The sequence below is a fragment of the Patella vulgata genome, chromosome 5 (genome assembly GCF_932274485.2).
Source record: "Patella vulgata chromosome 5, xgPatVulg1.2, whole genome shotgun sequence".
Classification (NCBI taxonomy): Eukaryota; Metazoa; Mollusca; class Gastropoda; family Patellidae; genus Patella; species Patella vulgata.
In genome coordinates, this window is record NC_065883.2 from 16382224 (window position 1) to 16526402 (window position 144179).

General features: G+C 35.3%; 4 protein-coding genes and 2 long non-coding RNA genes across 9 annotated transcripts; 2 read left to right on the forward strand and 4 right to left on the reverse strand.

Annotated features, from left to right (window-relative positions):
- Positions 1-9170: 9170 nt before the first annotated feature.
- Positions 9171-31419, reverse strand: LOC126821045 (poly(A) polymerase type 3). Of its 2 annotated transcripts, XM_050549336.1 has the most exons (22): positions 31280-31419; positions 30295-30429; positions 29106-29172; positions 28830-28914; positions 28213-28322; positions 27157-27210; positions 26741-26852; positions 26376-26465; positions 26035-26173; positions 25133-25211; positions 24746-24866; positions 23845-23929; positions 23464-23517; positions 22578-22688; positions 21976-22079; positions 21069-21138; positions 19608-19674; positions 19166-19363; positions 18945-18989; positions 18401-18460; positions 16744-16860; positions 9171-14701 (listed from the first exon to the last, which is right to left on the reverse strand). In XM_050549336.1, the coding sequence occupies exons 2-22, from the start codon at positions 30426-30428 to the stop codon at positions 14582-14584; spliced, it is 2022 nt and encodes a 673-aa protein (XP_050405293.1). In that variant the 5' UTR covers position 30429; positions 31280-31419; the 3' UTR covers positions 9171-14581. The 2 variants fall into 2 exon arrangements, with proteins under 2 accessions (XP_050405293.1, XP_050405294.1); XM_050549337.1 differs by lacking the exons at positions 9171-14701; positions 16744-16860; positions 18401-18460; ... (8 more) ...; positions 24746-24866; positions 25133-25211 and having other exon boundaries at positions 26031-26173.
- A 194-nt stretch (positions 31420-31613) lies between these two features.
- Positions 31614-38816, forward strand: LOC126821296 (seipin). 2 transcript variants are annotated; one of them, XM_050549700.1, is made up of 8 exons: positions 31614-31926; positions 32287-32362; positions 32924-32999; positions 33295-33377; positions 35582-35716; positions 35894-35991; positions 37109-37314; positions 38162-38816. In XM_050549700.1, exons 1-8 carry the CDS (start codon positions 31706-31708, stop codon positions 38428-38430), a joined length of 1164 nt encoding a protein of 387 aa, XP_050405657.1. In that variant the 5' UTR covers positions 31614-31705; the 3' UTR covers positions 38431-38816. The 2 variants fall into 2 exon arrangements, with proteins under 2 accessions (XP_050405657.1, XP_050405658.1); XM_050549701.1 differs by having other exon boundaries at positions 33295-33362.
- A 4701-nt stretch (positions 38817-43517) lies between these two features.
- LOC126821298 (uncharacterized) lies at positions 43518-45332 on the reverse strand. The gene is made up of 3 exons (XR_007680397.2): positions 45096-45332; positions 43976-44067; positions 43518-43634 (listed from the first exon to the last, which is right to left on the reverse strand). It is a non-coding gene; the product is annotated as an uncharacterized LOC126821298 (long non-coding RNA).
- Positions 45333-46047: 715 nt separating this feature from the next.
- LOC126821678 (uncharacterized) lies at positions 46048-48575 on the reverse strand. Of its 2 annotated transcripts, none has more exons than XR_007680441.2 (3): positions 48149-48575; positions 47328-47400; positions 46048-47092 (listed from the first exon to the last, which is right to left on the reverse strand). It is a non-coding gene; the product is annotated as an uncharacterized LOC126821678 (long non-coding RNA). The 2 variants fall into 2 exon arrangements; XR_007680440.2 differs by having other exon boundaries at positions 46050-47092; positions 48119-48567.
- A 217-nt stretch (positions 48576-48792) lies between these two features.
- LOC126820903 (uncharacterized) lies at positions 48793-59510 on the reverse strand. Its single transcript, XM_050549077.2, has 6 exons — positions 59374-59510; positions 55644-55786; positions 55035-55159; positions 54641-54700; positions 54145-54274; positions 48793-53198 (listed from the first exon to the last, which is right to left on the reverse strand). The coding sequence occupies exons 1-6, from the start codon at positions 59443-59445 to the stop codon at positions 52802-52804; spliced, it is 927 nt and encodes a 308-aa protein (XP_050405034.1). The 5' UTR covers positions 59446-59510; the 3' UTR covers positions 48793-52801.
- Positions 59511-59632: 122 nt separating this feature from the next.
- LOC126820901 (CCAAT/enhancer-binding protein zeta) lies at positions 59633-91910 on the forward strand. Its single transcript, XM_050549076.2, has 28 exons — positions 59633-59737; positions 59979-60074; positions 60780-60838; positions 61016-61430; positions 62012-62117; positions 62598-62786; positions 62954-63021; positions 63531-63656; positions 64589-64634; positions 64982-65025; positions 65514-65598; positions 66433-66517; positions 66877-66973; positions 68312-68396; positions 69427-69541; positions 70616-70757; positions 71319-71399; positions 72742-72789; positions 73599-73752; positions 75941-76083; positions 76446-76551; positions 77504-77648; positions 85981-86075; positions 86293-86362; positions 88690-88910; positions 89983-90091; positions 90955-91076; positions 91703-91910. The coding sequence occupies exons 1-28, from the start codon at positions 59642-59644 to the stop codon at positions 91873-91875; spliced, it is 3321 nt and encodes a 1106-aa protein (XP_050405033.1). The 5' UTR covers positions 59633-59641; the 3' UTR covers positions 91876-91910.
- Positions 91911-144179: the final 52269 nt, after the last annotated feature.

Sequence of the window (144179 nt, forward strand, 5' to 3'; positions counted from 1 at the left end):
TTATTATATCTTTAGAGGGATTAGTTATGTGGGGAAGGCGTGAAATATTGTTCGTGACGTTTTGCCCTTGGTGCGGCTGTTATGGATCCAACCTAGAATGCCCCGGGACAGAATCACGACGTGGGCGGAGACGAAGTTAGAGATTTTTCATTCCAGTTATCACTTAAACCCTAACGGACAAAAAAAAGTATGCACATTTTTTTCTTGGAAGAGACGATTGTAGTCATAACTGATTAAAACTGTACAATTTGATTGTGCGATTGGAACTACTATCTAGAATGACCTATTCCTTTGAACAATTTCTACGTAGCAATCGATATAACATATCTATCGCGTTAGTCAGTGTCGGATCTTGGGAGGGCGGGGGAGCTGCTTAAAAAGGGGGACAAATTGAGAGGTGGCCACACATTTGGGCTGAGTACAAGATCAAACGTTTTATTGGATGACCGAGTAAATCTGTCCCCAATCGGACTGTTGCATACGATAGGACCGCTTTAACACCAAAGCGGGCTCCGTGGGTAATTTTGACTTTTGCTTGGTAGACACCTATATAGGCTGGTAGGAGACCCTCCAACGTTTGGGAAAATGTCCGAAACAAATAATTATTGCTTTGGTGTTAGAATGTATTAGATAGTACTTCAGGAAAAAGAAACCTCCGAAATTTTTTAATGGACGATTTAGTTTAGGTATCTGGCCTCAATATGAAGGATGCCTGTGAAACCGCCTTATTTTTAAGTTATTCTCAACTTTACACATTCTAAGTTTTTAGTAACCATACGCACAATCGGCGCCATCAGTTTTAATATATTTATTACATAATAATATACTAGCGCAACTATTTAGAGCCACATATTCGTCTTATTTGCTAGGTGAACTGACATTGAATGGTATGCTGACGCGGGAGGGTGATGGGTCTGTTTTTGTTGACTTTGTGCATGGAGGAGTTTCGGGAATTAAATGTGCTGTTGATTGGCAGCTTGAGGTACCGGTTAAATGTTGAAAAGGTTTGTTTGAGATTCCATTATGGAGGAGATCATGGTAGCAAATATTGATGACACGGCTAATGAGTGTCGTGGTTTTGGCTTTCTTGGTCTGAGACGGATTGATGGATTTCAGAGCGATTTCTTGTATCTTCTGACAATGACATCGAGATAGAGCAGACTGTTGGTTCTTGCTGTTTGGTGAACTCAATTTCCTTATGTTGTGTGTTCAGGTAGTCCAGGGGACTCATAACCAAGTTGACAACATATTATTACAAAAGTCTTTGGAGTCAAGCATAAATATGTCAACAGATTTAGTTAGTGATGATAATAATTTTGAAAGGTAGTACACATGAAAACTGGCTATGTGTGTATCGATTTTGATATTGGCACTTGCATAAGGTAGACGAATTAAAGAATTTGGGGTATTTCAGATGTTTGGTTTGAGTCTTTTCTTACTCACGTGTAGGTTGATTGGTCTTCAGGAGTGTTGTAAATTGGCTGTACTGACGTAGTCAGATGTATCTATTATTACAGCTGCGCTCCCTTTGTCCACTGGTACTATGGTAGTGATCCCGTCTTCCATGAGTTCTTTGAGGACTTCATGTTCTGTTTTGGTGTGTCTGGTGGGCTGTTTGGGGGCTCGGAAATGATATTGCAGATTAGGTATCGTTGATAGTTTACTTCTTCTGGTAAGAACTCGTGTAGTCTCTTCTCGGTGCTGGCGATATAAAATCAGCATGTTCTTAGGTTTGGTTGTGAGTACAAACTTGAGTTCACGTGACGGTAGAGATATTTGGTAATCTGTAAGGAGGGTATAGTGCGTTCGTTCGATATTCTTCCTGTTATTGTTTTAATGGGTGCTTGGTAGTTGGGTTTTAGTTGGTTGATCTTCTTGGCTTGATGTATAGTTTAGCAATATATGTCAAAGGAGCTTATATGTATCAGGAGGTAATGTGCAGGCGAGCTGTTGACGTTGCACTTCAGATGATTTGAACATACACTGATAAGAGAGCCCTCGTAGAAACGTCGCCAGACATAAACATCTTTGTTATCGGTGCTCCATATAGTTGTACTCAAATAGACCTTTCATTAAAAAAAAACCCAAGAATCATTTGTTACGGATTTTTTTTTTTCACAGCTCACCGGAATCCGAAGTTTATAGTGCCGCCAGTTCGTCAGAAAATGTGAGATAATTCATACATTAGTGACTGTCTTTAAAATGGACTGGCTGTGATTGGTACCCTTGATTGATGTTTGAAACATGTTCTAATACAAAAAATGTTCAATATTTCTATTTTATTTAACTTGTGTTACTCGTCCAGAATAGAGCTCAGAATGAACCAAATGGAGTATATATTTTTCTAAACTTCTTGGTGGACCCTATGCCTTTTCTCTTAATTACCCCCCCCCCCCACCACCACCCTCGCCCCATCCCCAACCCCATCCCCACCACCATCCCCAATTAACTTATCCCGGGTCACCCACAGCGTCAATCCGGCCCCGTGGTCAGTCCTATTCAACCAACTTTAAACTTGGCAAAGGTCAAAGCAATAAAATTGTATTACTACTAGTAATAAATAAAAGGCAATTGTGTTGATAATTACGCGACGCCAGTGGCTTGAATAATTAAATAAAGTATTCCGTTATCTATACAGGTGAGACGATAAGAAAAATACATATTTTAAAATGAAATGAAATGGAGTTTAACGTCCTATTGTTCTGCTGCTCCGACTTAGCTAATGGGAAATTTTTCCCTACTCAAATTCCAACTGCCAAGCGTTCTTTTACGTACATGCCAATGTGTACACGGGACCTCAGACTATACGATGTCCTGCAACACTGACAAGGGGGAACCACACCGGAACTTTATCGACCAAAACAAGGTTAGCGAGCCAACGTCTTATTCAGCGAGCCACCGTGGACATATTTTTAGGTATCGGTTCATTGTTGTTTCACTAGAATTGTTTTTTGTTTCTTTTAGTTTTGTTTTCCTTTTTTTTTTCGTGGGGGTGGGGGCAGTGGCGGCGCCAGGGGGGGGGGGGGGGTCTGCCCTCTGTTTGCCCCCCCCCCCCAATAATTTTAGAAAATAAAAAAAAGTATAATTGTGATACGTTTCGGTAATCAATACCTTCTACGGTGAATAAATCCAACATCCCCCCTCAGTCATAAATATGCATGTTGTAGAGCATTTCCGACAGTCTTTTTTACAAAATTTTCTTGGCGAGGTCTCCAATGGACTCGCTACTTTGGCGTTCACAAGGGGAATTTGTTGAGGTTCGCAAGTCTGTTCGTTTGACATTTTGTTCTCTAGTCGGATAAACTAGTGATCAGGCGACGGACGGTATCTGGTCAGATCTATTTATCTCGACGATCGGTGCCTGGGAATACTGTAAGACAGCATTTCCGACAGTCTATTTTTCAAAATTTTCTGGGCGAGGACTCCCTACTTTGACGCTCGTGAGTGGGCTTCGTCGTGATTCGCAAGTCCGTTCGTTTGACACTTTACCTCATCGATCAGTGCCTGAAATACTGCCAGGCTGCATTTCCGGCAACCTGTTTTTTCAAAATTTTCTGGGGGAGGCCCCCTACCCCTAGTTGAAGCTCGTGCCTTTGCCCCCATTACCTTGGACTTTGCCCCAGCTTTGCCCCTCCAATCACGGACGGCTGGCGCCGCCACTGGTGGGGGGAGGAGAGATAAATATCCCAAGTTTCCTTCTTACCTCCCATGGTCATTCTAATAGCGGCAGTGTCGCTTTTTGTTTTGCTACCACTACCATAGCCAATTGTAACTATAGAAAATTCAGTTCGCATTGTTATTATGTAAAAGTATATAAATTGTTACAATTTGTCCATCTTTACAATAACATGAGTTTTCAATGTTAAAATTGTATTAAACCAGTGCCGAAACCAGCTTGTATCGGCATACCCTTTGGAACAAAGAAATGCAATTATGCAGCGAGGTAGGAGTACGGGTGGGGGTGGCCCAATGGTTAGCGCGTGCGCGTTGTATCATAAGATCTGTTTTTGAGTCAACTGTGTGGTTTTGATTCTCCGGTTGTACGTGACAAGGAGTAAGTTTGCCTGTCCACCTCGTGGGTTTTCTCCGGGTCCCCCGGTTTCCTCCCACTGCTAAAGACCCCCTAAAATTGAACCACATGTTAGTCCCGAATGACCTAATTTATGTCGAGTGGACGTTAACCCCCCTCTCTCTCTCTCTCTCTCGATCTCTCTCTCGCTCTCTCTCTCTCTCTCTCAACTATGCAGCTATACGGTTGTGTTAATATATATATATAAAAAAGAGTTTTCACCTAGAAATAAAATATTGTCCTGTGGTTAAAGAAAAACACTAAAAATCCCGATAAGGATCTCAACACGCCCATGTTCGTCTTGTGGCTATTAATTACAATTTCTCAAAACGTTTTATTGTTCACACGAACATACAAAGCGATTTCCTAGATGACAGTGAATTGTCATTTCATTTGACACTCGAAATTGAAAGAACTGGAAAAGTTGTTGGGATTGTGATGGAATAATATATGTGTTTATTAAATTGGATGACTGCAAAATTTCATAATCAAAAAAGAATGATCAGCAAGAACTGTGTGGTAAGAAATGAAATGTGTGACTTGATGATATATTTGGACTAAAAACATATTAAAATGAATTAATCTATCAAATATTTACTTCAAATCCCTCTCAGAACTCTGTATTTGCGAGGAGATACCCCAAGCTATTAAAAAAATCTATTTTTAGAAGCCATGTTTGTCACCTAACTTTTCAGAATTAATTTGTCATTACTTAATGGCCATTTACCATACATATCGAGGCCTAAGTAAATTCTTGAATTTTTTCTGCCAACTGCTTTACAGAGTCTGTTATACGTTCACACCCCTCAATGTTGCCAAAACCGCCTAAGCATTCGATCACGAAATATTCACCGCTCCCTAAATCAAGCTGGTAGACAATAAGCCATCGGGTTGCCAGTTAGTGATATCCTGAACTTTTTGTCCAGAGCTTCCTCCATGGGTGTTTTTCGGGTATTCCAGTATTTTTCTAGTAAGAGTGGGCGTCTCTACTTTCCATATATACCAAATTTGCCATACTTTTACTGGAAATTTACCACCCGATAAATACTTTCTTGAGATGGTATCTTTAAAGCCAATATCCCCATTATAATGTGCGATCAATTTACCTGTTTACATAAATTTCAGGTGAGTCCTAATGGTGTGCCATTTCTGTTACTGTTTCTAATCTTCATTATTGTCATACTAGTCTACGCCAAAGAGTCCCCGTTCGTCAATTACTACCCTGCAAAATTACAATCGCTACTCAAGTTCCAATCATTGACCAAGCCGCATACATTACAAACATTGCCAGTCGGAACAGAAGAAGAGGACTTTTTTATGTTGCTTGATGTTGTAGTAACATTTCCCCTTCTTACGGACCCCGTCATTTTTAATTCTTCGAAGTACTCGATGTGGCCTCGTCATAAACTTGAGGCAAGGCAAGCTGACTATATAACAAGTTTACAGAGAACATTAAGCCATTCCTATGTTTCAAATGTACACCTCCTATACGACCAGCCCGAGATCATCAAATATATTGAAGCTCGTGTGAAAACTGATTTTGGAAAATTGTTATTTCATAAAGTAACAGACAATACTAGAGCAAATATCGCTTTCGAATTTGTCTTTTCTAATCTGAACGGACGCTTAGTGATGCTAACTCAAGCAGACGTGTATCCGGGCCAAGGCTTAGAATTAATTAATAAGGATATTATGGATTCTAAAAGACTGGTATATGCTGTAACCCGCCATGGTCGACTGGAAAAGAACTGTGATATGAGAAGAGATCCAACGTCGAGAAGTTGTTCTGATGAAACATATAGAGGTTCCCATGACGCTTACATATTCGTACCACAGGGCGAGTTTCCACCAGAAGCTTGGAAGGCTTTGAATCATGTTTCTCATTACAAAGGAATCGATAATGTCATTATATCGACATTCAAGGATATACTAAAATATAAAGTATTAAATCCATGTAAAGTGATCTATGTGTATCACTTTCATTGTTCTAGTGTAAGACCAGGGGGTGTCCAACGAATAAATGGGAAAAATAATTATACATGGTCTCCCGGGCGATCACTACCTACTGATAAATTGTTCTAATAGGTTTTTTTTATATTTTTGTTTACATTTTATGAAACCCTTGAGTTCGCTTGAAAATTCTTTTCCCTTTTTTGACTCTAGTCTCAGGCGTTGTTTGGGGTACACTAGAGAATAAATATTGTTATAATAGTAATAAACACCTTGTGTTCTCATAATTATTCAAAATAGAAGCCTCAAAACAAAGTTGCGTACGTGTCGTACTGCCGCGGGGTATAGAATTGATCAGCAGGACGTCAAACCCTATTTCATTTCATTTCTTAGCAGACTGAACAATCAATCACATTGCACCTCGCTATTTAGAAGTAGGTTGCGCTCTTCTCAGACATTATTAAGAATTCCCAGAGACCTGATATTATAGCGTTTCAAATGTTAGGTAAGACATCATAAGGTAGACACCATTTAGCAGGCTCGTTATAGAGGCCGAGGGTGGCTCATTAGTTTGGAAAAGCCTTGACTATAGATTATCGATTAAAAATGTAATATAATAGATGTTGTGAATTTTGTATTGGTGATGTTTAACTTTTATATAAACACGTTTTCTCGAGTTCCATTGATTATAAAAAGAACACAACGTGAAGACAAGTCAAGTGAAGTATGAATATCGAAGTGCATATTGAAAAGGATTTGTCAATATTATACTACTTTCAGGCCGGTACGCCCGCTCTACACTTCTGCTTGTGATTACAGAATCTGTCCACCAATTATTGATATCATTAAGCATTACATTATATTATTATATATTACAGCATATAATTTATAGTGCGCACTTTCATATAACATGTTCAGGGGCACTTGACAAAGTGACAATGTAATCATAAATAAACAACAAGATCATGGACATGTTAACGATTGTATACAGAGTCAGTTAAAAGCCTAATTAAATTAATGTGTTTTAAGGGTTTTTTTTTTTTAAAAAAATATAGAGATGTACAACATCTTAAAATCAATTCTATATTTAACAGGTAACTAGTGTAAATTATATAAAACAGGAGTTATGTGGTTGCATTTCGTAGTTTAAAGTAACAAGTATAGCTGCAGTATACTATACTTTTTGTGATTTATCTATAAGCTTTAAAGGTTAACCAACTAAAAGTGAATTAAAGTTATCTAATCGAGAAGTGACCAAAGACATTAGGTAACCAGTACGCTCACTGTACGTCTAATACCGCTGATCTGAACAGTGGGTGAAACCAAACTTTAGCCAATAATTCAATTGGGTCCGTCTTTAAAGATACATTATTCAAGAGCTAAATGATTTGCCTCTTGCAGGTCTTTCTTTAGGCCTTAAAAGTTATATAAATTATTAATTAGATATGACAAGACCACTGTCAACTCTCGATGCCATCGGATACTCGAGATTTTAACTAGATTAGAACGATTCTGCCATTTAATGTTTTAATTAATAAATGGGGAACTGAGGCTAAGCCTCGAATATACCAGCACCGTGGTTACGATAATACACAATCAATACACACATCTTGTCAAAACTACAAACGGTGATAACTTGGCTCAGAATAAAGTAATTTGAATGAAATTTTCAATATTTATTCATTTTACATTAATATATTTTTGAACAGCTATAGCAAGAACGACCAGCTCTTTATCTTAATCTTACATCATAATGTATCTTTAATTAACAGTAATTTCAGTGTTTTTTGCAGATATTTTTCTTGTCACTCAATAGACAGTTTAGAATTGTGCTGGGTTTTTTTTTTGTTTTGTTGGGTTTATTTTTTAAAAAAAAACACACTTTTGTCGCCGAGTCCTTTTGTTTATAAATAGATTATAATTCAATATCAAAAAAGTTCAGGAAAAACTTAGCTGCAATGAAATTTCTTTTAATGTATGGACTATTCCATTAAAAGCATAAGGCGGATTTTTCACATATCTGATTAGTAACAAATGCCCGTTTTCCAAAAACACATCTTCTTTCCTAATTCAAGGATTACTTTTCCTACAAGACTATAACCCGATTAGGGTACAAAAAATAAAATGGGGTTTTACGTTCTACTTTTTTGCTCCGAGCCCCCGACCGGGGTAATGGAGACCGGCTTCATTTTGTGGATTCGATTCCTTTGGCAGACGAAGGACATATGTGTTAAAGTTAAAGCAGCTGCTTTCTGCTCAACGTGGAGCCATGGTGGCTCAGTGGGTAATGGTGGGCTCACTAACCAGGGGCTGTGGGGTTCCCACCCGACGTTGGCGAGAAAATTCCCCCAGGATTTTTAAAGCATCCACCTTGGTTTCCCCGTGGTGCAGGGTAGAGTGTTTGGTGGTTGAAATGGAACGAAACCCGAGTCACCTTGGTGTTGCGTGTATAAGATATTCGAAAGTTCGGATTCCAATTAAGAAAGAGTCGGTCATAGCGCCGCTGCCACAATTTACCTCAAAGCACACTGCATGGTGTAAGCCCATCTCCGAGGCATGCTCAAATGACTATAGAAACGGTCATGTCCAAGGATAGTATCACAGGGCAATACAAGGATAGTATCACAGGGCAATATATGGCCAATTTCTCACCAGTATGTTCTTTGCAGACTGTTTGTGCGTCAAAGCTACACTGGTGTCCACCATAGCCTCAATACTGGTACACGTGTAAAACAATCTGGTTAAAATACAGATCTATATTTCGTTTCGTTTTTTTATACTTTCGATGGCCTACACTACATGAAGATATGACAAGCTGTACTCTAAGGTCTTTTCAGGGGCCGTACGAGTGGCTTTTGACCCTATGACGTCAGACATTGATTAATTAATCAGCGTTGGCGTTCTAGTGGTTTAATCACAGATCCGTGCATGGCACACCAAGAAGTCGCCGTAACAGACTGTTTCATTGGCTTATCCCTTATTCAAGAAAAATGCCGGTAATATAACAACTCTTCCAAATCCTAGTGTAGTAAAGACAAGTAAAAGTTTTGTGTAAAAGTTACAGAACATTCTTTGTGTGGCAATCGGGGTCCATTGGTAAACTCACTTCGTTGGGGGGGGGGGGGTGATTAATGAATAAGTTAACAAAGTATTCATAGTATAGTTGTTTAATCATAAGATTCATACATACACTATCTGACCTGAAAATACATGTAAATAATAATATAGAACTAGTATACAGTATAATACAGGTTAATTACATACAAACAATTATATCAAGTTTTATTCTGTCAATTACTTGGACTAGCATGCCGGTTGACAGTTTTATTCTGTCAATTACTTGGTCTAGCATGCCTGTTGACTGTTTTGTTTTGTCAATTACTTGGCCTAGCATACCTGTTGACTGTTTTGTTCTGTCAATTACTTGACAGCTATCTTTAGGTAACCGACTATTGTCAGGTAAATTGTCCAATTCCTAATTACATACATACTTGAGAAAATCTTAACCCAGAATGTTTGGAATATTTTTTTTTTCTAGAAGTACTGCCCTAAAAATACATAACAAGGTTAAAAATCAGAAAAAAGCATGCAAATAGATCCTGAATCTATCTGGTTTTTTTTTTAAACATACAAAATACCCAAACCCCTGTTCACTGCACATGCAGATGGATAGATTCTTGTATCTGGTCCTATTGTTTTTAATTAGCAGGCACTTTAATGGGTTTGTTCCTGAGATTTGAAAGATTTTGTGATTAAATGACCAACAGTTCTCAACAGTGTTGAGTTGAAAAGGGTAAGTAATGACGGTCAAATTATCTGGTACAGTTTTAACATGCATTATAATAAATAATATCATAATGATGGGTTGTATATACGGACACGGCAGCGGTATCTCGTATTAAAACATTCCATCCATTATGTTCAAAAACTGTACCAATCAAAACTCTCTCCACCATTAGCGGTGTAAAAACACAAAATTTCGACAGAGGCCATCCCTTATGCGTGGTTTAATGGTCGAGAGCAGGACATTTAGTAGTATATGGATACTTCACTAGAGCGTTAGCCCGAGTGTTGCTTCGATGTATTACGCAATGTCTTGCTCGAGACCATTAAACAACTTAAAATACAGAACTATCCCGCACGTGCATTTCAATGAAATCGTCACGGGTGTCCAATATTTCAACTGGTATAAATAATGTACGACCAGCACCATTATATGAAATAATGGTACGTCAACATCAAAGGGTGACATCACATCTGTATTTTAAGAGAAATTAACACCTGCATAAAAATATTAAATGCAATATTGACTTAAGACAAATAAAAGTTTGTGTTCCATGCTGATAGTAAGTAAATATTACAGATAATTGAATATCCGTTCACGTTATTCGATTAATTTTAAGACGTTTTAGCTAAATGTAATATTGTAAATACAAGTACGAACAAAACACATAATACATAATATACAACTAGCACTAGTGACTTGACACGATACAACTAGCACTAGTGAATGACACAAAAACCACTAGCACTAGTCAATTGACAGAAATACATCTAGCACTAGTCAATTGACACAAATACATCTAGCACTAGTCAATTGACACAAATACATTTACACGCTACACATCATATTACACAACATTATTTACAAATTTCACTCCTTATAAGTATGAAGAATCTACAAATCTTAGGCAGTGTTGTCACACTCACTTTTCCACTACCAAAATTCAAACTAAAATTACAGAAAACAAAATGCAATCGACAAATTATGTCCTCCCTAAGAGATTTATTTTAAAATTTATCAATAAATTAATATTGTATTCTCGTCCGGTACATACCACTGGCTATATATATAAGGAAGGTACACACTAGGATTGATAAGTTATTCACACCAAGTACCTTGACCTGTCTAAGGTTTGTATACACCAAAGATTAGCGAGTATCACACCTTGATAGATTGTCCTCGGCATTTAATAGGTTATATATCTGCCCGTCCTGCTAATAGACGATTCACCAGAATTGGTAAAATCTGCAAATGGAGCTCGGTTTGAGTCCGTAATGGAGCAATTGGAGATCTTCGAGACACCAATCTGGGCGTCGACAACCAAATGCCTGATGAGCGCATGACTTTCTAAATGTAATTATACCTTATACAAACATAGCTTTAAAGATGTGTTCACTTCAACATTAACATACAGAAAAAAAAAATCAAATTATACAATTAAATTTCCAAATAAGTCAGAAATAAATCAAACCAGTTTATTAATACAGAACTCACATGTATTAATCACACGTTACCTTGGCAACACAAACGCTCGTCCATTCATCATCTTGCAGGTTTCATATATAAAAATTTGCAGATTGCCAAAAGAATACAAACATATTTTCTTGGTACATGTAACAGTTTTCTAATGGATGGTTATTGTATTCAGGCTGGCAATGTTTGAAGATATATATCTCTAAATTAGTGTAGATCAAAAGGACATCTGTTAATTTATAATTCTTTGCATGTACATGCATGATGGATTTCATGAACATCAATGTCTAATCTTATTATCTACATCAATTAAAAGATCAATTAACAACTCTTTACAGAATGGGATGATTAATTTTATGATAATTTGATATTTATCTATTTAGTTGTGTATGTAATTGTATACAAACACCATAATTATGATAATATCCTTTAATTCTTCATCACTACAGAAAAATATAAACCCAAATTTTAATGGAAGAACCCTAAATTGATATCTATAATACCAAATAGAGTTTCTGTAATCAATGGTTCCAGACTTGAATTTACAATATTTAGTAGTTAATCATATAGTTTTATTTTCTTGATCTGAAAGTGGCATTTACAGATTGAGAAACATTAACAGAAACTATGATAGGAGTTAATTATACAAGACTGTTTCAACAAATGTATTCTTTATCTTATTGTTATCAGGATTGATTTCCCATAAAAAGTTATGTTCTTCAAAGAAAAGGGTTTGGTTTGATGGAAAACCCTGGTCTCACCAACTTTGAAATTGTAAAGTTATGATATTTTTCTATGTTAAACTTGACTGTCAGACCATATCGTGATCAAGTCGCCACACTAAACAAACTGCATTGGAAAAGTGATAAGAATGCGTAGAATGGGGTATGTCTAGTGAGCACCAATACGATTTGAATCTATGAGAACATCCCTATTTTAATAAGTCAGTAAAACAGAGCCAGGTTTATAACATACATACCTGAAGTAATAATGTGCAAGACTTTTGGGGATACTTAGTACAGGGCAAGTAAAACAACGTTTTAGCGAAAGGAATTTTTTTTTTTTTCTTACACTAAAAAAGTCTGGTCCCCAATCCTATTCAGATTTCCAGATTAAAATATCTTTTTTTTTTAAAAAAAAACAAAACACCCGTTTACTATATTTTCATGCGGATCATTTTTTAGGCAGTAAAACAATGGACGAACATGTTCATACTTACTCAGACATTAAATTATATGTTTAATCACATCAGACCAATGTGGTATCAGACCAATGTGGTAAGTTCAGATATTAAATTATACGTTTAATCACATCAGACCAATGTGTATCAGACCAATGTGGTAAGTTCTGATATTAAATTATATGTTTAATCGCATCAGACCAATGTGGTAAGTTCAGATATTAAATTATGTTTAATCACATCAGACCAATGTGGCATCAGACCAATGTGGTAAGTTCAGATATTAAATTATGTTTAATCACATCAGACCAATGCGGTAAGTTCAGATATTAAGTTATATGTTTAATCACATCAGTAACAAATTATCATTCACACACTTATTACTAATCATTTTATGACCTTACTATCATTTATATTTAACAAATGAACTACAACAAACCCTTGTTTTTTTTACCTTTTCATGACAAAAATATAACAATAATTATAATATATAAAAAAACACGATTATATACAACATGATATGAAGTAGGAGTTCTTAAACTGATTTACATTAATGTTAAATTATGAAATTATTTCTCCCTTGTTTTCTTACCAATAATTGAATGTAATCTTTGGTTTCCTTTTCATATTAATTGATTTGAACATGGTCCAATAATTGAACCTCTCATACATTTATTCAATACTTATTGAGCCAGTAATGTCGGAGACGGTTCTGCTTTTTAAATGGATAAAGAACAATGTAGAGGTAATTAACTACATGTATATGTTTATGTATGCTGCCACCAATTAATAATGTATTCAAATGACTGATAATGAGGTTTAAGTCCACTACAGGGTGATACTGCAGAAAGATATGTATCCAAAATGATTCCTTAAAATCGGTTATTAATTTCACAACAAGATTTTAGCCTACAAGATTTTTATAGGTAGTGATTTCTGCTAACAAGACTGCGATAGTTAGAGCAATCACTTTGATAGACTTTAGCAATCAAAACTCAGATAGTTTGAGCCTTTCGCAATCAAAACTGTGATAGTTAGAGACTTTAGCAATCAAAACTGTGATAGTGAGACTTTAGCAATCAAAACTGTGAAATAGCTAGAACTAGATAGTTAAAGATTTTAGCAATCACTGTGATGATTTGAGACTCAGTCAATCAAAATTGTGATAGTTAAGAGACTCAGGCAATCAAGACTGATAGTTAGAGACTTTAGCAATCAAGACTCGGATAGTTAGAGCCTTTAGCAATCAAAACTGTGATAGAGACTCAGGCAATCAAAGCTGTGATAGTTACGAGACTCAGGCATTCAAAACTGTGATAGTTAAGAGACTTGGGCAATCAAGACTGTGATAGAGACGCAGGCAATCAGGACTGATAGAGACTTTAGCAATCAAAACTGTGATAGTTAGAGAGACTTTTGGATGGTTAGAAGCTCAGGCAATCAAGACTGTGATAGAGACGCAGGCAATCAGGACTGATAGAGACTTTAGCAATCAAAACTGTGATAGTTAGAGAGACTTTTGGATGGTTAGAAGCTCAGGCAATCAAGACTGTGTAGTTAGAGACTCGGGAAATCAAGACTGTAATTGTAATGGTTAGAGGCTCATTCAATGAATTATTAACTGTTTTTCATAACCTTACGGGCAGAGTTATGAGAAATCAAGACTGTGATAATTTTGGGAAGCAAGCTTGTGTTGTGACAGATAAAGATATTGGGAATCAAGATTGTGATGGACAAAGATTTTAACAATAATGATGGTGATAGGTAGAGATTATAGCAATCATGATTTTGATACTGATATTTTTAAATAATGATTACAAGTGGGTTAGACAACTTGACTTAATAAAGTTAGGTAAAATTGAGTGTTTCTTTGCTTTTTTTAAAAATGTGTGAACTCTATGGGTTAGTCTTAAATAGACTTTAATATTACAGTCCAAACTTAAACATTTGGATATTTTTCAGAGAGGGGTGTTTACTTATTTCTGAAATAAACAATAAAATGCGTTGGAGTGTGCTTATACCTACATATCATGATTATGATGCTACGGATGAAGATATATACAGATGAAGACAATGATTAATTAATGAACATAAAAAATGATGATAACAATGATTTAAATTTATGTTATCGATTTAACTTTAACTTTATAGAATTTTTCATAAGTTGAAAACCAGCTGCAGGTACTGGAGGTTGGGGACTTGTGAGGTCAGGCAGGTCATTGCTAGGTAGACGGTCAGTATGTTTCTGAAAGAATTAAAAAATAAACAGCTATTAAAACCAAAACAATCTAGTTAGATGGTCAGTATGTTTATGAAAGAATTAAAAAATAAACAGCTATTAAAACCAAAACAATCTAGGTAGATGGTCAGTATGTTTATGAAAGAATTAAAAAATAAACAGCTATTAAAACCAAAACAATCTAGGTAGATGGTCAGTATGTTTATGAAAGAATTAAAAAATTAACAGTTATCAAAAACCAAACAATCTAGGTCATTTAAATATAATAAACACAACAGTTCTATGGATAACAATTACTGTATTTCTATTAAAGCTACGTTTCAACAATGATTCTCTTGTCGTTATCAAGCACGATACTGATACAGACAGAAGGAACGAAATATATATACTATGTACAATCTAAATATTCAGATATATTTAAAGTAAGAAATATGTACTATATTAATGTAAAGGCTGTTGTTATGTACTTAAGCACATCTTGTATAATGAGCTTGCACAATTAATATTAATAATCCATTTACTATTATTATACAACCTTTACTCAAGTGTTCAGAAGTGCTGTACAAGTTACAGTAGGATATCACATTATAATATTATCAAATATCTATTGGTAAAATCATCTATATAACAACTAGACTTCAAAATGATGAGGATAAAAGTCAATTTTGCAATATAATTGATTGTGTGTTGACATGATTAACCAAAAATTAATAAATTAACTGAATTTCTAACCAAAGAATTAATAGCATAAATCTTCTCAAATTAATATCGAAATAATATATCAGGTCAATCTAATTCACTATATTATTTTTTATCTAAATCAAAAGATGTTTGATGAAATATTTCAAAATATAGCATTAGCTGTGCAATATGTGGAAATTCTACAAAAGCAGCAGGATGGACAATGTAGCTAAGCCATAGATTTTAAGAGACTTTGCATTATAACACAATAATGCATTTCACAGTAAATATTGCTTGTGTGGTATTTATCAATAAAAAGTCATTATGAATCCTGATTTCTTTTAAATTTTAAGCCTTTCTATTTGTTTAAGAATTATACTGGGTGATAAATAAAATGTCATACTAGTCTTTTTTGACCAAGAACTGGTCTCCAAGCACTAGTCATCTCATTGTTCTTCTCGGGTGAAGTTCTTTGGAAAAAACCCAATGCTCCACAAATTCATGGACCCTCAACATGAAACTTGGCATACTTGTTCCTTGGACAATTGTGCATCAATTGAGACTATGATTTTTGATATGATGTCACAATTCCAAGAAGACTGTGATGACATCATGCCTCGTTCCTAGTACATTCATACTTTTTTAGATATATTAAGATGCATCAAGAAAGTATTAAATCCTCAGTAAAGACTTGGATATTTTACATTATAAACATTTGAGACAAGTATGAGATTCTTTATCTTGGGGGGGATCACGTGGCTAAGTGGGTAAGACGCTAGCTCGCTAGCCTGGAGGTCGGGTGTTCAATCCCTGCATTGGCCGAGAAAGTTCATCCAGATTTTCCGGCGTGGTTCTCCCTTGTCAGTGATGCAGGACGGAGGGGCTGACAAGGAAAGCTGTCTAGTCGTTCGGATGGTACGAAAAACCGAGGTCCCGTGTACACATTGGCGTGCACGTAAAAGATCCCTTGGCAGTTGGAATTCGATATAAGAGTAGGCCGTAGTGCCGCTGTCTGGGCAAAATTTCCCTTATAGCACACTGTATGGCGTATGCCCGTCTTCATTAGCCCAGGTTAGGAGCAGAAAAGTAGGACGTTAAACTCCATTTCATTTCATTTCTTTATCTTGCGTACTACAACACAATACTTGTAATTGAAAGAACAAGGACTTTTGAGAAGGAAATTTCTGCAAATGGCTATAGTTGACTTAAAAGCAGCATATTTTTATATTTGAAATCAAATAAAGAACACAGCTGTCGCAACATAAAAATTCTGCAACCTCATTTTAGCAACAATTTTTTAATTCATAAAAAAATGGTGAGGAATAATTTTTTTCTAGGCAGTATTTTTAAATTTAACTCATTTGTACCTTTTGTATAGGCTGAGCAATTTCTGTTTCAGTCAACTCATTGTCATTTTCTTCATTTTTTAAACGTTTCAAGCCATCTGGTCCTCCATCTGAACTTTTACGTTTTCTGGATTCTGACTGTAAATAGAACCGTTTATATAGCCATAAAAACACTCAATCTTGTTTTGTAAAGATAATGGCAATCTAATCAAAATCACATGTCAATTCAGTTTGATGTCGCCATTTCTTTTGCAAATCGGGTATCTGGCGAAACATTTAAAACTTTAAATCCATGGATAGACACAATAGTCATCACATGAACTCACTCGGCAAACCTCAGCAGATTCCAGTACCCTACATCTAGCCTCAGCTGAATGACGAAGTCTGCCATTGGAACTACTTTCAAGTTCCCGGATTACCAATGGTGTTGCCCATGACGATGCCTTTGAAGAATGTTTTATCATACAAATATTTCAAAGTCTGAAGCTGTTTTTCTTTCAAGTTTATCTTCAAACAAGGACAACTTTGCACTGAAAATTCTACACACGCTTCGAACGACGCAAGTTTTCCTAATAAGTAAATCCAGTGCCGCATCACAATTGTATAGGCGTAGGTACATATCACTAACCGTCATACAGCCGAGGCTAGATGTAGATTAAAGGAATCAGCCGAGGTTTGCCGAGTGCACATGAACTTAGTGACCAAACGGATTGTCTGTATTGGTATACAATGCTGAGGGTTGTGGTGAATTGTGGAAATTTTGATAGTGATTCTTACTGGTTTAAAATAAGCTATTAGAAACCTTTGGAGTAAAACTGGCCCATATAAATGCAAATCTCATGGACAGAAAATGATGTTGATAAAAAGTAGGCTGGATTACGATGTTGTGTAAAAACAGAAAAAGTCAACAAAATAAAATTGAAATCTGATGTTAGGTTGAGGATAAATAGCAGGAAATGGCAGGAATATGATCACACTAACTCATAATGATGTACTCAAATGTATGAATGTATGACTGAATCTTGTCAATAGAGGAACTATATGCTTATCTATTCTTTGATACAAAATGCAGTACTAAAGCAAACTGCTAATATGTGAAATAAATTGTTATTATCACAGCAAAGTGCTTATATATCAAATAAATTGTTATTCCCAAAGCAAACTGCTAACATGTGAAATAAATTATTATTCCCACAGCAAACTGCTTATATATCAAATAAATTGTTATTCCCACAGCAAAATGCTTATATATCAAATATATTGTTATTCCCAAAGAAAACTGCTTATATATCAAATAAATTGTTATTCCCATAGCAAACTGCTTATATAACAAATAAATTGTTATACCCAAAGCAGACTGCTAATATATCAAATAAATTGTTATTCTCACTACTCTTGCACAGAGATTTAACATTTACAGGCAGTAACACATTTTTTCTGATAATAAATCGTATATCAAAGAACGACAACATATAAGATTCTCTATTGAGTGTCTCACCAACACTACAAGTTTTTCTATTGATACAAGATGAGACAGGTGATGACAATAAAATCTGATGAATAAAGAGATGATCACTTCTAATAGATAATTATAAAACTTGGTTCTAATACCTGCCTACTTCTAATATATTTTTGATATTTGTAGAATGAAAGAAATAACATTGGTTTCTATACATACCGTAATTGTATCACCATCATTTAATTCGGTTGTTACACCATCTTCTGTCATTTCTTCATGCTAAAATATAAACAGTCTTTTATAAATCCGGGTATAAATTAAATAAAAATCACATAATTTTTGTTCATTTTGGACTAAACAATAGAAATTACTTAAGATCAAGTACAAAACATTACACAAATTTTAATATATTGCAATAAACAGGCATAATGCAATATATAACAATACAGTTTTTTGCTACAATTGACAGTCTTAGTTAAAACTCTAAATGAAAGTTTAACATCCTGCTTTACTGCACCAACTGGGCTATTGAAGATAGGCATTCACCATGCCGTGTGCCATAAGGGAAAATTTGTCTGAAAATTGGAACTTATGCCTACTCGTTTCAAATTCCAACTATCAATTGTTTTCTTAGGTGCACACCAAAGTGGGACCTCAGTTTTTCATACTATAATAGGATTCAACCCTGATCTACTGGTTAGTGAACAAGTGCCTTACTCACTGAGCCACCATGACTCCTACCTTAAACTCTAAAAAAACTAACCTGATTATTTGATTCTGTTACTTTTTCGTTACCATTATCTTCTGTCTACAGAAAATAGATTAAATTGATCATAAACTTGAGTTCAACCATTTCCAAGATTTTGAAAGTAGAAAAAGAAAGAATTCACCATCCGTGTTTATGTCTAGATTTAAGTTTAATTTAAAGCCCTACCTGTGTTTTTTTCTGGGCATGGTCAGATTAAGTATAATTTAGAGCCCTACCTGTGATTTTTCTGGACATGCATCTGTATTATTTTTATCCTCATCCTGCTTTATTGAGTTTTGTGAATCTTGTGAATCTTCATCAAGAGATTTCTTCTGTAAATCTGAGTCAGATTTACTGCCAGATAATGACCGGCCCTTTTCTGTACTCTCTCTACGTAAATTACTAGTACTAGAGCTGTTGACTTTAGAATTTTCCTGCAGCAGAAGAAATACAATATGAATAATAATCTACAAAATGATCAACATTATTATTTACAGATTTTTTTAAACATAGTGAATCTAGTTTGAAATGTGCAATTGAGATATAAATAATGATTAGGCAAAACCCAGGTGTTTCATTTTTTCCGAAAGTACAATGAGCCTAAAAACGATATTTTGACAGGAAAGTTGTTAGTCCATGTATTCTCCTTCCAAACACAAATAATGAGACGAGTCTTACCTTTTTTTTCTCTATTTTTCTGCCTCTAGTTATAACATCTTGAGGGACAAACTGATCTAATTGTTTTCTGTAAATAAAGATGTAAAGAATGTGATTACAGTGATCTAAGGATAATACCATTCCATAAACATCTAACCCAGTGTAATATCATAGTGTACAGTGATACTGTGACTTGCAGTACTCCAAATTTCTACATCTACCAGAACCTCTATAGATCAACAACTGATCAGAAGATAAAAACTAACAGATCTTTTTACATATGTCAGGACTAGCCTTGAGACTCTAATAATAGTTCATGAGAAACACCCCCATCAACAGATCAAATGCCCAAATAAATCTTGATAGCTTTCAAATATTTTGGCCAGCATCAATACATGGACATTGTAAGCAATAATTAAAGTATTATCAATGCCAGTTAATGGGTCCATGGGATTGTGCTGCCTAGTCTTAAAGCTACGTTCCCAGAAAAGTATTTATCGGGTGGTTATTTCCAATAAAAGTATGGCAATTTTGGTATATATGGAAAGTAGAAATATCCAATCTTACTAGAAAAATAATGGATTCCCTGAAAAACACTCATGGAGCACATACAGGACAAAATTGTTTGGGTTTCCCTAATCGACAGCCCGACGATTAGGAGTGTCTGCCTGCACGCGTAACGTCAAAGGTTGCACGCGGAGATTGAGCGTTTGAGGTACATGTTGATAAACTTTATGAAGAGTTAGACGTACAACATTTTTGGAGATAAACATCACGGAAAAAGACGCGGGCAGTGGATAATCCGAGAAATTATTTAGACTTCGATATTTGTAATAAATAGTCAGCGATAAAGGCAACATCGTCTTGTGTATGCAATGAATTCTCCTCCGACCTTGCACACGTGTCACGTGACACAAACATGACCTCTTTTGATGACTTTTTATAGCCGGCTATTCCCTGACAATTGCAATGTTTTGAGAAGGATTTGAAGCAAAATTATGATAAATTAATTAGTTTGAATATGTTTTTAGTCCAAATATATCAACAAATCACTCAGTTTGTACCCGGAAATGTATCTTTAAGGTCCAATCTGATTAAAACACAGATCCTATTTCGTTTTGTTTTTTATAGTTCAAAATTTCATTTCATTTGTCTGTACTACACTAGGATCTTGAAGAGTTGTTATATAACCTGCGTTCTGGATGGTGTGAGGGATTAGCCAATGAAACCATCTGTTACAGCGACTTCTTGGTGTGTGATGCACGGAACTGTGGGTAAACCACTAAAAACGTCAACGCTGATTGATTAATCAATGTCTGACGTCATACGGTCAAAGGCCGCTCGTACGACCCTTGACACGACCTTCCAGTACAACTTGTCAGATCTTCATGTAGTGTAGGCCATCGAAAGTATAAAAGAACGAAACGAAATATAGATCTGTATTTTAATCAGATTGTCTTAAGGTGCTGTGCTATAACTTACCTTCTTACATAGGATATTTCTACTTTCATATCTTCTTTTAATAAATTAATATGAATAGCTGTTTTATGAACTGAAAAAAAAGCTCTTTTATATAGAAATTGTTATCATTAATATCTTAAAGGCTCAATACCACTCTTGTTGTAACTGAATAATATGTCTCAATCTTTATTCTGGTAAACAAATTGCACTATTTTACAATATTCCAATTAACTGATGATACAAATTTCATCTTAACACACCTAATTTAAAAAATTGGAAAAATTCTACTAAATGATTTGAAAAGCCCGACGTAAAGCTTTTCAAATGTGACTTGGATTTAAAAATATTTTTGAACCCTCTGGACAAGTAAAATAGGATTTAATGGATAATTTACACAACAGGTAAGACACTAACACATCTAGTACTTAGAATAAGGCTATTTTTTATTTTTTGGAGCTGTCAAGCCAGCAAGAGTGTTATTGTCCCTTTAAAGTAACTGACATCTAGCTAAATTCATTCAATTTGTAGCAGATTTTTGGACAAAAATTGTAACTTATGTTCGTACACTGTAGCTATTGGTTGCAGATGTTTTGTTTTCTGGCAACTAATGTTTGTATTTGAAGCAATGTGATACAATGACTTCTGAATCCTCCATGTAAATCAAATTTGAATGTGATTTATGTCAATTCATGCTGTTGTTGGAGTATAACGAATATTAAGTAACAATGCGTAATTTGTATTTTAAACGCCAATATGTACTCAGATTGATTATTTATCATTTAATAACGAGAACAAAATCAAAAAACCAACTCTAGATAATGTCCCCGCTTGAATTCAATCAGATTTAAAACAGGCCTATCATTCAATTTTCGTGGCCAACAAATATTGGAACAAAAATGAACCATATTTGCACTGACATTCATCTTACCTATATCTGAGAAGGACTGGATATCAAAAGTGAGATCAATATTAGCTGATTTAGTATCTATAAATAGTAAACCAATAAACCATTTACACATATACTTTCCTTCACTGTAATAATAAAAATAATCTCTCATCAAATCCCAATAATCATTCTCTCATCAGTTCCACATTTAAACTGAATTTATACTTCAATATCATAAGGAATAGAAAGTTTCACAACATGACATTAAAAATTAAAGTTGGAAAATTAAATGGGGTTTAACTTCCTACTTTTTGTTTTACTCTATTTAGGCTAAAGAAGACGAGCATTAGCCATGCAGTTTGCTATGATGGTATTTTATTTTAAATTCCAACTGTTCTTTTATGTGCATGCCGATGTGCAGATGGGACCTCAGCTGCTGTTCCGTGCAAAGCCAAATGGACAAGGGGGAACCCATGCTAAAAATCCACAGAAATGTCCTCTGTAGGTGAACACCGGATCTATCGCAAGACCTAAAGATTTGCTAGCCAACTTTTTATTCAATGAGCCATCGTGGCTTTCATTAAAGCTAGAAGATATTCGATAAAATTTCATTTAATAATCAAACAATATTAGCACTTACTTACCTTTCATTAAATGGACCGAAAGATTCAGGCATGATATGAGCAAGTTTTATAAATAGATTCCTCTCTAAATTTCCTACTAACAGTCTTATTTTAGATTCTACATAACCTCTCCTGTAATAACAAATATTTAATAATATAAAGATAGGCCACGCCCACAAGTCACCTCAGTCTTTATAAAATCATTGCCATGTTGACAAGGTACAACATAATAATCAAGGGCATTAATTTTTGAAGTAATTACCAGAAATGTTGAAATTTAATGAGATTCTTCTGTCTGAAGAACGCATATAAATTTCAAACAGATAAGATCATAACTTTTGTGGATAGAAATGAAATGGGGTTTACTGTCCTACTGTTCTGCTCTGACTGGGCTAATAAAGATGGTTTTGTCGATAGAGCATTCACAAGATTTTACAAAACATGGGCTGTAACTCTGGAAGTGAGAGAGAGAGAAATGGGGTTTAACGTCCACTCGACACAAACTAGACCATTTCGGGACTAACATATGGTTTAATTTTATTTCTATAATTTGCTTGTGCGTAGGGGTCTTTAGTAGTGGGAGGAAACCGGAGGACCCGGAGAAAACCCACGAGGTTGGACAGGCGACCCTACTCCTTGTCACGTACAACCTGGGATTCGAAACCATGCCAGTTGACTCAATGACAGGTCTTATGATACAGCACGCACGTGCTAACCATTCGGCCATCTAACCCCCCTAACTCTGGAAGTCATTATTGGAAATGGCAATAGGCTTTCTAATTTCACTACTATAAACAATACACATTACATCATGAGATGATAAACAAATGTATTCTGGGGAGTTTTCTCAAGAAAATTTTGGACGATGGCATTTTGGTTTTATTTAGGTTATATTAATTACTCTCACCATTCTAAATAATGATCTTCATCCTCAGCTCGTGCCGTAAGTACTATATAATGCCTGAAAAATAGAAATCCAAATATAGATTTGGGTTTTTCTACATCTAAGCTTTACCTTTAAGATTTTAAAATTCCATAAATAACACTGCCAAGTATCTTAAATATCCTTGTTTCAAAAATAAATAAAACCATATTGATTCCTATAAAGATAACTCTACTAGTTGCATTCACCAAATTAGATCACAAATTTTCTGTTTTGACAACATCCTTATGCCAAAATAAACTAAGTTTTAACCACCCAAATCCTAAAAATATCTTTTTTCTGTAACTTTTGGCATTTTTTCAACAAATAAAGTATAATTGGACAAAAATATCACTGAATACCTACTTATATTTCTGGAAGAAGTTTGATGGCTCAAACATTCTGGACCATTCCTCTTGACCTTCCAATATCTTATTTATTACCTCTAAACCTAAACAAACAAATTTAAGAATAATTGGTTAAAGAGTACTTGTACAAAAATATGAATGCCTGCAATATCAAAATCTTTTAATCAAGACAAACTCTATCAATAAATGCAACATAACATTTTTTCGGGGTACAGAAATTTTCTATATAAAAAATCGAAATTCCTGCTACGCATACTAACTATATCTGAATTTTGGTCAAAATCTCATTTGAGATTCATAAAGAGGTTCCCCTCAAAATAAAACATATACGTAGTATGATGGGTATATGGAAGTGATGGAAGTGTTGTAATACAACATGCAATCGTAAAATATTGCACTTTTCTGCTCCATCCAGGCTAATGACGACTAGATGCCGTTCCTTGCCAGGCAATCCAGTAACAACATGCAACCAAACTGATTATTAAAGATAAATTATGTAAGATTTAGATAAAGTGCTGGACGTTCTTTCTATAATAATTCAAAAATAGATAATGAAAAATGAATATATTGAAAATTTCATTCAAATTACTTTATTCTGAGCGAAGTTATCAGTGTTTGTAGTTTTGACAAGATTGTTTATTATCATAACCACAGTGCTGGTTATTTGAGGCAGAATTAGCTCTTGAATAATGTACCTTTAAACATAATTATCTCTATACTGCAACATTTTTAAATATGACAACGAATCTACAATAAAGTCAGATCGAGTTTGGTTTCAGACAATACAGCAAGTCCATAAATGAAGAGATATAGTATACACTTAGAGGCAACATACATATATGCACTGGATGCTTCATATTATTTAGTTTTAATTAAATGTAAATATTAAAACAAACTACCGTCATTAAGTTCTTCGTTTATAATAGTTCTAGTAGAATTAGTAACATTATATGTAGAGTTTTGTTGAGGATAAGCCGGTGTTATAATTGGCATTAAATGATATCTATCTGCTGGGTTTATCTGTAAATATAAATAAAATCTGTTCAATCTCCCTGTAAATATAACAAAAGGTCAAAGGCCATACAGAAAGATACTTGGTTCTTAGGTCAAGCAATAGCAAGAAAACTAACAACTTTGGTATTTTTTACATATAATACTGCATAAAAAAGTAATAAAAAAGTTATTAACTGCTAAAAACTAAGAAATTATTGAAATTGTGACGTGGATGGAAATGATAATTCCAATTGCTACAAAATGATAATTCCAATTGCTACAAGATGACTTACCCTAGGATCCCATACAGGAAAACCTAACTTATTTTCAGCAGTATCAATTGCCTTTAATAAAACTGGATGGGGCCAATCCCTGGAAAATAAAATATAAAGAGAAATAAAATTAAAATAATGAGAACAGTATCATTGCATATTATTATTTCTAGGAAACTGGTAAATTCTTGATTCCCTCATAGCAATTGACATTTATAACAGTGTTAATTAATAAAATGAAGATACTTCCATCTTAAACGTAGGAATAGTAGGATGTGATAAAAGATAAAATTCCCAAATCCAATGAATGCCTTTCATAACTGCTGTTTGATACAAATTTTCTATGGGTATTTTGGCCGTTATCATTAAGAACTACAGGTTTTTAAATTTGGCATTTATTACAGTGTGCCAACAATACTTCTGACACATGCAGGTCGAATGAATCCAAAAGGGTAATAACGCTAGGTTCCCACTGTCATGCAATGCATTACGATAGGATTGTCCCTATTGATTCCACAATCTGGTACGTGGAGATACGTTCGGATACGTTTCGATATGATCAACACGATTGCTACAACTGACCTCAATATATGATAAGAACTGATAGGATCACCATGATTACTTCATGATTAAAACTGAGATTTCAGTCGTAGCGGGAATCGTGATAGTGGGAACCTAGCATTAACAAAAATACTATTAGACGTTTCTGTTTTTTAGCATGTGCAGCTATTTTTCTTTACATTCTACCTTTTATAACTAAAATTTGGGATCAAAAGAACTGATGCTCATGTTTGTGTAAACAATATTTTATTTCAAATGGATGAAAACGGATCAGGGAACTGGCATAGCCTATATCACCCTTTCCCCTCCTGTTCAATATATGAAACACGTAGAATATCTTTTTATATAAAAACATATCTCACCATTTACTAAATACTAGGAAGAAGCGATGTACAAGAGTAGCTGGCGCTGCATTGGGATAAAGTTGACAAACTCGAGCTACTAACATAGCCCATGATACACCACCAAAATAACCCAGAGAATTGGAATATATACTCTTTTCTGAAACACAGTAATGGCATGAAGTTTACAAGTTATGGCTTAAATTTAGATCAGATAAACTATAGCAAAACTAACTGTAATGGAAAAAGAAGAATTATAATTTAATTTTTGATCTTCAGAAGAAAACAAGCTTCCTGGACATGATATCACTAAATTTTTATAATTTACTTTTGAAAAAGTGAATGAAGATTTAGCTACTTACTTTTGGCCCACAGCTTTATTGCACGTAATGTCATTCTAAAATTATCTTTATTTGGCACTAAATGTAGAATTTCATCAGTCACACGACAACCTGAAATAATGGGCAGTATTATGCAGGAAATTTTGTTCACTGACTAATAGATTATGGTGTCATTTACATTATTTGACTTTGTGACTTTCTGTATGTTCATGGATGTTTGTGGCAAACAACTATATCGACAGTTGAACAAAAGCGCAAATATAAAATATTCATTTCACCTCAGACTAATTAAAGAACATAAAATTAGTTTTCAGAATATTTAGATACTTAGTGTTCTATGGAACAAAGCCAGGAAAATAAAAAAATAAACAAGCATATCTACTTACCATTCAGACTTCTAACACTTTTTTCATCTAAGTTTTTTAACAAGCCTTCTGTACGTAAATCTATACCTTCAGGTACTACAGGTAAAGCTAATCTAGCAAATAACATATCAAGCTGAAATAAATAAACATATCATTTGTATGTCTTGTCTGTGGGTTTGCCTTGTATAATTGTTTATGTGTGGTGTGGTCCTCCTGCACTTACTGTCAAAGCAAGCACCAGGATAAAATTCTTCTGGGTAAATGCTTCACACATTTAACATGATATGATCATGTTATTTTAGCTTTTCATTCAAATTTTATTGATTGATAAAAATATCAAATACTAGAATGTGAAAAATACAGCCAGAATAAAATTTACAAAGTGTAACGTAATTGCATGTTAATAGCAAAAATTCAATTCGTAAAAGGTTTCATACCTCAATACCATCAAACTCCATTTTTATTACAGGGACAAATGCTTCTTCTACAGCCTGAATAAAATATGTATTAGTTATATTGCTCAGCTTCCTTTATTTCTATAAGCAATTTTTGCAAGAGAGAACTTTTTTAAGCATTGGAATATTTACTTATACAATGCTGTATGTTTTACCACAAATGGCTTTAAGTATATGGGTATGTTTTTATAACCATACATACAAGACGAAAATACTTTCTGTTTTAGCATGGCTTAGACAGTAATGTCCTAATCCATGCATGTTAATTGTGACAAAATTCAACTTTTGTCGATTTTGTTTCCATTGCCAAGTCAATATAACAGATTTTGACAACAAAATCACAGATTCCAGTTTGTATCTAAAATAACAGGAAAAGACTCTAAATTTCATTGATGACAATGTATAGTAACTTTCACAATTTTTTGATGGAAGGTCCCTGAAAAAACTGGGGGCCTTCAAGCTAGGTAGTCACAGAAAATCTGTCCCTTATTTGAGAGGGGTCTTCTTATGCCACAATGAATAATTTCATTGCAAAATCATGTTCACAAGCTTTAACAGCCAAAATTAAACATCCAGTAAACAGCTAGAGTTTGGAACAAAAATCACCGAATTCGGTGGAAAAATGTTGATGAGTTTTGTAGGGTGTCCTTAGCAAACTTCAGTGGATCACATTGTTTCGCATGGGGGGGGGGGGGGGTATGAAAGGCGTATGAATTCCTTGCGGCAAAGCACGCCGCAAGACAGTGTTTCCAAGAGAATCTTTGCGGAACATCACAGGGGAAATTGTTAAAAAAATCACCATGAAATCCTAGCGATCTCTTAGTGATATTTTTTTTCACAGTGTTTTTGCAATTCTGGTCCAAAAAATTTGGGACGACTGTAACTCTTACTTTGAAGCGCTTTTGAAACATACTATCTGTATATTTCGAAATTTGATCAAGTTCTTTCTTACACCACATAATAGAGCAATATCATCAGTTTTAAAAAGTTAGATGGCACAACAAAAAAAAAAACAATTATTTCTGGTCTTTTTCTTACCCTCAAGTCCTTTACTTCTGGCTGTTGTTTGAGAAGTTCATGGAAAGATTTAAAGAAATCTGTACGTTCAACATGTCTGGGAGCTACGCATAATGTATCAATATCAGCACCTGAGTAAAAGATCAAAATACCATTAACTACAAAGTGATATCCAGAAATGTGAACATTAAAACATGAGTTGCCTGAGAGTAGCAACAAATGAGCCATAAAGTTTGTGCTAAACTGAAAGTAAATGGCATAACAATTTCAATAAAAGTGAGGAAGTCGTGCCATTAACACAATCTTCATTTCAATAAGCTGAAAAACTGATTAAAATTTCAGCAAGCAACTGTGAGGCTGATGTCTCCACTTAATACCCAAAAGAAATAGATGACACTCATTAATTATATGCCCATTTACCTTTTTTATAAAGAAAATTCTGTTCATCAAACTTAGTCAAGGTATTGATGTAATGAAACTATGCACCAAATTTCAAGCCTCCCTATTAGAATCAAGGGTAATGTTACAGGAAGAATATAAATTATTACTTCCCCAAATCAAAAACAATACAATACATAGCTCCCGATTTCCAAGATTTCAAATGTTTAGACTTTACAAAACTAGGCTGTGATACTCACCTTTTGTATGAACTCCTAATCTATAGGAACCAAATGTGAAAACTTTTCCACCAAAACATTCAGCTTTGTTTTCTGGTATATTATTCTGAAATAATTTATAAAACATAAGTCACGTGGGTACACTTTCTCACACATCTAATAAATGATCAAATTTGCCTGGAAATACCTTCCTTACATGAACCTGTTCTGATTAAAGGGAGATAACTCAGTTAAGAATATCAACCACCTTTATTTTACCTGGTTTGCTTACAGAATTAAAATATTTTATCTACACACCTTTTCTTTGCTTACATCTATAATCCATTGTCTAACTAATTCATTCACTTTGCTCAACACTTCCATTCTGAAATAAGGCATATTCATCAAGGCAATGAATTTTAATACTATAACTACATGTATCTTTATTTTATTAGCTTGTTTCTACAAATATTTATACCAATGTCAATATCAAATTATTGTAGGCTTAAACTTTTTTAATATTAAAGTCATGCTTCATCAGCTTTGGTTGATGCATTTATTGTGGTGAAACAATTTGATGGGTCACTTCATGTCAAGTACAGAAATTATGGCTTATTGATCAGTAAGACTTTTCAATACATTAGACCTAAACCGATGCAATTCTGTTAAAACATTCGTACATACCAAAACCAATGTACTGATATAAATAACAGTCATTGTTTTTTGAGGTGCGCGGTCGCTTGCGAGTGCCTGCCGAGCATGTGAATGTCGACTCTTCTTATTTTCAAAATCATGGACATATGGATTTTTTAAAAGGGTGTGAAAGATTCACATTTCGTTCGCCGCCATGCTGTCATTGTGAACATTTATTTGGTGTATTCGATTAGTGTATAATGGATCACATGATAATAAAATTCTGATGAATATGTTGTTAAAAATAGATGGCGCCTATGCATCATTGGTTAATTTAACGGAAATGTAAAGTAGAACTCTCGCGAGATGTGAGAAATTACAAAAGATGGCACGTGAACATTCCCAATGATAATAATTCCGGAAGAAATAGATTACATTTCGATGGACTTTTCGAGCGTTTATGATTATATTTTGAATAGGGGTTATCTTTTTAAACAAAATTTATACAAGATTTATATATTTAGAAATGTCGACAAGTTTGACTTGAGCGTACGACTATGTGTACTATCATTTAGCAGACAATGTTTATTTATATCATTTATATAACCAGGAATGACCCCTTACATGCCGTTATTGATCTTCAGAACCATTTCCCATACATACAAATAATCACTGTCCTTAATATCAGATCACTCTCCTTAATTTCTAAATCTCTCTTCTTATCGAAACTGGGAGAGCTTTTTTAGGGGAGCCTTTTTCGGTTCTCCTCTAAAATACAAAAAAACAACTGTAGTAATGTTTGAAACAGTCTACATAAAGTTAAGTTTATATAAACTACAAGTTTATGAGCTGTATTCAGTAATTAAATATCTACCTGTGAGCAAGTTCTTCCTCACTTTCAAATACTCCATGTGGCCTTAGAGCTTCTTCTAATTTCTTTGACAGCTCTAAGTCAAGTGGTTTCGGGTCAGCCAAACTGATTGGTGAGGTAATTGCTACCTCTGACATTCTGAAACAAAAAAAAAAAGAATTATAGATCAGATTTACAATTTATCAATCATACATGTACAGTACCATAATCAATTTTAATTAAAGTCATCAGCTACTTTATTGGAATGAAGTCACTTGTGGACCAACTACTGATAATTTTTAACTGTAATGCTAAACCATATTCAACGGACATGTCATAGAAGTGCTTATACGATACAGACATTGTCTCTCATATTACTGACATACATTTAGTGCATAAATGTTAATTTTTGAAGGGCATATTGTGTAGTATGACCAGTATTTGTCATTTATAAAGATCTGCAGGCGACATAAGTCTCATCAATTATTATCTGTTTAACTACATATCATGTGCCATGTGGGTGCCCTACTGCCCTATGTACATTGTTGATTCTTTGTTCTAGATTAGATTGAACAAATTAGCCTACAGAAAAAATATGATAGGACAACTTTGAATGACAATTAAATATGACTGTGGGGCTGAACTCAATCATATAATAGAGTGTTGCCAATTCTAAATTTCTTAATTCCATCTCTCCTTCCTCTCTGGAGTTTAGTGTTATTATTTCAATAAGTTATATAACTATAACCCGCAATAATTTATTTGATGTTAATTTCGTCTTGTCTGACATGTCATTGCACTAATGTTAATCTAACGCTGTATTTATAATCCAAAATAATTGGACAATATACATGTATTACATCTATTAGACTTAAATTCAATGTAACTTTTTGTCATTTTTCTTTCTCGATTTAATTTTTACTGCGTCGCGACGATGTCAACATTCATACTAAACATGGTAAAACGAATCTAAATTCAAGCAAAAGACAATGACAATGTTTCTTTGTACCTGCACGTTTTGGTATCTAGTGTAATTTAATAAACCTCAATCCATATATTTATAAAAACGTAAACTTTTTATAACTTGTTTAGAAAAACAAATGAAAATGTACTAAACATGGCGCAACTTTACGATCCCGCAATGCAATTCAACTTCCGCTGTTAATGCCTCTTACATCCATGAAAATATAACAATAGATCTTTTAAAATCTATCGAATTTCAAATTTTTACTTCAAATAAAACTATATTGATAACAAAAAACGTAAATTATTATATTCAATATAACTTTGAATGTTTATCATCTATTCTTAAATGTTGACCCACTTTTGTCCTTGATGTTAGCGACAGGATTAAAGATCAAAACAAAAATGATCTTGGTTTGTCTGACAACAATGTTGGTATTAATTGAGAGTAATTGGACAGACAACCAACAAAATGACCAGCAGGTTATTAGGGGTAGCAACTAACGTCCTAGAATGGACGGGATTTTTTCTACAATGGACAGTGTCTAAATTGAAATATACTGTGCTAAAAATATCTATTATATCTGGAATATTAGTGTTCTTGTTGTGGTTATCAATTTTTGTTTATGCCAGTTTTTATTATATATACATGCCCCATGCTTCTCATGTAAACGAAGCCTATTTTGAGTTTGAGTAAGTTGACTTTAATTTTATTTAATTGATTGAATTTATTTTATTGATAGTTTTAAAAAATGCATTTAAACGTCAGTAGTTAGAACTACTGTAATATCTGGCACTTTTGGAGTTAATGACCTCTAACTCTAGTCTAGTATAAGATAGGGCATACATACAGAACCGCAGAACCCCAGCTGTAGAATACTTTTTTTGTAAAATATGCATTCATCATCAAAATAGTCTGAAACATGAGGGATTACATCTATGTGTATAGACAACAGTATGTGAGGACAAAACATACATAACTTAATTTGAAGGGTGTAATAAGTTTATAAACTACTATATTCTGTATATATCTATAATAATTATTTGTTACAGTGTATGTGAAAATGGAGTTGGAATGTGTTCATTCCCAACTGCTAATGTTTCATTTGGAAAATATGGTCGGGAAGAGGTAAATAACAACAATTTGAAAATTTATCTAATTCAGAATAGATTGAATTAAATTTTGTTTAAATTAGTATAATTTCCACATCATAAAATGAGCAAAGTATTGTGTCAACTAGATATTATTAAAAGCCTTTCTTTTATTTGCATAAGCTTTTAGCATACTTTTTAAGATTTCAATGCAATTAAGTTAATTTTTAATTGCGGGTATTAAAATAACTGACCATCATTTGAGGGATTGCTAATCCCATGAAAACTACAGTATTGTACAAGTTGAATTTCTAAAAGGAATATCAGTCTAAAAATGGTTCAGTTCTGTTTTGTATTTGCAAAGATATACATGTAGAATCTAGTCAATTCAAACCATTGCCACCAATAGGTCTCTTTAATCCAGTGAATCTAAGCTAAGAGATTATCTACCAGTATTTTGATTTCTAAATTAATTTTTAGGCATCCAATTTGAGTACATTTTAGTGTGTTTTAAGCCATGGAAACTTGATATTTTGAAAATTGAAAAAAAAAGACTTTACAGGTAATTATATATAAGCTTATGATCTTGATATTTCAGATATTAAGAGCCGGGCAGACATACCGAATACTGGTAGATTTAGAGTTACCAGAATCCCCGATAAATCAAGAAATAGGTAATTAAATGATTAAGTCTTTATTATAGAAAATACATCTTTTTAATATAATTATAAAATTTTTCAATGTGTTCGATTCTTTTGGGGACATCTCCTTACCCAACCAATTTGTGCTTATCTCCTAAAAATATCTATTCCCCACTCTTTCTATGTATTTGCCACAATATATCCCAGTTGGTACTAATGTGCTATTAAACCACATTCCATTCATTCATTCTTTCTATGTACCGGTACCCAAATGTAATTTTTTAAAAGTCTACAAATCTAACCTCTGAATGTTTTTGATTATTTTCAGGTATGTTTATGGTAAAGGTACAGATGTATGATAGAACAGGCAAATTAACAGCTCGGTCATCTCGTTCTGTAAGTTCTAAATCAGTAAGTTTTTAGAAGTGTATACAACGTAATCTTGAAATACTGGGGGTGGGGGGTGTTTGGCCTAGAAGGTCTGTCATTGGGTTAGATGGAATGGTTTTGATCCAACACTTGTACAAGGAGTTGGGTTGTCTGCCAATCCTCATGGGTTTTTCTGGGTCCTCCAGTTTCCTGCCAGTGCTAAATACCACTACATGTATCTACAAGAGAATTATTAAAATAACATTAAACCATGTGTTAGTCCCAAAATGATCTAGTATTTGAGTGAACATTCAAATGCCATCTCTCGCTCTCTCTCTTTTGATATACATGTACAATGTCATACCACATCGCAATTTAAAATAAAGTTTTATTTCCGTCCCCCAATTTCAGAGAAATGTTTTAAAATGTTTTCATCTACAAGGAGTTGGGTTGTACAAGGAGTTGGGTTGTCTGCCAAACCTCATGGGTTTCTCTGGGTTCTCCAGTTTCCTGCCAGTGCTAAATACCCCTATCTACAAGAGAATTATTAAAATAACATTAAACCATGTGTTAGTCCCAAAATGATCTAGTATTTGTTGAGTGAACATTCAAATGCCATCTCTCTCTCTGTCTCTCTCTCTCTTGATATGCATGTACAATGTCATACCACATCGCAATTGCCAAATTGTTTTGTCTTACATCATACAGTATGTGGTCAAGGATTTGTGAACACCCAATTGATACTCGGCCAAACAAAATATTGGTTAATATCTTTTTGGTATAAAATACTGTCTGCCTATATTTTATTGTCACTGAACTTTTAGGTTAATCTGCTCCAAATACAGATAATCCCAATATAATATCCCATATCATGTGACAATAATACCAGGTGTATTATATAGACAATGATCTGTATACCATGGTTTTATAACAGGTGATTTGTATTCCCCCAGATTGTTATTGTTACATGTATATAGTGTTAAATAGGTTGAAAAGAACAGTAGGCTATTGTCAGGATTACCTATTTATTATATACATGTATCTTGTTTGTAAACAAAACAATTATAAGTAAGTTCTAGTATACATGTCTACACTTTTCAGTAATTATAAAAACTGAATAAAGACATTAAGTCCCTTTCAATATCAATAATGAAATTAAAATATAGTGATTAATTAGTTAATGCTAACAATCAAACCAATTAAGATTATTATATTTAGAGGTACACATGATATAATTTTATTTATTTTAATTGAGGGAAGGTGATAACTGGGTAATAATAATTAATCAATTAAAGTAAATCCATTTCTATACATGTAGTATAAAATTAAAATATTGTGATTATTTAATTAATAATGTTTAATGTGTATATTAATGCCAGAACGACAAAACCAATTATTATCAATTTTAATTGTAGACCTACATGTACATGTACGCATGATCTGATTTGAATCATATAAAGTAATTTTAAATGAGAAAATCTGAATAACAGTAAAATATATTGTTATTATATCAGCAATTGAATTATCCTCATCTATAGTAAAAAATAATTTTTTAATTAGGTACTACTTGTTGGCTATAAATTTTTGGTGTTTTTTTTTCTTGTATTATGTAATTAACCTATGAAATAAAACCCATTTCATCAAATTAATTGGTTAACTTACAGGTACATGGTATTTAAAATAAAGTTTTATTTCCGTCCCCCAATTTCAGAGAAAAGTTTTAAAATGTTTTCATCTATCTTGTCTGTCCATCTATCACATATCTGCTACTGTAATGTATTTGGATGAGAGTAATGAATCTAATTGCATAAGAGGGATGAATATCGGTATATAGTTTCAATACATCAATACCTTGACTGAGTTAGATGATGAGCACTTTCTGCTTAGGTTAAGCAGAGATAAGTAATTTGAGTTTTTTTCGATGCTTTGGGACACAGTAACTTGGTGTATAGTTTTATTGCATAAATACCATGACTAAGTTCGAAAGTGAGCATTTTCTTCTTAGGTTAAGCAGAATGACAAGCAATTTGAATGGTTGAGAATATTGAACACGACAAGTTTGACTCTTAACTGAATAAGAGTGATGAATCTGAGTGTATAGTTTTAATACATTAATACCATCCATGATTAGATTCAATGATGATCATTTTCTGCTTAAGGTAAGCAGAGTAAGTAATTTGTTTGCTCGGAACATCAGCTGCTTGTATCTAAATGTATAAACTTATCAAATATTGATTCTATTACAGGCTGTACTTCATTACCAATCATTTTTATTAAAAATCATAAAAACTTTGGCATTTGCTCCAGCCTTTATAGCGGGTCTGTCCGAAGAAAAACAAATTTTACAAGTGGAAATATTTTCAGCTTATGTGGATGATCTTGTAAGTTTTAAACGTTTATTTTAGAATATTTTTAGTTGGTTTAAAATATGTGAAGGGTCATGTATATAGTAGAAATATTGAAGTTTCATTTCATGAATGAGAGCAGGTTTTAAATCATTCAATATATTAAAAATCTTACTATAGTACCTATACTTTATTTCATCATTTCTATTTCAGAATTATCCATCAGTGGGAACATTAATAGAAATACAGAATAAAAAAATACAAATTTATTCAGCAAAATTAAATATATTTGCATATTTTACAGGGTTAAGGTAAGAAATATGAATATTATGTTAAACTAAATAATTCCATGTACCCCAGAGCATGTACATCTAATGTTTCAGCACTTGAAAATATTCACAACTTGAACTCTGTGTTACACTCAAGAGTTCTGTTATACAATGTATTAAATCCCCCATGTTGATGTTGGTTGCAAGCAATTATAACTACCGGTAATGTGGCAACATTTTACTGATTAACTGTCAACAGAATCAAATGAATGGGGTAATACATGTGCCTAGAATTAAAAACCGTCAGCAATTGTATCTGTTTGAGGTATTTTATCAACGAGTCCGAGTGAAGATGCGGAGTCCACATTCAATCTGATTAAAATACAGATCTATAATCCGTTTCATTTTTTTTTTTTTTTTTATAATTTTAATGGCCTACACTACATGAAGATCTGACCAGTTGTGATGGGAGGTCGCATCAAAGGTCATACGAGTGGCTTTTGACGTCAGACATTGATTAATCAACCAGCGTTGACATTTCTAGTGTTTTAATCAGATGGGTCCACATTCCACTTCCCCCTTGTACTGGATAATTGGGTGTCAGGAGGAAATGAGAATTGTAAATTAAAAATTTTAATGTGAACATGATCGTCTCAAATTACATGTTCTCATGGAAGGAATTGTTTGATTTTTGCCAAGTAAAGAGTTCAGACTGCTGTCTTTTCAGATATAAGCATTTCCTATAATCACCTCCATAATTTTTTCATTCATCAGTAAGGAATGGGTTGCATCTGTAAATGCAGAATGTGATGGGACCCCAACTGGTCCCATAGACCCCACCAGGTTAATACAACCCTGCCAATCATCTTGTAGATTTTATTTTAATGCCAACCATTTCTCCGGGTCCTCCGGTTTCCTCCCACGGCTAAAGACCGCTACGCGCAAGCGAATTGTTGAAATAAAATTCAAGCATATGTTGGTCCCGAAATGACCTAGTTTGTGTCGAGTGGACTTAAACCCCATCCCTCTCTCTCTCCAACCATTGACACTTTCAGATCTGTTGACTATATACATATGTATATTAGTGCTAAATAATTGACACATTTTAGATCTGTTACCAATCAATGTATATTAATTCTATATAATTGTATAATTTCAGATATTATCTATTTTATTGGCCAGCTTCAAGTGGTGCTGTGGGCATTGCGTGTAATTTTGTATTTTTTTGTGTAATAGCTGCTTTATCGTGGTATAAATATTTCTGTGAGGAAGAGGAAGAGATAGCAGATCCAATATTATTTAACAGACGGTATTCATTATTTGATCGTAGAGCTAGGATTCAAGCTCAATTAGATCGAGAGAAAGGTTGGTATTACTACATGTGTATATATAACTGCTTGGGTGAATTAATATTAGGGAGTCGCAGTTGCTGATTTAGGCAATCCAGGAGGTCCCACAATTGATCTTGGTATTTGTCAATTAAATTAATGGCTGCGAAGCATACTTGTATCATTTTCATTTTTCCTAAAAAACCTTCATTTTATTTTATAAGGAAAAATGCTATAGTAAATTAAATTTTAATTAACAATAGTAACCTAATAAATACAAAAACATAATATGGAACACAATTAAAGTGACGATTCGTTGATCATCATTTGCTTGAAAATGTTGAGAGAACCCTAAACAAAGCGTTGCTTTAATTGTGTTCCATATTATGTTTTTGTGTTTATTACACTGTCAGTTGCTAAATGCTGCTCAAAAAAGATAATAGTATTTTGCCAGATCTGCTAAATATTTTTCTGGGATAAACCTGGAATATTTGGAACCCAGTCCAATAAATATCATGATGTGAGCCATAGTGGCTCAGTGAATAAGATGCAGATTCATTTACCAGGTCTTGGGTTTGCTCCTGGTGTTGACCGAGAAAGTTCGTTTGGTTTTGGTTTAATCTCTCCCCCCCCCCCCCCCCTTTGTCAGCGGTGCAGGACAGGTCTGGCAAGGATAGTGTCTAGTAATTCGGATGGGATGAAAAACCAAGGTCCTGTGTACACATAGACATGCACATAAAAGAACCCTTCACAGTTGGAATTCGAAATAAGAGTAAGTTGTAGGACTACTGTTCGGGCACACTCTATAGCTAAGTCGGTGGAAAAGAGTGGGTTTTGAAACCCCATTTCATTAATCTAAGAACATAATTTGCTCTATATTTAAGATGAAGCCGAAGAAACAGATGAATCTGCAGACAGAGAAAATGAAGATTTATCAGAAGCTGACAGAATGAATATACAACCGGAAACTGTTGGTATACTAGTTAATGATAATTCACATGATATACAAGATGAAAGTATTGGTTTTCTCTCACCCGAAGGAGAAGAAACTGTTCTCAAATCAGGGGATGTAACTCTTTTAACAGCCACAACCTCAGCTTTGAGACAACGTAGACCTAGTCAACAACTTGTTCATTTTGATCTCCCAAATTAAAAATAAGTTTTATTCCAAAGTTCAACTCAGGAAAAACAGCATAAATGTATGTATGTATGGTTTGATGAATTTGTTTCCAACAAAATATAACAGATCTTCCGAACAACTTTGTTTAACATGTCACTTATTTTATTTTACACCATGTCATTTGAGATACATACATTGTAGTATTAAATTATTGTGTATTATTTAATCCTAAAAAACTAAATGTCAGATTAATCTAATATTAAGAAATGATTCAGAAATCATGGGTTTAAATTTTATCCAATTTGTTCACATCTGTTAAAAATACCTTCCCACGTACAATCAGGGTGATTTGATGATATATTTGGACTAAAAACATATTCAAACTCGTTAATCTATCAAAAATTTGCTTCAAATCCCTCTCACAAGGAAATACACCAAGCTATAAAAAATAGTATAAGAAGTCATGTTTGTATCACATGACTTTGCTTTCACAAATTTCGGGGGAGAATTCATTGCATATAAAAGATTATGTTGTCTTTAATCCCTGTCCATTTACCATAAGTAACGAAATTCTCGGATTGTCCCCTGAACACATCTTTTCCCAAGGTTTTTATCTTAGAAAATGTTGTACATCTTTGTTTAAGTCTCTAACTTTTTCCACGTCCGCTCACCATCAAGTTTATCAACGTATACACCAGTCACTCCCCAACACAGAGAGGTTAGACAATCTATGTGTGCAGACAGTGCTTAATCGTCGAGCTGTCAATTAGTGTCAGGAACCCAGCATTTTTCTTGTAAGATTGGGTGTCTCTACTTTCCATATATACCCCAAAATTGTAACACTTTTGTTTGGAAATAACCACCCAATAAGTACTCTTGTGGGAAAGTATCTTTAACCTTATTTTTAAAAAAAACTATATTTAATCCATACAAAAAAAATATATTCTGGCCCTCAGACAATCCTTCCCAAAAATCTGCTGCGAGAGAGAGTTGGGCCTTTTTTTAGGGTTTTTATTTTGTCAAAGGATCACTACATGGCTTATTGACTTCTATTCACACCAAATTGTTGTTTATAGGAATGTATGATTATCCAGTATCATTTATGATACTCAATAACATTTATCAGGTTTGTGTACTTGATAAATCAGCTTACGGATTCATTCAATTTTTCTATAGATTTACTTCCTGTAACCAGGATAAAATAATTATTTGCCGTAATTAATGAGCCTGTTTATATTTTTTTAAAAATAAAAACAGGTCAAGTGGCCCAGGGTTATCTGAAAACCAAAATAATTTTTTTATATGATGTTATACTTGTAGAAATCTAACAAATATAGAAATAGTGTTATGTACTACGTATATATGTATGTATTGTTCTAAAACTGTCTCGGGGTTATTCAAGTCAAAAAAGCTTCTTAATAACATTTAAGAACAATGGAATGTTTATTTATTTTTTTAAGATAAACTGTGTGCTTTTATCATCATATTTATATATAACCTTTGTTTTATAATTCATATTTTCTAGTTTTAAATATGCACAGAAATGTCATATTTTGTTCATGTTAATGTATATCATCTTTTGTTAATTTTTTAAGTAGGCTATTTTTGTATATTGTATAATTGCATGACAGGCCTCCCACTCCAAAAATATGCGAACCATTCTAATTATTATTATGTGTACACCATAAAATATTTTAATAAATTTTATTATTGTGGACTACCAGTAACCAATATTTTTCTGAGTGACTGTCAGTTTAATTAGCTAGTGGAAGGATTTACAAATACTTGATTCAATTGAGATGCATGCATTATTTTCAAACTATCCCGTTATTCATTTGTTTGAGTATGATTCTGTGATATGTAAATAGAAGAAATCGAATTAAAAGATTTGTAGACAATTATAATAGATTTATTTATTCTTTGATCAAAATCTATGATCGAAAACTATATAAAATAAAGTTTACATAACTACAACAGTGTTTGCGATATCACTTCTGTGGAAGAAGACGTCAAAGTACCAAGATACTACTACCACAACTACAATAGTTCAGTCTGATTCTGTAGCTTGTAAATGTATGATGTTTTGATAGATGTTCTATTCCGTCCCACAGTATCAAAGAGCACAATGTCAGCTAACATGATGCAGTCCGATTCCAAGGCTATGCAGGAAAGTATCTGCGACATGTTTCTTTGACTATAAATGGATCCTTGATTGAACGTTCAGAAATCGAGTTCTCTCAATCCCCAATATAGTGACAATCAAGTGAAAGGGGGTCCCACAGTACCAAAGAGCACACTGTCAGCTCACATAATACAGAAAAGTATCTGCGATAACACATAAAAATGTGTTTCTTTGACTATAAGGGGATCCCCAATTGAGCGTTCCGAAATTGAATTCTCTCAATCCTAAAAGTATTGTCAATCGAGTGAAAGGGGGTATTTAAAGTTACAACGCATGTGCCGACTTTAAAGAACTAAAACGGCTGAAACATATTCGTAGTGTTTCATTACGTCATGATTCCACTTTACTGACAGAACTGTGACAGGACTGAATTCTGCATCACTTGATTGTAATTCTGTCAAGTCCCGGACTGACAATCATAGTATCCCCTAACTCAAAGTCTCAACAAGTGACAGCTAAACAAAATGATTCCAAAACTGTAGCCTATATATTTTTTGGGTTCTCATGTTGAAAGTATCTGAAGACCTTTCCAACTACCGGTACAGATCTGACGAGACGCTCACATTTTCAGGTTAGTTTAAATTTATTTAGAAGCCTGTATCTATATAAAAGATATACTGATGAAAACAGAAGTCCACTAGAATAACCAATCAAATTTCCAATAACACAACTTATTGGCCAAATCTGAAAAAAAATTAGAAAAACATATAAATTTAACAGTTTCTTTCTTCTTTCATAGTTGAAATATAATTGAAACCCAACTCTTTAAGTGGTTGTGGGTGTTGACTGTTGAGCTCTGAACATATGGTGCTTGGGACCGCCTTCCCCTTCCCTCCCTGAACACACTACTGTCAACAGAAATAAATATACAGTACGAAGTCCTACAAACTGCTTATGTACTTTAACTGTAAACGGGAATTTGTAGTTGATGATATTTAAAAGACAATACAGCACAAATGCCCAGCAAAACATAAAAACAGCACAGACAATCCTAAACACCCAACAACAAATTATATAAGGTATAACATAATGTAAGAGAAACAATTATTCTGTATTTCCAGATGGATGCTACATACGACCCTACCATGGTGTACAACAGAATGTCTCTATGACAGATGAGCCAAATATGCACCGTTATCTCCTTGTTAGCCATAATCAGAGGCAATCTTTATAATATTGTTTGCACATATTTCCATAAAGTGATCTTGCTAGGTCATTTTGGGACTAACATGGTTCAATTTAATTTCACTAATTCATTTGCATTTAGGGGTCTTTAGTAGTGGGGGTACTTAGAGGACCCAATGAAAACCCACGATGTTGGACAGGTGACCCTACTCCTTGTCACTTGCACATTTGGGATCAAAACCATGAAACTTGAGTAAACAGCAGATCTTATGACCTAAAGCGCATGCATTAAACCATTCAGCCACCCAACGCCCCTCACATTATTCAGAATCTGAAGATTGTTCAGAGAGAAGCTATTTAATGTTCTAAAGCTAATAAGAACCCACCTGCCATGGTCTATCCCAATCTAATGGAATAGGAAATGCTCCCATCCATGCTCCTAAAACAACCATAATACTAGTGATGTAACATATTAATGGAGCACCTACTTCGTAACTGAAATGAATTAGGTTTAAAAAATGAACAGTCCAACAGTTATTATCATACTAATAATAATCCTTTTTAAGAGAATTTTTCTGGTATATTCTATGACATGTTTATAACATAAACATGAAGCCTACGTTGATGAGCAGTCTACCATTATTGATTTCAAACTATTGTCAAACATTATCGCATCAGACATTGAATATATATAGAGAGAGAGAGAAATGGGGATTAATGTCCACTCGACAGAAACTAGGTCATTTCGGGACTAGCACATGGTTCAATTTTATTTCAATAATTTGCTTGTGCATATGGGTCTTTAGCAGTGGGAGGAAACTGGAGGACCCAGAGAAAACCCACGAGGTTAGACAGGCGACCCTACTCCTTGTCATGTACAACTGGGGAATCAAAACCACATCAGTTGACTCAATTACAGACCGTATGATACAGCGTGCACATGCTAACCATTTGGTCATCCACCCCCCTACACTGAATATAGACAAATCCTGTCGATTTCTAATGGTTCAATTGAAATCCTGATGCACAATTTGCATTTTTTAATAAAGTATCAAATTGCCCACGGCTTAATCCATGTTAATACAATGTATGTACTCAGATTGAATTTTAACATTTAATCAAAACTCAAAATACCAACGCTAGATGATGTCCCAGCTTGGAATTAAAAAAAACAATCAATAAGTTTTCGTGGACAACAAAATTGTAGCAGGATTATTGCATTGCGAGCTGCATATATCAATGGAATTTCAATTCCAGATACATTAATAAGGGGATACATCATACATTAAGCAGAGTATGCTTACACTACTTCCCCAAAAAACTATATTTGCTCAATTTACACTTTCATTCTTATTGTGGTTTAAAGGGACAATAACACTCTTGCTGGCTTGACAGCTCCAGAAAATAAATAATAGCCTTATTCTAAGTATTAGATGTTTAAGTGTCCTACCTGTTGCGTAAATTATCCATTACATCTTATTTTACTTGTCCAGATGCTTTGAAAATATTTTTAAATACAAGTCACATTTGAAAAGGTTTACGTTAGGCTTTTCAAATCATTTAGTTGAATTTTTCCAATTTTTTTAAATTAGGTGTGTTAAGATGAAATTTGTATCATCAATTAATTGGAATATTGTAAAATAGTACAATTTGTTGACCAGAATAAAGATTGGGACATATTATTCAGTTACAACAAGAGTGGTATTGAGCCTGAACATTGTTGAAGTTGTTTAGATCTCCATGTATCGCATTTATGTACCATGACAAATATTAGTTACATAGACCAGTGATCAAATCAGAAAATATCTCTTACCTGTTTAATACAAATACTTTCACCCAATTAGCAATATCTGTACCTAGAGCTAGACAGCATGGTAAAACTGTTGTAACAGTCAACAATATTGCTAAGTGAAATGTTTCATTGGTATGCCTAAATAAAGAAAATTATTAGCTGTTTTAAGACATTAATGAGTCAATCCCGTCAATATTTTGCCCGCCGAATTATCTTCCAGTAAATGTCTCATAATTATCTTCCCAGTAAAATTTCTCATTGATTTTGGCCTGAATAATTATCAGAGTATACACACGATTCTAGTAGAAGAATGTGTGCCAATACAAAAAGTGTGCATTGCTAAGAACATATTTTTCCAGTGAAAATTGTATATGATTACAGTTATATACTTAATCTAAATCAAACTGTAGAATTATTTGAAAATATAGATGAAATATTGTTGTATTACTCAAATATTAAAGACTTCAGTTTTTACTTACTGTAGAAAAGGGGCACCAAATACAACTGCTACTACATAGAAAAATGCACAGGAAATAACCATTAATATGACACATTTTGCCCAATCTATCAGCTTTTATCATATAAACAAAAATGAACAAAATTATTTTTAATAAGGATCACATAAGAATTTGTGATTAGAATGTGATATGATGTACCAGTATAGTATTTAACAAAACAATGGTGTCTTGTAGTCTGGTTTACCTGACTGTTTGGGACTGTTCAAAAAGATAAGGCTCTATTTTTTGTTAGTTTTTCCAGATCATCAGAAAGGTTCAGAAGTCTATTAGAATTTTTATAATTATTCTATCTTATTATGCATGGTTTAAAAGCTAAATTATTTTCAAATGCCTCAGACCTTTCTGTTACGGTACTTCTCTATCCAAGACTCTCAACCTGCAGCTATTGTTATTTCTAAATTTGAAAATATGCGATATTGGTAAGTGATACGATTTCAATTTGGACATGTCACATACCAAAATGGAAGCTGAAGAAAGGTCTGAGATAAATTTTTGGAAAAGGTAAAATAACTAAGAATTTGTTCAATATTTAAAGAGGTTTGGAGTGAGAATCTTAGACGGGACTATGGCTGGTGACCCAATATACTTGCAATCAACAAATGTACCGGTAATTAAAAAAACATTGAAATGTATTTGACCATTATTATATGATTTTTGGGATGTAATTAATTATATTTTTATTACTTATGAAATCTTCCATTACTCATAACATAATCATTACATGACCATAATGCAAAGCGCAACGGTAATGACTATATTCTGTTACCATTCCGCCATTACTCCTGCCCTGTGTATGAGTTGTTCTTCAAGTGTTTAATCACCATTTCATAACATCACAGTTATCTCACCATCTTTATTTAAAACTATGGGGAATTTACATAACTGTGAACTGAGCTAAACTAAAGTTAAAAGTACTGCAGTAACTGACCGAGTAAGTGTAGGCTAGTTTTATTTGTTGAGAATTCCAAGAAATAATAAGCCTGATCATGCTCCCTATGCCCTCCCCCTCACACACATAAAATCTCCAAAAACCGTTATCCACATCATTATGTTAATCTTATCAATCAGGGCATCGACATACCTTGAACTGAACTTTTTCTTTATTCAGAAAGTTTGTAAACAATTCCAATCCACTTATACAAAAGATGTCAACTTTTATGGCTAGTAAACTGTTATCTATTAGACTCAATCGAGAATTTGAAATTTTTGCAATAAAAAGTAGAAGAATGCATGAAATTGACTTGATGACATTTCCTAAAACAATTAATTTAATCGTTTGTTTTGATGCCACTTGTTGTTGAATGGGCGCAGCCATCTTGTTACTAATATGAAGAGCAGTTTAAGGGGAGATAACTCAGGTAATAAAATCAGGACTCAGACTAGCAATTATTTGCCCATTGACTTCAATGTTAAATGGCTGTAACATCACAGGCTGTAGCTTTTTTCTCAACATTCCGTTGGTTCCAATCTTTATAGGCACAATGGGAACAACATTTGGCAATCTCCTCATCATAATTTTGTAGGGGGTTGACCATTTAGATTTTTTGCTACACGGATTTGAAGTTGACTGGGGTGAAAATCTCACTTCCGACACAATGACTGCTCTGCAGAAAGACACTTTACACCCCCTATCCCTCCGCTGTAATATCATCAGTATTACCCAAAACTGCTATGAAATTGCAAATTTGATCCCTTTTCTCCAATTCTAGACCAAAAAGTCAACCCAAAAATGCAGGAAGAGGGGAGAAAAAAATTAAGGGAAAAATTGTCTATTTATAACTCGCACTACATTCGTCCATCATGAAATAAGGGGAAATAATTACTAGTCTTAGTCCTATATACCTCACATGTTTCTGCAGTTTAAACAAATCTGTTGTTATCTAATAAACAAACATATATGCAATTCCCTGACCAAAGAATATGAAAATCTATGCATTTTCAGATGAGCTGTGCGGCATTCTGCAAACACTATAATGCATCAGAAAACTGCGGAATTTCAGACAGAAATTTAAAAGCACATGAATTTTGAATTAAACAGAACATTTTTATTTTTGAACATAAATGCATTCTGTAAAAAGATGAGATAAATTCAATATAAATCAAACACGAAAATACTTTAAAACAGTAATCATGATGCAATATTAGACTTTTTAACACTTTCATCGAAAACCACACAGTTTTTCTCTGTTAACGTAGTTTCAAGTGCCAAATTGTGGTCAAATCTAAAATGTTGAAACATGCAGTGCCTATCAATTTTAAAATATCTCCTATATAGCTGTATTTCCATAGGATAAGTAAGTTGAAATAATCTGATTATGTAACACTACAACAGCTTTTTCATCCCTACCCCCCAGTTTGGAATCTGATAATTTAAAAGCACATGAATTTTGAATTCCACAGAACATTTTTATTTTTGAACATAAATGCATTCTTCAAAAAGATGAGATGAATTCAATATAAATCAAACACGAAAATACTTTAAAACAGTAATCATGATGCAATATTAGACTTTTAACACTTTCATCGAAAACCACACAGTTTTTCTCTGTTAACATAGTTTTAAGTGCCAAATTGTGGTCAAATCTAAAATGTTGAAACATGCAGTGCCTATGAATTTCAAAATATCTCCTATATAGCTGTATTTCCACAGGATAAGTAAGTTGAAATAATCTGATTATGTAACACTACAACAGTTTTTTCATCCCCACCCCCCGGTATGGAATCTGATACATTGCTGACCAATCATAGGTCGCCCCGTTCACTCGAGCCTGTCAAATGATTTACAATGGCGATGGTGCCTACAACTTTCCTGACCAAGAGATATGCACAACCGTCGATCAACACACAAGCCATTAATGTTATCTTCCAATATGAGAGGCCATGATAAACACACAAGCGTCCTTTTCAAGCTCGGAAATTAAGTCATCACCAAAAAGCAAAGTTTACAGAGGTCCCAAACTGATTACGATTTGCCCTCCACTTCCACCACAGGTGTCATAGAGATCAGGGATGAAATTGATATGCATCATCGTTCTCCTAAAGCCAGTCCAGGAAGAGATCAGGTTTTGAGATGTAGACCTGAAATGTTAAATTTGGATGAGAATGAGAATTCTGGGGCGAATACTATCCAGGGAAATGGTCATTGACATCCAGAAAATGGTCAAAATGTGGAATTCTGTCATTCAGTTAAATGTCAAGGGGAGAAGACAGGCCTGTGCAGTACCAAATTTCCAGCCCATTACTATTAGTGAGCAGAAGTGGGGATGAGGTTGGATTTACTTCTTAAAGTGTATGAAATGCACATTTATCTCACCTGTTTTGCTTCTTTTTTTTTAATACTTGTGTTGAGGTCAATCATTCCACTCTATGAAACATTGCCCTGGCACCTGAAATGATAGGAGGCTGGGGATAAATATGCAATAAAAAACAGTGAGAAAATAAGAAAAAAATATGGTTTCAACTGGAAATAGAAATAAACCTCTTTATTTCTCGCGAACAGCCCGTCACTGGCCCTCCAAAAAGAAACCAGTTAACAATCAGTAAAAAAGTAAACCTTGAGTGTCACATAAGTCTAAGCCAATCTCAAAGGTAGATGCCATGTTTTGAGGTTCGGTCTAAATATTAAGGCCAACTGCATGTTTGGTCAAAAGTCACACAGGTGTGAATTTTGGAGTGTACATGTTAACATTTCATTGTATGATGTCAAAAACATGTTAGGTCTAAATGTTAAGGCCAACTGCAGACTTGGTTCAAGGTCACAACATGTAAATAGGGTTAGGGCACATGATTTTTTTACACAATTGTGGGTTTGGGCTAGGGTCAGAACTAGGTCTTGGCTTAGGCCTAGGCTACATGCTTTTTGACAAGATTGTGGGTTAGGGTTAGGGTAAGGACTGGGTCTTGGGTTAGGGTTAGGGTCAGCCTTGTTTACATCTCGTGACTTTAGACCAAATCTGGAGTTGAGTTGGCCTTAATATTTAGACCTAACCATGTTTTGATATCATTGTGAAGAAAATGTTACACATTTACAACCCAAAATTCACACTCAACCAACGGATACCCCCAATCATGGCTATTTTGATACCAAATAGTCAAAAAACTTACTGCTGGGCAATAAAAAAGCAGTATTCTTACTATTTCTGACACTTTCCATTCAAAACTTCAGGAAATAAGCCCTTGAAAAAATATCAACATCCCGAGTCGGCCATGTTTCTTTATCTCATCAGGACTCAGACTAGCAATTATTTGCCCATTGACTTCAATGTTAAATGGCTGTAACATCACAGGCTGTAGCTTTTTTCTCAACATTCCGTTGGTTCCAATCTTTATAGGCACAATGGGGACAACATTTGGCAATCTCCTCATCATAATTTTGTAGGGGGTTGACCATTTAGATTTTTTGCTACACGGATTTGAAGTTGACTGGGGTGAAAATCTCACTTCCGACACAATGACTGCTCTGCAGAAAGACACTTTACACCCCCTATCCCTCCGCTGTAATATCATCAGTATTACCCAAAACTGCTATGAAATTGCAAATTTGATCCCTTTTCTCCAATTCTAGACCAAAAAGTCAACCCAAAAATGCAGGAAGAGGGGAGAAAAAAATTAAGGGAAAAATTGTCTATTTATAACTCGCACTACATTCGTCCATCATGAAATAAGGGGAAATAATTACTAGTCTTAGTCCATCTAACTTCGGTTTATTCTAAAGATTACCATGGTAAAATAGAATTCAAATGACAGCAGATGGACACATTCAAAGAGAATTAGTTTTTATATCTTTTATTTTAATACCAATTGTACAAATATCACAAATCACACTGTAAAGCATACAGGTAATATGAAAAAAAAACAACAGAAAATCAATAACAGATCACAGTAAATCAAATCAATCATTTAATAATTTTTCAATTTTGAGAAAAAAGAATTGAAAATTTGGTAGTGTGCTTGCAAACTGTAGGAAAAAGTCAAAATAATGTTTATTAAATGACTATAGATTAGTTTAATGGCTGCAATTGTGTATTTCATTTACATACATTCCTTAGTTTATTACGGTTTTTATTACCGTAATTTGTTTCAAATTTTACATTACCCTTACTAAAACACATAACACCAATTCTATGGATAACAGTAGCTTACTTCTGATTGAATGTAATGCTGCCAGTTCATCTTTATTACCTGAAGATTACGCCAGTACAAATATTATCCATACATCTAGTAGGTCATAATCTTGATAACGATAAAAGGATACTTTTCGTAACGTCGTGCTTTTAGAATAAAACCAGTGATTGTTTCACATAAAAATTGTGTTCTGTTAATCTAGTCTTAGGGCCTATGTATTTTGGTGTTTATTTTACTTGTAAATATCATATAAATATTATATAAACAGCCTAGCTCCACTTTACTAACTTTATTATAAGTCCTATTATATGTGCCACTCACCGATAATTTGTATTCAATAACTTTAGAACTACTTTAATGATAACCACAGTCAAACAAATATAAACAAAAGCACCAATGAAAAACAGCAAAAAATTAAATAAACAAAAACAACTAAAGGAAAAACATAATAAAACATAATACTAATAAAAAATAAACAAACATGTATTACTAATGACAATATTATATATTATAATATGCAAAATCATTAAAGAACCAGCGGCTGCCAGGCAGGATACGCCCACATTTTCGAGAGATGGATAGGGAACAAGCTAAAAAGGAAGTGATTTTTCCTACAATCAAGGGCCATAATTCAATTCGATATGCGCAAATATCGAAAGGAACCGAGATCTTTGGGTAATAAACTTACATTTCAAGTTTCAACAAAATCGGATAAAAATTGTGACCTCTATAGGGCCCACAACCTTGATATACCATATTTTTACGCTATTTGAGAATGAACGGCAGCCATTTTGTCTGTCAATTTTGGGCCGATTTTCATGAAATTCAAACTCAGTCGTCCTTAGGGTGTAACGGTGATATAATAATACGTTTTTTTAAATCGGATAAAAATTATGACCTCTATAAGGTCCACAAGCTAAAAACGTGATTTTTCGTACAATCAGGGGCCATAATTCAGGAAATTATGGTCCGATATGCGCGAATATCGAAAGGAACCGAGATCTTTGGGTTATAGACTTACATTTCAAGTTTCAACAAAATCGGATAAAAATTGTGACCTCTATAGGGTCCACAACCTTGATATACCATTTTCTTACGCTATTTGAGAACGAACGGCGGCCATTTTGTCTGTCAATTTTCACGAAATTCGAATTCAGTCGTCCCTAGGGTGTAACGGTGATATAATAATACGTTTTTTTAAATCGGGTAAAAATTATGACTTCTATAGGGTCCACAAGCTAAAAACGTGATTTTTCGTACAATCAGGGGTCATAAGTCAGGAAGTTACGGTCCGATATGCACGAATATCGAAAGGAACCGAGATCTTTGGGTTATAAACTTACATTTCAAGTTTCAACAAAATCGGATAAAAATTGTGACCCCTGTAGGGTCCACAACCTTGATATACCATATTCTTACGCTATTTGGGAACGAATGGCGGCCATTTTGTCTGTCAATTTTGGGCCGATTTTCACGAAATTTGAACTTAGTCAAACTTAGGGTGTAACGGTGATATAATAGAACGGTTTTTTAAATCGGATAAAAATTATGACTTCTATAGGGTCCACAAGTTAAAAACGTGATTTTTCGTACAATCAGGGGTCATAAGTCAGGAAGTTACGGTCCGATATGCACGAATATCGAAAGGAACCGAGATCTTTGGGTTATAAACTTACATTTCAAGTTTCAACAAAATCGGATAAAAATTGTGACCCCTGTAGGGTCCACAACCTTGATATACCATATTCTTACGCTATTTGGGAACGAATGGCCGCCATTTTGTCTGTCAATTTTGGGCCTATTTTCACGAAATTCGAACTTAGTCAACCTTAGGGTGTAACGGTGATATAATAGAACGGTTTTTTAAATCGGATAAAAATTATGACTTCTATAGGGTCCACAAGCTAAAAACGTGATTTTTTGTACAATCAGGGGCCATAATTCAGGAAGTTACGGTCCGATATGCACGAATATCGAAAGGAACCGAGATCTTTGGGTTATAAACTTACATTTCAAGTTTCACCAAAATCAGATAAAAATTGTAACCCCTATAGGGACCACAACCTTGATATACCATATTCTTACGCTATTTGGGAATGAACGGCGGCCATTTTGTGATTTTTCGTACAATCAGGGGCTATAATTCAGGAAGTTACTGTCCGATATGCGCAAATATCAAAAGGAACTGAGATCTTTGGGTTATAAACTTACATTTCAAGTCTCAACAAAATCGGATAAAAATTGTGACCTCTATAGGGTCCACAAGCTAAGAACGTGATTTTTCGTACAAACAGGGGCAATAATCCATGAAGTTTCGATCCGATACATGCCAATATCGAAAGCAGCCAAGATCTTTTGGGGATAAACCTATATTTCAAGTTTCGTCAAAATCGGATAAGAATTGTGACCTGTAGAGAGTCCACAAACAATTGTGGACGGATGGACAGACAGACAGACGGACGTCCGGACGGACAGGGGCGACGGCATAATACGTCCACATGAAAATGTGGGCGTATAAAAACAAATGAAATAATATAATATAAACATAACCACCAATGAAAAATAGAATGACAAATAAAATAATCTTAACAAATTTTGACATTTTTAATATATCAGTTAATGTAAATTGCCATGTAATTGAAAGCAGTCAATGTACATACAGAGCTTATAGCTCTTAAATAAAATAACTATCCATAATCCTATTATTACTGGAAATTAATATATAGCTGTATACAAGTTGCAGATGGATGTGATACCGTACTTACAATTATAGATGTATTCAAGTTGGGGAAGGATATGGTAATTAAATATACATTATGTAAGATTTAGATAAAGAGCTGACCATTCTTGCTATAATGACTCAGAAAAAGATAATGTAAAATGAAAATATTGAAAATTCCATTCAAATTACTTCATTCTGAGCCAAGTTATCACTGTTTGCAGTTTTGACAAGATGTGTGCATTGTGCTAACCAGGGCACTTGTATATTTGAGACTTAGACTTGCTTTCCCATTTTTAAATCAAATTTTTAAATGGCAAACCAATCTAATTTAGTTAAAATCTTGAGTATCCGATACTTGATTATGGTTTTGTTTTGTTAATAAATGTCTAATATTTCAGGTCTAAATAAAGACCTGCAATAGGCAGATTTAGCTCTTGTGTGTGTGTGTGTGTGTGTGTGTGTGTGTGTGTTTGTGTGTGTGGAAGGATATTATAATTATATATAACCATATACAAGTCAAGGAAGGATATGATCACCAATTCTGTACTATTACGTATTCGTGCAAACATTTAACCTTTTGATACATTTTTCCAAATCAAATATGCTTGATTTGGAATTATTCTTTATGACAGAAAATGTTTTACATACTGTGCCATTAATTTGTTTGTGTTAAATCGACATTAAGTTGACATTAATCTCCCTCTCCCTCTCTCTCGCTATCTCACACTGAGTAAAGTGGCATGGTTTTGATTCCTAGCGTGTATGTGACAAGGAGTAGGGTCACTTTCCCAATCTCGTGGGTTTCCTCTGAGTCTCCCTCTTTCTTCCACAAAGACCCCTACATGCAACTGATATATTGTACCATATGTCAGTCACAAATTGAACTAGTTTCTGTTGGTGGATGTTAAACCCCATTTCTGCATATTTTGCATGTATGAACTTTACTGTTCACCATCAACAGTCCCTTTTAGGTCCTCTTTTGTTGTGTCTATTGTCTCTGTTGTGTCTTTTGTGCCTGTCTTGTGTGTTGTGTCAGTCGAGTCTGTTGTGTTTATTGACATTGTCAGGTCTGTTGTTTCTGTCGTATCTGTTGTGATTATTGTCTTTGTTGTGTCTGATGCATGTGTGTCTGTTGATTCAGCAACATCTTCTGATTCTTCAGCTACTTCTTCTGTTACATCATCACAGTTAATAAATGGCAAAATATCTTCTTCCATTCCCAATTTTACAAATGTTAACAGATCTTCTACAGGTTTTTTGTCTTTTAATAATTCTGATGCTTTCTCTGTTAGGTCATCAATAAATATATCTGATCGAACTCGGAAAACCGGAAGTAAACTGAAATAAAAGATATGTCAATGTATAAATCTGTATATAAACATATCACAAATACTTTACCCCCTAAAGCCTAGCTCACAACAAGCACGGGTCGTAGGGTTTGGTAGCTCACAGACCACCCACAAGGAACCAGGTGAAAATTTTGTATGTGCAGGACCAGAAGTCTCTATGGCCAGTCTGCGATCCTCTAAGGCGCGTAAGACTCTCACACAGGTTTACTAAAATTCCCACCATCACGTACAGCGGGTCGTGATCTATACTTATAAAATTCTTGCAATCTTTTTTGAAATAACAGATAGAGAGAGAGAGAAATGGGGTTTAATGTCCACTCGACACAAACAAGGTCATTTCGGGACTAACATATGGTTTAATTTTATTTACATAATTGGCTTGCGTGTAAGGGTCTTTAGCGGTGGGAGGAAACCGGAGGCCCCGGAGAAAACCCACGAGGTTGGACAGGCAACCCTACTCCTTGCCATGTACAACCGGGGATTCGAAATCACGCCAGTCGACTCAATGACAGACTTTATGATACAGCACGTGCACGCTAACCATTCAGCCATCCAACCCTCCGAAATAACAGATAATTGAAGATAATAGTAAACTGCATGATGAAACAAGGACATAACAAACAATACATAACAGACGCCATAATTAGATAGACATTCCTTGAGCAGATACATTATGCCCCACCCAGAAATATATTTAATGGAATCACATGGTTCTGTATTGTTGGATGACAACACAATAATCTGAGAGACAAATGTCAATCCATTGCTCAGATATTCATATTAAAATTCACATTTTGTAGTAGTTTTCAATCAGCTCAAAAAATGCATTTCTTTATGTAAGACAGTGTTTATATATGTTTAATAATAAATGAGTGTAGGGTTCGGGGGTTTTTTTTCACATTAAAACTGATGCCTCTTTAAAATTGGTACTATACCTATCTTTATCCTGAGATTCTGTCATGTTAATCATTAATGCCACACCTTTATACACAAAGGTAAATCTTAAACTGTGTTTCTCACTCAAATAATTGATAAAATCAACAGTACAGTCATCCTTTGAACAAACTGCAATTATAATTAAATTATGCATCACTAAATGTTGTCGGGCATGTTAACCATAGACATAGCAGAACATTAAAATTTAGTAATAATTGAAAATATGTGCATATCTGTGGCATGCAGACATCTTTGTTCCAACATATTTTGTTTTGAGAATATTATATAAATGGAAAAAGATCTCTAGCCATCTTGCCACAGAATCATGCTCCAGTTTGCTATTTTGAATTTTATAAGACATGTCTGTAAGCTCTTGTATTAAGATTGGTGTGTATTTTGTATGATTTTCCATACACCTATTGTTTAAGCACTAGCTGGTTTGAATTTATGTAATAAAGGGTATGCCTATTAAATTAAAATTAGTATATTAATTACCTTGTTTTTGACATTTCAGCTCCCTATACCAACTGGATAAATGACTAGTATCTTCTTGAGCTGTAAATATCAAAAATACATTTAAACAAACCAGTTTTGTTTATTTCATTTAGAATACAGACATTCGCTAACTACTTTAGCCTACAACATTTGAGTTACGTAAAAGAAAACCCATAAAACCACATAGTTTTAGAAAGGGACTAAAACATTGGTTTGACTGCTATAAATCAAGCGAATCATTCATTTAAAAGTCCTGAGTTTATTCTATATCATATGTGTGCACAATGATAAATTTTGATTTCCTAATGAACAGCTAATAACACAAGCTGGATTCATAAGAAAATCACCGATTTTGTGAATAAGATAAGTTTATGTGTAAGTTTATCACTATTACCTGGTTGAAAGGATCTGATAATGTCTTTTACTTCTCTCTCTATTTCAACAATTCGTAACTTTTCATCAAGTTCAAGAGATCGCAACTCCAAATTATGAATTTCATTCACTAAATTGTAAATTTCTCTAAAAAACGAAAAAGAAAAGAAAGTATCTTTATTATATGAAGAAAAGAAAGTATCTTTATTATATGTACATAGGGTAAGACATATGAACAGAAATTCTGTTGAACTATAGCTGAGTATACTGAGATACTTGAAATGAAATGGGGTTTGACATTCTACTGTTCTGCTCCTTAATGGATGAAGATGGGCATACACCATACAGTGTGCTATGAGGGAAATTTAGCCCAAACAGTGACACTACAGCATTCCGATTTCCAACTGTCACAGGTTCTTTCATTTGCACGCTAACGTGTACACAGGACCTGTTTTTCATCCCATCCCAATGACTAGATGCTGGTTGCTTGCTATACATCAATGACGTGGGAAAACCAAGCTGGAAAATCCAGACAAACTTTCTCAGTCGTCACTGGGATCAGAACTGGAGGCTTCAAGGGAACTGAACCAGCACCTCACACACTGTGCCACCACGACTCTGGTTTATGTACCTGTTATCTATTGTATCAATGTCAGGTTTATCTCTAAAATATTCAAATGTAGAAACTTCTCTTCCAACCGTTTGTTCCAGTAATAATCTTCTAGCCATTAATCTTTGTCTTTCTTCTTGTAAATCTGACAAATATTTATTCATCTGAAAAATATTCAATTGACAATATGGTAATGGTTATATTCATGAATCATATTTAAAGAATATATGGAGACAAAATGAAAATGCATCCCTACACTTATTTGACTGGAAGTGCTGGCAGGACTTAATGTTGCTGAAATGTGATTTTTAATTGGCATGATTACATGCTGGATATTTACCGACACAAGAAAATTAACAATAACACTACTGGAACAAAGGCCAATCTGCCAGCTGATAACAGGTTTGGATAATATCAAACTTTATATATAGATATAGATATATATATATATATATATATATATATATATACTATTCAAAAAAAGTAGGGGATATTTGATTTTTAAGTGTTATTAAAGTCACCTAATGAAACTGACGAAGAAACAAATGACAAAATGAAATGAAGTTCACATTCATCGATTTATTCCAAATGATCGTTAGACTAAGTAAGGCACAGACTGACCATTATAAGGGTAAAATGATACCCGGGGTCAAACAGCAAAGTTACCACAGCATCACAACCAAGTCAGTAACGGGTAAATCCTCCTCTGTTTGCCAAACAAGCATTGATCCGATGTGGCATACTCCTAATGAGACGTCTAAGGTCATTTTGGTCCAGATTGTCCCATTCCTGTTGCAACGCAGCAGCAAGTTCTTGGACATTGGCAGGACGTTGTTGACGTTGACGTAACCTCTGTCCAAGCATGTCCCAGACATGCTCGATGGGGGAGAGGTCGGGACTCAGTGCTGGCCAAGGTAATGTGGTGATGTTCTGTTGTTGGAGGTAACCTGTAACGATCCTGGCCCTGTGACATCTTGCGTTGTCATCCTGGAAGATGAAACGGCGGCCATGACGTCGTGCGAACGGCACAACATGGACTGCCAAGATGTTGTCCCGGTAGTACTGGCCTGTAACACGCCCTGCAACAACATGTAAAGCCGTTCTTCCAGCAACAGTGATGCCTCCCCACACCATAACAGAACCACCCCCAAATCGATCATGTCTGATGACGTTAACGTCTTGGAAGCGCTCGTTTCGACGACGCCACACCCTCCTACGTCTGTCCAAAAAATCAACAGAGAACCTTGACTTATCTGAAAACATCACATTGCTCCAGCGTCAATTATCCCAGTGTTGACGATCCCTACACCAACGACGTCTTGTCTGAATGTGATGATCTCTCAAACAAGGGATCACGCGAGGACGTCGGGCGCGAAGGTGGCCCCTATGCAGTCGATTCCGAATCGTCTGGCCACTCACTCTCACACCAGTGTCTGTTTGAAGACGAGCGCTGATCTGATTTGCTGTGATGACACGATTTCTCAAGGCCAAGGTACGGATAAATCGATCCTGGGCTTGAGTTGTCGCCCTTGGTCGACCTGAGCGTGGTCTGTCCTGTACAGATTGTGTATCACGGTATCTGGACCATAGCCTGCTTATGACAGACTGAGAAACATTCATCGTCCGCGCCACAACCGCCTGTGTTGTGCCGATCTGTAGCATGCCAAGGGCACATAACCTTTCATTTTGGGTAAGCCGACGCATATCAAAATTTGTTTTCTGGTCACTAAAACAATTAAACTGATGTTTCCACCCTGGAATTCAATGCCACAATGACTGTAACATTCAAAGTCAGAGTCGTGCAAATCTTGGGTTGGACCCCCATGATGATCCCAAGCATCACCTGCATTCCATGCGGTAGCTATTGGTGCGTTTGGGCGTCACATGTAACTGGAAATGTTTCTTCTGTTAGGTTCTATAGTGACTTTTTTCGTAGTCATTTGCATATTTTAGTATTATGCCCCCAAAATCAAATATCCCCTACTTTTTTTGAATAGTATATATATATATATATATATATAAGAGAGAGAGAGAGAGAGAGAGAGAGAGAGAGAGAGAGAGAGATGGGGTTTAAGTCTACACAACACAAACTAGGTCATTTTGGGACTAACATATGGTTTAATTTTATTTCAATAATTCGCTTGCGCGTAGGGTTTTTTAGCAGTGGGAGGAAACCGGAGAAAACCCACGGGGTTGGACAGGCGACCCTACTCCTTGTCACGTACAACCGGGGATTCGAAACCACGCCAGTTGACTCAATGACAGGCCTTATGATACAGCGCACATGTGCTAACCATTCAGCCATCCACACCACCACCCCCCAAACATTAAAGATAACTTTACAAAAAACCTGAATTCAGCAGATCGTGGAACAATGATTTTAAGAAAACAATACGACTTTTCTATGACACAATCTTAGGACTACGGACAATTCAGAAAAACAAAACATGCGGTTCTGAAAGAAAATAAATGACAAAGTAGCAAATTGAAAATAAATCCAAAACTAACATTAAACTAATGAAAATGTTACATGAGCCCACGGGTAACTCAGAACCGTCTACATCAAATGTTTTTATTTTATTTATTGATGGATAGTGAATATCATGTGCATGACTATTTATACATGTATATAAATACAAGTGGCTGCTGGCAATGCATGTGCATAGGGACTGTTTTGTAGTCACTTTAGAAGTTGTCATTTAAGATTGAACTTTTGTAAGTCTACTTGTGTTGGGGCCGATTTCTAAATTTCTAGTTAATGGGAGCCATGGTGGCTAAGTGGGTAAGATGCTGGCTAGCTCTGGGAGTCGCGGGTTCACTCCTGTTGTTGGCCGAGAAAGTTCAATATTTTCCGGTGATGTTTCCCCTTGTGCAGTAGCTACGAGAACGTAGCTAAAAACGTTGAGATATACTGATGTGTTTGTTTTTAGCTACGATTGGCAGCCTTCAGTTTGACGTGGCAAACTCATTTAGTACACGCCCTTTTTACCATATCCTGAGGTCTGCAATTTATTATCAGGTCCAAAATTGCCTTTTTGATTGGCTGTTATAAAAGCCTAATTTAGCCCCGCCTTCAAAATGACATATTATACGGACGGTCTATATGCTGTTTAAAAAGATGGCGGTCTTAGTAACGGCTTAACGCCTCGATTTTAAATACGACGATTTGTACCCGTTTCAGGTAGGATTATATGCTTAATTGTAGTTGGGTGTTGTAGAAATATTATAAATAACAATAATCAATCGTTGTTTTGATTAAAACTATTGTCAATTTTGTTTAAAAATGCCGGGTGTGAATCGCTCCCGGAGCTGCAACGTTATAGGTCATGGCCTCAGTTCTTAACTCGAAACACGGAGGGTTGAGAGATTAAGGTTTGTTATCTACTTGTGCAGGACAGAGGGTCTGACACAGGCAGTTGTCTAGTCATTCGGATGGGACAAAAAAACGAACGAGGTCCTGTGTACACATTGGTGCACATAAAAGTCAAAGATCCCTTGGCAACTGCAATTTGATATGAGAGTATAGTATATTGCGCCACTGTCCGGGCAAAATTTCCCTCGGAGGGCACTGTATATGGCCTATGCTGGTCTTCGTTAGCCCAGTTGGAGCAGAACAGTAGTGTATTAAACCCAATTTCATTTTATTTCTAATTCTAGTTGTGTGTGACTTTTTTACTTTTTTTTATAAATTTATAATATAAGACATAAGACGTTAAAAAATATTGGACGTATGATAAAATATAAGCTTTACATCATTCAATTTTTCTGTCCAAATCTGAATCTCATCTTCAATTACATTTCCTACAATATTTGGAGCTGACATCGTAAGGGTTTTTTGTTTGACTAAATTTGCAATCTTTCAATTAACACAGCTGTTTCAATTTTTCGTCCCCAAATTTTTAATGCGCTTAGAGTTGTCTCCCGTAGGAATATATTTAGTTATCCAGACTCATTTGTGTCATTTCTATTATATATTTCGTTGTTGTGACATCCAAGTCTACAATGTTTACGACGAAAGCATGGCCAAGAAAAACGTGAACACCAAAAAGATGAAAAATAAGAGTTCTAAGAAGGCTTTCAATATCGAGACTGTTACTCAACTTGGAGGAACAGAGGTGATCTATGTGTTTTATTGTCGTAAACGACCATAATGATACAGAAAAAACTGAAATCAATATTTCTAAATATTGCAATGTGCATGAAATTATTATGGTGGTATATAAAGTATTGGCTAAATTATTATATAGATCTACTGACTGTAGTGATATAGTGTAGATCTAAGTTCTAATCTAAGTTGTATTGTTAAATTTGTAAATAAACTACGCTTTATGAAATACAATCATTTATTTATTGCAGGAAGATTTTAAAATGCTTCAAAATATTGATACTGATGAAGATGACATTGATGAAGTCAAATCAGTGAAAAGTGATGGAAGTGATACAAGAACTGATGTAAGTGTAAGTCAAGGGATGTGGTCATAACGACCAAAATTGGTTTTTTGGCAAAACGGCCCTAGTTTGGTCATAACGACCAAACAGGTTGGTTATAATGGTCGAAAATTTAATGAAAAACAATTTATTTTACCAAATATTACAGACCGTACCCTTGAAAATAACAATCATTGAACAAAAAATAACAATTCACTCATAACATAATCATCTGAACATTTTTTCAACTAATTATTCTATCCAATTAAAATGCTCTTTGATAGGCCTAATCTCTCTGAAGATGGCTACATAGGATTAGTCATGATTAAGAAGTAACAAAGTCTCTAATTAGGTACTTCACACCCCTCTGATCTGATTAGGTAATTTGGGCTAGACATATCATTTGTTTTGGGTGTTTTACCTAAGGTAAAAGAACTGTTCGTAAATAACCCATTTATACCAACCAATGACAAAAAAATAACAAAATAAATAAGAAAAATACAAACAAATTCTCAAACTGGCTCATTAATAAGAATTTTAAAGCTCTTCTATCAAAATAATCTAATAACTTACATAGGTATATTCAATAAGTTAAACATAGTGCAAATGTCAAATGTTCTACCAATCAGCTGTAGTTTCAATAAGGAGTAAATTCATTATAGCAGTCTTGAATTTTATTTATACTTTTAAAGATACATGCATTTCAGCCTATATATTTTCATTTTTCAGATTAAAGAATTTATAAGTAAATTAGGGTTTGGAAATCAAGATAAAAAGAAAAGAACAAGGTAAATTCTTAATGTTTTCCTTTTCTCTAATTGCACAGCTACATCCATATTATAAAACTGATTTTCAGAAACATATCTATATAATTTTGTACTAACTGTTGAATTTTTTTCATATAAGCATATATTTTTGAATAGATCTGTGTAGTTTTTATGAATTATTGTTCTTCATTATTCAAGTAATATCAACGATGCAGATGATGAAGAATCAGATGAAGATAAACCACAAAAAATTAAACAGAAGAAAAAGGAGAAAGTGAAAAAATCTGCATCAAATGATAAAAACACAGATAAGAACCAAAAATCAGTTACAAAGATGACCCCGATACCCAAACTAAAGACAAGAGAAACTTCAAGTACAAGTAATAATAATAAAACACCAAAATTGGAGAAAACTAAGATATCAATTACCGCCTCCGGTCCCACAGCACCCATAAAATCTACTAAAAAGTCAAAAAATAAGTTCAAAGTTCAACATGATGAGATATCTTCAAGTACAACTTCTCCAGAAGAAGAAATCAGAAATCATATAGCATCTTATCGACCCCGGAAATTTCTCATTGTTAAACCCAATGAGGGTTTAGAGGATGACAAGGTAATTTCTGATAATGAACAGAGAATCATTTTGGTTTTAAAAAGAGTTATTCCCCCTTTAATATTTTCATATTTAGCAACCAAGCTATTCAAAGACTACACGTTTTATGCAATGGGTGCACTAAATGTATATTCCCATTTTAAATCAAATTGTCAGGCATTTTAGTTTGGAAACACTGAAGATACAATGCAATTCTGACATTCAGATTAGTTTTGTCATTTATTGTGCAAATTTATACCTACTGTCTCCTAGCTCTATTCATGCTGTGTATTTAGTATCTGGTTTATGCAGCGAGAGGAGGAAGGTTGTGAAGTTTTTATGTATATTCTGGGTCAATAAATAAATGAATTATCAACTGTAATACTTGCACAAGGCTTTGCCACTTTGAGATTTGTCATTACCCATGTTGTATTCTTGTACTGTTATTTGTATGTTTGGTTGGACAGCTACTCAGAACTGCTATTAGACTTATCTGATGTACAGAAGACCTCCACTAGAGAATTTATATCAGACAGAAATTTATATTGTGATTATCTTATTATCAGAGATTTAATTTAAATGTAATATTGATGTATCAACAGGATGCCATGGATAACAACATAGATCCATTACCATTAGATGTTGTTCAAGAAATGGAGAATTTTGCAGCAAAGCTACTCCAAGATGAAGTAGAAACTTACAGAAAGAGTAAGTTGATGTTGAATTTTTAGATCATCAGTTGTCCTAAAGGACCATAGATTGGTTCAACTCAATAACTTTAGCCTGTCTATACAGGCTGTTTCTAAACTTTTGGTAGTTTAATAGTGAAAAGTATGTTGCCGCTACATTTGAGGGACTCAATCAATTTTAATCAGAGTTGTCACCCTTGGTATGAATTGTTTTCTGATCCAATTCAGTTTGTCTCATCACATGTTGAAGTTTAGTTCTTTGAATAGTGAAAGGTTGAGTTTTTAACTTCCATTAATTATCTAGAGGTTACATCTCTTGTCACAGTAGTTACAGGAAGGCTACATTGGATTTTCATGAAATAAAAAACTAAATTTTACGTCCAAAGTATTGTTTATTTTTATATGTACTTACTTCAACGTCTTTATATGTACATGTTAGAAGACATGTATTTAAATTCTACGGAGACTTTTAACAAATATATTTAATTTTAATATACAGAAAAAGATGCATCCAAGAGCTCAGAAGCAAAATGGATTCAGACAGTTTTGGCATCTGGTACCTTGAGTGATAAAATGGCCGCCTTAACCTTGTTGATTCAAGAGTCTCCAGTTCATAATTTATCTTGCCTGGAGAATTTAGTTAATATGTCCAGGAAGAAAGGCAAAAGGGAGTGCATCCTGGCTACAGGTATTATTACCATTTTATTTCAAATTTTTTCCAAATAAGGTGGAGGAATACTGTGTATTCAGAGTTTTGTGATATTTAGCAAATTGGTTTTGAACATTTACGAAAATAAATATGTATGAAATGTTACAAAGGAGAGTTATCGCATTAGTTATGTTATATCTTTTCAGAAACATTGAGTGAATTATTTTTAACAGAAGTTCTTCCTTCAAGCAGAAAATTAAGAAAGTTTAACCAGGTAAACTGTTAACATTTACATGTAGCATCTTTCTTTAGAACAGGGGTCTCCAACACGTGGGCCACTTACGACCTGCGCAGCCTATCACTGTCATCAGATACCTCTTCCCCCAATTGCAGTACGTTGTGGCCGGCTAGATCCTTTCATGTTTTGAATTTGTTTTTATTGAGTCAATAATAATGATGTGCTCCTTCTTGTTAGCCTCTTCATTTAACTCTGGTATTACATGTACATCTTTTTGTGATTGCAAACAACATCAGATGTCTGATTAATAAATTATGATTGTTGCCTTGTGATTAAAGCCGTTTTTTTTACAGTTTTTGTACCTGGGCTTGCCCGAGTTTAACTTTGTGTCTCCTTCTTCACAATGTAGATGTATTTTCAAATAAAATTTGTCTTCAAAAGGATTTTTTCAATGAGTGTGGTTTAGCTTTATGACTATTAAAATGTTAAATAACATATACTGCATGAAATATTTTTAAAATACATGTGTCTGTGTTTTATTTCAGAATCCACTGACATCTCTAGCAAAGAATATGTCTGGACAAAAAGATCTAGTGGATAAAAAGTTGATTTTGTGGTATTTTGAGTCACAGTTAAAACAGAAATATTCTATATTTATAAAAGCACTTGATGTAAGATATTATTATTATTATATCATTTATCCTTGTATATTTACCAGGGCTGGAATACAGAATATTTAAAAAATTGTGCATGTTCTTCTGGGCACTGACTTTGGCAATTACCATTTGAAAATATACATTCTAGAGACAATTCTTTCAATAAACCGTGTGTTGAGTTTTTCAAGTGTTAATTAACAAATAAACTAATGTGGTTTAATTTGATCAGTAGGATGATGCTTAAAGATGCATCATGTAAGATTTAGATAAAGAACTGGCTGTTCTTGCTATAATAGTTCCAAATCAGATAATGAAAAATGAATATGTTGAAATTTTATTCAAATTTATGAGTGTTTGAAATTTTGACAAAATGTTGAGTAGATTCTTTATTATCAACGGTCTTGATTATCCATTTTATGGATAAAATCTTAAATGGCTGCAGGCTTCAAATCTACTTAAATCAGAGCCATCCGATGATCTAGAGAGTTGATTATGGGCTTGTCACGTTAATTGATTTCTATAACATTTGAAGCCAGAAAAAAGACCTACAACAGACAGATTGCGCTCTTACATAATGCATCATTTAATAGGTACTGTACTGTATGTTGATGTTTCCCTCTCCTACCGGGGGTGGGGGGGATCCCGTGTGCTGTATCATACGGTCTGTCATTGAGTCAACTGGCGTGGTTTCGATTTGCCAGTTGTACATGACAAGTAGTAGGATCGCCTGTCTAACCTCGTGAGTTTTCTCAGGGTCCTCCGGTTTCCTCCCACAGCTAAAGACCCCTACGCTCAAGCGAATTATTGAAATAAAAATTGAACCATATGTTAGTCCCGAAATGACCTAGTTTGTGTCGGGTGGACGTTAAACCCCATTTCTCTCTCTTTCTCCTCTCCTACCATGACTATAAGTAATTTTGATAAATTTTATAATTTATATTTTACAGACCATGTCACATGATACTGTTTTAGCCCCTAAACAAAAAGCAGTCAGTAAGTTTGATTTTACTTATTTTAACCGCGATTCAACATAAACTCCGAATAAACATTTTATTAAAAAAAAAATATTTTATTTATCCTTTCATAAAGTTCATTGTTTGTTAAAAAGGAAAGCTCTAAAACTTAGGAAAATTTTAAAGAAGAAACATTTTATTAAAAAAAAATATTTTATTGATCCTTTCATAAAGTTCATTGTTTGTTAAAAAGGAAAGCTCTAAAACTTAAGAAAACTTTGCACTCATACTGAAATGAAGATATTTTTAGCATAAAATGAAAGTAGTCCCATTACAATTTTGCATTCACCGCATAATATTGTATGGATATATTTACTTGTCTTTCAGCTTCTATGTTTAAACTATTAAGTAATAAACCAGAACAAGAAAATGTAAGTTTTTATTTACATTGTATCATTAAATAAAACATCTAGTAGCTTTTCTCGCTTATGTTATTGGAAATCATCCAGGGACATGAATGTTTATGCCTAAGATGTTAAACGTTAAGAAAAGTCAAATATACTCTTTTTAAATGATTATTTAATTTTACATACCTAATCAAAATAAATTCATTTCATCAGTATGAAATTAATGAATACATAGTTAATTGCCATATTTATGCGTCGTCCATGTCTGTCCTTCTAGAGGCTAAAGTAATCCATTTGACTCAAAATTTATGCACAATGTTCATGAGACAAAGAATCCTATTGACTTTCAATAATTTCCGATAATTACTATGAGAGTTATCAGTCTTGTATTTTAAGTGCTCTCAGTTTCAACAAAAGAATAAAATATGACAACCGTTATGGACTTGCTGATGACTTAGCTGCTGTGGGTGTATGTTTCATTGCCTGGCAACCTATCTTTTATATATTTGTAGATATTATTACCAATGTTGGTAAATAAACTGGGAGATCCTGATTATAAATTAGCATCTAGAGCAGCTCATCATCTTAGTAAATTAGGTAAAAAAATCATATTGATTTGATTATTCGTAAATTATAACGCCATTACCAAAAATTATTTATGAGTGGTTTTCGATCACCGACAAATAATTTCAGGTGTTTGCCTAAATGTGCATCACAACAGATTGTCAGTTGTGGTAATGTTCGATTGATTAAAACCAGATACCCATCTCCAAAGCTCCCTCATGTATCTAACCAGTTCTAAATAAGGCCCTTTCTGTTTTTTCTTTAAATATTATTCAAATAATCATCCCTATTATACTATGAGAACCACTACGACTCAGTGAGTAAGATGCTGGCTGGCTAAACAGGAGGTCCAGAGTTCGACCTCATCATTGGCTGAGAAACTACCATGGGATATTTCCAGCGTACTTTCCCATTTTCAATGTTGCAAGGAACACTCAAGTTTTTCAGGTCTGAGGTCCGTTTTACACATTGACCTGCAATATTTCCCTGATAGAACACTGCATGGTGTATGCACATCTTCAGTAGCCTGATTGTTGCATAACAGTAGGATGTTAAACCCCTTTTCGGTGTTTGCTGAATGGTTAGCAAGTGCACCTTGGATCAGAAGGCCTGTCTTTGAGTCAAGGAGCATGGTTTTGATTCCCCGCTTGTATGTGATGAGAAGTAGGGTTGCCTGTCCAACCTTGTGGGTTTTATCTGGGTCCTCCTTTTTACTCCCACTGCTAAGGCCCCTACGCAAAAGTTAATTATTGAAATAAAATTTCACTATATGTCAGTCCCGAAATGACCTGGTTTTTGTTGAGTGGACGTTAAACCCAATTTCATTTCAATTCATCCCTATGATACTATTATTGTTTTATTTACTAGTTGAGCAACATAGTAGAATGACTATGGTTGTTATACAGGAAGTAGAGAGACTACTATATAGACCTAATATATGTAGTAAAGCACAGTAAGTACTATCATATTGTCTTCTCTTCAACAAAACAATAATAATAATATAACAGACACAAAACTTTGAAATCAAGACAATGAATATTGTGTGAAGAAACCTAATTTCTAGAGTCACTGTACAGTTTGGAATCTTTACATCCATGCCACAAACTGTCCAACCTCGTGGGTTTTCGCGGGTTCTCCGGTTTCCTCCCACAGCTAAAGAACCCTACGCGTAAGCAAATTATTGGAATAAAATTGAACCATATGTTAGTCCCAAAATGACCTATTTTGTGTCGAGTGAACGTTAAACCGTTAAGATATACCAATTTATGATTTATTAATATAGTATAATAAAGTAAACTTGTTTTGTTTCAGGTACTATGCTATGTGTTTTTTAAGTCAGATTGTTTTAGATCTTGATGATAAAGAATTAGCTATGAAGCTTATAGACCTCTACTTCTCCTTCTTTACAGTAAGTTTTATAACATTAATTCAAATTTAAATACTCAGGAATGACCTAACAAGTGAACCCACCATTAATTTCTGCACATGTATTTCATAAAATACAACAACTATTTATATGGAATACAATCATTAGTTTGTTATAAATATAGCAAGACGTTACTACAAGCGTTCTTTTATGACTCATTCCTTAGTTTGTTCATTTTTTAGTTCATTCATGAGACTTACACTCCTCTTCCACCATTGTTGATATCACACACAAATGATAGCTGGTAAAGTGATAGGTAATATATATGAAGTAATGCAATAAAACGTGATAGTAGTGCAATTAAAGGTGATAGTAGTGATAGTAATGCAACAAAGGGAATAGTAATGCAATAAAAAGAGATAGTAATGCAATAAAAAGTGATAGTAATGCAATAAAAGGTAATGGTAATGCAATAAAAAGTGATAGTAATGCAATAAGAGGTGATAGTAATGCCATTAAAATAAGCCATACAGTCTATATTGTTAAATATTAATGTTTCTTGTGCTAAATCACTTAATGCCACTTGAGGATTAGATATTTTTATATAGGTACATATATCTTTCATGCTTATTATTGTGAGATCTTTCTGTTGCTCAGTTTGTTACATCTATATTGGAATGTGGGTTGATATTGTTGTCACCCATGACTGTTGGTCATCAACATGTTTTTATGAGTTACTAGAAGAATGCTCGGCTTCGCTCGGGGTCATAACCCCGAAAACGGAAGTGGTAGACTAACGCCACCTGGCCTATGTTACTCCCCGGTCCAAGCTACCCCTATACCCCAAATTTCAGACTCGGGGCAGACCTAGTGTAGCCGCCAACCCCGAACAGACAGACAAACAGACAAACAAACGACAGTCACAAATATTAGTATAGATTGCCATTATTCAGAAAAGCTTGCGAAAGAGACAGAATCATTACTGAGTTGCAGATCAGCCGTGATCAATTTGAGTTAGGAATAAAAATGTTAAGCCCCTATTGATTTATTTCCTATACAACAGTGATCATATATAGCTTCATGGGGTTTATTACCTTGCAAGGAACAGTATCTAGTCATTCGGATGGTACAGAAAATCGAGGTCTTGTGCACATAAAAGAATCTTTAACAGTTGGTTTTACAATAATAAGACTAAGTAGTAGTGCCACTGTACGTGAAAAATTCCTGTATAGAACACAGTATGGGTAAATGTTTGTCTTTATTAGCTCAGTTGGACTAGAACAGTAGGATATCAAACCCTCCTTTTATTTCATTTATTACCATGCTAGACAAGCTGTCTTAAGTATCTTACATGAACAATATAATTGATATTTATTACAGATGTATGTAAAAAAGAGAGAAGTTGATAATAAGATGATGTGTGTATTATTAACTGGTGTTAATAGAGCTTATCCTTACGCTAAAGGTAATATACATAACACTATTAATGACTTTTATAGTGAACCTAATTTCCATTTAGTTTTATTTGTTGATGTGTGCATTATTAACTGGTGTTAATAGAGCTTATCCTTATGCTAAAGGTAATATACTTATATACTTAAAACTATTAATGAATTTTATAGTGAACATACGAAAAGCAAAACTTCCATTTAGTTTTATTTGTTGTTTTGATTAAATATATTAACATACTACCTGTCCATGTAATTCTTGGTTTGGGGGATCACATGGCTAAGTGGGTAAGACGCTGGCTCGCTAGCCTGGAGGTCGGGCTACATTGGCCGAGAAAGTTCATCACGATTTTCCGACGTGGTTTCCTCCTTGTCAGTGATGCAGGACGGAGGGCCTGACAAGGACAGCTGTCTAGTCGTTCGGATGGGACGAAAAACCGAAGTCCCGTGTACACATTGGCGTGCACGTAAAAGATCCCTTGGCAGTTGGAATTCGATATAAGAGTAGGCCGTAGCGCAGCTGCCCCGGGCAAAATTTCCCTCATAGCACACTGTATGGCGTATGCCCCTCTTCATTAGCCCAGATTAGGAGCAGAACAGTAGGACGTTAAACCCCATTTCATTTCATTTCATTTCCATGTAATTGTTGGATTTTAGCCATGTTATCAAATTAATTACAAAGTGGCTATTGTTTGAAGAGTTTGAGCCAAGTTTAGAACGAATTCCAAAATGACTGCCAATCTCACCTACACCAGCTTTGAAAAATGAGCAGTATTTTCAACATTTTCAGAACTGAAATCAGCAATTAAGAGATGGTTAGGGTTAGGACTATTTTTACGACTATTCAGTTTTTAACTTCGCCGATGGAGGGCTGTGAAAGCATCGTCGTAACAATAGCCTGATGACTATTTTTACAACTCGTCGTAACAATAGCCACTGCCAATTAATTAAATTATTATTATAGCGATCATGTTTTAGTCTGTATTTACTTATTCATGATATTTTAAGTTATATTTAGGTATTCTAATAGATTTATCTTATTTTCAGTTGATCAAAGCTATATAAGTGAACAGATGAATAATCTACATAAAGTTGTACATATGGTTAATTTTAATACTGGTTTACAAGCTTTGATGTTATTATATCAGATAATGGATGCAGCGTAAGAATATTTATATTTTGACCATTAATTAGAACATATAAAGAAAATTTTTAAGACAGTAATTTAACACGACTGTAGCATGCGTGCAGCCATTTTCTTCAATTTATCAACTAATTAAATCCCTAAAACATTTTATACATACATATCAATGTAGCATGTTTTTTTAGTTTAACCTATGTTTTATTACGGGGGCCACGGTTGTTCAGAGAGTAAGGCGTTGACTGACTAACCAGGTCCTGGGTTCAATCCTGGTGTTGGTTGAGAAAGATCCAGCAAGGATTTTCCAGCATGGTTTCCCCTTCATAATGTTCGCCAAGACAGATCCTCAGGATTTTCTAGAGTGGTTTTCCCTTGTCAGGTGAAGAAGGACAGAGGGCCTGCTGAGGAATAATGTTTAGTCATTCGGATGCGACCAAAAAAACAAGGTCATTTGTACAAGGCATACCCTTTTTCATTAGCGCAGGGGGGTGGGGGGCTAGCTCGCTAGCCGGGAGGTCGGGTGTTCAATCCCTGCTTTGGCCAAGAAAGTTCATCCAGATTTTCCGGCGTGGTTCCCCCTTGTCAGTGATGCAGGACGGAGCTCCTGACAAGGACAGCTGTCTAGTCGTTTAGATGGGACAAAAAAACAAGGTCCTGTGTACACATTGGTGTGACCGTAAAAGATCCCTTGACAGTTGGAATTTGATATAAGAGTAGGCCGTGGTGCCACTGTCCGGGCAAAATTTCCCTCATAGCACACTGTATGGCATTTACCCGTCTTCATTAGCCAAGTTCGGAGCAGAACAGTATGACGTTAAACCCTATTTTATTTTATTTCATTAGTGCATTTGGTGCAGTAGAGTTGAACGTTAAACCCTATTTCATTTCATTTGTATGTATCTAGTGTTATCGGTGTCAAATTGGTAATTCATCCTAACCATCGACTTATTATTAATAGAGGATTAGCCGTTTACAAACTCTATGTATTTATTATCTTGTGTATCAATCAATATGTATCTTATTTAAAGGTATTTTTAAAAAGTTATCTTTTACATTCTGAGGTTATAGTGTAATTGTTGATTTATTTTTTTTTAGTGAAAGTGTATCCGATCGTTTTTATGTAGCTTTGTATCGTAAGCTAGCAGATCCAGAACTGAAGTCTTCCTCTAAACAAACCATGTTTTTAAATCTGTTATATAAAGCAATGCGTAGTGATGTTGCTACTAAGAGAATAAAGGTAAATATGTGGTTTAGTATCCTACTTTTCTACACCAACTGGGCTAATGAAGACAGACATATCCCATGCAGTGTTCCCTGAAAATTCTTTTGGCCTTACAACAGTGCTGTGGTGTGTTTTTAAATTCGATCAACAGTTGCACGACTGTCAATGCATTTATATTGATAATGAGAAGCTACCCCTATAACCAGAGAAGATTAGACGAACTCCTTGGTAGTAATAGACGAACTCCTTGGTAGTAATAAACAAATTTATTGGTGTAAACGTTTCGGACAAGTGGTGTCTTTCGTCGCCTTCCTAAACCCCTTATGTATCGCTGAGATCCCAGCTTAAATCTCCTCCTACTACTAGTCTCCAGCTACATAAGACCTACTTTACGAGAGTTGTCGTTGTTTTCCGCTGCTTATTTATATTTATAGTTCATGTAAAAGAAATATAAGTAAATACTGGTTTGATTCTTGATGTTCAGTACGTTGTTAAAAATAGAACTAAACTACCATTACTTTGTGATTATTACACCCTGTTAATTATTAGTTATGAAGAAATGTTTGTCTGTTTCAGGCTTTTTTAAAGCGTCTTTTACAAGTGTGTTCGTATCAGTCAGCACAGTTTGTATGTGGTGCTTTGATATTAGTTTCAGAGGTAAGCATAATATACTGTCTTTTTTATATACTGATATTTTAATCAAGCGATTCAGAATGTAGCTACATCAGATAACAGCAAATACACATGGGAATGATGTTTTCACCATCACGTAAACACACCACAGATCAATTCTCTCAAATGCAAAAAATTTAAATCGACTGTGACTGTTGAAAGTCACATGGTGTTATAGAATGAGGCTTTTAAAAAGCTAGGTCAGTCCAACTGATATTACATGTCAGCTGCATTATGCCTTGCAGCACTTCCAGTCAAATCAGTGGTTCATTTTCATTGCATCCCAATATATTTTAAGCTGATTTATGCTTGTAAATAATCTCTTGTCCTAATACTTCACTGTAAAACAAATTAATGCAGCACAAATTGAATTCATTAAATACAACCAAACACGAGAATTATTATATTTCAATACACATTTCTCTTCTTTAACAACAAAATTAGGTAGTTATACAAATTAACCAACATTGTTGTCAAAAAAAAAAAAAAAAACCCCGCTCAAAGCAACAAACTAATCAACAATAGTTGATGGGCTAATTACAAGGTTGTAATTACTATCTGTTGGTTAAACTAGTATATTACTTCATTGTTCAGGGGGGGTGGATGGCTGAATGGTTAGCGTGCACGCGCTGTATCATAAAGTCTGTCATTGAGTCGACTGGCGTGGTTTTCGAATCCCCGGTTGTACGTGACAACCTCGTGGGTTTTCTCCGGGTCCTCCGGGTCCTCCGGTTTCCTCCCATTGCTAAAGACCCCTACGCGCAAGCGAATTATTGAAATAGAATTAAACCATATGTTAGTCCCGAAATGACCTAGTTTGTGTGGAGTGGACTTAAACCCTATTTCTCTCTCTCTCTCTCTCTCTACTTCATTGTTCAGCTTAAAAAAATTACACAATTTTTATGTCAACACTTAATTTCAATACATATTTATGTCAACCACTTTAAATTCACATTAATTTCAATACACATTTATTTCAAACTCCTTAAAGTCACATTAATTTCAATAAACATTTATGGCAACCACCTTAGATTCACATTAATTTCAATTCACATTTATGTCAACCACATTCATGTTGCATTGATTTAAATACATATTGATGTTAACCATCTTCAAGTCCCATAAATTTTAATACACAGTAATGTCAACTGCTTTGACCTCATATTAATTTTAATACACAGTAATGTCAACCGCTTCCAAGTTACATTGATTTCAAACATATTTCTCTCAACGGTTTTCAGGTCACATTATGGGACTTTAATGTCTGGTTTTATAGAAGATTACTGTTAGATGTAAATTGAAAATCTTGTAATAATTTTACTTTCAGATTGTACAAGATAAACCTGGTTTATTAAATCTACACAGTACTGGTGATGTAAGTTTTATAGCTTAGTTATCTTTTCTTGCTAAAACTACCGTCTGTTGTTTTCCTACTTAAACTACAGTACATCATATTCATGTCATAGAATTCTTTGTTTTATTTCTGACTTGTATCTTTAACAACAATTATCTGTCCAGTTCTTATAATCAGAAAATCACTTTTTAGCATGAGGGGTTGAATGGCTGAATGGTTAGCACGTCCCCGCTGTATCATGAGGTCTGTCATTGAGTCAACTGGCATGGTTTCGATTCCACAGTTGTATGTGACAGTGAGTAGGGTCGCCTGTCCAACCTCTTGGGTTGTCTCTGGGGTCTGTGGTTTCCTACCACTGCTAAAGACCCCTACGTGCAAGCGAATTATTGAAATAAGGTTGAACCATATGTTAGTCCTGAAATAACCTAGTTTGTGTCGAGTGGACGTTAAACTCTCTCTCTCTCTCTCAAAATAACCACGGACCTACCCATAGTATTTATATGACTAAGATATAAACCTTATACAAATTTTGTATATTGTCAAAATATGTCACAAATTTGTTCCATACAATCTAATTTGAACACAGGTAATGTAATTGTATGGGCAAATCACTGCAAATTTCCTGTTGTCTGTTCAATATCTTCAAATTCTTAATGCCCTTTATTACAAATTTAACATTCCTGTACATTCTATTGTTAGATGTTTTCTGTTCAATTCATTGCTTTTGTATTGTAAGTGTAGTAATGGGTTTCATGAACAAGACAGGGTGTTCATCCTATTATTAACACATTTGGATCAGTTTCATTTACTGTATAATATCTTTCTTGTAGGATTCTGATGAAGAAGAACATTTTGAAGATTTGCCTGAACCTGAAGAATTTAAAACAACTCGTTACCATAGTGACAGTGAGGCAGCATTATCTGAGGGGGAAGTGGATCTAGGTGATCAACAGTCATCCTGGATTCATCGAAAAAATTTGAATGGTATGTTGTTTAGAAATAATATGCATTGTTGGGGTTTGGCTGGCTGAATGGTTAGCATGTGCGTGCTGTATCATAAAGTCTGTCATTGAGTCAACTGGCTTGGTTTCGATTCCTCGGTTGTACGTGACAAGGAGTAGGGTCGCCTGTCCAACCTCGTGGGTTTTCTCCGGGTCCTCCCACTGCTAAAGACCCCTACTCACTAAGCGAATTATGGAAATAAAATTGAACCATATGTTAGTCCCGAAATGACCTAGTTTGTGTTGAGTGGCCGTTACACCAGGGCCGTTACACCAGGGCTTCCACTTCAAAATTTCCACTGCCGGTCATTTTTGATAACGCACGAAAACTTTTCAAAGTAAATTCATATTTCATGTTTTTTATTCATGGTAGGGTATTGTGAATTCACGTGTCTATACCACTTTGTCACCATGGGGTGCACAAAAAAAAATATATTTGACTTAAAAATGAAATATTAGTAAGGCTCATGATAATTATTTAATAATTAAATATGCCGTTTTGGCTACTTAAATAACGAAATAGTTGAATTGGCCGGAGAAAAACCATTTCAGTAGCTCACACGTAATTAACACATGCTCTATAGAAAACACACTGACCTGGATAATTTTGAGTTGTAATACAATAACTTTGAAATGAAGATAAATATATAATTATCCATGGCATATATCTCACATTTTTTTGGTTTTAGACCATCTCTTACGGAATTACGGGCCGCAGAATTGTGACGTATATGTGAATCCTAATAATGTATAACTAAATGACTAACGGATAACTAACTTCACGGCTAGCGACACTAGCGCCCCCTTGAATATGGTCGTGTATAATAGTAACCGTATATACACGACATTTCTTCTACACGTGGAATTATCAATATTGCTGCACAATAGAACTGGAATACGTATTTTTCTTAATTGTTCGGTAAGCAAGTTAACTAATCTCTAGATTTTATTTCAACAATTTCCACAAGGCCGTAATACCGCTATAAACATTTTTAAATGCATTTTTCTCCCAACACGTACGTTGTTGAGGACTTACGTAATTTCTATGCTTTTTTTTTATTTTATATGACAGTTGGTTGGATTCGAAGAGCAATACTTCATATCAATTGCTCTTTTTCGAAGATCATAATAACCTTGTTTACATTGTGCCTGACCGTAATAGCGGTAAACAGCTTTGTTGTTGAAAATTCTTGACACGTGGACAATACTTGAATGATTAACAATGGGCCGCTTCACACCGTTGATTAGATTCCCACTTACCAATTAACATTTATTGTTCTACTACCAGACACTCATCATTAATTATCAACACAACACTCAGTATAATCTGTTGACGACTATATATACAACTCTATAACACCAATCACGAGATTGGCTTCTAGACGACGTGCATTCTTGTATAGTTACACAGTGAAGGTCGATCGTAGCCATGTTTGAAATTGTTTTTTTTTTTTAAAAAAAAAGACCCTCTTTACGGCGTGCAAAATGACCGTTAGGTCAGATCTAGGAACGGTCATTTTCCATAGCCGTAGGTCTCGACCGGCATATACGGCCGACGTTGAACACATGGTTAACACTCATTGATACTACCTCATTACTTGTGATCATTACTCCTCTAAATCCTTTAACACTTGGTACTTGTAAATATTGACACCAGTTCCTTAAACAAATTTAGCCATAAACCACTCGAAACTACTGTTCCTTAAACCGTTTCAAATCACCAAGAAATGTAAATATCCCTCTTGTGTCATAGTACAGTATGTACTATTTTTTGGGAGGCAGTGTGACTAAGGCAGTCTAAGGAGCCCTAGTGCTAAATGGTTGAGCTGTAAAAATGTGAATCAATGGGAAATGTTGTGATTCTGTCTGTACATAGTAATATTACTACATGAGGGGTAGTAGTCCCATCAAGACTTCTCTTGTTTAAGTTTTGTTTATATTTAACGGATTATGATCCCACAATTGTTCAATTTAGATAGCCTTCCCAAGAGAAATGGCATCTATTATTCTATTCATAAATAGCTCAAGAAATGGATTCACGCTTAGGAACTTTCGCAAAGAATGGCTATACAATTTCATAAGATTTAGTCCCGAAAGGTCCCCAAATTCTTTATATTTATAACAATATGTGGGTTAAGTTATAAACTCATAAATTATATATGTCATTTCAGCTAAATCGGATAATTTAGCCTACGATCCATTTCATCGTAATCCATTATATTGTCGTGCTGATACCGCCTGTATCTGGGAACTTAAAAAACTCACCAAGCATTTTCATCCGTCTGTTGTGGTATTTACGAAAAACATCTTAAAGGTAAAGTCCATGTTTTTTGTGAGTAATGTCTACAGGGGTCCAATATAGGCTATGCCTGTTCCCCAATCCCTATTCAGATACAAATCTGAATAAAATATTGTTTAAAAAAGTAATTTAGCGGAGAAAAAGTTTTTGGACCAGAATGTTTTTGGTTTTTTTTAAGTTTATTGTGGTACATATATGATGTATGTGATAGAAATCTTTGTAAATTGCAATAAGTATTTAAGCTATATAAGCTATATATTAACATAACTTATTTAAATAAGTATTTATTCTATATATTAACTTAACTTATTTAAAAAGGTATTTAAGCTATATATTAACTCAATTCATTTATATAAAATTATGCTATATTATTTCAGGGTGTAAAGATTACATACAGTGGGGATCCATTACAAGATTTTACATTAATCAGATTTCTAGAAAGATTTGTTTATAAAAATCCTAAAAAACTTGAAGATGATAAAGGTAAATACATTGATACAGTTATTTCAAAAAAAGAAATTATTAAGAGGGTAGGTGAAATAACTTATGTATATGTATGAATTAAAGTAGATAAAGTACAAGTATTTCTATGTTTACGGTAGATAAATACATACATAAATAAAAAATACCACCAGTTAAAAAAAAGGGACCATTTCACTTCTTCATTCTGATATATATCAAATCATAAGCTACTGCCTGAACCATCGTAAATTTTAAATAGATTTCTTCGATTATGAACAAGCTACTTAACTTCGGTTATTATAAACATACCTGTGTGTTTGAAATCAGCTCCCGTTCAATAAAATCCATTGCACAACTAATTGAAGAAATCTGTTTAAAATTTACGATGGTTCAGACAGTAGCTATCTGCTCTGAATGGAGCGTCTTTAGATGTTATACACAGCAAGACCCGGTTTATACCATGTATTTGGTTTCTGTGTGTAATTTATTACACCTATCATTAAGCTGTTGCTGGAGTCCCTCTAACACAAGAATAACCAAACTCTGATGAATGCGCCTCATGTGGCTCATTGAACGATTCCAAGTTGCACATTGCATCCCTGTGATGATAATAAACTAAGGCTATAAGCCTACTCATTATTTTTTGCGATTATTATTAAGTCAATAGTATACAAGATTTCTATGGTGTGTGAATAAATTGGCACAGGGTATGTAAAAGGTTGGCCATCCCTGCCCAGATATCACTATATTAGTTTTAAAAGAGTCTGACTAACTACTTATCTGTGATATAACCCTAGGTGGAAGGGGTCATTAAGCCTCAAGAATGAACAAACTGACTAATTAGAAAATTAGAAATTAAGAATTTTTTGGTATTATTGTAGGCCTACATGTTATATTATATTATTAGAAAGAAAAAAAAAGAAAAAGATGATTTAAATTAGAATGTTATAATTTCAATTTTGTGTGTATTTAGAATCTGGTGGTAAGAGTAAAACTGTGAGTAGATTTCGATTAAAGCCATCTCTACCATCTGGTGTTAGAAAGTTACGAGTAAATGAAGCAGCTTATTTAGCAAAAGGTGAAAAGAGAATTCCTGCTGATGAAAAATTCTTCTACAGGTCAGTAGACACTAAAACAATAACTTAACCAAATATAATAACTTTCCAAATACCATAACTTATCTAAAAAACATAACTTATTTCAATTATCGTGAATACAATAATTGTGAATAAATGAATTGAATTAATTGGTTTAATTTCCATTCACATAAAAGCCTTATCTTATTGTTAAAGTTACAATAATTGTGTTGACTGAATTGAATATCCTTAATTTCCTCTGTCATAATAACCTTACTCTTATATTGTTTACAATTCTAAATGAATTGAATATCCTTAATTTCCTCTTGCATTATAACCTTACTCTTATATTGTTTAATTCTAAATGAATGGAATATCCTTAATTTCCTCTCACATAATAACTAAATACTTGTCTTATTGTTTAAGTTACCATTTAGAATTTTGGTAATAAGACAATTTAGAACAATATATGTTCTCATTATCTACATTCGTCAATGTCAAATTTCAATGACTTCTGATAATCGCTTGCAGAGTTATGACCCTTGATCCTTTTGAAATCCTAGTGGATGCTGCTTCATGGCTGGAAATGTATACACAGTGTTTATGTCCATTATACAGAATGTGCATTAAACCAAAAATCTCATTTATCACAATTTCTATTTATCTATTGGCTTGGTCACACTTAATAATCTTTTGGAAGCTGTAGGGGCTAATGTTATAATCCATTTTGAAATGATTCAAGCATCACATTCTACAATTGTTTGTGAACAGTCTACAGGTCACAATTTTTATCCGATTTCAATGAAACTTGAAATATAGGTTTATCACCCTAAGATCTCGGTTCCTTTCGATATTGGCATCTATCGGACTGTAACTTCATGGATTATGGCCCCTGATTGTACGAAAAATCACGTTTTTGGCTTGTGAACACTGTAGAGGTTGAAACTTGAAATGTAAGTTTATAACCCAAAGATCTCGGTTCCTTTCGATATTCGCGCATATCGGACCGTAACTTCCTGAATTATGGCCCCTGATTGTACGAAAAATCCTGTTTTTAGCTTGTGGACCCTATAGAGGTCATAATTTTTATCCGATTTAAAAAAAACGTTTTAGTATATCACCGTTACACCCTAAGGACAGCTGCGTTCAAATTTCATGAAAATCGTCCCAAAACTGACAGAAAAAATGGCCGACCATCGTTCTCAAATAGCAAAAAAATATGGTATATCAAGGTTGTGGACCCTATAGAGGTAACAATTTTTATCCGATTTTCTTGAAACTTGAAATGTAAGTTTATAACCCAAAGATCTTGGTTCTTTTCGATGTTTGCGCATATCGAATTGTAATTTCCTCAATTATGGCCCTTGATTGTACGAAAAATCACTTTATTTTTGGCTAGTTCTCTATCCATCTCTCGAAAATGTGGGCATACCCTGCCTGGCAGCCGCTGGTTCCTATGGATTTAATATTCTGTTCATATTTTTACTTGATTCTCTAACTTACGAGTACTGATAGTTCATACATTTTATATATTGGATTCTTCCATTAACCATTGCATATAAGGGTGGTTCATGTTTCTATGTGCTAGGTTATTTCATGTATCCATTACACAAATACCCTTCTAGAGTTATTCCAAGTAACCATTACACATAAAAGTGGTTCATATATTTTATATGCTAGGTTATTCCATGTAACCATTAAAGGATGGTTAATATATTTTTATATGCTAGGTTATTCCATGTAACCATTAAAGGATGGTTAATATATTTTTATATACTAGGTTATTCCATGTACCCATTACATATACCCTTCTAGAGTAGTGCAAATAGTTTTATATGCTAGGTTATTCCAAGTACACATAAGGGTGGTTCATATATTTTATATTCTAGATTATTCCATGTACCCATGACACATACCCTTCTAGAGTGGTGCATATATTTTTATATGCTAGGTTATTCATGTCCCCATTACACACACCCTTCAAGACTGGTTTATTTATATATTTTAATATGCTACATGTACATTATTCCATGTACCCATTACACACACCCTTCAAGACTGGTTTATTTATATATTTATTTTTAATATGCTAGTTTTTTCCGTTCAACTATTACACATACCCTTCCAGAGTGGTTCATATATTTTAAAATGCTATTTTATTCCATGTACCCATTAGACACACCCTTTCACTCCTTAAAACTCCAATTCTTAACATTACATTAGATGTGATTATAAAAAATTTTTTGTTTTGTCTTTTATTTCAAAGGATTCCGAGTCACTGTCTTCACTTGCCAATCAACAGAAAATACAGCTTTGAAAACCTCATTAATCTCTGTGTGGTTCTTGTTGCATAAAATCCATTTCAAATTAGATATAAAATTACTTCTCTTGTAATTTTATTATTTTCATCCTTTGATACCGTAATGGAAAGTTTGTTTTCTTCACTTTTTTGGATATCTGATTTTATTAACAATGATATCAACTTGTGCACTAGGATCGAGTAGCCAGTTATTATATTTGTTTGAAAGAATCAAAATTATATTCAAAAAAAGTTACTTTTCAGAAAAAATTTAATCTGTTGTCACTATTTCTGTACACGCACTATAAAACTGTTAAAGTGGACAAAGAATTTTACCGTCCAATGTCAGTAATGTGCTTTTCGCAAATTTAAATCATATCTTTCATAGGTAGATGTATTTGGTTGCCCAGGTACTCAGGAAAATCCATCTGTTTCATTTGACCCACCAAGTGGTGTAACCTGCATTTCCTAACAATGGAACAGTGTCTTAATTTGGGGGAGTCGAGGTGAAGTCTATTCCAAATCTGTAATGTTTATTGGAGTACACATGACCTACATAAACTTTCATGAAGGGCATCATAATCTACATTGTTAGTCATCGACATAGTCTGATACCTTAGTTCATTGTCTATTTACATTGATTCTGGTTCCAGATGTTTCTAAACCAGCCAAAAATTGACCCCACCCCCCACCCCCCAACTCCCAACCCCTAACCCCACTCCACTCCACTTCTCCACACTACTTCTCCACACTGACAAACAGCTTGTTTTTATCTAGGATGTCGCATAACATAACTTTATTTTATACTATGGCTTACTGGTATCAATTTACTGAAGAATTCTCTTTGATAATCAAAAAAGCTTTAAAAGATCCTACTGAAAGCTACTTTTTCTTAACGCCAATTTTTTTCTTATGTAAATACCTTAATGACAATTGATCAGGTTACTTGTAAGTATTATATATATAAGAAGATAAGGTATTAGGAAATTAATCAAAGAAATCCGTATTTGGGATATCAGAAAATTATTGGCATTAATGGCATTGAATATCTTTTAAAAAGCATCTCATTTTGATTGATGTTTTGCAATATATATTTTTCTACAACTAAAAACTCAGCAAGCCAAATTGTTTACAATCTTCACATATACTTCAAAAGTGTTAAATTAAATATTTACTATTTTAATGTAAAGGCATACCTGTGAAGAAAGCATTTAAATATAGGAGGTGATTTTGTTTTCCACAGTGAACATTTTCTATGCAGTATAGTAAACAAACCCATTTCTACTTAATTGTACCCATTTTAAAGACCTTGTCTCATATCTAATTAAAATAAAAGAACTCAGTTCAACTCTTGTGGCCTGAATAAAACAGATTAATCTTGTTGTGGGTGGGGGGCCGAATGGTTAGCATGTGCGCGCTGTATCATAAGGTCTGTCATTGAGTCAACTGGCGTGGTTTTGATTTCCCAGATGTATGTGACAAGAAGTAGGGTCGTCTGTCCAACCTTGTGGGTTTTCTCCGGGCCCTCCAGTTACCTCCCACTGCTAAAGACCCATATGCGCAAGCAATTATTGAAATAAAATCGAACCATGTGTTAGTCCCATGTGTTTGTGTCGAGTGAACGTTAAAACACATTTCTCTCTCTCTCTCTCTCTGTTGTTCCTATTTCCATTCACATGGAATTGTGAACAGATAGTGGACGTACAGAAACTTGATACCCTCACATTAAAATTGATTAATAGATCAAGGATTAACCGTAGCTGAAATCCACATTAAAATTGTTAATACATTATGGATGAACAGTAAGTAACTGAAGTTAGGGCTGGACAATGATTTCAATAAATCACAATTTAAATTTTATTGAAAATTGTTTTTTTACCATTATAAATACTGAAATAATCCAGTATATCGTTTGACTCTAGATTAAAGCCATTCCTTCAACAATATTCTCTCAAATATTAATGTATTTTATTGAAACAAAGTATAAATCAGATTGGTCATACATAAGAGTTCATACTTCAAACATCCATACTCAATGGAGCTGTATTAAGGCCTAAGATTTTTGTTTAACTAGTGCTGGACAATAATTTTTATAAATCAGTATATCTGTATATGTAAATTTTATTGAAAATCATTATTTGATACCACAATAGTCGAATATATCGCTTGACTCTATCTCTCTTTCACTAATAATTTTCTCTGAAGGAATGGGGGGTTGGATGGCCGAAGGGTTAGCACACGCGCGCTGTATCACGAGGCCTGCCATTGAGTCAACTGGCGTGGTTTCGAATCCCCGGTTGTACGTGACAAGGAGTAGGGTCGCCTGTCCAACCTCGTGGGTTTTCTCCGGGTCCTCCGGATTCCTGCCACTGCTAGAGAACCCTACGCGCAAGCGAATTATGGAAATAAAATTGAACCATATGTTAGTCTCGAAATGACCTAGTCTGTGTCGAGTGGACGTTAAACCCCATTTCTCTCTCTCTCTCCCTGAAGGAATATTATATTTTAACATATGTAAGCTTGACCTTACAATGATTTAAATTTACTTGCTTCTCATAGAAATTTGTTTCAAGGGTTTGTCACATCTTTTCGAACCTTTTGTTATGAAGGGGAGTTGGATGGCCAAATGGTTGACGCGTATGCGCTGTATCATTTGGTCTGTCATTGAGTCAACTGGCGTGGTTTGTGGTTTCGATTCCCCGATTGTACGTAACAAGGAGTAGGGTTGCCTGTCCAACCTCGTGAGTTTTCTCCGGGTCCTCCGGATTCCTGCCACTGGTAAAGAACCCTACGCGCAGCAAGCGAATTATTGAAATAAAATTAAACCATATGTTAATCCCGTAATGACCTAGTTTGTGTCGAGTGGACGTTAAACCCCATTTATCTCTCTGTTTTTTTTGCCTTGAGGCAGTATAATTGCAATAATGGTAATATATTGTGGATTTTTATATTGATATTTCAATAATGAAAATTTCAAATATCGTCCAGTCCTAAATGAAGTCCACTTAAAAATTGGATGATAAAAAATGAGTAGATGACAAATAGTTTGAATTGGGCTTATATTTTATATTAAAACTTTCTGGACAATATTTCTTGAATCACCCTGAAATCATTTCTCGATACTGGCAGTGGCGGCGCCAGGGGGGGCAAGGGGGGGGGGGCATTTGCCCCCCTATTAATCTGGTCTGCCCTCTGTTTGCCCCCCCAATAATTTTAGAAAATAAAAAAAAGTATTTGTGATACGATTCATTAATCAATACATTCTACGGTGAATAAATCCCACATCCCCACTCAGTCATAAACTTGCATGTTGTAGAGCATTTCTGACAGTCTATTTTTCAAAATTTTCTTGGCGAGGTCCCCAATGGACTCGCTACTTTGGCGTTCACAAGGGGAATTCGTTGAGGTTCGCAAGTCCGTTCGTTTGACATTTTGTTGTCTAGTCGGATAAACTAGTGATCAGGCGACGGACGGTATCTGGTCAGATCTATTTATCTCGACGATCGGTACCTGGGAATACTGTAAGACAGCATTTCCGGTAGTCTATTTTTCAAAATTTTCTGGGGGAGGACTCCCTACTTTGACGCTCGTGAGTGGGCTTCGTCGTGATTCGCAAGTCTGTTCGTTTGAAACTTAACCTCATCGATCAGTGCCTGAAATACTGCCAGGCTGCATTTCCGGCAACCTGTTTTTTCAAAATTTTCTGGGGGAGGCCCCCTACCCCTGCCCCAGCTTTGCCCCTCCAATCACCGACGGCTGGCACCGCCACTGGATACTGGGTTTAATTTTTCCTCAACACAAAAGTCTTAAGTCATTAAATATTATATGATATTGATACAGCACACATCCGGTACTAAACATCATTCAGTTATACGTTATTCACATCAAATATAAACAATTCTATAAATATCTATAAAACTTGAATATAAATATAAAGCTCTAAAAACATTTGTAATATAATCATCGAAGAACAGTTAAAACAGCCATTAGATAAAACCAATTAATAATAATAGGCTTTTAAAAATAAATGAGTCTATAATAATAATAATAGGCTTTTAAAAATAAATGAGTCTAGGTGTGTGATTTGAGCGATGTAGTAGTCTCTTCCAAAGAACAATATTGTAAAAGTTCAATAAGACTATTAGTCCAGAAATGCGATTTATGAACAGGGGCGGATTGGGGCAGGAAACCGGCCCGAGCTCCAGTGTCGGAGCGACCCCTTTTACTGACTGCGGAGGACGGATGAGGGGTCCGGGGGCTCTCCAGAGTGAAAATTTTGAAAAATGAACTCCAAATGTGCAATTTGGTGGCATATCTGATTAGAATCTGAGTTCTGCATGGGGATGGGGACTGAGATAACGTTCTTTCACTGGGTCAAGGCCGTATAACAGGTGGCCTTGACGGAGTGGGAGCGGACATGCATAGACCTATGGGACACAATTCATTTTTGAATTTTGGGATATGGGAGGCCATTTCCCACAATTTGAGACCATTCCCAACATCCCAATTCTGTAATTTCATCTCTGAATATAAAGAGTTAATAAAAATGTCAAGGAATGTTTAACACCAGCCTCAGGAAATCGTCTCGCACTCATATTCAGCCAGCAGACCAGTTATCATCAAATTTTGCTGAGACCTTAAAATTGAATTTTTTTGGGAGTTACAAACCATCGGCAGACGTTTCCGTCGTATCCCCATAAACAGAGTGCAGGTGACTTAATAAGTAGTAAATTTGCTGGCGACAGTGTCGGGTGAATCCGATGAAATTTTCGGATTGCAGGATTCCGAATTCCGGCCCACACCCAGCACACCCGGCCCAGGAAGTCTATTATACCAGCCCATTTCAGACTCCAGTGATGGCGTGGCGACTGTTTAAAGCTACCGGCCACATACAACATGATCATCATTGCTCCATGGCCGGTCCAAAAGGTTTTTTTAGACGAATTGGACAAAATTATTTTTTTCATTTTTTGTCTGACCGGCCCGATGGCCCAATCCACCCCCTGTTTATAAATTGAAATTCCATCGATCTATGTTGCTGCCCATGTAAATAGCCACTTTACCTATTGTCTTTCTTCTCACTTTGTTTTGTTGGCAGAATCTATTGATAAAACAATACATTTCTTTGAAGTTGGAACATTCCACCATTTTGCAATCTGCAGTTGGCTTATCTCTGGTTGAAAGTGTTTTTATTGTTGGATGACTTTATGATATTATAACACACTGACCACCATGTTTATTTCCACCATTTTACCATCTGCAGTTGGCTAATATCCGGTTAAAAGTGTTTTTATTGTTGGATGACTTCATGATATTATAACATGACGACCATCTTGTTTATTGTTTAACAAATTTTAATTGATGGGCCTATTTATATTCTGATTTAATCCAAGCCTTGAGATTATCTTGCATTGATATTTTGATTTTGTTTTTTTCTTTAATTAATTGTTAAATAATCAATTTGAGGTATTATTAGCGATGAGGAAGCCATGAGTAATATGCTATTTTCTGAAAAATACAGATCATGCACAGTCACTTTAAGGGATTTTTTGAAAGGTATAGTGAGGAACTGCTTTTATTACAAGTGGGGGGTTGGATGGCCGAATGGTTAGCACGTGCGCACTGTATCATAAGGTCTGTTATTGAGTCAACTGACAGGGTTTTGATTCCTCGGTTGTACGTGACAAGGAGTATGGTCGCCTGTCCAACCTCGTGCGTTTTCTCCAGGTCCTCTGGTTTCCTCCCACTGCTAAAGACCCCTACACGTAAGCAATTTATTGAAATAAAATTAAAACCGTGTGTTAATCTCAAAATGACCTAGTTTGTCTGGAGTGGACGTTAAACCCTCCCTCTCTCTCTCTCTCTCTCTCTCTCTCTCTTTTATTACAAGTGAAAGTTTATTTATTTATAACAATTCATCTTCTTTATGTTAAACTAAAACGATATAAGGTAGGCTACATTACGATGAATGAATTTCATGTGAATACTCTTAGTAAGGTTAATATATTCTTAATGTGATTTTATTGTTGATAGATTGTCCATTAGGAGACATAACCTGATATTTCTGTTTTTTAGATATTTTCGTCAGAGAGCTGATTTGGGAAAAAGATCTAAAAAAGAAGACAGTGATGTAGAAGATGTCAGTGACGATGAATTTGAAGCATTCTTAGGTAAAAATGATGTGTCTACTCAAACACATAATCCTTTATGGCCTTTGTCTAGATTTGGGACAAGAGAACTTTGATTCTAACTTATGGAGAGTGATGATTGACTAAGACGTCTGAAGCTCTAATGCATCACCATTTAGATAAATATTTGGAAGATGAAATCAAAAAATACAGTTACCTTAATTTCTTACAATTTATATTTGTAATTTTGTATTTTCAGATAATTTTGAAAAACAAGCAGATCCGAAAGATGTTTTCATGAGAAAGGATTTAGATTTAGATTTTGCTGGGTAAGATTATTTAAAAATAGGATGAATAAATGAAATGAAATTGGGCTAACATCATAATTGAATGCCAATGAAAATGAATATAGTAGAAAAATGCTAATATTTTAGATCATCTACTTATGGAACGCGAACATAAATGAAGACTGGAATATTGCTGGTACTGAATTAAATATGGAAAATTTTCAAAAGGTGTACCTGTCGTTATTTTTGTGATAATAACATACATTAGAATACGACATTCTCCATAATGAATTACCAAGAATTATTTTTGTTGAAGTCTAGTTATATTAAAGGGAATGTAAGCTTATAATTAACCCATTTCTTATGCGACCTCATTTGATCCAATTCTGGCCAGTTCGTTTCAAAATGGATTAAGAACCCTAGAACATACACCATGCAATGTGCTGTGAGGGAAATTTTACCTGGACAGCAGTGTTTCCTCAAATTCGAAGTATTCACAGCTCTTTTACTTGCACGCCAAAGTGAACATAGGTTGTTTTTTGTCCCATCCAAAGAACTAGTCACTGTTCCTTACCAGGCCTTTCATCCTTCCCCACCAACAGGTATAATCCAGGCTGGAAAATAACAAAGAACTTTCTATGTCAACTTCCTGGACCTTTTGGTCCAACGCCTTGCTCACTGAGCCACAGTGACCACCTTAAAAAAGTTTTGAATATCATGAATATTTTTGTGTTCTTCTTGAGGAATTAATCTCTATGTCAAGTTGGTGCCTGGTGGAATAAAAAAAAATGTGGAATTGTGTTCTGTGTTTCTGCCATATATAGATCACTTAGCATATATTCTGATTTTGACAGTAATTTCATTTAAACATGCAATAGTAGAAAATATAAATGTGTTTTAAGCTATGAGAAAAATAATATGCATTTCATTAACATATAAAATGAAATGGGTTTTTTTGTGCTTTCAGAAGTGAATCTGTTTGATTTATGTGTTTATTTGATAAGTTCAGACTTTCCATTAGGCTCACCCCTTTTTGAAGAAAATGGAGAACTATTAAGATAGGTCTGCCAGGAATAGGTTCTTTATGTGTTTACAGAAGAGAGGCTGTTTGATTTATACGTTTAATTGATTAGATTAGACAATTTCTATTAGTGATAGTTGAAATGTTTTATAGTTAAATAATTGGTGTATATAGTCGTAACAGGAGCTAGTATCCTTTATTTATTGTTGTTTTTTTTTTGATGGCCACATTGTAAAGCTGTTGCTATCTTCTCTAGCTGTCTATTGTTCGCCATTTCTCGTGAACACTCTGGAGATCGGAGATTTTTATACACCCTCATTTGATATTAGGGCATATTGTCGTCACTTCTGCCACACGTCAGTTTATAACTCTTGTTAAAGGTCTACAGGTCAATCATGGAGGATGACAAAGAAATTTTATTTTATTGCCCCTTATGATCAATATATATTAGGTGTTATAAATACTATATATTATGTGTTATGTTAGGTGTTATAAACACTATATGGTAGCTTCTATAGACACTATATGTCAGGTGTTATAAATACTATATAAAGTAGATCCTAAGGGCTAATTAGTGTTATATATTATATTATATTAGGGTTAAGTTGGTACACATAATCCAATAACCATCAGGCAATTTAATCCATTAGCAAATGAACTTCCTACATGGGAATATAGAAAGCTGAACGCTATATGTTTATTTCTGATTATTAGTAAAAAGCGACAGTTATCTTTAAAAGTATTAGATATAAAAATTGAAGTCAAGTAAATACTGTCATATTTATGTAAGAAATGCAGAATCATAGACACAGCTTTGTCAATCAACTGCAAAGTCACCCATGTTTGCTCTAAAATTGTTGTCGACCAATCCTGCAAGTCAAAATTAGAAGCAAAAAAAAATACTGAACTTTGTCCTAAATTCGAATGGAAAGAAGAGAATATCGCAAAATTTATTTATCAGGTTTTAAAGATTATGGGGGTTGGGTGGCTGAATGGTTAGCACGTGCACGCTGTACCATCAAGTCTGTCATTGAGTCAACTGGCGTGGGTTCGAATCCCCGGTTGTACGTGGCAAGGAGTAGGGTCGCCTGTCCAACCTCGTGGGTTTTCTCCGGGTCCTCCGGTTTCCTCCCACTGCTAAAAACCCCTACGTGCAAGCGAATGACCTAGTTTGTGTCGAGTGGACTTTAAACCATATTTCTCTCTCTCTCTTTAAAGATTATATTAAGAACACAGACTTGTATCGGCTTCATAAGATTTAACAATTTTGAATGAAATGTACAGATAACTCTGAGATATCCTATTTTTTTTTTATTAATTTACTAATTGGCCTTTTGTACTTTTCCAGAGAATTTTCCAAAAAGAAAGGTCAGAAGAAGAAGAAAAAGGGAGAAGAGAGTTCAAGTTCAGATGAAGATATTGATGGTGATGATGAGGATGACAATGATTTATCTGATGAGGAACCAGAATTTGATGAGGCTGAAATGAAAGAAGCATTTAAAGAATTTAATATGGATAATACAGAAGAAATGGACTTCAATGAAGAAGATGTTGCATTTTCCTCTGATGGTAAACTTCTAAATTTTAACTTACAATACTCTTATAAAATTACTTTAGAAATCCAACACAAAATAAATAGTTTAACAATTAATTTAAAGCACAGTTCTTGCTATTTTCATCGTGGCTAATACTTTGACAGAAAAAGGTATCCATGGATGCAATGATGAGTGATAATGAGCGCTATTCTTGGATGGCTGCCCTATAGTGTGCTCTGTGGTTTTGTACTATTTGTTCAAGTATCTTGGTCAAGTTCTGCTGGAATTTGTGTTGTGAATATGTATAAAACTCATCTATTTACCAGTGCATTTTAGCTAGAATGGATCCAGATATGTGTAAATAGTGACCATAGAAAACATAGTACGCGCCTAGAGCATGCATTTGTGGATGGATTGGCACTTTACAAATATACATTATTATTATTAACATAATGCAGGTGTCAGACTTTTAAAAATCCTCAGTCACTTTCACACAAAACTTACAAATGCTATACATAATATATCAGGGGCGGATATACATAAATTTTTTGTAAATCAGTACTTTTTATGAGAAAAGTTTCTCGGCCGTGTGCTTTATCCTTTATCTTTAGATGTGGGACAGCATGGGCACTCAAAGCACGAGATAATGATATAGACATTATGTGATATCACAATTAATGCTTTGCATCCATGAAATTGAATGACAAAGTCATTGTATTAATTCATAATAAAAATTGAAATCAAACGAAGTGTTGAATTTCTCTGTTTAAAAAGCTCAATGTGTATGTATATACGCCAAAATGACCATAGAGACCATGTGGGAGGGGGGGGGGGGGAAGATACATTGTCTCAGGAACCTGGCAAACCCCCTCCTGTAAAAATTCCTGGATCCGCCCCTGATATATATATATATATATATATATATATATATATATATATATATTATGTACTACATAAATATTTTAACAATGTAATAGATACTGATTTCAGTGTCTTGTATAAAATAATTGATAAAACCATTTTCTTTATGTAACAGCTATAATCGTTTCATGATATCCAATAAATTATAAATTATTGAATATTTGTAACATTTTATTATGTAAAAGATGATGAAAATAAACCAATTAAAAGTAAGAAGACGTTGATGAAGAGGAAAGCTAAGATGGATGATATGTTAGATTCAGAATTGATGAATTCGGGCAAGAAAAAGAAAAGGTAGACTTACTTACATACATCTGGTACAAAATATATCTTGTATCTTTATTAAGTCAGTTTGAAAAGTGTTGGTCAAAGCTCAGGAGCAAATAGAATCTGATTTATTTTGAGGTATTTTTAATGAAAGATTTGCATCAGTTTTTGCACAGATGGGCAACATTAATTGTTAGTTATTAAAACTTTGCAAATAAATGAGAAACAGAATCAGATGTGGTACAAGAAGGGGAAGAGGGAAATATTGTTTAACGTCCACTCAACACAAAGTAGGCTATTTCGGGAATAACATAAGATATAATTTTATTTCAATAATTTGCTTGCACGTTGGGGACTTTAGCTGTGGGAGTACCCAGAGAAAACCCATGAGGTTTCACAGACATCCCTATTCCTTGTCACATACAAGATGGGGAATCGAAACCACACCACTTAACTTAATAACAAACCTTATGATCATAGGCGTAGGAGCTCAAAGTAATTCAGGGGGGCATAAGAGAAAATTGCCCAAAATCAATACCGTTTTTTTCGGGCATACATATCATAAGAGAGCTTCGGGCATGCAGTGGACAAGAAAAAGACGAGAAAATACTTTTCGGGCAGTGTGGATCTCATAGAAATAAGTTAGTTATATTTTTTCTCTAAACGTTAATAGAAAAAAAAGGTCGTCGAATTTTTCATTGCCCGAAAATAAATTGCACCCCCCCCCCCCCCCGGCTCCTACCCCTATGCTTATGATCTGAAGAGCATGTTAACCATTCTTTACCAAACTCCTGAAAGTATATATGCTGGATCAAATAAATGAGAAATGGCATCATCTGTGGTAGAGAAGTTGATCAAATACCTTATAGAGCATGTTTTATATTTGACAGTAAAAATATAGAAGATTTATATGCTGCAGCAGAGGAATTTTCAACTGTTATGGATAGTAATATAGATGATGTTGATGTAGAAACACTAGGATCACAAGCTTTATCTAACACAGCTAATAGTGGTAAGTTAAACATAGTGTCATTAGTGTTAAGTTATATGTGGTATCATTAGTGGTAAGTTATTCACAGTATCATTAGTGGTAATGTATATACAGTATCAATAGTGGGAATGTATCAGTAGTGGTAATGTATACACAGTATCATTAGTGGTAAGTTAAACACAGTATCAATAGTGGTAATGTATACACAGTATCATAAGTGGTAAGTTAAACACAGTATCAATAGTGGTAATGTATACACTGTATCATTAGTGGTAAGATATACACAGTATCATTGGTGGTACGTTGCACACAGTATCATTAGTGGTAAGATATACACAGTATCATTGGTGGTAAGTTGCACCCAGTATCATTAGTGGTAAGATGCACATAATTTTTTTATTATCATTGGTGGTAAGGTGCACATATTATCATTAACGGTAAGTTATAAATGGTATCATTAGTGGTAAGTGGACCATTAAACAACTTAAAATACAGATACTGGCAATGTTTCGAGGAGGGTTCTGTCACCTTTATCAAATTATGTTCGTCTCCTGGGTATTCTAGAAGCTAGCAATTGCTTTAGAACGGGTTAGAGCTCCATTTATAATTGTAAACCACTTAAGACATGGTGTATTATATTATTGTAGATATAAAGCAGGTACGATGGGAAGTGGCTAGAGATAAATGGATTCATGATAAAGATTGGAAATCAAAGAAAAGACAAGGCAGTGGCAAAGGACGTCCACAAAAAGCATTTGGTTCAGGAAGTAAAAAGAAGTTTAAAGCTGGTGGAAGACCACAAAAACCTCGTAAAAAATAATACTATGTACATCATTAATAAAATCATTTACAATATTGTTATAAAATTGTCCTTTTTTATACACCAATATTTTCATGAGGACGAATTATGTTGTCGCCCCTGTTCTCAGGACGTCCGTCTAGGGGAGACTTTTTTTTAGAGTTTACAAACCATTTCAGGTAAATCTGAATGAAACTGTAAAATGGCCAAACTAGTTTAAAGCATGTAATATGTGTAACAAGGCTTTGGACACTCTAGATTTAGATGTTCAATTTAGATGAAACTTGATATAAGTCTTCAAGATAAAAAGATCTTGAAATCTAATTTTGGTCGAAAAATTGCAAATAATAATTATTATTTAAAGGAGCTAAATCGCTAACATTTGGGACCTAGAAATTCACAAAAGTGGGTCGCAACGCATATAATACTGTAATATGAATGTATATAAACTGATTTACATTTAATTGTTTCCGTTTTTAATCCAATTTCAAATCAGTTATGTTCGGCGAAATAAGTCAGCAATCTCAATCGAGTGCAAATTTCTAGCGTCTAGTTATTCTAGTCTACATAACTCCATTTGATTTGGTGCAATGTGTCTAGCCTCGTACCTCGAGTCACTCAATACAACTGGGGCTGAAGCGCATTATGGTACACGTTACGGACTTAGGTTCTTTAATCAGCGTAGAATTATTAACACATATAGTAGGCTCTTATCAGATGACAATAACTGACAGGAAGAACGGTAATTGATTTTGTAGGTTAATAGAGATAATATTAAAGTTATTCAATGATTGTCTGGAAATCAGTGTAAATCCATGAGTACCGGAGTTGTGTGATGTTTGTTTTGTTCCAGTTATAAGTTGTTCTTGCCTCCTCCATATATTGGATCATTGGGGTTGATATAAAACTGATACGGGGAGTTTGTGGATGGGGATTACAATAAATATACAATAAATAAATATACTATCAAGGATGCTTTATTCAAGAACTAAATCTGCTTATTGCAGGTTTTTATACGCCCACATTTTCATGTGGACGTATATTGTCGTCGCCCCTGTCCGTCCGTCCACAATTGTTTGTGAACAGTCTACAGGTCACAATTTTTATCCGATTTCAATGAAACTTGAAATATAGGTTTATCACCCTAAGATCTCGGTTCCTTTCGATATTGGCATCTATCGGACCGTAACTTCATGGATTATGGCCCCTGATTGCACGAAAAATCACGTTTTTTGTGGACCATATAGAGGTCATAATTTTTATCCGAATTCAAAAAACGTTTTATTATATCACCATTAAACCCTAATGACGGTTGAGTTCGAATTTCGTGAAAATCGGCCCAAAACTGACAGACAAAATGGCCACCGTTCGTTCTCAAATAGCGTAAAAAAAATATGGTATATCAAGGTTGTGGACCCTATAGAGGTCACAATTTTTATCCGATTTTGTTGAAACTTGAAATGTAAGTTTATAACCCAAAGATCTCGGTTCCTTTCGATATTCGCGCATATCGGACCGTAACTTCCTGAATTATAGCCCCTGATTGTACGAAAAATCACGTTTTTAGCTTGTGGACCCTATAGAGGTCATAATTTTTATCCGATTTAAAAAAAACGTATTATTATATCACCGTTACACCCTAAGGACGACTGAGTTCGAATTTCGTGAAAATTGGCCCAAAACTGACTGACAAAATGGCCCCCCTTGTTCTCAAATAGCATAAAAATATGGTATATCAAGGTTGTGGACCCTATAGAGGTCACAATTTTTATCCGATTTTGTTGAAACTTGAAATGTAAGTTTATAACTCAAAGATCTTGGTTTCTTTCGATATTTGCGCATATCGATTTGTAATTTCCTGAATTATGGCCCTTGATTGTAGGAAAAATCACTTTCGTTTAGCTGGTTTTCTATCCATCGCTCGAAAATGTGGGCGTATACTGCCTGGCAGCCGCTGGTTTTTTATTTTGGCTTCAAATGTTATATAAATTATTATTTAGACGTTTATTCACATGACAAACCCAAAATCAACTCTCTAGACAGTCGGATGGCAGAGAATTTAACCGACTGAAATGCGATTCCCATTTAATGATTATATTTTAATATGGAAAAGCGAGGCTTAGTCTCAATTAACAAGAAACGTTACTACGGTAATAACAATATTTACCACATATTGTCAAAACTGCAAACTGGGATAACTTGGCTTAGAATAAAATAATTTGAATGAAATATTCAATATATTAATTTTGAATTATTATAGCAAAAACGGCCTGCTCTTTAATTTTGCTTCTTAATATTGATAATAATAATAAAAGTTCATTTGATAGTGCTTCAAAAAATCCAATCTGACTTGCGTAAAGCATCAGGCTATTATCATTCAGATTAATTTATCATTATTAGAAGTTATTAAAAGCAGTGCTTACACAGATTTTCAAGGCAATTCGAACTGATCAGCTTGTCCCTTGTTATATTAAAATATAAAACGTATCAAGCTTCAGAGACCTAGAATAAATTTATTTGGCTCGGGGTGCTTTCTTTTCTTATATCTCTTTCCCTGGAATGATAGGTGATCCAGCATATCTGGGTGAAGTTAAAACAGCGCTACAGACAATATTAAAATAGCTGAAGCTCTAACTCAATATTATCCATAATATTCAAAATTAAAAACTCGAATTAGAATTTAATATTGGTCTATTTAATCAGTTATCTTACCGAGAAAATGTGGGACGCTAATATCCAATATTTAAAACACACTGAACATTTTAAAATCAGTACACGACTTGTGTATGCTGTTGACAAATTGGTTTCGACAATTCGAGCGCCATTGGTAATGAACAAAGAAAACCATATCCTACAAATCAATGCGGAAGTAATTCAAAATGGCCGATTCACAAATAAGAAAAAAAAAATAATTTAAAAACGTGTAGAATGGAGGTTTCCGTGACTGTCCAATACCCGACGACGACAGTATTTCTTATGTTGAGAATCGATATCATACCAAATGACAATTCTAATCATCAAATTCACTTAGAATTTCTCCATACTATGAATGTAGTGCGCGTGACAGGTATACTTATTATATAAAACCTGATTCACTCGCGTAGGAAATAGTTTCTAGGTACAGTGTATTTCTTAATTATCTTACAACAAAACCCGTAATAACGATATAATAATACGAGACGTGGACAGCAATCGTCTTTGACTGATCAGAAACACACCCAGTAATTGCATTATCTTGTGAGTAATACTCTCTGAGATTTCACATTATTCCTGGAAATGTAAGAAAAAATGTCATTACGAACTGACAACCGATTATTTCAATTAACTTGATTTTCTTTAGATCCGTGTTCTATTTAATTAGTACGTTGGCTTTATCTTGCTGTAACAGTCTCAGTACAAGCAAATACTAATCGTTTGACTTCGGTACCATTTTACTTTAGCTCGACTTAGGCACTAATTTCAGTAACAGTTTAAATGCAATGTTATGTACTGGTACAATTTGCAATTCCATGTTTCCGTACATAATTCTGATAATCCACAAAAACCTGATACTGAGAAACTGACACCTTTTTAGAGCATGTACATATACTTAAATGAACTGGAACTATGAAAAAATTTGAATATGTACATATACATGTATGATTGACCAGAGTCCTGGCTGTGAACGTGCCATACGAGGGCTGGCTGAAAAGTTCTAAGTCTGAAAAGGATAGATCAATTGAGTTGAAACAAACTGTTGCCACCACCAAGAACAGTTATTGAGTAAATCGCAGACATAAGAACTGCAACTGTAGTGTTATTATTGCCTTCGTACCAGACCCTCTTGTGAATCTACCCATTGACATCACCAGAAATGGACAAAAACGGCTATAGAGCAGTCATCAAGTACCTGCAACTGAACGGACTAACTCTTAACACAGATACATGCCGACATGGTCTCCACTTTAGGGGATGGCGGGGGATCACGTGGCTAAGTGGTTAAGACGCTGGCTCGCTAGCCTGGAGGTCGGGTGTTCGGTCCCTGCATTGGCCGAGAAGGTTCATCCAGATTTTCCGGTGTGGTTCCCCCTTGTTAGTGATGCAGGACGGAGGGTCTGGCAATGACAGCTGTCTAGTCGTTCGGATGGGACGAACAACCGAGGTCCCGTGTACACATTGGCGTGCACGTTAAAGATCCCTTGACAGTTGAAATTCGATATAAGAGTAGGCCGTAGTGCCGCTGTCCGGGCAAAATTTCCCTCATAGCACACTGTATGGCGTATGTCCGTCTTCATTTGCCCAGTTCGGAGCAGAACAGTAGGACGTTAAACCCCATTTCATTTCATTTCATTTAGGGGATGACGCCCCTTCCCTCTTTCCACGTTAAAGAAGTGGCTGTGGAATTTAAGCGTGGCAGGGAGAGCCTTGACGATAACCCGCGTCCTGGAAGGCCATCAACAGCAACCATTCCAGAAAACATTACCCGGGAGCATGACATGGTGATGGCCGATCGACAACTGACCACTCGACATATTGCCAGAGTTGTGGTCATCTCTCATGAGAGTTTCTGCAAGATGGGTGCCAAAGTTTTTGACTGCGGATCTGAAACGTGTCAGATTCCTGACTTCCCGTGACAATCTGTACCGTTTTGAAGCAGATCCACCGGTTTCTAAAAATGAAAAAGGAACTAGCAGGTCGTCATTTTCCTAGTCATGATGACGTCATGTCAGCTGCGAACTACTTTTTTAGAGTAGCTGGAGACAATTTCTTCCTGACCGGCATCCAGACCTTGCAACAGCGTTGGCAAAAGTGTGTACACCTCGAATGTTACTATGTATAGAAAAATAAATGGAAACCGTCGACTTTGTACATGTCTTTCACAGATAAGCTTAGCACTTTTCAGCCAGCCCTCGTAGTATTGTCCACAAAAGCTAAAGTTCTCAGTCGATTGACTTGAAAATGGGACGAAGCCTATTGATTTTTAATGGGGTTTCAATAATTAAGTATAGATAGTTGATCGCTAAGAAACATCTTGTGGACGGCTCTAGAGGATATTATTATTATCCGATTGACTTGAAATGTATACACATTGCTTGTGACGTTTTAATGATTATCAATAATTACTGTTGGAATTATTGCCCTTGGAGATTTATACTATAGTGTTTATGTCCATGAAATGATGTTCAACGATTTCCCATAACTTGAACAAATATAGTTCTCATCTGATTACCGTTCTAGATTGACTTCAAATTTATTTACGCATTATTGATTAGTTTTCATATCTTTCCGATATTTACTTTCAGTGTTATGGTTTTTGATCACATGAGATTTATACAATATAATAATGTTTATGTTCATGACAAGAAACAAAACCTTTTGATTTTCAACAGTTTCCGATAACTCCAACAGTGTAACACTTTGGTCCTTGAGACAATTTTGGTTCTTTGCAAAATTGTTACTTCACTCTGTCTATAAAGTTAAATCACACGTACTTAACAAACTTGGATATATAGTGATATTTTGGTTAAATCATAATCATTGTCAAAATATCAATCAAATTCTGGCTGTTTATTGTATGGTTGGTAGACCAAAACAGGTAATGTCTCCTATCTTAGTTGGGGAAATAAAGAGGTTTATTCCATATATGGGATGGAAATTAACGTCAAGGTTATCGAAGACATCCAGAAATTAGGGGGTATAAATTAGGGTGTAGAGGTGAGTTGGATCAGAACTCATTAAGAAATTCATAGCAGCCATTATTATTGAGAACGAGCAACCTGCAAAGCCATTACAGCTTAGCAATAAAGTTGTAAAACTATTTTATGATGTAGTCTTGTTACGATCACGAAGAAACAAACACAAGAAAGAAGTCCTATACAACAGATACAGTTATCCTTTGATTACCGATACACGTTTTGTTCATGTTGTAGCACTAGAAATAAGGCTCTCAAAATGTAATTATTTTGATAGATACTTCTTGGGCTGTTGCACTTTCTGATTATTTCGTGTATTGTAAATTTTCCCCCATTTCATTTCACCATTGCTTACAAAAGAATTAAAAACATTTATCGCCTGACGGACGATTCTGCTGCTATGAGCGTATGTTGTTTGGAAAAATAAACAAATATAAGCCCAATATACGTATTTAATGAATAATTTATTGTCACCATATGATCCATGAGCAGAAAACAGTCTCGCTGTTATTCAAATTTATGACAGTGCGAATTATCAAGATAACATCGAATTTTCAAGAGATATATATTTTTCTAGTTTTCAATTTTTTAAAAAATATTTTTAGATTTGGAAATGCAGAATACAATTTTATGAAAAAATTCCATGATGCCATGTGGTAGTTGATTAGCATGAGGTCTAGAAGTTTAGAGACGTATCTTAAATTTTCAACCTAACCTAGTAATTTTCACAATAGTAGAGATTAGAGTCCAATATTTTTCAGACTAGACAGAATAACGAATTATGAACTGTTTATCGTACAATCAAAGGAACTATTTTTGTATCTTCGATACTAATTAATTGATTCTAGTAGAAAATTTTTAGGAGCGTCATGATGTATCCGCTTATCACTTATCGGTTAAAGTAGCGTGACAACAATGCAGCCAACAGACGTCAATCTGTACAAAGATAAAGTGGGTGATAATCGTGCTGTGAGTTGCCTTCTTCGTCAGTTGTACCGGAAGTAAGTGGGTGGTGTTTTTCTATTAGAACAAGTTTAATCATTACTAAACAAAGCAAAACAATTGTCGCAAGTTCAGTTTATAATTTCCCACCCACCAAGTACACTACTTAAAGTAGCTAAGTTTCTAACTCAATATCATCCAAAATCTTCAACATTGAAAACACAAATTATTTGTCAATTTAAATCAACATTGATGCTGTGATCTTACCGGAAAAAGATGGGCTTCTGATATCCAATATTTAAGACAAAATAAACATTTTGCCATTGGTACACGAATCGTGTACCATAATGCGTTTCAGCCCCAGTTCTAGCAAGAGACTCGAGGAACGAGGCTAGACATATTGCACCAAACCAAACGGCGTATGTAGACTGCGGGCTTATTTCGCGGAACATAACTGATTTGAAATTAGAGTAAAAACGGACACCATTGAATGTATATCAGTTTATATACATTCATATTACAGTATGATATGAGTTGCGACCCACTTGTGTCAATTTCTAGGTCCCAAATGTTAGCGATTTAGCTCCTTTAAAGTTACAATTTCATATTTTTAAGTTATATTTTTAAAATGTTATATTTTTAAAATGTATTAAAATAAAGCCCTAAAATAGATGGTATCTATAATCAGTCCTACCTTGTTAAAGAATAATCCTATAATTCACTATTGGCAGTTGAGAAATTGGCAAAAATATCATTTTGAAGATAGCTATTCCATGGTGGGGGATAGAAAACAAAGGAGGTAATTGGGAGGTAATTTTGTTATTATTTCCGGTGTGAAGATTTTAAAGTGTGAGAAAGATCGTATAATAGTGAGTTGACAACCTATTGAGCAAAAGAGATAAAAATAATTATGTTTTGACTGTCTTAGAAAATATGAAATTGTATTATTTAAATTATTTAAAGATCCCATGGAGCATTAAAGCGGAAATTGCAAATTTTTAAGTTATATTTTTAAAATTTATTAAAATAAAGCCTGAAAATAGATGGTATCCATAAACAGTCCTACCTTGTTAAAGAATAATTCTTTTAATCCTATAATTCACTATTGCCAGCTGAGAAATTGGCAAAAATATCATTTTCCTCTTCATTTTCAAACGTTTGAAAAAGCTACTCCATGGTGGAGAATAGAAAACAAGGGAGGTAATTGTGTTATTATTTCCTGTGTAAATGAGTTTTAAGTGTGAGAATGACACCAATGATCGTATAATTGTGAATTGACAACCTATTGAGCAAAAGACATAGAACTGATTACGTTTTGACTTTCTTAGAAAATTTGCAATTTCCGCTTTAACTATAAAAGGTTTTGTTGCTCTATCCAATCTGATTAAATTATATACTCCATTACCATATTATACTTGTGATGGCCTCCCTTGGGGTCAGATCTAAATATTAAAGTCACCTGCAAATTTCGTCAAGGTCACGGGAAAATGGATGCATGTGTCGTCAAAGGTACGTCAACATCAAATCATGGCGTCTAATAATTAGTTGATTCTCTGGCATATCATAAAAGCTAGGGAAACATACTATATAGTACATCTCCATTCTACCCATTCTTATATGAGAACCCAATTAAATCAACCAAAATCATGGAATTACATTGACATTAAACTACTCTTTTGGTTTATCTGGTTGTATTAAATATCTAGTGGCATCTAAAATTTATTTAAACTAAATCGACAATTTTTTTCCGCCTTCACCGAGAAAAATGCATTTCTTGACAGCGATACCCAGTAGCGTTTTATAGTTGGACTAATGGATATTTGAATCCATCTACCCTCTGCTCGTCGTCTGGTTTACAGTTTGGCCTCGCCCAAGGCCTCCCCCATGGATTCTGGCTGTGTTTCATATAGACAATAGACTCTTTCTTAACACCTATTTAGAATTTGTTTGCTTGCTTATTTCTTCTTATTTCTTTACTTTGCCGACAAACTGCTAGTTTTACCGTTAATTAGAACCTACTTGATTATAATTTTATCCATAATGATATAGCTGTGAAAAGCCATACTCCTCGCAGTTTTTCATTTGATTAGACCTAATCCCACTCAAACACTGCCATACTCGGCGCCATATAGAAATGGTTCCACTACTGATGTCTACCGCCTTAAGCCTGTTTTCCACTAGGCGATTGTTTCGCGCGAAGCGAATTTTTTCGAGTACAGGCATGCGCAGAATAATTTCCGGCGGCGCCACACTTTTCGCTGGCTCTTTCTCTGCGAAAAATTGAGTTCGACCAGTTTCTACTTTCCAGCCGCGAAAAAAGGAGCAAGCCAATCAGAATTCCGTAAACTCTCACGTGGTAATACAACTCACGAGGCCAAGGCCACCCCATTCTCGTTTCTCCCCGCAAACAAAATGGCTGAACTGAACATTTTTCTCCTAAACCAAATGATGAAGAATGGAAATTTGAATTTTTCTGATCTGGCTAGCATAGCAACCCTTAATGATGAACAGGAATTGAGAATGGTTGATGATTCTGCTGCAATCCCTGCTGGCTCAAACAGTACCGATATTGACGGCGAAACTCAACCTGAAGTGGAAAATACAAGCGAGATTGCTCGAAATCTTTCGCGGCGAAAAAATTCGCCTAGTGGAAAACAGGCTTTACTCCAGCCACAGTAGTGGCTCGTCCTACGGAGTTCCTTTGCGCAAGTTTTTTTAGTCAAATGACTACAAAAAGGTAACTGGCCTATAGCTCCCTTAATGTACACATAAACTGACCCAAAACTGTACTGCACATAGCTTAACATATAATAAACCAATTCCTATTGAAATAAAGGTGAAGCCTTACCGCATAATAATATTATTGTTCGATTTATATAGCGCTTCATTACACGTGAAGTGTTTCTAAGCGCATATCACAAACATATACTTCAAACACACAGAAACAATCAAAATCAGGAGAACATAATTAAACACAGCTGCCTGTTAGGCGCTATTATTCAAAGGTTTATATCCAACAAATCAATCGGCTAATCTCAATATTGAACTCAGTCGAGGTATTACCTGATGAACACCTACACCAAGTAGAGTTCAAAAATAAAAACGAAGTTTAAAAGAATCAACTTCATTAACAAAAATTAAACAATCAAAAACTAAACAGATAAATCAAATTCAAACGAAACAAATAAAACAAAGAAAATGAAAAGAGCAGTTCGTTACCATTCTACATTAACAAAATAAAGGAAATCAACTTGTGAAAAATTTTTCAAAAAATAAGAGCAAAGTAACACTAATGTTAATAATTATCAAAAGGAACCAAGATCTTAATGATAAAAACATATATATTTAAAGTTTCATCCAAATTGGATAAAAACTGTGGTCTCTAGAGGGTCCACAACCTTGATATACCATATCTATCTATTTCTTAATTAATTACAGGTATGTAAATTATTGTACCGGTAACCTAAATTTTATGAATATTGTTGTGATGTTATGACGATGTGCAATGCATATTGATATTGTGTTTACCTGTTTAAGATGAGTCAATAAAAATCTTTTCTTAAATATTTAGCACCCATGCCATTTAATTGGACGTACGGTATCCGAGACTTTGTTTAATATTATCATAGCAATCCAATAGTACATGTACCTATGCCTATTTAAAGATACATTCCTGTGTACAAACTGGGTGATTTATGGTATTATAATAGGACTAAACACATATTCAAACTAATTAATTTGTCATAATTTTGCTTCAAATCCTTCTCAAAACATTGTAATTTAGGCTAAATAAATCTTGTCAAAACATTCAAACATACGGTAGGCCTATACTGAAATAAAATAAAATGGGGTTTAACGTCCTACTGCTCCGAACTGGGCTAATGAAAACGGGCATTCCATATAGTGGGCTATGAGGGAAATTATGCCCTGACAGCGGCACTATACGGATTTAATGAGCTTAGGGGTACCTGGCTAATCTTTAAATTGATATGAAACCCAACTGCTACGCGAAATTTCTCGACTAGCGAACTTATTTCAACTGGCCGGTGTGTAGCACTATCGTCGTTGCGACATTGTTTTTAAATTTATAGACAAGGAATAGAGAAATAAGATGGCTTTATATTTCATTAATTAATATCTTTGGCAAGTTGGTAGGTTCCCACATATGTAGAATTGTACTAAATCAACTTAGTCTGTAATTGACATATTGTTATATAAAAAAGAGCTATTTAGCCAAAACGTGTCAATAATTTACCACCAGAATTACACGTGAGTGGAATTATTCTAATTGCATCATTTGGCATAAAGTAACCAATCATATCGTTAATTGCACAGGTTCAGGGCCATGAACAGGCTTTCTGTGCGTGATGTCCAGGAGTTTTATAAAATAAATCATAGTAAAGTTTTAAGTCAGACTTCTATTGGGTTCCCGAGAGCTTCCATCTGAGTTCCTAGACAGCCGCGGGGCTGGCTAGGGTAGAGAAATGGTTTTAGCTAGTATTGTAATTTGTGCTATGCTTGTATACCTATATTCAGCTATATCTATATATATATATTTGTGACTGTCGTTTGTCTGTCTGTCTGTCTGTCAGTCTGTTCGGGGTTGGCGGCTACACTAGGTCTGCCCCGAGTCTGAAATTTGGGGTATAGGGTTAGCTCGGACCGGGGAGTAACATAGGCCAGGTGGTGTTAGTCTACCATTTCCGGTTTCGGAGTTATGACCCCCGAGCGAAGTCGGTCTGTTCGGGGTTGGCGGCTACACTAGGTCTGCCCCGAGTCTGAAATTTGGGGTATAGGGGTAGCTCGGACCGGGGAGTAGCCTAGGCCAGGTGGCGTTAGTCTACCACTTCCGGTTTCGAAGTTATGACCCCCGAGCGAAGTCTGTCTGTTCGGGGTTGGCGGCTACATCTGCCCCGAGTCTGAAATTTGGGGTATAGGGGTAGCTCGGACCGGGGAGTAAGATAGGCTAGGTGGCGTTAGTCTACCACTTCCGGTTTCGGGGTTATGACCCCCGAGCGAAGCCGGTCTGTTCGGGGTTGGCCGCAACACTAGGTCTGGCCCGAGTCTGAAATTTTAGGGTATAGGGGTAGATCGGACCGGGGAGTAACATAGGCCAGCTGGCGTTAGTCTACCACTTCCGGTTTCGGAGTTATGACCCCCGAGCGAAGTCTGTCTGTTCGGGGTTGGCGGCTACACTAGCTCTGCCCCGAGTCTAAAATTAGGGGTATAGGGGTAGCTCGGACCGGGAAGTAACATAGGCCAGGTGGCGTTAGTCTACCACTTCCGGTTTCGGAGTTATGACCCCCGAGCGAAGCCGGTCTGTTCGGGGTTGGCGGCTACACTAGGTCTGCCCTGAGTCTGAAATTTGGGGTATAGGGGTAGCTCGGACCGGGGAGTAACATAGACCAGGTGGCGTTAGTCTACCACTTCAGGTTTCGAAGTTATGACCCCCGAGCGAAGCCGGGTATCCTGCTAGTATATATATAAAATGTAGAAGCAAACTGTTGCATTGTTATTCCTGGTAAGACAAACGTCTTAAGAAACTGTAAGAAGTAAATACACAACGTGAAGCAGAAGTAAAGACAGCTAGAGACAAATTCTAGACGATCACAAGGCTACAGAAATATGTAGTAAGAAAAGATGCATGGGTCGTATGTAGGATGTGGCGACCGGTTTCCGAAATATGCCCGCTCTCCACGTCTGACAGAAAGGCCCATGGTGCTACAGGTGTCATGGCGGCATTCACGTTATAAGAAACATCGCTTCGAAAATGTAGAACGCATTACCGCATAGAAAAATTGTTCGGTAACTATTTTAGTGGTTCAGTCTTCACTATTTGTGATAGAATTACTTAGTTCAATAAAAACTGTAATGATATACATGTGTTGACAATTTTGCGTTTGAACCTATTTAAACTTAGACTGTATCAATTGTAGAGTTTAACACAGTTTAACGATACATAATTGTAGCTAGGCGCCATACTTTGCTTTTTCATGATAAAATAAATAATTCATGGATTTTCTTCACAAAAATAGATAAATATTATCGAATATAAACGTTTATAGAATTCATTTCGGAGATTTGAGTCAAAGAATTTGTGTTTCAATAGCGAGTTTCAGCGACGGCCAACTTTACCTATGCGAGTATATATGTTTGCCAAGGGAAAAATTGTTTTGAAATCAGCACTAACAAACACTAGTATTTCTTTTAAAGAGGTCACACCGGTTAATTCATGAATATCCCTATAGTACAATTAGAAGAGATTTGATTGGACGATGATAATGAACACGCTCCGTCAAAGACTCAAGTTTTCAGTCTCAATACAGTAATGGCTAAAGAGGTATTTCTCGGGCCATATGTAAAAAGCAAATACCATAATAACGCTCTTTTAAGGGTTCTCAATACTAAACCCTTAAAGATACATTATGGAAGATGAGATAAAGAGCTGCCAGTTCTAACTATACTATTCAAAAAAAGTAGGGGATATTTGATTTTTAAGTGTTATTAAAGTCACCTAATGAAACTGACGAAGAAACAAATGACAAAATGAAATGAAGTTCACATTCATCGATTTATTCCAAATGATCGTTAGACTAAGTAAGGCACAGACTGACCATTATAAGGGTAAAATGATACCCGGGGTCAAACAGCAAAGTTACCACAGCATCACAACCAAGTCAGTAACGGGTAAATCCTCCTCTGTTTGCCAAACAAGCATTGATCCGACGTGGCATACTCCTAATGAGACGTCTAAGGTCATTTTGGTCCAGATTGTCCCATTCCTGTTGCAACGCAGCAGCAAGTTCTTGGACATTGGCAGGACGTTGTTGACGTTGACGTAACCTCTGTCCAAGCATGTCCCAGACATGCTCGATGGGGGAGAGGTCGGGACTCAGTGCTGGCCAAGGTAATGTGGTGATGTTCTGTTGTTGGAGGTAACCTGTAACGATCCTGGCCCTGTGACATCTTGCGTTGTCATCCTGGAAGATGAAACGGCGGCCATGACGTCGTGCGAACGGCACAACATGGACTGCCAAGATGTTGTCCCGGTAGTACTGGCCTGTAACACGCCCTGCAACAACATGTAAAGCCGTTCTTCCAGCAACAGTGATGCCTCCCCACACCATAACAGAACCACCCCCAAATCGATCATGTCTGATGACGTTAACGTCTTGGAAGCGCTCGTTTCGACGACGCCACACCCTCCTACGTCTGTCCAAAAAATCAACAGTGAACCTTGACTCATCTGAAAACATCACATTGCTCCAGCGTCGATTATCCCAGTGTTGACGATCCTTACACCAACGACGTCTTGCCTGAATGTGATGATCTCTCAAACAAGGGATCACGCGAGGACGTCGGGAGCGAAGGTGACCCCTATGCAGTCGATTCCGAATCGTCTGGCCACTCACTCTCACACCAGTGTCTGTTTGAAGACGAGCGCTGATCTGATTTGCTGTGATGACACGATTTCTCAAGGCCAAGGTACGGATAAATCGATCCTGGGCTTGAGTTGTCGCCCTTGGTCGACCTGAGCGTGGTCTGTCCTGTACAGATTGTGTATCACGGTATCTGGACCATAGCCTGCTTATGACAGACTGAGAAACATTCATCGTCCTGTGTTGTGCCGATCTGTAGCATGCCAAGGGCACGTAACCTTTCATTTTGGGTAAGCCGACGCATATCAAAATTTGTTTTCTGGTCACTAAAACAATTAAACTGATGTTTCCACCCTGGAATTCAATGCCACAATGACTGTAACATTCAAAGTCAGAGTCGTGCAAATCTTGGGTTGGACCCCCATGATGATCCCAAGCATCACCTGCATTCCATGCGGTAGCTATTGGTGCGTTTGGGCGTCACATGTAACTGGAAATGTTTCTTCTGTTAGGTTCTATAGTGACTTTTTTCGTAGTCATTTGCATATTTTAGTATTATGCCCCCAAAATCAAATATCCCCTACTTTTTTTGAATAGTATATAATAGTTAAAAACTAGATAATATAACGTGTACACATTGGCGTGCACGTAAAAGATCTCTTGACAGTTGGAATTCGATATAAGAGTAGGCCGTAGTGCCGCTGTCCGGGCAAAATTTCCCTCATAGCACACTGTATGGCGTATGCCCGTCTTCATTAGCCCAGTTCGGAGCAGAACAGTAGGACATTAAACCTCATTTCATTTCATTTCAGATAATATAAAGGGGATATGCAGAAAATTTCAGTCAACTTGCTCCACTCTGAATCGAATTACAAGCGATTGAAATTTAGGCCTAGATTCGATCATTATTACTAAAGTCGGTACGATAAAAACCATAGTGTCGGTTATCCATTTTTGGATTTAATCATGAATGAGCGCTGAGCAGCAGAAAAGATTCAAATCCAATGAAAATACAACGCATAAGATGCCATCGAGAGTTGATTAAGGTTTTTTCATGTTAATAAATGTCTTAATAGTTTAGATAACATTTCAGGCCTAAAGAAAGACCTGCAATAGGCAGATTTAGCTCTTGCATATTGCATGTTTAAGTATTTTTAAGGACTAAAATAGAGATAGCAACTGTAGAGATATTATCTTCGCGAATTAAACATACATTATGCAAGAGCCAAATCTGCCTATTGCAGGTCTTTCTTTAGATAGTAATTAACTTATCCAGACCATAATAAACTCTCTGTGTCAACGATAGTCTGCGATATTTATTGGATTACGATCCGATTTGCTGCTCAAGTTTCATTCATGATTTAATCATGAAATGGATAATCGAGGCTATGTCTTTTATCGTACCGGCTTTAGTAATAATTATCAATCGCTTAATTCTCGGTTCATAGTGGCTCAATCTGACTGAAATTTTCGGCAAATTGCCTTTACATTATCTAGTTTTTAACTATTATAGTGAGAACTGCCAGCTCTTTACCTAATCTCCCATAATGTATCTTTAATTGAAGGAATTTCTGTAAATTACAGGAAAAACAAATACGGATAAAATTTTCCTGGTATCTTTAAGGACTAAAATTTAGATAGCATTTAAAACACCAATTGTAGAGATCTACGCGAATTAAAGAAATTCACAGAATAAAGAATACATCATTACCGACACGATACTAAAACACTAATTATACAGATGTGGCCTCGCCAATTTAAAGAAATTCACAGGAAGATAAAGATTGCATCGGTATGACCGAGCATTATATATTGATCCAATTGGCACACCATGCTGGACTCATTATATAGCCCGTCAACTTTTACACAATTCATTTTCCGTATTAAGAAAATAGTATTAAACGCCTTCGGACGTCATTCAAAAAATATTCTATTTTTGATATCAAAATGTGTTAATTTTGCGTTTTTGCCTTTGAATTTAAATTGAAGAAAATGTCATAAGGAATTATTTTATTTTTTTATTCCGCCAGGAATGCTATTTTGACAAGGGAACTTAATTCAGTCAATAATTGTAAGCTTATTAATTTCGTCTTTCATTGATCAGCTGATATTAACAATATTTTTTTTTAATAGAAGTAATTCCAGCATACAGTAAAGATTTAAAGAGACGCATTGACTTTGACGGTTGTTGGCGATGGGTGCCATACTTGATTTGATTACCCAGTTCAATCATACGAAACCTACAGGACTAACATATGGTTCAGTTTTATTTCCATAATTTGCTTGCGCGTAGGGGTCTTTAGCAGTGGGAGGAAACCGGAGGACCCGGAGAAAACCCACGAGGTTGGCCAGGCGACCCTACTCCTTGTCACGTACAACCGGGGATTCGAAACCACGCCAGTTGACTCAATGGCAGACATTATGATACAGCGCGCACGTGCTAACCATTCAGCCAGCCAACCCCCCGACGGTTTTTGGTGATCCGTTGCAATATTCGATTTGATTACACTTTAGTTCAATCATACGAAACTTACGCTGCCTATTTACAATTAGCCCCGCTTGAGAACAGACACGACGTTGGCCGACATATTAATTCCTACATCGACGATTTTAGTCGAAAAAATTAATTATACCTCGAGAATTTTGAGAATATTTTTTATGATGATTCCATTTTCATGTTTAATGAAATTTAGATTATATAATTATTGTTCGTGTGTATGAAAGATGCAAAACGGATAAGAACCGCATAACGTAACAAAATATAAATTTGAAAAGAATTCCTTAAAATGTAGCGTCTATCGCGTTCACAAGGTTTTCTGAAAGAAGTAGAACGCTGAATATCGATAGGGTTTGGATTGGTTTCCCCTTGCCAGTGGTGCACTGCACCATGGGAATCTGGTAAGAATCTGCGTGTAGTCGTTTGGATAGGATAGAAAACCAGGTCTCCGTATACGTTTACATGCATTTACAAGAACGCCCCATGTAGACGGAAAGACCGCTGTCCGGGCAAATTTTCAATTATAGAACACTGCATGGCACATCCTATTTCATTTAATTACTTTCTTAAACTGACAGGTAATATATTTTCTGTAGTATTTTTATTAGGTAGAACGCAGATAGTGTGACATGTTCATGCCACAGTATACATTTATTATTATACCTAATCGTGCAGAAAAGTGCGATGTTAAATCCTATACCATTTTATTATTTTCTTAAACTGGCGGGGAATATATTTTCTGTAATGTGACATTTCCGTGCCACAGTATACATTTATTATTATACCTAATCGTAATAAAATAAAATGGTATTGCTTTTATTCGTTTGTCACAGAAAACGCGTACTGGGGTCGTCTTCGACAGCATAATAATACCTTATATCGTAAATGGACAATCAATCAAATATCTTGATAATAAAAGCCTTTTAAAAGATTTCGCGGATTTTTCTGTATCTGGTAGTGGCGGCTAGGTTTATCTGGGGTCGATCAATCACAATTTACGCATTACTGAACGTGTCCTTTTGGGAAATATCATGCGATATCACTTCGTTGTGCAGGCGGATGTTAGATACACATGTAAAGTTATTCCACACATACACTAAATGAAGTTGAGTAAACAACCTTAAAATAAAACGAAACGAAATGTTGGCATACTTGTGATTAGGAATGAAATGAAACGGGGTTTAACGCAGGTGCATGTCTAGAGAATATTTCTATACACCCATATTTCATTGTCGGCATATTTTGCCGTCATCCATGTCCTTCCGCCAGCGTCCCAAGACTTTCCGTTTCAGATTATCCCTCCTTTTCCGAAACCTTGTGAACGCGATAGTGGCTGTAGTTTTTATACGCCCACATTTTCATGTGGACGTATATTGTCGTCGTCCCATTCATACCATGTTTGTGGACACTCTACTCTAAAGGTCACATTTTTTATCCGATTTTGACGAAACTTGAACTATAGGTTTATATCCCAAAGATCTCGATTCCTTTCGATATTGCATATATGGGATCGTAATTTTCATGGATTATGGCCCTTGATTGTACGAAATACCTAATTATTTTTACCAATTTTTATCCGTTTTAAAAAAAAACATCCAAATATATCATCGTTACACCGAAACTGCCCATCAAAATAACCCCTCCCCGTACGCAAATAATGTAAATGTATGTAATACCACGCTTGTGGACTCTCTAGAGGTCACGATGTTGATCCGATTTTGACGAAGCTTAAAATATATGTTTATATCCCAAAGGTCTCGGTTCCTTTCGATATTCGCGCACACAGGACTGTAACTTCCTGGATTATGGCTCATGGTGCGAAAAATCGCATTTAGCTTGTGGACCCTCTAGAGACCACAATGTTTATCTCATTTTAAAATCCGTTCAAATATATCACCGTTATTGACCGATCTCTGGAACTGAATTGAAATGAAATGAAATGAAATGAAATGGAGTTTAACGTCCTACTGTTCTTCTCCTAACCTGGGCTAATGAAGACGGGCATACGCCATACAGTGTTCTATGAGGGAAATCTTGCCCGGACAGCGGCATCTCTGGAACTGATTTTGAAATATTTAAGTACCTTTAAGGCAATACGCCTACCTAAGTATCCATTTTCTTCCGCGAAGTTTCAATGTCATTGTTATCAGAATAACCTTTTCTGAAATCATTTGGATAGTAGATTTTAAAAAATCTCTGATTAATTTGAAATAGTTTACCCACGCAAATTACACTCATTGTTACCAGATGTTTCTTAAAGGTGTATTATGTTCGGAGCTAAATCTGGCTATTGCAGGTTTTTATTTTGGCTTCAAATGTTATATTAAACGTGAATTATGCAAGAGCAAAATCTGCTTATTACAAGTCTTTCTTTAGGCCTGAAATGTTATCTAAATTATCAATTAGACATTAATTAACTTATCCGGACCATAATAAACTCTCGATGTCAAGGCTAGCCTACGATGTTGGTTGGATTAGATTCCTATATGCCGCTTACCGGCCATTGATAATTGAATCAAAACAGTGGATAATCGAGACTATGCTGTTTATATTAATGATTTTAGTAATGATGACCGAGACTATGCGAAAATTTCACCCGCTTCGTTCTCGGCTCGTAGTGGATCAATTTGACTGAAATTTTCAGCAAATTACCTTTACACTATCTAGTTTTTAACTATTATAGCGAGAACTGCCATCTCTTTATCTTATCTCCCATAATGTATCTTTAACTATTATTTAGACATTTAGTAACATGGCAAACCCTTAACCTAATCTGTAGGCCATAGGGTGGCAGAGATTCAAATAGATTAGAACACCCGCGAGATTGAAAAATATAACGATCAAATGGATAATCGAGACTTAAACTCGATGGTTAAGTCCCGTTGCTACGATAATGAATAATCTACGCTATATCTTGTCAACCCATCAAATACTCATAACTCCGCTTAGAATAAAGTAATCTGAATGAAAGTTTCAATATATTCAATTTTCGTTATCTAGGTTTGACCTAACGACCAGCCACATCCTGCATAATGCATCTTTAAATTACCCAAAAGTGTAGTTCATAAAAATTATCTGATATCTTATCTTTAATTTTTAAAATCACCTACGCCAGCGTTATCTCTTTCTATAAAATAGAACATCCAAAAGTTGTAAATCTAAACAGTTCTATACAGCCCAATAGTTACAGATTAACTCTTTAAGATTCCAAAACATGAAACATCAGTGCACTGACGATCCATGTAAGGTGAGAATCTTGTCAGTATTCCAAATACCTAACAGTTTCCCCACTATGATGCTTAATAATCTTCAAACAGTAATTCTAAGAATTTCCTCTATTAAATTATTTCTTTTCTTTTCAGAATATCTGTACATATATTTGGCCAGTGTGGGTTTTAGTGGGTTTATCTAGTTTTTCTAATACAAAATCTGTTTCCATTGATACAGCATAAGGGTTAAATTGAGGCGTACTTCATTGGATTTATGTGGGAAATAGTATTCATCACCCAGCCAGAGGCTGATCTTCCATCCAATTTAGAGGGAAAAGTCGATATGGATATATATAACCACTGTGGATCCTTGATCACTAGAAATATTGTTTATTTAGAGTGGTCTCATGCAGACATTGTTAAATATAATATGAAAGCTAAAATGTCATATTTTTAAGTTATATTTTTAAAATGTATTAAAATAAAGCCTTAAAATCGATGCTATGTATAAACAGTCCTACCTTGATAATAAATAATCCTATTAATCCTATAATTCACTATTGCAAGTTGAGAAATTGGCAAAAATTAATTTTCAACTTCAAATTCAAACGTTTGAAGATGGCTATTCCATGATAGGGAATAGAGAGAGAGAGAGAGAGAGAGAGAGAGAGAGAGAGAGAGAGAGAAATGGGGTTTAACGTCCACTCGACACAAACTAGGTCATTTCGGGACTAACATATGGTTTAATTTTATTTCAATAATTCGCTTGCGCGTAGGGGTCTTTAGCAGTGGGAGGAAACCGGAGGACCCGGAGAAAACCCACGAGGTCGGACAGGCGACCCTACTCCTTGTCACGTACAAGATAGGGAATAGAAAAACAAGGGAGTGAGTAAGCATTTAAATAGGCCTATTTGTCTCTGGGCTAACTTTAAATACATTTACATGTAAGAAAATTTACCGTGGTACTGTTATGCACCGAGAAATAGGGAAATTAGTATTAGGATACTAAAATATAAAAAAAATCTGTTATAGAGAGAGGTTCATTTGACACAAGCTAGGTTATTTCGAGACTAACACATGGATGAATTTTTTAATGTCGAACGAAACCCAATTAGCTCCCGGACTAACGCATAATCGTTGTGTTTAAGTACGTCACGATTCTACTCACACCACCTCAGCTGCTGAAACTGACAGAAGTCCATTCGGGATGTTCAGGGCTGACAATCGATCATCCCCCTTATGAACGCGATAGCGGCAACAGTTTTCAACAAATTATATTCAAATTTAGTTTGAAGCATTGGTGTGACGAACGCTATCAAGATTAAGCGTTTTACGACTTTCCATCCGGAGTTATCCACCCTTTGACAAAACCTTGTGAGGCTACAGTGTTTAGCGGATTCTTTTTAAAATATGGTGGGAAGCATTGAGGCTATGAGAGGACGAACGCCATCCATATCCAGCGTTCCGTAAGTTCCACCCGGAGTTGTCTATTCTTTACACCTAAATATTGCCCCCCAGAGCTTTTGATTCTATCAAATTCTCGAGTAATTCCCCCTGATCTCATGTCAAACTTGACATTGTCTCCACTTTGGACACCCATATCTTCAAATTCCTGAACACGCCCCTATAACGCCCGACTTTCGACTTTTCTACACCAACCGGGATAATGAAGACGAAATTTTGATTAAGCTAATGGATAGTAAAATATAATTCAAAGACATGTATATATATATAGAGAGAAATGGGGTTTAACGTCCACTCGACACAAACTAGGTCATTTCGGAACCAACACATGGTTTAATTTTATTTCAATCATTCGCTTGCACGTAGGGGTCTTTAGCAGTGGGAGGAAACCGGAGGACCCAGGGAAAACCCACGAGGTTGGACAGGCGACCCTACTCCTTGTCACGTACAACCGGGGAATCGAAACCCCGCCAGTTGACTCAATGACAGACCGTATGATACAGCGTGCGCGTGCTAACCATTCGGCCATCCAACCCCCCAGACATGTATAGACGGAGTTGCCTGAAAAACTTGACTAGAAGTGAAACAAATGGGGTTTTTATGAACATGCCACTACATTAGTGTTGTTACACTTGACGTGGAAACTGGAATAATGATGATCAGTTTTTGTACCGTATAATAATAGGCAATAGCTATAACGGTAGAACTAATTAATACCCCCTTTGATACGATTCTCCAACGGTCTTGTTACGATAAGAATCACCTTTGGAACACTAGTATCGGAATTGTTGTTTATGTTTGTGAATGCATCAAGACAAAACACTAAAAATTGAGCTAATGCCTTATGGTAATAAGAGTATTGATCCCAAGAGTGGAAAGGAATGTGTGATTATACAACCATTGGTGTCCAAAAGAGTGTCCTTTTATTTTGCCCCACGCTTACTTGTTAAGAAAACAAAGAGCTCGAGATTACACTAAATTTTACGCATATACGCCTACCCGAAAAGCAGCTAGACATAATATGGTTACAGTTTTTGTAGAGATGAACGTGTTCATATTCCTTCTTCCCAAATTTTTATGACTATTACGAACAATCTGCAAATTGGATGCAACTCCTATGAGTTTATTGTTACGCCAACAAGACGTGTCATGTTTTACATTTAATGATTAGTGGTGCAGATACAGACGCGTTTCCAGAGCAGGGGTGGGGGCCAGGGGGACGGGACCCCAACCCCCACCCTTAACCCCACTGGCACAGAGAATATTTGTTCTCTCTTGCATTCATGGTAATAACGCCGTCGTTTTGGCTCATTCCACTGTAATCTTATAAATGTATGCATCTAAATGAGCAGAAATATTGTCTCAAAGCTTCTGATTTTATCAAAGACCCCCCCCCCACTCCCCGACCTAACGCCAAACTTGACGTTGACCCCATCCTTGAACCACCCGCTGCTCAAATTCCTGGACACGCCCCTGGATGACCAGTGCGCCAAGCGTTTATTGGAAACAGATCAACATGGTTGCATTGAACAAAGTTGTATAAACGACTAACAGAAGCGTTATTCGTAAAGGTTAGTTTTCTAGTAGTTATATTTTCTACCAGCTCAGTTACCAGACATTTCACTAGTACTGAAATTAAACATCCCATCGTACTATTCCACCCACAGTAAGTGCTTAGTGATTGCCCCAGAGTTGGCCGCATTACGCGATTGTCACCCAGTCCAAAATCTTAATTTGAAGTCTTTCGATAGCGCTTAACGTTTTTCAAAAGCATAGTATCATTTTGGACACAATTTCCAACATACAAGGCTTAGAAAGTTCTGGAATAGAGTTTTAGAAAGGAAAACAATTAAGTCTTGTATCAAAGCGTAATTTATGATGTACCAGAGAGCTAATGAAAATTCTCAGAAACTTTCATTAAACTAATAGCCTGCGTAATGCTGAGATCACTATCTTATACTGAAAAGTAGCTTCCCGTAACAATTTGCAGTAGTATAGATTCTCCATTTATTGTCTGTTCGTCAACAATAAAACTCGTAGTCAATCAAGATGTCTCCTTAATCCCATCATCCGTTGAGTTGTTCTCAAATAACAGGAAAATCTTTCATCATAAAACAAAATAACGATGAATAATAAAAGAACATAAACCCACTTACACAGCCGAGGGAAATGCAAGCAACAAACTGTGAAAAATAAAGGAAGTTTACAACCTGGGTTGCTTGTTTGTCTTACGTTAATTGGGAAATCTTATACTTGTAGTGACATATGCATACTAATTAAAGACTAACATAGCTTTTCGTCATCCTTAAAACCATTAGAGATGGACATTATATACCCCTGGTACCACCTATAGATCAAATCATAAGTGTACGGTATTGGCATGTGCGCGTCAAGAAGGTACGGAAGCGGATTAGGGCCAAATGAATAAAAGAAATTATCATCAAGTGCAAATGAGGAGATACTTCGTTCTACAGGTCCAAATTACGTTATTGCTGAAATCGACAATCTTAAATGTTTGTGAATTCAGATATAAATTAAAACAACGCGCGCGACATAATTATTTGACGCAGATGTTTAGCAATTTGTGCATTAAAATACCACTGAAAAACGTTTCCATGACATCGCATATATAGGACACTGCCACACTAGATCGAGATCAAGCCATATAACAATTACTCTCTTATGTCCTATGGCCCCACACACATACTCATCGCTACTTTTACTGTATATTAAAGTAATCCAGCAATAACGTTTAGACATTCAGTGGGGTTGGGTGGCCGAATGGTTAGCACGTTCGCGCTGTATCATAAGGCCTGTCATTGAGTCAACTGGCGTGGTTTCGAATCCCCGGTTGTACGTGACAAGGAGTAGGGTCGCCTGTCCAACCTCGTGGGGTTTTTCCGGGTCCTCCGGTTTCCTCCCACTGCTAAAGACCCCTACGCGCAAGCGAATTATTGAAATAAAATTAAACCATATGTTAGTCCCGAAATGACCTAGTTTGTGTCGAGTGAACGTTAAACCCCATTTCTCTCTCTCTCTCTTTAGACATTCATAAATTGATGGAGATTATAGAGTTTTTAATATGTGCTTTTCTTAACGAATGTACTAGAATCTAATGAACTCAGATTATATGGATATTTTCATTAGATCTACATTATTGTGTGACTAATACCACTAATAGAAGTACTGGTAATTATTAAAGGTCTATTATCAACATAATTACATGAGATAATGAAATCAAATGATGAGTTTGGCAGATAAACTACACGAGCACAACGTCATTATTATAGTAATCTGATTATATTTATCCGTGGGTGTTAATCTTCCCACGAAACACGAGTTAGCCATTAATATATTAATGTAGGATGATATAAAAAAGGAGTGTTAAATTATTGAAACGGATTTGTACAGTCTTAATGTATATTTCAAATTAAAATAATAAATGTGGAATTTGGTGCCGTCTGTATGGACGTCACTTTCAGTACTCTCGGCTTCTCGGAAATAAACCCTAATCGAGTAACTGTAGATAAGTCCAATGTCTTTCAGATTTATGGATCGGTTTGAGGAGGTGCACGGATTTGATGATACATTTTGACTAAAAGCATAAACTAATTATTCATCAAAAGTTTGCTTCTGATCTCTCTCAAAGAATTTTAATAGCAAGCAACTAAATATATTTTTAGCGCCCTAGTTTGACACGTGACTAAATGGGGAAGGGTTAGTTCGGATTGTGTTTGTAGTTACTCGCTGTCCACCTACCATAAATATTGAAGACTAAGTAAATTCTTGGGTCTTTCTCTGTCAATTTCTTTTTCCGCCGTTTGATCACAGAGTATGCCATACGTTTAAGTATCTCACTGTACTCACAAGCGCTCGCCATTCCATCTAGTGATCCCTACATCACTCCAGCATACCGTCGGGCTGCCAGTAAGAGGAACCTTTACAATTTTGCCCTGTGCGCGCCTCCTTGGTGTTTTTCGGGGAATCCAGCATAGTTTTAGTAAGATTGTATATCTATAAATACTTTCAGGGGAATGCATCTTTAAGAAAAAATTGTTTCATTTGTGGATGTTGAATCGAAGTATTGTTGAAGCTATTAATTTGTTTCCAAGAAAGTACGCACAGGACATGTTTGAGTTATAATTTTAATTTACAAGGCTTCCAAGACATAAAGAATAACAATGTGTGACTCTGAATTTATTTTGATAGCGCCACCCCACCCCTTGTGATTAGCCGAACAATCCTTAAGAGTTTTTACATTAACACATAAAATGTCCCATGCAAAAAAAAAAAATGAATTTCCATCAAACAATGTCATGTATCACTGTAACAAAAAAAATCCGCGAAAAAACGTAAAAAAATCCGGAAACAAAAATTACCAGGAAAATTTTATCCGTATTTGTTTTTCCTGTAATTTACAGAAATTCCTTCAATTAAAGATACATTATGGGAGATAAGATAAAGAGATGGCAGTTCTCGCTATAATAGTTAAAAACTAGATAGTGTAAAGGTAATTTGCTGAAAATTTCAGTCAAATTGATCCACTATGAGCCGAGAAAGAAGCGGCTGAAATTTGTGCATAGTCTCGGTCATCATTACTAAAATCATTACTATAAACAGCATAGTCTCGATTATCCATTTTTATTGATTAATTATCAATAGCCGTTAGCGGCATATAGGAATCTAATCCAGCCAACATCGAAGGCTAGCCTTCACATCGAGAGTTTATTATGCCTGGATAAGTTAATTAATGTCTAATTGATAATTTAGATAACATTTCAGGCCTAAAGAAAGACTTGTAATAAGCAGATTTTGCTATTGCATAATGCATGTTTAACATAAATTCTATTTTCAAATACAGAAAAACAAAATCCTGTTAATTTTTATTTCCTGGGCATGAAAGTGAAAAAAATGTTATTGAATTAACCATTGACTTTATACGCGTGTGTGAAACAGCTTTATCTAACGACCGCGTCCACGGAAATTATATCGCAGACAATCTTTATACGCAATATAAGAATACGGTATATCCTAATCGAGAGACGAGCGCAAGATATAACAAACCGCTACTCGTCAGTGATTGAACCGGTTAGAAGCTTTCAAGTGTAAGCTTGCGGTTCTATCAATTTGCAGGTATGTAAACCCTGTCATTGTGACATAGCAGCTTAGTATAAATCGGTTATATACTATCCGGATTTAAGTGTGCTTGTTTACCAAATAATACAACGTATACACACGGAGTGTTAAAACATATTTTATACATTTATGAAAATACTTACAAACTGATTAACGTATGATGAATAACAATACACTTTATACATCTTATAAATAATGGAAATTAGATATACTTGACATGTAATATACCAAAATTTACAAAATGTGATTCTTCATTTTATGGTTAATAAATTGAAATGAATACTATAACATGATAATTATTAGGAATGATTATATATGTATGAGATTACTTATCGTTGCATTTGCAAACAGAAATAATTCGTAAATTCCTGGCCATTCCACCGTTTATCCCGTAAAATAATAGAATTAAGTTCATTTTAGAATGGAATAAAACATGTGATCCCTAAATTTACCGGAAATTCCTGGTCACTCCACAGTTTATTCCGTAAAATAACAGAATTAAGTCCATTATAGAAGGGAATAAAACATTTTATCCCTAAATTTGACGGAAATTTCCTGTTTAATACTGAATATTCCATAGAAATACATAAAACGCGTAATTTGAAGAAATAATTCACACTTTTAACACAATTTCTCTAGAAAAAGCCATCGATTAACAGAAAAAAACTACAAAATTAGCGCATTCTGGCGTTATTTCAGTGGACCAGTCCATGCGAGTGCTATGAAATGATGGCATTTCTAGAGGAGGGGGCTGGACGCAACTGAGATTTTTGTGGGGGGCCCTCTAATGTGGGGGCCCTGGGGCCTGTGCCCCATGGTGCCCCATGGTTAATCCGGCCCTGGCACTAAGAACGTGACACAAATAGGTCGCAACGCATATAATAATGTAATATGAATGTATAAACTGATTTACTTTCAATCGTTTCTGTTTTATCGTAATTTCTAATCAGTTATGTTCGGCGAAGAGTCGAGATCGAATGACAAGTCTTTAGCGTCTGGTTATTCCCGTTTACACCAGTAGTATTCTCCTGTGGGATATGTTTAGCCTCGTTCATCGAGTCACTTCATTACACATATTGCTCGAAAGAATTATGGCACACGCATCGTGTGCCAATTTTAAAAATTTCATTTTGTCTTAAATATTGGATATCAGAAGTCCATCTTTTCACGGTAAGATAATAACATCAATGTTGATTTAAATTTACCAATAAATCGTGTTTGTGTAACCTAGTGGGTTACTTCCATAAAACGGGAACAAGGGTATAATCTGGATATGAATTTATTCAAGCAGCAACAACATTAAAATTGACTAACAACTAAAAGGGAATGAACAATATGATGTGCATTCTTTTGATAATTAAAATAATATTTCCCTCTATAATGAACTTGAGTGTAATTTATATGACTTTGTTGTCAAGATACTAATCTCTAGTTTTAAGTTGAATTTGTTGTACAAGAAACAATAAAATGTTGCCACTAGTGAATTAATTTAAGAGAGAGAGAGAGAGAGAGAGAGAAATGGGGTTTAACGTCCACTCGACACAAACTAGGTCATTTCGGGACTAACATATGGTTTAATTTTATTTCAAAAATTCGCTTGCGCGTAGGGGTCTTTAGCAGTGGGAGGAAACCGGAGGACCCGGAGAAAACCCACGAGGTTGGACAGGCGACCCTACTCCTTGTCACATACAACCGGGGATTCGAAACCACGCCAGTTGACTCAATGACAGGCTTTATGATACGCTAACCATTCAGCCATCCAACCCCCCCCCCCCCGCCCGCCCCGAATTAATTTAAATAGTTAATTAAATGGTAAATAAAAACAATGAGTCTAGTTCATGTTATTCAACAACTATACAATAATACTTATGTTGATAAAAGATCAAGATTAAAACAATGATTACATTTAATTATATTGTAGGAGATTAGTGTCCCAGTCTGACTATAGCTGTAACAAACTATAATATTTGGTTCTTATAATTATTTCTGAATAAACACTATAATAAAAAATATTATATGTCTGCTAAGCATCATATTGGAATGCTTGGTTATATTTGCATTGTCGAAGACGGTGGATGATATTGAGTTAGAGACTTGGTTCCTTTAAATCGGAAGGAAAACTCACCGCTTATTATTCCCTGCCATGTCAAACACTTACTGGTTTGCAATCATTTTTATAGCATATTATATTCGTCATCCTGAGAATAACACAGTTGAATAACATGAGGTTCTAGTGGCGATAATTCACTAATACAATCAATATCAAATTCTACACAGCTTGATACCGACATAATCACGTACAGAAATCGTGACATAAACGACCTTATTATTTCTAGTTGTATTATAAACATAACTTATCAAGTAGCTTAATAACACCTGCTTTTAAAATTTATTGTTCCATTTAGAAATTCTTCATCATTTCCAGCCAATTATAAAAGTCAATTATTCTTATTAGTTCAATCAATCAGATTCAACTTTCCGTTCGGCTCAACAGGTTCCATTTGGATGCAACATTTATTTGGAATGTCGATAAATCTCGACTATATATTATGGTACAAATTTTCAAATCAAATTACCCATTGGACATTCATGGACATTTGGCTCCGTTAATAAAACCAATAACCGTGTGTATTGTCCTTAAAGTAGCTTTTAAAAAATACAATACCAAATCTGTAATCATTTTTATAACTTCTGTAATAACAATTTTAATAATTGTGTGCGTGGGTAGGGATGTATATATTATGTAATTCAAAATTCTCTCACCAGTTATTTAGTTAATTTAAATTACATCATCAATATGTTAATTGGTATACCAACAAATCAATTGATAACCTGCTTATCCAAAAGGATTTACGCTGATGACTCGCATATTATTAATATGTATCTCCACACAATAGTCACTAGTTGTCTTGTTTAAAAATAGAAAGATGTGTGGCACCAGATGAGTGATTGACCCATTTGAAAGTTAAATACAATAAAGTAACCTTAATCTGGCGTTAAAAGAAAAAAACCCCAAAACATTGTGTCATTATGTACAACAATTTATCGATAGATAATCACATCAGTTTCCTGAAAAAAAAACGTGGGATATCATTTTATTATGCTGCTGCAACCCTGGGCCCTGTTTCTCGAAATTTTAACTAAAGATAAAATCCAATTTTAGTAGATAATTCAATTTTGATTAGCTAAGCACTAAAATCAATCTAATATTATCCAATCAAATTACTAAAAATTTCGTGAAACAGGCTCCTTGTCCGCTGTCTTATTCTTTCTTGTTTAGACTACTGTAATAGCCTGTTATCTGTAATAGCCAAAGAAGAACTAAAATGCCTTCAGATACAAACTTCAGCGGCATGAACTGGTTCACAAACATGTTCGTCATTACATATCACCTGTTTGATCCTCTCTTCATTGGCTTCGTATCAATGAAGGTACTGAATTTAAAAAAAATAAAATATTGTGTTTCAAAACACGGCACATATACACCCCACCCCCACAGGATCTCGTTCGGTAGCATGTACCCTCTATGAACCTTCAACCAAGAAATGATTGTCAGCTACAATTACCAGCTTACAACTTTCGGAACAATATCTTATGATCTTTTTGTATCGTTGCATAACTTAATTATAAAAAAACTTGAGGATCCTGGGATAAGAGGATAGCCTTTGGCCCTCAATTATCCCCACCATCTGGCTGACACTTTCAAAGCGCGTTCCATCAAATGGCAGTCTATAGTATAATGTGTCCAAATTGCACGGAGTCTTAGTACAACTGTATCCAAGCTAAGCCGCCAGATCAAAGAAAAATATGATTGTGCTAACCATTTAGTTACACCGAACAATATTTTCCGGTTCACAAATATTTATTCCATTCGTCTTGATAATATTGGTCGCCAATGACACCCAAAAGTACTGGTTAAACGCATGAATAACCATCGCCATCTAACCATGAAGGCAGAAATCAGCGACAAGGAAGCGATTGATGATGTGAGTAGACCTTTAGTGGTGATCAAATAAACTGCACGGCGATTCGATTAAGGCCAAATCTCGTTGATATTATGCCAGTTTGAATCGCGCCTATTCAGTCTTGGTATCGTAATAGAATCCAAATTTCAGTCTGCCAAGACAGGGTATTAATTTGAAAATCACAAATCTTTGGCATTTACAGGATCAGAAATGTGTAAATTATATAGAGTTGTTGGGCTATTGTGAGTGTTGAAGCCGGAATCAAACTGTCAATACATGTATAGTTTCCTTACAGTAGACAAAATTAACAGAAACCGTCAACCCAATTGTGTCTCTTCCGCTGTAGATATCTGAAGGATTAGCATGACCTCTTCAATTTTGACAAGAAAATCTCCTCCCTGCCCGCTATTCCGCTAGTATCTCATATAATATTCATGATTTACTTGATGAAATGTCACCGTCATTACTACCTTCAGACAATGCAAGTGATATATGATTAAAAATAAATATACTGCCTTGGTAGTTTGTCAGCATTTGGGAATAACTGCTAACAAAATGTCTGCCTTAAAAACATTATTTTTGTTATATCTAGGCTATTTAAATCGCTGACATTTGAATGAACTTTTGAGTATTTGTATTTTTTATTCCTTCGAGATTAGCTAAAAACAAAGCACGATGTAGCACTATCGTCGTTGCGACATTGTTTTTAAATTTATAGACAAGGAATAGAGAAATAAGATGACTTTATATTTCATTAATTAATATCTTTGGCAAGTTAGTATTTTCAAACATATTCACATATGTAGTGTGTACTAAATCAATTTATGGTATAAATGACATATTGTTATATAAAAAAGAGTTATTTAGCCATAACATGTGTCTATAAAATACCACAGAGAGAACATGTGACGGAAAATTACGATTGCATCATTTGACTTGTTTGACCAATCTCTATACTTATTTACATGATATTTGACCAATTAGATAATTGAACGTCCAAAACCCACAGCTACAAAACTATCATACTTGTGAGAATTCGTTAGACTTCTATTAGATTCTAGAGAGGTTCCATCTGAGTTCTTAGACAGCCGCGAGGCTGGCTAGGGTGAAGAAATGGTTTTAGCTAGTATTGTTATCTATTATGCTTGTATCCATATGTATTCGGCGCTATGCTATATAAAATGTAGAAGCGAACTGTTGCATTGTTATTCCTGGTAAGCCAAACGTCTTAAGAAACTGTAAGAAGTAAATACACAACGTGAAGCAGAAGTAAAGACAACTGAAGACAAATTCTAGACGATCACAAGGCTACAGGAATATGTAGTCAGAAAAGATGCATGGGTCGTATGTAGGATGTGGCGACTGGTTTCCTCACCCACTCTCTGTGTCAGACAAAAGAATGGAAACAGATAATTACATGTAATGTTGGGCAATATAAAAAACCTTTCAGAATCCTTATATTAAAGATGCATTATGTAAGAGCAAAATCTGCCAATTGCTTATCTTTCTTTGGGTTGTAAATGTTATATAAATTATTAATTAGACCTTTATTTATTTGCCAAGACCATAACCAACTCTCGATGCCATTGGATGCTCTATATTTCAATAGATTTAAACACGATTGGCGGTTAATGATTTAATTTAAAAATGGATAATCGAAACTTTGTTTACTATCGTAACAGTGGTAGCAATGACAATCGTGACTCCGCTATTCCCTAAACAACCCTAACGTCACTCTAATGCTTCTCTAATAACCTATTTCAACACAACAGCCCTTCAAATTTGTCAAGATCCCTATTATATTTATTAGTGACAACTAAATTTATCCGCAAAAGCATTATTTATGAAAATTAGAAAGAGAGTTGTCCTAAAAAAAAAACGCGACTATATAAATTATATATTAATAATCATCACCACGTACACTAGTTATGACCCAAATGTACCATCGTGATTTAATTAACAGGTCGCTTGCACACAGAAACTGCCATCATCCATGTAAGGGTTAGCGAGCTAGCGTCTTACTCACTGAGTCACCTCGGCTCCCCATCCATGTACAAAGGAATCTACTTTGAAAAAAAAGTATTATCAACCATATACAATTTATCTATTATTTATTTTTTTATCATCTGAGTACATATTATCACCATTGAGAGACAGTAACAATAATATTCCAACAACAATGGAATAGAGATGTGAGAGGCTTTGATCACAGTCTGTGATAGTCATTTGCGGGATTATTTTCATTCATTACAAACTACAATATTGTGAAAGTTAAATCTCTGAACTTAGCGTTGATTCGGCCGTGAAAAATTAGATATTTTCCGTAAAGTACAAACTAACTTCTGTAAAAGACCCCTCAGGGAAAGCAACCTGGCATGGGAAGTAGACCATTTAAACCTAAATTCTTTGAAACCTAGAATGGACTAAAATGGGTCAAAAATCACACATTTTAAGGATGCGTTATGTAAGAGCTAAATCTGCCTATTGCAGGTCTTTATTTTGACTTCATATGTTATAGAAATTATCATTTAGACATTTATTCACATGGCAAGCCGAGATTCACACTGATTAGAACACCGGCGTGATTTAAACATTTACGATAAAATGGATAACCGAGACTTAGCCTCGGTTGTCAAGTACCGTTTCTACGATAATGAATGGTCTACGCTTAATCTTGTCAAACATTTCAACAGTTATAGCTTCGCTTAGAATAAACTAATTTGAATGACATCTTTAACAATACAATTGAAATCATATATTAGTCCCGGAATTACCTAGTTTGTGTCAAGTGGACGTTAAACCCTATTTTCTCTCTCTCTCTCTCTCTCTCTCTCTCTCTCTCTCTTTAATGCTAACTTTACAATGTTTACGACCCACGTGTAATGTATTATTATTACCATCTCCAAATCTCAAAAGACACATTAAAAGGAAAGGGGCGTTCGAATTAACTTGATTCATACTGTAATTTGAAGGCTGTAATCAGTTAGTCTCCAAGGACCCAATAAGTTGAAGAGGCGTACTATTAAACTTGATTCATATCGTCTGTGTAACTTCTGTTTCCCGACCCACACATCAGAGTAGGTAGAAATCTTTTATGTAAATACCTCGTTTTTGTTCTATTATAATGGCAATTTAATTTGACCCATTGTGATTTATTTTCGTTAAAAAGACATTCAAAACAAGTCGATAATATAAAAAAAAAGAACGAGGCTTTTAAAATCAAAACAGGAAATGAAATGAAATGGGGTTTAACGTCCTAATGTTCTGCTCCTATACCGGGCTAATGAAGACGGGCATACGCCATACAGTGTGCTATGAGGGAAATTTTGCCCGGGGAGCGGCACTATCGCCTACTCTTATATCGAATTCCAACTGCCACGGGATCTTTTACGTGCATTCCAATATATACACGGGACCTCGGTTTTTCGTATCATCCGAAGGACTAGACAGCTGTCCTTGTCAGGCCCTCCGTTCTGCACCACTGACAAGGGGAAACCACGTCAGAAAATCTGGATGAACTTTCTCGGCCAATGCAGGGATCGAACACCCGACCTCCTTAAATCAAAAAAGACGAGTAGAAGATTTCAAGTAATACCCAAGTAAATAAATATAATTCTTTAAGATATCGCTCAGTAGAATATAGAAGTTATCACACAAGCTATATCTACGGTAGAATGTGTTATTGGATGATAAACATATTTAATGGTCATATTTCTTTTCAGCCAGTGGGAGGAAACCTGAGGACCCGGAGAAAATCCACGAGGTTGGACAGGCGACCATACTCCTTGTTCCGTATAACCGGAGAATCGAAACCACGCCAGTTGACTCAAAGACAGACCTTATGATGGAACGAGCACGCACTAAACATTCGGCCACCCCCCACCCCCCGCAAGAAATAATGAATTTTTAAAATAGATAATGAATTGAAATTTCCCTGCAATGATGACGTGTTCAATGTAACATCACTGTAAACGATAGTCCGGGGTAAGCCCTATTTCAACAATTCACATCTGTTAGGGTGTGGTATTCGAAACAGATTTAAATTCACACAAACAAACATCTCATTGAATTATCATGTTTTATTTTGCATTTTTGACCCAGCAATAAATTTTAATTTAGTTATTAATTAATTAAATAGACTGATTTGAAATTTAATTTAAATATAATTTAAACAGAACAAAAAGTTGATGTTGCAACCTATGTGGCGTTCAAGTGAGTAATTGTGTGATGTAGATGCCATACGTACTAATCATCATGTAACCAATTAATGTACTTCTACTATAGACCAGATTGATATCGATCCAGATAACTTGATATTACTTGTAGCGTATTCCTACGGATATTACAACTATAGGAAGAAATAAAATCTTTTATTTGTCTACTAATAGACCCCGGATGTGTTGTTGATTGGTATTAATAAAATATTGATCTTTTGTTCAGAGGACTAGTTGATGTTGTTATAGCCTCAAATGTCACGGCATTATGTTCAGGTTGAGATACATGACACCAGAAGATCACTGAAAGTCACTTTAAGTAAATGGACAAACAGGACATCATGACCAAAGAGTACCTTCACCATATTGTTTCATCTACCAACAAATTATTCCAAACACGCCATCTGTCAACGCATGTTCAATAAAAGTAGTCCGGTTTCTGAGCAGACGACATGATTGACTTCCCGCCAATATGTGTAAATGTGTTGAATTAGAAACATCAGACAAGGCATTTCCTCTCTCTAAATGAAGGATACATCTGACGAGGATAGAAAATATTAAAGGAACATAGATGTCAGAAAATGATTGACAATATTGACACAATGCCCACGCACAAAGAAGACTTTAATTGACTCGTAGGTGCCCTTGAAGACATGTATTATTGTAATTTTCTATTTTAGACCTTAATTGTAATCTGAAAAACACTGACGCCTTCTTTATTAAGAATAGAGAGGTGGCAGACGTCAATAAAATAACAACAGCACCTACAGCGATAATCTCATCAGCAACTTTGAAAGGGGTCCAAGAATGTCAAGGTGTGTTAGTCTCTTTCAAATCGGTAGGAACTCAATTTCAGAAACGTTCATTTTTAGATTTTTTACAGGGCTTCGCTAACTAGATGGCAAATAAAATCTCAAAAACCTTGCCCTAGAGCGCTGTAAGCCTTTGGTGGGCATGCCAATAACGTCCAAAAAGATAGCGTTACCAAACAACAAATATCACCCACCGGCAGCGTTTCGAGATTTCAAGCGAAAAAAATAATTTAATTTTCGGTAAACTCTGAATATCGATAAGGTTGACGTGATTTGAGTGACAGGGGCAGTAACTCTACAACTTTCAATAGGTTTCTTCTTCATTACTAGCTCATGCAAGTTTCCAGAACAACCCAAACTCTCACCTGTAGAGGGTTTTTACTGTGTCAACGACAGGGGCAATAGCTCGACGAAATATTTTGTTTTTAGACGGACTTTACTCTCACATCTGCAAACAAACCCACTCTTTCCAGATGAGCCTCGCAATATCGCTTTTGGTTTCCAATTGTTGTTGTTTGCAACACAGTGCTTACCAAAACTGCCCTTTATCTTAATTACCACACGTTTGAAAGATAAATAAAATATTTAAAAGGGCACATGGGTCTTGTCTGGTGGATATATGTTTATCTTTGGGATGGGTAGGCATAATCGCCAAAAATACGAATATATAGATATATATTTATATACAAAACTCTAGGACCCGCGTGCTTGCAAGATCATTTCAAATGTGTATTCATGGTAAACAGTCCCACTGTCAAGACCTGGAATCATCCTTCCTTTACATTTCAATTAAATCGCAGTTTAGAAAAAGTCGGATTTAAAATATTTCCTTTTTGAGTTGCAACATCGGCATCAAAGTCTATAATCACCCTTTCAATTACAATAGTTTAATGTCATTCTTAATTATGGCATTGTGATAAACACTTCAACCAGTCTACTTAATTCCGGTAATAAAACACTCCAAACGTCAACTAACATTTATCTAAAAATCAATCAATTCCCACGTAAGTTCTGGCCATTTGAGGTTTACATTGATTTATATTGATTTCATGAAAACTATATCCACAAAAATAACGTTAGAGATTATCTTAACACTGCGAACTTTGTGTTAATCCTGTAAATTGTAATTAATTTTATAGTTAAAGATACATTATGTAAGATTTAGATAAAGAACTAGCCATTCTTGCTATAATAGTTCGAAAAAAAGATAATGTAAAATGAATAATTTGAAAATTTCATTCAAATTACTCTATTGCTAGCGAAGATATTAGCCTTTGAAGGTTTGACAAGACGTGAGCAATAATTTCAACCAACATACTGGTTGTTCGAAGCTAAATCTCGCTCCTCCATTTTTAAATTAAATCAAAGTATGGCTGAACCGTTCTAATCTATCTAATATCGCAGAATTCTGATGCCAACAAGAGTTGATTATGGCCTGGATCAGTTAATTAATGTTTAATTAATAATTTAGACAACATTTCAGGCCTAAAGAAAGACCTGCAATGGTCAGATTTAGCTCTTGCATAATGTATGTTTAATACTTATTTGTTTATTTCCATGCATATTGACGAATTTTGTGTTAATCATCTTGTATTTTCCTAAAATTATATTATCAGTCATCCTAAAACATGTCCAAATTATACATCAATCCAGTGGTTATACGTGGAAATTGTTCAGTTTGTGTTAAAATCATTAAATTTGGTAGACATAATACAGTAGTTGTATGTGCTAATCATTTTAAGATTTGGCGCCGCTTTCGGAAACATGTCTACAGAGACGGATTCAAGGGGGGGGGGGGGCGAGGGGTGCGCCCCCTCCCCCCTAATTTTCGACAGCGCCCTTTTTTACTGCTGAAATTATGTCCGTTCCCAACCCGTTGCAGGGATCCCAAATGACTCAAACCCTCGATTCAAACACACCAGTCTGGTCTAATTAATGCTTCCACTTTCAAACGAATTCTTGTTGTTTAGCTGACGGTGCCCTAATCCTATAGAGTGACTATAGACAGACATCTTGTGGAATCGGCGGCGTATACACTCATGTCCATCACCGACGCGCATGAGTGCAACTTGATGTAGCATTGTTTCATGTGTGGACAGCACAAAGTACAAGTTACAAGGCTTAAATAGTGAAGTGGCTAGGGAATAGATTCGTCTTTTTTCCCATCATAATGCCTCGCTCGCCCATTCCAATTTTCGAGCCGCATGTTCAACTGGCTTTTTTGCTCGATTTTAAGGCTCATTTTCAACGATTTCCGATTTACTTAGACGAAAATATCAGCCAAATAGCTCTTGGAATGGCTACAGATGCAAGGAAATGACGGATAATTTTCTTGCCCCCCCCCCCCCAAAAAAAAAAATCCCCTCTCAGCGGCGTGCCCCGTCTCCGCGGTCAGTGCCCTCATTTTGCGGCGCCCCCCCCCCTTTTCAAAATTCCTAGACCCGTCCCTGGTGTAGAAGGCCTCGGTTGTTTATATGTACTAACTGCGAAGATCGTCCATGCATGCAAAAATGACAACTAGCGGGTGGAATGGTTATCTGAATATTTGCATAAAAGTTAATTTGGCAATCACAAAAATAGCCGAATAGTTGGTTACAATAAGAATTGCTTTTAAAGGCACCCTGGTCCCTTTCATTGAACAGACTAAATACATAAAGCAAATGAAACACAATTAAATAGCAGCTAACGTCTGCACCAACTGTACTGTAAAAGCTTATTGATAGAGCCGAAAATTTGATAATCAACCATCCTTTATAAAGAATGCGTAATCATAATGATTTCATCCGAAAACCCAACCGTATCAATGACAGTGCAGTGTGCCTTTAATTCACCTGTCATTGTCTGTAATTTAGGATCTAAATATAGGTGCTTCCTTTAGATAAGCAAATGTCAAAAGCGGGACGAATTGGGAAGAATTTCACGATTACCGTGGATGTAGAAATCACAATCACGAAATTAAACAAACCAGACTGAAAAGTTGCGAAATTAAAGTTCTCCCGTCAGCGCTTAACTAGCTTTATTTAGTTTTCGAGCGAGTTATGTACGCGCTCGGTTATCAGCGTAGCAAACATGGATTCTTTAGACAACTCCAGGGCCGGATCCAGGAACGGATCAGATATATTAATAAAATTGTAAAACAACACTTTTCTGAGAAAAGTGTCACGGCCGTGTGCTTTATCTTGTATCATCAGATGGTAGGATGGATTAGATATTCAAAGCGCGAGATGTATGTATGCCTACGTAATTTGGAGACGATAATGGCATTATGCATTGTCAACTGTCAAATTTCCTTAACAGGAACCTGGCAAAGCCCCTTTGCAAAAATCGCTGGATCCGCCCTTGACATCAAGCAGTATTCTAGCAAGAGATCAGATCCGCTTGAAAATCTAGGACTACTGCATCCGCTTGGGATACTACATGTATAGTTAAAGATTCCAGTCGCTTGACACCACACCATGCGCCACTCTAGTAAAAGATCAAGCCTCTTTGATACTGGTTTTATCTATTCAATTAAAATTTTTAACGAAGACAGATTGTCATCCCACAAAACAAATTAACATAACAGTAGGCTTATTTCTATTTAAAAGCAAAATTAAAGATGTTTAACCATTTTAAGCAAAAATGTATATCTCGATAAATTTACTTCAAGTTGGCGAAGGATGAATCTCTATTACAAGGTTGCCAACTATTCAGATGATCAGCAATGGCCGTATACAAACACTTCACCAACCGACTCTCTGGTATAATTATCTTGGTTAGTATAGATGACAGAGAAGAGAGACTAAATTATTTTTGATTAATCGCTAGAGTAAGTCCACAATTATATTTAATCTAGCTTTAGTAACATAGAATTAATTGTGAATAGAGTCGTGCGTGATGAACTATACCCTTTATCAGCGTTTTAATAAAAGAAATTTGTTGTCCTTTCTGTCTTCTTCTATAGACAGTATTTAGATCTGTATAAATTCTTAGAAATGGCTTGATCCGTTTTTTTGGTATTGTTATTATCAAAAGTCATGCAAATAACCACTGTAGATCGATGACATACCCAAATGTCGTTCAAATAAATCTGATGTTACGCAAATTAAATGCCAGCCATTTTGATTTATTTTATGATTTGTTCATTAATTCCAGATTCCCACCATCCGTGTTTTGCAGACGATAATTATCTTTCCATTGACACCAACATGAGAATATAATGCGAATGAAATACACACCAGACATGAAAATATCCGCTCGAGGGTCTGAGATGTGTCTGTAATATCAAGAAAATAACTCTCCGTGGACAACAGATTCAAAAGCCATCATGGTGTTTAATTACAATTGTTAGCTATAGAGCTAAACTGCATTATAGCGTTAGATAGATGAACTGCAGGATAGCGTTAGATAGATGAATTGCAGTAAAACATTAGTTGGTTGAAATGTAGTAAAACAGTACATGGACGAAAACATTAGTTAGCTGAAGAAAAAATATATAGATAGATGAACTGTTGGGAAGCTTTAGCTAGCCGAAATGCAGGAAAATGTTAGCCGGCTGAAATTCAGCAAAACGTTAGCTAGCTGAACTACAGGAAAGTATTAGCTAGATGAACTGCAGGAAAGCGTTCGATAGATAAACTGTAGGAGGCGTTAGCTATAGCTTAAATGAAGCGTAGGGTGGGCTAGCTGAAATGAATCAAAATGTTAGCTATCTGAATTGCAAGAAAACGGAAGGTAGCTGAACTACGGGAAAACGTAGACCAAAATGACAAACGCCGTGTCTAATTACTGGCCGCGTGCACCATCATTGTAGCGTTCTACAGATCCGGTCTAGGTACCAATTAACTACCCGTGCCTGGATGCCCTGACGGTGACCATAGTCCCATAATAATTAGTACATGTATAGGACATTCAGCACGACCCAGATTACATATAGACCTTCGGGTACTTCGCTTCATTTTACAACGACATTAAATTAAATTGACAAATGTCAACCAGACTGATTCAAATTCAACTGCTGTTGGGCAATTATACAATCGGTATCAATTTACAATGAATATAAATCATGAGGAAAAATCAATACACATATCCTTACAACTTGGCTGAATATGTGACTTATTCATTTATGCACCTCGTCTGAATTAAGAATAATTAAGATAATATGTACTTGATCGAAATCTTTTTATAACCAGAGATAAGCAATTTGGTTAATCGAGACTTTGGAACACGATAACTTTCGTGTGAGTGCGATGAAATTCCAAGTATAGATTCATATATCAATACCTTGACTGAGTTCGATGATGAGGATTTTCTGCTTAGGCTAAGTAACGTCTGCGTTTAAACTCGATGTAGATGTTGACATGATTAACATATCCCGTTAAAGCAGAGCTAAATAATATTATTGGTCGATGTTTTGGGACAAGATAACTTTGATTCTAACTTATGGAGAGTTATGAAACTTAGTGTATAGTTTCACCAGCAGGTACTTCACAACCTTGACTGAGTTTGATCGTGAAAATTTTATGCTTAGACTAAGTATAGATAATCAGTTTGATTGCTTGATACTTTTGAAAAAGATAAAAGCGCAATTAATTAATACGTGTCATCTGTTTATTTTGGGATTTCGCCGGGGGACATCAACCTCAGACTGTTGGCTTGTTACAAAGCAGTGGACCTTTTTTTGTTTAAAAGTGGGCCATTTGCCGAGGTTATAATAATTGCAGCGCTTCAATTATATGACCGCTGCGATAGAAATTTTATGTAATTAACTGTAATTAACTCCAACTGTGCAGTGGTTATATAGTACTCAGAACTACTCCGGGGAGGGTTTATTTCTGATCCCCAAGCGCTACTGGTCATTTTCTTGTTCTTCTTGTTCTTGGGGCTGAAATTTTTCGAAGAGAGCTACGTGAATTGAAGTACGATCAACATGAAAGTGGGATTAATTGTTCCTTGGACAATTGTTCACTGATTGACGGACTTCGATCTGTAATATAAAGCTACATTCCAAGATGGTGGCGATGGCGTCATGCTCGGTTCCTGGTCCATAGTACGCTCGTACTTTGTATAAATAATTAGATAAGACAATAAAACTATTAGAATTTAGTTGTGTTTAATGATTTGTCACGTTCCTTCCGACCAGTGATAGAATAATTGTCCCTGTGGAGTTTCCTCTTAAATGTCTTTAAAGTGAAGTAATTAGAGTCGATTTTATACAGGACGGAGACAAACTGTCGCACAAAGATCAGCAGTAATGGAAAACCTTTCCTCGTTATCTTGTTCAGGACAATGCATACCTTTCAGGGGATAAATGTTACATTGGGTTTGATCAAGTACAATTCAATTCTAGCCACTTCTCTTCCTTAAGCTTTTCTGAATTAAACTCGGTTATTGCCTAACTGGTAATTCTGTTGTTGAATAATACATGAGTACAAGAGGAATTGAATATTTTCATCTAAGATGGATCGTTTTCTGTCAAGTTAACACTTAATTAATCCCATGGAGAATTTCCTGATAATCGGGAATAGTTGTGAAGAATAGTAAACTTACTAAGAAAAAAAAACTAAAAAAATATAACTAACACAAATGAGCCTTATCTGTTTAGATACTTTATGGCAATGTCAATGAAATTGGACTAACTCCTTTATATTCCCGTCAAAGTATTATGAATCGTCAAGGCTGCAGATTTGTTTAACACTATAAACCATGTATTATCATTGAATCTGGAGACAATGAAAGAATGATTCAGAACCTAAACAAGAAGACATATGTAATTAAGTAAAAAGACAATTTCATACAGTAATTCTTTACAGCCCCGGATTAACGGGAGACTGACTGAGCTCCAGCCAGGGTTCCATCTAATGATATTAGAGGGACACCCAAATAAGTTCAAAAATGAATTCGGTACCACAAATAAATATGTCATTTATTATGCTGTATATGTTTGCGCCATATCTATCTATGTACCATGCTGACATACAAATGTGTGTGAGTGTGACGGACTAAGGGTAGAATATACCCCCTTTTCACTGTGTAGTTTAAACATATTTTATTGACAAATATCAAAAGGATTGAGCACAAGTTTCAAAAACTTAGAAAAGCCCTTTCCATACATACAAATAATAGACAAAATTTAATACAAACAAGATGTTATCCACCAAAAAAGCTATTGCTAGTAATATATACTAAGATGTAACTAATATCATTAACTTTTATTTAAATCGTTTTGAAAGTTTGATATATTTGTGAACTTCAAGGAAAAGGTTTGTATTCATCTCAATTGACAATTCTGAATTGCCGCACAATAGGATATCTATATTTATCACAGAATAATTTGACAATGTATTTAATAGCTCAGCACGAATTACATCATATAAGTGACATTGCAGAAAATAGTGTTCAGCATTTTCGATAAATTTGCCACAAGAACATGTGGGATCATTCACAACGTTTATTTTATACAAATCATTTTGCAACGAACTACACCCATGCCGTATTCTAGTGTGAATGTTCATGTCTATTACCTTTACAGTAGTAGATTGGCGCTTTATGTATTAAGGAACGTAATTTTTGTTTGTATAGATATTTGAAGGATTTAATGTTGGTTGATTGCTTTATGGGGTCCTCTAAGAATTCTCAATCTCGAATTGTTGTGGGGAAGTACGAAGTTTGGTGTAATGTTGTTCTGCAATAAGGATTTCTATATTTCTTCTATGTTTCTTAAATTGTATTGTTGTGGTGTTTGTTGATAATATTCTAGAATGTCATATAAATATGCTGGGTTTCTCTGATTTTTAATTTGAAAAAATGTAGTTAGTCGCTTTTGTGTACGGCTGTCTGACAATTTATTCCATCCGGTTTCAAAATAAAGCACTTCACGAGAACAAGTTATAGTTAGTCCAGTGACAATTCTGGCAGCTTCTAACTGTACCTTTTCAAGTTTTTCTGTAGTTAGTCGCTTTTGTGTACGGCTGTCTGACAATTTATTCCATCCGGTTTCAAAATAAAGCACTTCACGAGAACAAGTTATAGTTAGTCCAGTGACAATCCTGGCAGCTTCTAGCTGTACCTTTTCAAGTTTTTCGGTATTGGAAGCGTTACACCCATCCCACACCTTACATGCGTATTCCAATTTTGGCCTTATGAATATCAAATATACGTTATTTAGAGTTTGTCTATTAACGGTTAATTTTAGTTTACGCAAAATATTTAATAATTTTGAGGTGGACAAGATAATAGTTTCTACATGGATGGTTCATTTGGCGTCATTTAAAAGGGTAATGAAAAGGTGTTTGTGACATTTAACCAGTTCAAGTGCTTGATTATCTAATATCAGATTCGGATAATTTTCTGTTTTTTTAGAACTAAATAAAATACCCCCTTTTCACTGTGTGGCAAGGGTCACGTGATATTTTCATCCGGGTGAACAATGCAAGCTTAATCCGGCCCTGATCCTTTATATCAAATACGTCAAAGTGAAAACATAATTAACAAGCAAGACGATTAATGAAACGAAGAAGAAAAGGGAGGTCATCGGTGTAACTTATCAGAAAAAGGTGCAAGTGAGGTCAGGGCAGATTAAATATTAAGGTCACCTGCAGATTTCGCCATGGTCACATCTCGGGACCTTGACGAAATCTGCAGGTGGCCTTAATATTTAGACCTAACCGTGTAAGTGATGTCTCCTAGGAGATACCAGTCACAGTAGATATTGTTTTATACCAAGAGGCGATATAACCAATGTGTCTGTTTTATTGCTTAAGATTTCTAATTCATCACATGTAAAATATCAATAAAAATCTTGTAGATTTGATATCTGAGAGAAAAGAAGAACACGGATAGACTCATTTCACAAAATATATGTTTAGCTGCCTGAGTAGGCTTGAATTCCTTCTTCAGTTCATCTGTACTACGACTATCTGTAGATACAATAAAGACTAAAAACATATATAGAAACTAATTTACTGAAAGAAACGACTTATTAATGACTTTGTGATCAAAGACAAAAGAATATCTATTTTTAAACCAGTATTTATAAATACAACGGATATTATTTTCTATGCCTGGTCAGTATTCTGACACACTTATGATAAATTCTACGGAGTCCGGTAAGGAACACAAAATATAGAAATTTATTTTTGGCGCGCGCCATTTATTATACGGAGCACACTGGGTAACTCAACTGTGTGCGCCAGACAACAAATAGCGCACGAAAGACATTAACTAGCGCACACTTGTTAGCTGTCCCATGTATTCCAGAAATTAACTAGCGCTCAAGATTATAAGTAGTATACACCAGTTAATGTACGCCAAATAATTAAGGAATTGCAGAATATGTAACTTACTAGAGAAATAAAGAGATTAAATGACATTTTATAATGACATGTGGGGGGGGGGGGGGGTATGAACTTGAGAAAAGGAAATTGACGAAAAATGGAAATTATGGGACCCCACACTTCACATTTGTAATAGCTGAATAATGTGCATCTAAAGAAGTTGGTTGCCTTCGAAATTACCAATATAATGAAATTAGTTTTTAATTCAACTTAAAATGTGGTCATAAGCTTTAATAATGTTATGATCCTGAAATAATTTGTTTAAATATTTTTGAAACGATCTATAATTATTTGGTAGACTCTTATTTTCCTAAGAGATAAGGTTAGCAAAGTTCGGTTGTTCAAAGAAATTATTGTTCGAGATGCATATATTTATTATTATTGATAAATATAGTCTACCGATAATCTTAGAATTCTTGACCCCAGTCAATGTCATCTGTACAGGAGATATAATATTTGTAAAGTCTTTTTAAAGGGGCATTATGTAAGATTTAGATAAAGAGCTGGTCGTTCTAGCTATAATATTTCAAACATCGATAAAGCAAAATGAATATAATGAAAATTTCATTCAAATTACTTGAGCGAAGTTGTCAACAGTTGTAGTTTTGACAAGATGTGTGCATTAATCGTAATCACCGTACTGGTCATTCGAATCTTAGCCTCGCTTCTCCATTTTTAAATTAAATCATTAACTGGGCTAATCGCTATAATCTACTTAGAATCGGAGCCATCCGATGGTACCGAGAGTTGATTATGGTCTTGTCATGTTAATAAATATCCAATTAAAGATACATTATGGGAGATTCGATAACGAGTTGGCAGTTCTCACTATAATAATTAAAAACTAGATAACGTAAAGGCAATTTGCTGAAAATTTCATTCAAATTGATCCACTATGAACCGAGAACTAAGCGAATGAAATTTCTGCCTAGCCTCGGTCATCATTACTAAAGTCAGTACGTTAAACAGCATAGTCTCGATTATCCATTTAATAAAAATGAAATGAAATGAAATGGAGTTTAACGTCCTACTGTTCTGCTCCTAACCTGGGCTAATGAAGACGGGCATACACCATACAGTGTGCTATGAGGGAAATTTTGCCCGGACAGCGGCACTACGGCCTACTCTTATATCGAATTCCAACTGCCAAGGGATCTTTTACGTGCACGCCAATGTGTACACGAGACCTCGGTTTTTCGTCCCATCCGAACGCCTAGACAGCTTTCCTTGTCAGCCCCTCCGTCCTGCATCACTGACAAGGGAGAACCACGCCGGAAAAAATGGATGAACTTTCTCGGCCAATGCAGGGATCGAACACCCGACCTCCAGGCTAGCGAGCTAGCGTCTTACCCACTTAGCATCCATTTAATCGTTTAATCGAGAAGGAAAGTTATGCAGTAAATCGGATCACAATCCACTTAAGATCGCAGGCTAGCGATGCCATCTTGAGTTGATTATGATCTGGATAAGTTATTTAATGTCTAATTAATAATTTAGATAACATTTCAGGCCTAAAGAAAGACCTGCAATACACAGATTTAGCTCTTGTATAATGTATGTTTAATAATTTATATAACATTTAAGGCCCAAAGAAAGGCCCGCAGTAGGCAGATTTAGCTCTTAAATAATGCCTGTTTAAGAGACATCTTTTTAAAAACATATTCCGAAATCTTCTTATAAAGAGAGTTATATACAGCGTTTATATCAATAAAATTTGTAAAATAATATTTCTTAATATTATTTTAGCAGTATTTAGTCATTATGTATTGTTTAATGGTCGAGAGCGAGACATTAAGTAATATATTGTAACAACAAGAGGACCGTCAGGTCCGAGTGTTTTTACAATATATTACGCAATGTCTCAGCTCGAGACCATTAAACATCTTAAAATACAGACACTCCGCACGTGCGTTTACAGTGAAATACGTCACTCGAGTCTAATATTTGACAAGGTACGATTGGCAAGTTGCCCGTACGATTATTTGAAATAATGGTACGCCAACATCAAAGGGTGACGTCACATCTGTATTTTAATATCCGTTAAAATACAGATGTGACGTCACCATTTGATGTTGGCGTACCATTATTTCAAATAATCGTACGGGCAACTTGCCAATCGTACCTTGTCAAATATTAGACTCGAGTGGCGTATTTCACTGTAAACGCACGTGCGGAGTGTCTGTATTTTAAGATGTTTAATGGTCTCGAGCTGAGTCATTGCGTAATATATTGTAAAAACACTCGGACCTGACGGTCCTCTTGTTGTTACAATATATTACTTAATGTCTCGCTCTCGACCATTAAACAATACATATAATACCATTGGTATAATTATAATTATTCAGCTTATTTCCCTTAAAGGGCCAATCCCGATAATATTTTCGAGATTAAAACTGCCTAATTTTGTGTTAAAATCCTCCACCCTAGGCCCGAGCAACTAACTCAATATATGTGATACGTTTTCAAACAACTTAAACCCGTCAGTCTTCATCTGGAAATGGAGACCGGTGTTCCAAGCTGATTTATGCGGTGTCTTGATAAAACTAGACTTTTATTTTATAAAAATAATGTGTAGGTGAAATTTACCTTTCATTATCAAGTACAGCACATCGGTCATTCATTGTATAGACCTCTAAAGGAACGGGAATCATTTATCAGGTCACCCAACGAAAAACCTGACCTGAAATCTTAAAAGGGTTACGTGTCCGGATAAGCAGTTTTGAGGTTCACGTCCAAACGACTCAATATTCTGAATGAAATTTTCATACAATGTAAATACACCATCCTCTATATTTTAGCGCTTAAATTTCATACGTAATCAGACTTTTATTTCTGAGACTCTGTTCAAATCGGGATAGTCCCTTTAACATTGTTAACTTTGTCATCTTTAATGGCAGTTTTGTAATAAATATACGTAGATCTTGTTATTAAAATTTTCATTTTGTTTCTCCATTATTTGTAGTTAATATGATTATTATCTCTTGTAATAATCTCTTGTTTTTCGAGCAGTATTGATTTCTGTGTTACACCATTCTGGTTGCTTGTTATTTTTCATTCGTTAATTAATTTGTACCATACTTCCAATGTTATAATTTGGGTTGTCTAGTCTCAATATCTGGAATACATGTACTTTAAATCGAAAGGTCATTTAAAAAGCATCTTGGTCAAACTGTTTGGGATTTCTATTATTAATTTCGAGATCGGGGTCGGATTTACCAATGGGTATCTGATGGCCCATGGAAACTAATTTGTCGCTCAGCTTGCCATCGTATTACCTTGTTTCAAGGGTAGCCTAGAATAGGGCCAGGAATATGGGGTCCATGTACAGTAAATATAGGTCCACTGGATAATAAACCGTGAAAAATAAATGAACTATTATTGTTTTGACTATTCTCCGTACATCTTGATACTAACAAAGTATACTGTCAAATTAAGCCGGGGTGTGGGCTTGATAATTAGATGTAAGGATATAACCTTAATGAACTTTTCTTGTCAAAGGTGCTTTATATACACTCAAAGCCATTAAAAACAAAATGCCCGATTCGTTTAATATTTCTGGTAAACGTTTTCTTGGGCTTTCCTATCTTATGGCACATATGTGAAACTTGTGATGGTTCTCTTTTTGTGGAGTTCTGGATTTGAACCCAATATCAGTTTTCGGTAATGAACTTGTGCAAACGCAACACTTGTCTTTTTTTCACGATTTTAAGCAGTCCCATGTCTACGTTTTGTACGTGCATTCCCTGTACTCTGGCCCTTTAAATACAGATCAAAATTTCAACATTCATCACTTCGGAAACATGTCACGCCTTACACAAGATAACAGGAACAGAGCTATTGGCATGCTGGATCGGGGGGGGGGGGGGGCTTCTCAGGTAGCCGTCACCAGACACTTTAATGTCCACCCATCGACCATTGCTCGCCTCAGACAACGCTTCCACGCCACTGGAAGAGTTGCTGATCGACCCCGACCCGGAGCGCCACCTGTAACAACTGCTGCTCAAGATCGCCACATCCGACTACAGCATCTTCGCAACAGGTTCCAGTCAGCTACTGCTACTGCCAGGGGAACTGTTGGAACACGGCAACGTCAGATCAGCCCTCAAACAGTCGAAGGCGCCTGTCTGCTCTTGGGTTACGCTGCCGTCGACCTTACTAAGGTCAAATCTTTTTTTGCATCGTCATCGACTTGCCAGACAGCAATGGGCCGCAAATCAGGGGTATCTACACAACACAATATGGCAAAATGTCATCTTCTTGGATGAATCCCGATTCTTTTCCTGATGGACGTCACCATATCTACCGACGTCGACATGAACTATTTGCTCGTAACTGCGTGCTGGAAAGGGGTCGTTTCGGGGGAGGGGGCGTCATGGTTTGGGCCGCTATCAACGTCAACTTTCGGTCCCAATTGGTGATGGTCCAAGGCAATCTCAACGCTCAACATTATGTTGACGCCATCCTTCGTCCGGGGTTGCTTCCATTGCTGGCTCAACATGGCGTCCGTCGACAGATGGTTTTCCAGCATGACAACGCCCGACCCCACACTGCCAGGTTGACAAGAGACTTTCTGAACAATCATCATGTCCGTGTTATGGATTGGTCCGCTATGTCTCCCGACATGAACCCGATCGAACACCTTTGGGATGAACTTGGACGACGTGTTCAAACTCAAGCCGTGCCACCACGAACTGTTGCAGAGTGGCACAGGCACTCCAAAACTATTGGCAAACAATCCAACAGCGTGTTGTGAGACATCTGTGCCAGACCATGCCAAGGCGACTTCAGGCATGTGTAAGAGCTCGGGGTGGACATACCCGATATTGACTTCAGCTGACCCCTGCTTTGTTTCATGGTTCTCTGACGTTTCGGTTTTGTGCATTTGTAGTGAATTCCTTCATGAAATTATCCACAGATGCTTGTTATCTCGATTTTGTCAATTGTTATGTACATCTGTTAAAAGTTGTTACAGTAAATAAACTTTGAATTTGGCATTGCGTTTTTAATGGCTTTGAGTGGTATGTATGTATGCATGTTTAATACATTTATACAGATACTTGTAATGCAATTCTACAAATTAAGGAGCTAAACCTCTCACTCAATATTTTCCATAATATTCGAAATTAAAAACACGAAATTAGAATACAATATTAAAATCAGTACAGGAGTCGTGTACTTTATGGTTTCGTGTGTCATTTGTAATGAACACAGAAAACAGATCCTAAAAGACAATGTGGAAGTAATTAGTAATGTCTGATTCAAAAACGACAAAATAAAATAATAATAAACAGACGTGAAGAATGGATTAAGCAGGCATGAACGACTGCCATTTACTTTGATCTGTTCACGTATTTCACCAATCTGTTTCATAGAGGATTATATACGAAATCTCTGTAAAAGATGACTGCCTTCAACACGTGATGTCACATCACGGGGCGTCAATCATTGGCTCAATGGCGCGTGCATTGTTTACATAAGACGTTACTGGTTCGGGCAGAATGGTACCTTTTACTAATTTTAATACCCATTTACAATAAATAGGAAATAATTGTTACCTACAAATACTTCAAACGTCTTTATTAATTTTTCTAATACATAAAAAAAATGTTTTAGAATTTAATTTGTCGGCGGAAAAAAGTTAATATTTGGGGCTCATTAAGTCGCATCGATGTCATTCTTATCAGTGATTGTAGTGACTAGCGAATATTCACTGGTGATCAGTGTGTCATTTGTAATGAACACAGAAAACAGATCCTAAAAGACAATGTGGAAGTAATTAGTAATGTCTGATTCAAAAACGACAAAATAAAATAATAATAAACAGACGTGAAGAATGGATTAAGCAGGCATGAACGACTGCCATTTACTTTGATCTGTTCACGTATTTCACCAATCTGTTTCATAGAGGATTATATACGAAATCTCTGTAAAAGATGACTGCCTTCAACACGTGATGTCACATCACGGGGCGTCAATCATTGGCTCAATGGCGCGTGCATTGTTTACATAAGACGTTACTGGTTCGGGCAGAATGGTACCTTTTACTAATTTTAATACCCATTTACAATAAATAGGAAATAATTGTTACCTACAAATACTTCAAACGTCTTTATTAATTTTTCTAATACATAAAAAAAATGTTTTAGAATTTAATTTGTCGGCGGAAAAAAGTTAATATTTGGGGCTCATTAAGTCGCATCGATGTCATTCTTATCAGTGATTGTAGTGACTAGCGAATATTCACTGGTGATCAGTGTGGTATTTCACCGAACATAATTAGAAATTACAATAAAAAAAATTAATATGGAATATAAATCGCGTTATATACACTGATATGACATTATTATATGCGTTTAGGCCCATTTTCGTGTATTTTAAGATTCCAAAGAATAGAGCCATATGACTTTCTACTCGATCGCCTGTTTGTTCCTATTATTTACATAATAGTGAAATATTTGATTCAGTGCCTCTGTGATTCGATGAGGTTGGAAAGTCTCATTTTAAAGTAGGGGTTATAAATAATTAACACATGTATAATATCACTGTGGTTTATCAGGTTATCCACTTAGCCACTGCGCTAGAAATTATTCATACTATCAGATAATAATTCTGATTTTTTCTTATATTAGAAAGTGCAATATGTTATAATGTCAGGCGACAGTCTGTCTAATACAGAGTATAAGCCTGATTATAATTCTGACGATTTTCTCATATTAAAAAGTGTAATACTTACAGCTATATTAATTCATGTAACAAGGGTTTCTTCACTCTATATGCTAATCTCGCAAGATTTGGTGTTGATCGATTCGTAAATTGCGTGCTGGGTTACTCGGGGGGATGTCATTTGTTACAACGTAACAAAAGGAGTGGTAATGTACTAACCTCAGCTAGAAACGGATTCTTCCCAAAGTTCTGAAATGAAACACGATCTTTATCTGAGTAATTATTGCATCGTTATTTCAAGATTTACTATACTAGTGGTTCGAAGGGTAATGTTCGCTTATTTTTTTCCTTAATTACCCCCATATTTAAAGGTGCTAAATCGCTAATATTTGGGACCTAGAAATTGACACAAATGTGTCGCAATGTATATTATATAATGTAATATGAATGTATATAAACTGATTTACATTCAATCGTTTCCGTTTTTACTCTAATTTCAGATCCTTTATGTTCGGCGAAATACGCCAGAAGTCTCAATCGAATGGCAATCTCTAGCATCTGGTTATTCTAGTCTACACCGAAGGTATTTATTGCTTTTCAGATAAGAATATGGCGTCACCGTTTGACACGAGTCCCTTGTTATAAATGCTTATTTTGTTTTAAATATTGGATATCAGAAGCCTGTCTTTTCCTGGTAATATCGCAACCTTAATGTTGATTTAAATTGACTAGCAATTCGTATTTTCAATGTCGAAGACTTTGGATGATAATGAGTTAGAGACTTAGCTACTTTATCGGTCATCTGATCAATCCGTCATCCGATTTTTCCTCTGAGCACTGCATTATTTCCAGATTGCAGTGATTCGGTGACACCACCAAGAGCGTTCTCTGTCAGTATTACAAAGAATGACCGACAAAGAAAGATATGTTATATACTATTCAAAAAAAGTAGGGGATATTTGATTTTGGGGGCATAATACTAAAATATGCAAATGACTACGAAAAAAGTCACTATAGAACCTAACAGAAGAAACATTTCCAGTTACATGTGACGCCCA

Bases quoted from the DNA above. Each gene is read 5' to 3' on its own strand.
- LOC126821296 (XM_050549700.1), top strand. From the start codon at position 31,706: ATGACCAGCAGGTTATTAGGGGTAGCAACTAACGTCCTAGAATGGACG. The intron at 32,363-32,923 runs GTAAATAACAAC...TTGATATTTCAG, and splicing joins GAAAATATGGTCGGGAAGAG to ATATTAAGAGCCGGGCAGAC. The intron at 33,378-35,581 runs GTAAGTTTTTAG...ATTCTATTACAG, and splicing joins GTTCTGTAAGTTCTAAATCA to GCTGTACTTCATTACCAATC.
- LOC126820903 (XM_050549077.2), bottom strand. From the start codon at position 59,445: ATGTCAGCTCCAAATATTGTAGGAAATGTAATTGAAGATGAGATTCAG. The intron at 55,160-55,643 runs GTACATAAACCA...TTCGTTTTTTAG, and splicing joins ATTGATACAATAGATAACAG to AGAAATTTACAATTTAGTGA. The intron at 53,199-54,144 runs GTATAGTACCAA...CTTTTATTTCAG, and splicing joins GAATCTCAGGATAAAGATAG to TTTACTTCCGGTTTTCCGAG.
- LOC126821045 (XM_050549336.1), bottom strand. From the start codon at position 30,428: ATGTCAGAGGTAGCAATTACCTCACCAATCAGTTTGGCTGACCCGAAA. The intron at 23,518-23,844 runs GTAGGTATTCAG...TCTATTTTTCAG, and splicing joins AACTTCTTCCAGAAATATAA to GCATTATATAGTACTTACGG. The intron at 21,139-21,975 runs GTAAGATGAATG...CTTTTTTTTCAG, and splicing joins CCAGTCCTTCTCAGATATAG to TTCATAAAACAGCTATTCAT.
- LOC126820901 (XM_050549076.2), top strand. From the start codon at position 59,642: ATGGCCAAGAAAAACGTGAACACCAAAAAGATGAAAAATAAGAGTTCT. The intron at 65,599-66,432 runs GTAAAAAAATCA...TTTATTTACTAG, and splicing joins TCATCATCTTAGTAAATTAG to TTGAGCAACATAGTAGAATG. The intron at 76,084-76,445 runs GTAAAGTCCATG...ATATTATTTCAG, and splicing joins TTACGAAAAACATCTTAAAG to GGTGTAAAGATTACATACAG.